Source organism: Tubulanus polymorphus, chromosome 1 (assembly GCF_964204645.1).
Source record: "Tubulanus polymorphus chromosome 1, tnTubPoly1.2, whole genome shotgun sequence".
In the NCBI taxonomy this organism is placed as follows: Eukaryota; Metazoa; Nemertea; class Palaeonemertea; order Tubulaniformes; family Tubulanidae; genus Tubulanus; species Tubulanus polymorphus.
The window spans coordinates 31,476,150-31,618,298 of record NC_134025.1 but is presented as its reverse complement, the minus strand read 5'-3'; the positions used below and the strand labels follow the sequence as shown (position 1 = coordinate 31,618,298).

At 39.6% G+C, this 142,149-nt stretch overlaps 10 protein-coding genes and 2 long non-coding RNA genes across 16 annotated transcripts in view; 7 read left to right on the top strand and 5 right to left on the bottom strand.

The window, feature by feature from the left end:
- Positions 1-66, bottom strand: part of LOC141915096 (tyrosine-protein phosphatase non-receptor type 23-like) — a 12,887-nt gene extending 12,821 nt beyond the window's left edge. The window contains exon 1 of the mRNA XM_074806501.1: positions 1-66. This exon is cut by the window's left edge and continues 21 nt beyond it. Coding sequence (XP_074662602.1) covers positions 1-66 — 66 coding nt within the window.
- A 273-nt stretch (positions 67-339) lies between these two features.
- Positions 340-6,731, top strand: LOC141915100 (uncharacterized). Its single transcript, XM_074806504.1, has 13 exons — positions 340-443; positions 651-888; positions 974-1,081; positions 1,168-1,263; positions 1,494-1,624; positions 1,974-2,106; positions 2,422-2,595; positions 3,084-3,280; positions 3,418-3,550; positions 3,674-3,901; positions 4,466-4,591; positions 4,750-4,907; positions 6,535-6,731. Exons 1-13 carry the CDS (start codon positions 346-348, stop codon positions 6,671-6,673), a joined length of 1,959 nt encoding a protein of 652 aa, XP_074662605.1. The 5' UTR covers positions 340-345; the 3' UTR covers positions 6,674-6,731.
- Positions 6,732-7,004: 273 nt separating this feature from the next.
- On the bottom strand, positions 7,005-9,669 carry LOC141915103 (uncharacterized). Its single transcript, XM_074806508.1, has 7 exons — positions 9,621-9,669; positions 9,301-9,425; positions 8,343-9,087; positions 8,060-8,112; positions 7,901-7,980; positions 7,592-7,810; positions 7,005-7,478 (listed from the first exon to the last, which is right to left on the bottom strand). Exons 2-7 carry the CDS (start codon positions 9,422-9,424, stop codon positions 7,347-7,349), a joined length of 1,353 nt encoding a protein of 450 aa, XP_074662609.1. The 5' UTR covers position 9,425; positions 9,621-9,669; the 3' UTR covers positions 7,005-7,346.
- Positions 9,670-11,769: 2,100 nt separating this feature from the next.
- On the top strand, positions 11,770-15,110 carry LOC141915104 (uncharacterized). Of its 2 annotated transcripts, none has more exons than XM_074806510.1 (6): positions 11,770-11,875; positions 11,964-12,250; positions 12,611-12,743; positions 13,313-13,433; positions 13,513-13,655; positions 14,487-15,110. In XM_074806510.1, exons 2-6 carry the CDS (start codon positions 11,986-11,988, stop codon positions 14,911-14,913), a joined length of 1,089 nt encoding a protein of 362 aa, XP_074662611.1. In that variant the 5' UTR covers positions 11,770-11,875; positions 11,964-11,985; the 3' UTR covers positions 14,914-15,110. The 2 variants fall into 2 exon arrangements, with proteins under 2 accessions (XP_074662611.1, XP_074662610.1); XM_074806509.1 differs by having other exon boundaries at positions 11,776-11,888.
- A 24-nt stretch (positions 15,111-15,134) lies between these two features.
- Positions 15,135-18,038, bottom strand: LOC141915106 (tubulin-folding cofactor B-like). The gene is made up of 7 exons (XM_074806512.1): positions 17,802-18,038; positions 17,581-17,724; positions 16,874-16,967; positions 16,646-16,790; positions 16,191-16,246; positions 15,543-15,615; positions 15,135-15,432 (listed from the first exon to the last, which is right to left on the bottom strand). Exons 1-7 carry the CDS (start codon positions 17,916-17,918, stop codon positions 15,309-15,311), a joined length of 753 nt encoding a protein of 250 aa, XP_074662613.1. The 5' UTR covers positions 17,919-18,038; the 3' UTR covers positions 15,135-15,308.
- A 523-nt stretch (positions 18,039-18,561) lies between these two features.
- LOC141898125 (dual E2 ubiquitin-conjugating enzyme/E3 ubiquitin-protein ligase BIRC6-like) lies at positions 18,562-52,866 on the top strand. The gene is given in 56 exon segments (XM_074783953.1): positions 18,562-18,772; positions 19,345-19,526; positions 19,936-20,070; positions 20,252-20,514; positions 20,995-21,247; positions 21,481-21,576; positions 21,742-21,878; positions 21,990-22,090; positions 22,370-23,680; positions 24,464-24,667; positions 24,823-25,039; positions 25,304-25,793; positions 26,274-26,512; positions 26,999-27,174; positions 27,495-27,609; positions 27,702-27,956; positions 28,095-28,468; positions 28,545-28,732; positions 29,139-29,192; positions 30,025-30,234; positions 30,338-30,679; positions 31,039-31,817; positions 33,165-33,322; positions 33,480-33,895; positions 34,302-34,541; positions 34,783-34,966; positions 35,051-35,465; positions 35,605-35,938; positions 36,139-36,537; positions 36,638-36,765; positions 36,910-37,125; positions 37,287-37,990; positions 38,066-38,260; positions 38,766-38,966; positions 39,264-39,558; positions 39,649-39,893; positions 40,325-40,670; positions 41,020-41,465; positions 41,651-41,992; positions 42,298-42,648; positions 43,488-43,661; positions 43,739-43,921; positions 44,060-44,301; positions 44,409-44,616; positions 44,708-44,922; positions 45,006-45,197; positions 45,826-45,997; positions 46,121-46,313; positions 46,559-46,701; positions 46,946-47,050; positions 47,413-47,627; positions 48,784-48,945; positions 49,033-49,110; positions 50,411-50,599; positions 51,230-51,364; positions 51,602-52,866. Coding segments are annotated over 56 exon segments (15,033 nt in total). The 3' UTR covers positions 52,082-52,866.
- Positions 52,867-79,584: 26,718 nt separating this feature from the next.
- Positions 79,585-82,750, top strand: LOC141915108 (uncharacterized). Of its 2 annotated transcripts, none has more exons than XR_012620911.1 (7): positions 79,585-80,771; positions 80,870-80,991; positions 81,079-81,197; positions 81,273-81,503; positions 81,582-81,702; positions 81,785-81,904; positions 81,979-82,750. It is a non-coding gene; the product is annotated as an uncharacterized LOC141915108 (long non-coding RNA). The 2 variants fall into 2 exon arrangements; XR_012620912.1 differs by having other exon boundaries at positions 81,772-81,904.
- Positions 82,751-86,780: 4,030 nt separating this feature from the next.
- Positions 86,781-99,131, top strand: LOC141915107 (uncharacterized). The gene is made up of 4 exons (XR_012620910.1): positions 86,781-86,828; positions 87,727-87,837; positions 98,321-98,440; positions 98,970-99,131. It is a non-coding gene; the product is annotated as an uncharacterized LOC141915107 (long non-coding RNA).
- A 1,392-nt stretch (positions 99,132-100,523) lies between these two features.
- Positions 100,524-119,122, top strand: LOC141915097 (adhesion G-protein coupled receptor G4-like). The gene is made up of 25 exons (XM_074806502.1): positions 100,524-101,445; positions 104,213-104,284; positions 104,372-104,443; positions 105,749-105,820; positions 106,047-106,201; positions 106,278-106,396; positions 107,464-107,668; positions 107,913-108,007; positions 108,647-108,708; positions 109,016-109,188; positions 109,344-109,473; positions 110,255-110,373; positions 110,666-110,897; positions 111,285-111,447; positions 112,785-112,910; positions 113,807-113,938; positions 114,556-114,705; positions 114,785-114,912; positions 115,045-115,171; positions 115,556-115,700; positions 115,784-115,862; positions 116,056-116,465; positions 118,249-118,329; positions 118,450-118,611; positions 118,933-119,122. Exons 1-25 carry the CDS (start codon positions 101,204-101,206, stop codon positions 118,995-118,997), a joined length of 3,516 nt encoding a protein of 1,171 aa, XP_074662603.1. The 5' UTR covers positions 100,524-101,203; the 3' UTR covers positions 118,998-119,122.
- Positions 119,123-120,547: 1,425 nt separating this feature from the next.
- LOC141915098 (uncharacterized) lies at positions 120,548-127,743 on the top strand. Its single transcript, XM_074806503.1, has 9 exons — positions 120,548-120,614; positions 121,427-121,552; positions 122,601-122,752; positions 123,481-124,796; positions 125,165-126,017; positions 126,095-126,238; positions 126,322-126,393; positions 126,501-126,580; positions 126,676-127,743. The coding sequence occupies exons 1-9, from the start codon at positions 120,595-120,597 to the stop codon at positions 126,838-126,840; spliced, it is 2,928 nt and encodes a 975-aa protein (XP_074662604.1). The 5' UTR covers positions 120,548-120,594; the 3' UTR covers positions 126,841-127,743.
- Positions 127,744-130,190: 2,447 nt separating this feature from the next.
- On the bottom strand, positions 130,191-132,060 carry LOC141915102 (uncharacterized). Its single transcript, XM_074806506.1, has 2 exons — positions 131,472-132,060; positions 130,191-131,356 (listed from the first exon to the last, which is right to left on the bottom strand). The coding sequence occupies exons 1-2, from the start codon at positions 131,899-131,901 to the stop codon at positions 130,233-130,235; spliced, it is 1,554 nt and encodes a 517-aa protein (XP_074662607.1). The 5' UTR covers positions 131,902-132,060; the 3' UTR covers positions 130,191-130,232.
- Positions 132,061-132,648: 588 nt separating this feature from the next.
- LOC141912733 (dipeptidyl peptidase 3-like) lies at positions 132,649-141,896 on the bottom strand. Of its 3 annotated transcripts, none has more exons than XM_074804100.1 (18): positions 141,858-141,896; positions 141,004-141,161; positions 140,509-140,592; positions 139,489-139,675; positions 139,013-139,219; positions 138,576-138,713; positions 138,380-138,454; positions 138,207-138,300; positions 137,301-137,586; positions 136,959-137,017; positions 136,693-136,887; positions 136,509-136,615; positions 136,275-136,430; positions 135,449-135,573; positions 135,235-135,355; positions 134,980-135,159; positions 133,832-133,994; positions 132,649-132,886 (listed from the first exon to the last, which is right to left on the bottom strand). In XM_074804100.1, exons 2-18 carry the CDS (start codon positions 141,135-141,137, stop codon positions 132,750-132,752), a joined length of 2,448 nt encoding a protein of 815 aa, XP_074660201.1. In that variant the 5' UTR covers positions 141,138-141,161; positions 141,858-141,896; the 3' UTR covers positions 132,649-132,749. The 3 variants fall into 3 exon arrangements, with proteins under 3 accessions (XP_074660201.1, XP_074660210.1, XP_074660218.1); XM_074804109.1 differs by lacking the exon at positions 141,858-141,896 and adding an exon at positions 141,826-141,842; XM_074804117.1 differs by lacking the exon at positions 140,509-140,592.
- Positions 141,897-142,149: the final 253 nt, after the last annotated feature.

Genomic DNA, 142,149 nt, shown 5'->3' with positions numbered 1-142,149 from the left:
TTCAACAGCATCAGGAGACAATTTTAGATCAAAACTGATCATCGGCATCCGCGGTACAGCCTCCATTATTTCATAGACTGTTTATAAGAGGAAAATGACGTTAGAATCACGAGCTAATTAACTCTCCGGATGAATCGTCGAGCGCATTAAAATAAGATTAATTTCATCAAAATTAGTTTATTTTCTTAACTGTCTACATTCGACCACGTAAATCATGGTTTATACGTATAAAACACGGTTTATAATCATATATACGATGTTTTATGTAATGATTTTAGAATGGTGTTGGCCGTGGTTTCAGCTGAGTGAGTTTGTATTGTAGTTTTTCCCAAGATGGCGGCGCCCATGAACTGTCAAAATTTTTTAAATAACATTAACAAATCATTGTTTATGTGGTTATTACTGTCACGAATTCAACAACTACTCGTCGCAGAACAAATAGAGTATGTTTACAGCCCGGCCGGAGCCAACCCTTAAACAGTCACTCATTTCACTTGATTTGGAGCTTTGATTTTGGACCTCGTCCAACTTTTTTTGTGATTGAATGAAGCCCCCTGTGACCCCCTTCTCACATTGTACCTTAAGTGACAGAAGTCCCTCATCCCGGGTTGCTCATCTTCATAACTCTGCATGGAATGTTTATTTTTTAGTTGCCCGTTATTGGATAAAGTTGAATTGAAAATGTATTGGACGTCAGAATTTGCGAACGCACCGTTTATCAACAAACCACTGATAACTGATATAAACAGAGATAATTCGCCGGATCTTATAGCGGCAACATTTACCGAGGTTATAAAAGCAATAGACGCAAAAACAGGGACGGAAATAACAAATACAAAATGGCCGCACTATGTGCACGATTCATCTATACACGCTGAACCTATTCATGTAAATATCATCTCTTTCTTCTAATCATGAAACTATTTTTTGGGATTTTTGTTTAATGATATATTTTTTGGATGTTGTTTTTCAGCATGACGTAAACAATGATGGTTCTTTAGATGTTTTGATATTAACATCGGATGCAGAAATGATTGCTTTAAATTCCGATGGGTCCCTCATCAAAAATAAATCATTTAAGGTATTAAAAAATCAAAATAAACCTACTATAATTAATTATGCATCAATGAATATTAATCAGGTGAATATTAAATGGTATGTTTTCAGTTGGATGCAGTTTATATAGAGAAATACTGGTACAGCAAACAGTTAAATGTTGTTCAGCATCAAATAAAGGAATACGTGAAACATGCAAATCAGGAGGTAAATTAATTACAATTCGGTAAATAATTCGTTACCTTGTGATCTATTAGTTACAGTGTAATATATCTACTTGTCATAAAGTAATCTGTAATCTGTGGGTCTATTTGTTAAAGTTATACCTGGTAATGTGTATTTGATATAGATGTATTTGATAAAGATGTAATACTGTGTATTTGATGAAGATGTAATACCGTGTATTTGATAAAGATGTATTACTGTGTATTTGATAGTTTATAGGTGACTATGTGAAAATAGACGCTCATATTTTAACAACCCCGGTGATCAGTGATTTAAATAATGACGATCAATTTGATGAGATCATTTTACCAGTAACGTATTATTTAGATAAAGAATATTACAGGTAAATAGATACATACAATAACAATTACAAATCAATAAAAGTAATCAACTGGATCCAGTTCCACAGTTCAGGCCCCAGTTCCACAGTTCAAGATCCAGTTCCATAGTTCAGGCCCCAGTTCCACAGTTCAAGATCCAGTTCCACAGTTCATGCCCCAGTTCCACAGTTCAAGATCCAGTTCCACAGTTCATGCCCCAGTTCCACAGTTCAGGCCCCAGTTCCACAGATCTGAACCCAGTTCAGCCGTTACTGGATTCAGTTCCACAGTTATTGGTTCATTTTGACTCTGATGTTGATAATACCCAGGATTGATGACTGGTTAAATCAATGTAATTGATTTTATTTCTAGTTTACAGGAATCAGAATTAAATAATTTAGGTCTGAAATACGAAGAAATCAATAATTATTTATTGGGAGCTTTAGTGATCTACAACATGACATCATCTTCAATCATTAGAACTATTTATCTAGATTTGACGAAGGTAAAAAAATGAAAACAATTCTCACAATTGATGAAATATTCTGTTTATTTTCTTATCGTTTTGGGATTTAACAAAATATTTCATCAATTGTGAGGAAACATCAGGGGCTGCAGTTGCTCAAAATTTGATCGCAGTTAACCAGTGGATTGTTGACATTTATTGACAATCAAAATTGTCTTGTAACGCCTGATATTTGTCCACTTGTTAATTCTAACCAATGTTTTAGCTACTGCAACCACCTGTGTCTGCCATCAATTCTGTGAAATGAATAAATCAATAATGGCTGATGTGAATGTTATGATGTTTATATTTAAGGTAACATCAAACTATCCAGGTTATATATTATACCCACCGGTAATTGCTGATATAACTGATTCACGATCTATTGATATTATACTCGGCACATCTGCTGGTAGTTTACACGTGTTAAACAGCGATGGAATTACGCGTAAAAACTTCCCCAAATCATTCGATTCAATTCATGGAGATGTGAGTAACATTTAACTGTAATCAATCAGTAGCTTTGTACACATTTTAGACTGCTTGGGACATCAGTTACTCAATAGAGGTCATTGTTAACCAGTGGATAGTTGACATAGTGACAATTAAGTAACGAGACGAGTAGTAGGTTAACTATTTATTTGACGCACGAGCTTTCGAATAATTCACTAATGAATAGAAGCTTCATCACTCATTCACCTGATGAAGTTTCTATTCATTAGTAGCGAAAGCTCATGCGTCAAATAAATAGTTAACCTACACAGTACTGCTCGTCTCGTTACTTATTCTAAACCTGGTTACTCTACGAATAGTGACAATTGAAGTTCATTGTTACAATGGTATTTATCCGTCGGTTATCTTTAACCAACCGCTGCCCCTGATGTCTGGAATGTGGCGAGGCTACACGTTGATAAACTGTGTATTTTGAATGTTTTTAAAATTTAATGATATTTTGATATTCTGTGAATGATTTCCAGGTTTCTGTTATTGATTTAAATCACGATGGTAAAATAGAAATGATATTCGTCGATACGTCAGGAATAGTGGTTTGTTTAGGAGTCGATAGTAAAGTGATTTGGGAACAGGAAATCTCTGGTAGTTCTTCACCGGGGGTTGAAACAGCTGATTTAAATAATGATGGAATTCTAGATGTAATTATAACCACAAATGACGGGTAAGTTTCTAGCAATTACAGTAGGTTACATTAGAACTCAGATATCACTCTCAAATCAGACTAATTTCTACAGATTAGTGCGGAGTCTATTGTAGTTTGTAGCTGATAATGATTGTGAAGGATATTTTATATTGTAGTAAAGTTTGGGCGTTGAATGGTATTACCGGTGAGCCACTGTCAGGATGGCCGATACAACTAGCTGAAAAAATACTGACTAATGTTTTATTGATGACGCTGAATCATAAAAATACACAACCTCAACTTTATGTGGTGAGTTTCACTAGGTCAACAATTGATATATCAAATATTACTGATATTATTACATATAACTGATATTATCAAATGTTAATGATATTATCAGATATTACTGATATTTATTACTTGATATTTCAGGCTGTAATATCACATGATGGTAAAATACATTTGATATCTCACGATACAAAATGTCGTCATTCTTTCTCAACCGATGAAATATCACTTTCTCCGCTGTTACTGTCTCATTTTACTGAATCTACGTCTGCACAGTTCATAATCGGAACTAAAGATGGCGCTTTAATGTGTATTGGTTTAACAAACGCGACTTTATTCAGAGGAATTTCAATTCAACCGTATCAATCAAAGGTAGCTTCTGTTTCCAGCACTAAGTTCTCAATCCAGTTCTACAGTTCTGGATCCAGTTCCACAGTTCTGGAGCCAGTTCCACAGTTCTGGATCCAGTTCCACAGTTATGGATCCAGTTCCACAGTTCTGGACCCAGTTCCACAGTTCTGGACCCAGTTCCACAGTTCTGGACCCAGTTCCACAGTTCTGGTTCCAGTTCCACAGTTCTGAACTCAGTTCCACAGTTCCGGATCCAGTTCAACAGTTCTGAACCCAGTTCCACAGTTCTGAACCCAGTTCCACAGTTCTGGATCCAGTTTAACAGTTCTGAACTCAGTTCCACAGTTCTGAACTCAGTTCCACAGTTCTGAACCCAGTTCCACAGTTCTGGATTCAGTTTTACTGGAGTCCACAGTTTTCTGTTACTATTTGACTCAAGATTAGTCAAAACATTGGAAATGGACCTTATTTTTTAACACAGGAATTAAATCAGTTTAGCAGAGAATTATCCCGAACTATTGGAACTGAGTCGTGGCTGAACTTGTAGTCAGTGTTTTCAGTGTTTTTGGTCTCTTCTATCTACAGTTATCAACTCAGATTTTACAAGATGAAAATTCACCCAAAGAAATAATTGGAAGTTGGTTCTCCTTAAAATTCCGTATAGTTGAGAATCATTGGAAGCAGAATGATAAAACATTGTATACCGCGAGGGTAAGTTTACTCACATGCCAGGGGTTAGTCTCAGCTCCTGTCACACCGACATGAGCTCCAGGGGGAGGCAAGTAAGCCCTGGTTAGTGAGGGGATGGGGTGAAATTCATCAAGATTATCATAAATAGAATGATCGATTGTTATAATATATGTTTATAGGTTTATATCGGATCTAGACTATTGAAGAAAGATGAATTCAGAGAATCGGGTGAATATAGTCTGGATATCGACGTCAGTGGTTTCTCGTTGCAAGGTCACGTGGTATTGATTATTACTAATCAATACGGATTCAAAGCAGTCGATACTAAACAGATCCGGTAAATATCAACCTTCACCTTGACCCAGTTCCACTGATCTCTCTTCACCTTGAACCAGTTCCACAGACTTCCCTTCACCTTGACCCAGTTCCACAGATCTCATGTAGAGAATTTGGTTTTTTAAAAGAATGAACAATGGAAATGAATTAATTTGACTAAAACTGTGGAATTGGAACCTTTGGCTAAACAAAAATGATACCTTGTTTCTCCGCAGCGGCCGGGTCATTTTTGTAAAATATGATAAAATTTATAAACAGTTCATTTCTATAGCGGCCGGGTCTGTTATGGTGAAATTGATCACGATTTTAAAAATAGTAATGTATAGGGTAGATAGGCGGCCGGCCGGGTCAACATTTAAGCTCAGCAGAGCGGAGAAACAAGGTATCAATTTCTTTTAGCCTTATAGCTGCATATTTTAAAGAAATGTCCCAGCTTTATTGTCCAGGTCCTGTTATGTACGTGAGGGTCACTCATCTGGCCGGACCAGGGGTCAAACTGTGATATATCTATGTACGTGAGGGTCACTCCTCGTCTGGCCGGACCAGGCGTCAAACTGTGATATATCTATGTACGTGAGGGTCACTCCTCGTCTGGCCGGACCAGGCGTCAAACTGTGATATATCTATGTACGTGAGGGTCACTCCTCGTCTGGCCGGACCAGGCGTCAAACTGTGATATATCTATGTACGTGAGGGTCACTCCTCGTCTGGCCGGACCAGGCGTCAAACTGTGATATATCTATGTACGTGAGGGTCACTCCTCGTCTGGCCGGACCAGGCGTCAAACTGTGATATATCTATGTACGTGAGGGTCACTCCTCGTCTGGCTTGACCAGGCGTCAAACTGTGATATATCTATGTACGTGAGGGTCACTCCTCGTCTGGCCGGACCAGGCGTCAAACTGTGATATATCTATGTACGTGAGGGTCACTCCTCGTCTGGCCGGACCAGGCGTCAAACTGTGATATATCTATGTACGTGAGGGTCACTCCTCGTCTGGCCGGACCAGGCGTCAAACTGTGATATATCTATGTACGTGACGGTCACTCCTCGTCTGGCCGGACCAGGCGTCAAACTGTGATATATCTATGTACGTGAGGGTCACTCCTCGTCTGGCCGGACCAGGCGTCAAACTGTGATATATCTATGTACGTGACGGTCACTCCTCGTCTGGCCGGACCAGGCGTCAAACTGTGATATATCTATGTACGTGAGGGTCACTCCTCGTCTGGCCGGACCAGGCGTCAAACTGTGATATATCTATGTACGTGACGGTCACTCCTCGTCTGGCCGGACCAGGCGTCAAACTGTGATATATCTATGTACGTGAGGGTCACTCCTCGTCTGGCCGGACCAGGCGTCAAACTGTGATATATCTATGTACGTGAGGGTCACTCCTCGTCTGGCCAGACCAGGCGTCAAACTGTGATATATCTATGTACGTGAGGGTCACTCCTCGTCTGGCCGGACCAGGCGTCAAACTGTGATATATCTATGTACGTGAGGGTCACTCCTCGTCTGGCCGGACCAGGCGTCAAACTGTGATATATCTATGTATGTGAGGGTCACTCCTCGTCTGGCCAGACCCCAGAATCAAACTGTGATATATTTATTTGTATATTTTCAGGATTAATATGAGTATATTGAATGATTTGAAATGGTTATTATTTATTCCATTTATGGCACATATGGTTGTTTTATTGTTCCTACATGGATTTCCTGCTAAAGATCACCTTCCGACTACAGTTCAACAGAAAACTAAATAACACTCAATAAACCCTCCATTCTCACTGTGTTCATCATCGCTTACTGCAGAAATGTTGTCAGAATATATTTCTATTTTTGTAAATTAAAGTATGCACTTAAAAGTATAGCAGATATTTTTCAAATATTTTGTGGGCAGTTTTTGAGTCATTCCTCTCACTAGGGGGCGCTTGTTACTACCAACGGACCTCAGCGCAGACGACATTCGCCTGAAGGGAACGTCATGGATTGATGCTCTGCCCTGTGAGGTGTAGGATCTCGTTGTGTTGATTTACAATCAGTGAATTCCTCTTTGAAAGAACCGATGAAAAACACGTGTTTCTTTTTTCTACAGTAAAATTCACAGTTTATTTTCATACAGAATTAGATACAATTAAAGGTTTATAATAGACACAGGTTATTTATAAAAGCAGAACCAGCTGCAGAGAGCGAGGTCCGGCCTCAAACTACCACCAGTACAGTACTACAGAGAGCGAGGTCCGGCCTCAAACTACCACCAGTACAGTACTACAGAGAGCAAGGTCCGGCCTCAAACTACCACCAGTACAGTACTACAGAGAGCGAGGTCCGGCCTCAAACTACCACCAGTACAGTACTACTGAGAGCGAGGTCCGGCCTCAAACTACCACCAGTACAATACTATATCATCACTATTTACAACAATCGGGCCGTCTATCAGTCGCTGTGGTAACCGGAACCGGGCATTTTACCGGCGGCTAAATCGGATCTGATCTGCCATCGCAAAGATTTACGTTTCTTCTCGGTAGGAATCACGTAGTCGTTAGCAACGTAAACTCTTTGAGTTTTCTACAAAATAAATCATTATAAATCTGAGTTTAAGCGAAAGAAAGTGAAATCGTGAAGACGTGCGCATTGGACCAATAAATATTCTCTGAGGCCGCAGGGATCGATCGACTTACTTTCACGACAGTGTCGTGATAGAGCATGTTTTCTCTGATGTTCCATCTTAGTGATTTATGTTGTTTTTCTCCGGGAGCTCGTTGCGAGTCCCAAGCCTCGCGATACTGGTTACCCCTATTTACCGGATCGCATCGTTTTAGATTACGCGTGTGAGGATGGTCGATCATCGGGTAGATTACTGACGGTAAATTAGATTTATTGTCAACTCGAGGAATTCCCTAAAAAACAGAGAAAAATAAATCATTCGCTTTAAAATATGATAAAAATACAGGAGACGATAATTTCGATTGTTTATAATAGATATTTACGAGTGCCGTTAACGGTCGACGCGGAGCTGACGATTCATCTCGGTTCACATGGAAACTATCTCTCAATAATGATACTTCATCTGTTGTAAATAAATAGAAATCATCGTCATGGTTACGTTATTACAGACGGAGTGAATCAATGAATCGGTAGATTCTCACCTGAATCAGTTTCTTGAATCGATTCATCAATTATTGATTCTCCATTTATTTTTCTATAAATGAAATTCATCAAAAGTTGAAATTATCAAATATTTAGAAACAAGAGTTTGAAACAAGTTCCTCTAAACCCAGTTCCACATGTAACACGACCTCACGTAGAATTGAGGCCAGATTTAACCTAAAACCTAAACAAACCCAGAGTATTCCCCAGGCACTGAATGAATTGAGCATTTAAGTTAAAACTGGTTAATATTACAAACTTCTGATCTACAAAATAAATTACCTTAAAACTTTTCTCTTGATGAATTTTTTTTCTGGGTCGGTGTCGGTGCTCACTACTGATTTAGTCGGACTCGATGGGGCTGACCTTGAACCTTTAGGACTCGTTAAATAACCAGGCTGTGCAGTATTGTATTTAATATTAACAGACATCGGTTGATAGTAATCAGTCGAGGGCCTGTAATCATTAAATCTGTAATCCTGCCCTCTGATTGGTTCAGTTCTGTAATCCTCTCCTCTGATTGGTTGTGTTCTGTAATCAGGGGCTCTGATTGGTTCAGTCCTGTATTCCTCTCCTCTGATTGGTTGTGTTCTGTAATCGGGGGCTCTGATTGGTTCAGTCCTGTATTCCTGTCCTCTGATTGGTTGCGTTCTGTAATCGGGGGCTCTGATTGGTTCAGTTGTGTAATCCTGTCCTCTGATTGGTTGTGTACTGTATTCGGGGGCTCTGATTGGTTCAGTCTTGTAATCCTGTCCTCTGATTGGTTGCGTTCTGTAATCGGGGGCTCTGATTGGTTCAGTTGTGTAATCGGGGGCTCTGATTGGTTGCGAACCGGCTGCTCTGTTATAAGTATCATAAGTGTTTCTATTTCTCCTCATGCTCGGGTCGACGCCCATTACTTGAATATCTGCACCGTAACTATCATCAGTGGTGGCGCCACCGGTATTCAACACTGGTGAAGAGGCGCCCCCTGCCTCGGAGACAGTCTCCGACCCTCCGGACATATTCTGCACTAAACTATCTAAATCTGCAAATATAAAAAATTAAATATTTCAGAGTTGCGTAGACTGTAGGCAGTTATAGAGACACTTTCCTTAAACCAGATGGACAGTATTAAAGCTCCAATGATTAATCTGAGGTCACTTTACTAATGTGGCCCCCCTGAAAATTAGAATTTTAGCCTCTCTGTCTCTGCTGGCTCTCTTCAGAATCTTCTACTAACAGGCATTGTCTACTCTACCTTTCTTGAATTCATGAAGTCTTTCGTCTGAAACGTTACAGTATCCTAATTTCTCCAGTTCCTGACGAATTTCATCTTTACTAAAATTATAGATATCTTGTTGCGGCGCGTTTGAACTCGTCATTCTGAAATATAAACCAGCGAGACAATGAATAAAATATAATTTAATTGATTACCTCTCGATCCGATCCCGTTTTTAAGATTCCTTTCACAATCTCAGTTTGTTGAAATTGATATCTTTCTTAAACATCTGAATTCACTATCACATTCAGCTTTGATAATTATACACAGTAAATTGAACAAACTGATGTTTTACGAACCTCCGAAATATTGATTGAATCAACCTCTGAAATTTGAAAACGTCTAATGGCAGCGGGAAAGGCATGAAGGGTTGGGGTATCTCATCAAACAGTATGGTAGGCGTAGATCACTCCAGCTTACAATTAAACTCATAAATTATAACATAAAGATGAAATAGAACTAAGAATCACACAAAGGAGGAACTGTTATTTTATGGATTTTTTCGAATGGACTAAAACATAACCATCGTTTCAGGAATATTCCTACCCGAAACCTGTACCGCCTAGAGCATCATTTACTCGAGATAGGCTAAACTAATTAGCGAACGAGTCAGTCAGGATTTTTCATTGAATTGATTTGGGTGTCCCTAAATAACGGTCAGGAATTTAGTTCACTAATTACCGGTCGCGGACATTATATGCGGCCCGTCCCCGACCCCATAAAAATACGCTAGGGTCTATGGACTGTATGAAGCCTTTTTATTGTATCTTTATGGTTTGATTTGAATTAGTTGTACTGGGCCCAGTTTCACTAAGGCCTAAATTGATTTAAGAAACTGAAATTGACCATCCCCTCCGGCGGTGTGGCGACCGGGGGCGGGGGCAAAACTAAGTTCCGGCCTGCAGCGAAGAACACGGCCACCGTGATCCTATCGGTCACTCCGTCGGTCTCCCTGATCTGGACCCGAGACCCCGGCACGTGAGTCGAGTTCTTGGACTAGACCCCCGGGCGCAGTCTGGCCCCTGACGACTGTGACCAGGTGCCTGTGGTTTGTTGGGAAATGCAGTCAACAGTGGGAAAAATTATCCTTGACAACGGGTTCCAGGGTTTGGATGAGAAATAGCTTCTTTCCTCAAAACGGGCGCTCGCCGGCTCTACTAGTGAGTGTGGAGGATGACCTGGCTTGATGGCTTGTAGTGAGATGAAGGAAAACAATTGATTTAAAGTAACTTTGCTTCTGTGTGTAAATGACTGATTTCTAGGCTAATCAAGCCGATTAATTTGTATTTTTGGAAAAAAATTCATTGTATCATTCACAAACGAATATTACAGGCCGCTAGCCATCACGTGCCCCTGCTGATCTTGTTGTTTATTCTTTGTGAAGGTTTCGCTCGAAAACTATAACAATTTTACAGAATAAAAGATATCACTTAGAATTATACAGAATGAGAATTAGTTGTTAAATGATGACTTTTATTAGAGATTTTATCGATCGCTTCAGGTTCCAAAACGGAATCTATCGCGCTTGGTGCTAACACTCTACGTCCAATAATTAAGCCAATATCTCAAGGAACCAACTTAGTATACAATCCGTACGAAAGGAAATATCTTAAATGAAAAAAAGGGATAAAAATATAATCAACCAGCCCTACCAGCAGCAAAACCGGTCGGTATTTAGCCCTTGGATACCAGTGCTGTTCAGTAACCCTAACCCTAGCTTCACCATAACCCTAACCCTAGTTCCAGAATAACCCTAACCCTAACTCGGCTGAGACTCGAACTCGGGTCTCTCACGTGCCAAACCAGAGTGTCTACCACTAGACCATAGAGTTCTGGTGAATATTGTGGCTTCTAAGTTAAGGTTTATGCGTTTATTAAGCAGGCCAACACTAGGGTTTCTGCGTTTATTCACCAGGCCAACACTAGGGTTTCTGCGTTTATTCGCCAGGCCAACACTAGGGTTTCTGCGTTTATTAAACAGGCCAACACTAAGATTTCTGCGTTTTTCACCAGGCCAACACTTGGGTTTCTTCGTTTATTAAACAGGCCAACACTAGGGTTTCTGCGCTTACTAAACAGGCCAAAACTAGGGTTTCTGCGTTTATTCACCAGGCCAACACTAGGGATTCTGCGTTTATTAAACAGGCCAACACTAGGATAACTGCGTTTATAAAGCAGGCCGACACTAGGGTAACTACGTTTATTCACCAGGCCAACAAAATCTCGTAGAATTCACAAAAAGTTAATCTCAAAATACGCGATATTGTTTATTTCATTGCTGCTGCTTTTTTCGGATATTTTTGACAAATTTAGAAAGACATCCGTTGATATGATAAAGTAAAACTTTCCGTAGGGGTCGTGTCCAAAGTCCCGGGTTACTGATCCTAACGACTACGACCGTGATTTAGGAATAAACGGGAATCCTCAATGACGTCATTACGCCTTGTTCAGGAAACCCCTCCGTAGTGAGTTAAAAAACATTTTTACGGCCGCTGTGGCTTGTCACAATCACAGGGGTTCGTCACGATAGCTAGGGGTCCAAAATCAAAACCCAGTCAGTATCCTAGGTACAACCTACAAATAAACCGCAGCAGTTAACTTAAAGGCTCCTTTTTCTTAGAATTTCCATTCCTTTTTTCCAGGTAATCAATTGACTTTGTGAATATGAAGGTGTATATATTGTTCTGTTATTCATGGTGGCTTCTTGGAGTAGTTGGAGTAAACCAACCCGACCTTTCCTCCAGCTCTGATAGAAATATAACATCAACAACAGAAGAAACTACTCGAACAAACAGTACACAATGGGTAGTACCAACAGTGTGGAGCGCGGAGACATTCCCGAACCCTCGTATTGATATAACTCACTGCGGACGTAGACAACATGTATCTTATATCTGTGATCCTAGTGAAGCTTTAGCCTATCAGGATGGTACGTCAACCACACAGCGATTATACAATTTATCTTAGATTATTTAGTAAGAAAAACTAAGAAATGACTCCTGAAATGTTACCTCGAATTAGTTACAACGTTTTGACTGTTCTAATAGTAATTAACAGTGAATACTCGACTTACAACAGAAATTATGAATTTTCATTACTCTCCACCATAAAGCGCCTCGGTGGTATCTCGGTGAGATAAGGAATGAATAATAGGGTTATAGTCTTGGGAAACCAAGATCCAAAACGAACAATAAAGTGATGCAAACTAGGAGTCCATAAAACATTAAAAAGTTGTTCAGTGAAAACTTGAGTCAGACATTTTGATGGTTGATGTTTGATTATTTTACAGCTGATGTTCTCGATGGGATGATTGATTCAATACGTAAAAATTCGACATGTCCATGTGACAGCGATTGTCCCGCTGATAAACATGGATACATGTTCTCTATAGCTATCGTTCCTAAACTTCATTGGAAACAGGAGTAAGTCAACTAATACTCTCACTTGCCTTGGATTATTTTGCGCCCTGCTTGACAAAATACAGGACCCGGTTCGACAGTTGTGAGTGAGAGTTAACTCTGAGCTAGAATCAGTTTATTTTCAATGAGTTAAATGACAGAAATGAAATTTAATATTCAGTATCTCACATCCCTGTACCCAGTTCCACAGTTGTGAGTTAAGAGTTAACTCTGAGTTAAAGTTAGTTCATTTTCAATGTTTTAACCCAGGGTCAAATCTTAACTCAGAACTGTGGAAGTGGACCTTGTAGAACTGGAGCCAGTTTCACAGTTGTGAGTTAGAGTTAACTCTGAGTTAGAATCAGTTCATTTTTAAATGCTGAACTCACAACTGTAGAACTGGATTCATTAGAACTCACTCAGTTCAGATTACCTGCGACTGCAAATCAGAATTATGTTCTCATTTGAATAGAAATAACTTCCTGAAATTTTTGTATGAAATAAATGAAAATCTGAATAAAACCGATCCGAAAACTGTGTTCAAAATTAGTGACGACGTCCTCCGATTGATGTTATGATGATTTTGATTTCAGATCCGATGAATCCGAGGAATTAATGCAGAAATTCGCCGATGATTTAAGAAAGTTATGGAATTTCGGTCATTGCGAAAATGATGTATTAATTCTCATAATAACCGAATACAAGAGAAAAAATGTAGGTTTTTGCCGATTCTTAGTTACATAAAAACTGTTTGAATCCGTGGGATATTAATCATGATTGTTTTTATTTTCAGGTTTATTCAAGCGTTGGTTCGAAGGCTAAAGAAATTATAACTGAAGAATGTTCTAACAGATTTTACGCTCGAGCTCGGAAATATTTCACGGCTGCTGCTAGTATGTGGGCGTTAGGACTTGAATCTATGCTGAAAGATTACGCGTATGTGTTACCATTAATAATCAAACAATCGGATGATATTTCAAACTTTATGTAAAAGCGATTGATTAGTTCCTGGGGCCGGTTGCATAGTCATGACTTAGTCTTAAGACCAGTCTAAGACCAACTTAGTTCTATAGCCAGTCTAACAACTTCAGATCAGTCTTAAGATTTAAGACCACTTTTTGACTTAAGTCACGACTGTGCAACAGGCTCCTGTTCCTTACATTTATTAGTAATATTAAGTTTTTTTGAAAATAACATCACTGTTTGAAGATTCGTTTTAGATAAACCTCTAAAACTTTCACAAAAATAAACTTTATCTTCAATTTGTTTACAGATCAGAGACCAGTTGCATAAAGTCCAAAAGTGGTCTTAAATCTTAAGACTAGTCTTAAGTTGTTAGATTGGCTATAGAACTAAGTTGGTCTGAGACTGGTCTTAAGTTGTTAGATTGGTTATAGAACTAAGCTGGTCTTAGACTGGTCTAAAGTCTAAGTAATGACTATGCAACCAGCCCCTGAATAGATCAATTGGGTCTACAGATCAGAATAGATCAATTGAGTCTACAGATCAGAATAGATCAATTGAGTCTACAGATCAGAATAGATCAACTGAGTCTACAGATCAGAATAGATCAATTGAGTCTACAGATCAGAATAGATCAATTGAGTCTACAGATCAGAATAGATCAATTGAGTCTACAGATCAGAATAGATCAATTGAGTCTACAGATCAGAATAGATCAATTGAGTCTACAGATCAGAATAGATTAATTGTGTCTCGAGAATAATGGAGTTTACGATGTCTAATTTTGTGGATGTTTATTTTCAGGATGAATACATTAAAAGGTGAATGTAGCGATACGTGGGAACACGGGACGACGGCTGGTATCGTTTTAGGATCGTTATTCGCCGTTATTGTTTTAGTTTCCGTGGTGTTTATGATAATTGAATGTATTCGAAGACGATATCACGAGATCCGGCGTAAACGTAAATTCCACTACGCTCCGTCGTATTCAACGGCTGCCGTCGCTCAGAGACGATTCCCGACATCTCATTCCTGGTCGGCTTTACGTTCAAATCAATACATTAACAACGCAACAAACACGTCTGCTAAGAGCTTAGTAACGACGGGATTTGCGGGACTCTCCGGACGTATGAAAATAAATAATCCACAAACCACCGACGATAAAGAAGAATTAACTTTAAACGACGATAACGCCGGAGTAGAGGCTACTAATACCGGAGTAACGGCTTAAACTATGAATCTCTGTCTCAGGTTTTATTATTGTCAGATTCATAAACAATCTTCAATTTTGCCAAATTTTCAGCATTTTGTAAATATCGCGCCGGGACATTTGTAAATATCATTCCATTCCATTGCATTGTGCTGTGTAAAGTTTCAACTAGTATTAATCAAATAAACCACTAAACAACTATTTATAAATTTTCAAATGAAAAGTAAGCAATTTTTATTAAAAAATAAAAATAATTTATTCACCGATATCTGATCACATGTTTGTCATTGTTTTAGTAATTTAATAGAAAAGTGATGTATTATAATATTGAGTTTATGAAGCTGAGGAGAGAGGCGGGGGGTGAGAGAGGCAAGGGGAGGTGCGAGAGAGGTGAGAGAGAGGCAGGGGGAGGAGCTTCACATTTCATCATCATCGGATAAACATAAATCGTCCTCGGGGAAATCACCCACAGTCACTTGATTCGGTTTCACAAATCCACCATATTTCGGTTGACACGTGAAATAGTGTTTACCTTGAACACTGAAATATATACGAAAACCTGAATCAATTTACGAATGGAGGAGGAGGTGAAGAGGTAAAGAGGAAAGTGAGGAGGAGAGATGATGATTCGACTGTTTTCATATATTTACCTTCCATCATTTTTGCCCAACGGTTCGTCATATTGAACACCGACCCAATAACCGGGTTTAAAATCTGTTAAACCTACAATACAATATAAAATTCAAGTTAGAGGAGAGACTAGAGAGGAAGGAGAGGAGAGAGGAGAGGAGAGAGGGGGAGAGAGTAGAGGAGAGGGGGAGAGGTAGGAGAGGAGAGGAGAGAGGAAGGAGAGGAGAGAGGAAGGGAAGAGGTAGGAGAGGAGAGGAGAGAGGAAGGAGAGGAGAGAGGTAGGAGAGGAGAGAGGAAGGGAAGGGGAGAGAGGAGAGAGGAGAGAGGAAGGGAAGAGGTAGGAGAGGAGAGGAGAGAGGAAGGAGAGGAGAGGAGAGAGGAGAGAGGTAGGAGAGGAGAGGAGAGAGGAAGGAGAGGAGAGAGGTAGGAGAGGAGAGGAGAGAGGAAGGAGAGGAGAGAGGTAGGAGAGGAGAGGAGAGAGGAAGGAGAGGAGAGAGGTAGGAGAGGAGAGGAGAGAGGAAGGAGAGGAGAGAGGTAGGAGAGGAGAGGGGAGAGGAGAGAGGAAGGAGAGGAGAGAGGTAGGAGAGGAGAGGAGAGAGGAAGGAGAGGAGAGAGGAAGGAGAGGAGAGGAGAGAGGAGGGAGAGAAGAATCTTGTTCTGACACTGACCGACATATTTAACTGTTCCACGTTTAGTAGGTTGACCTTGAACTTTAACTTCACATCTACAAATTAAAAATTGACAAATTTATTTACAGTACAACAAATCATACAGTTAAAATAGTTGTCACATGACTGGACAGGGCCGTTGGAACAGGGGCGGCAGCAGCGGCCAAAGCCGCCCCACTTTTTTGCTTAACAAAAATGTTTTCAAAAGCACAGCGCTGTACCGCGTAGCAGCTCGTCGTTCTCTGTACTAGGTGGTTGGCTCACGACTTCTCATGCTTCTGTGAATGAGACCGTGAAATGGCCCCAAAACGCATCTCCGGCGATTTAATTTTCAAAATTTTTCTAAGGAAGGGTCCCAGACCCCCCTCAGAAATAAGCGTCGCCACTGAAAAGTTCCTTCCGACGGCTCTGCTGGAGGAGTCATTTCTAGCAAGGAGCGAGAATAAATTTCTAACCTATCGTTTATCTTGATTTTATTGGCAGCTTCTTCCTCTTCTGCTAATTTACTCTTCTTCTCCTCTTCTTTCCTCTTAATTTCTTCTGGATCGATTTCTTTAAATTGCCCCATTTTCATCTTTTGTTTGAAAGCGCGAACAGAATCTAAAATTAGAAAAAACAATTTCCATTTAGTTTCAACCGGAATTAAATTTAAACTCGACAATGAATTCAGTTAATATTCAAACCTTGTTTCTGCGCGTACTGTTCATCCGTTAATTCAAACTTCTCAACTTGTGAAACATCTTCAAATTCTCCTTTAGCCATCGTATTATCTATAACCTGTTCATAATAATAATAATCACTTATAAATCAATTTAATATTTAAACTGTGAAACAGGTGCTGAAAAGGTCATGATTAACGACTTATGTATACAATGACTTATACACTTACTGTTAGTAAAAATTGAATTAGAAATAAAAATTGGGACTCAAAAATAGAAATGACCTCAGTAATGGGACGACTTATTCAAATGACGACTTAAACACTTAACACACGACTTAATTTATTAATAAGACAATACAAAATTGTGAATCAAAAATAGAGTAATCATCTAACCATTCATGATGATAATAATCAATACAAAACAGTTTCACTTATAAATCAATTTGATATTTAAACTGTGAAACTAATGTGTATGAGATGGTTATTCAACTGACAACTTATCAAAATGATGACTTAAAAAATTGAATTACAAACAATGACTTAAACACTTAGTAAATTGAATTACAAATACAAATTGGGACTCAAAAATAAGAGATGACTTCAGTAATTGATGACTTAAACACTTAGTAGTTAATTTATTAAGACAATACAAAATTTAGACTAAAAAAGAGAGTAATGTAACGAAGTATCGGAAGAAGTTTTGACTGCAGTAAGGAGAGTGATACATACATGTAACCTCATACGATCCTCTACTGGATAAAACCCTAACAACTGTTCATCATCGCTTAAACGACCAACTAGTTGATTATTTCTATCATACAGTTCTAATTGCATAGATCCTGCTGATCCTCCCGTTAAAATCTCTAACTTATTCTGAAATATCAATATCAATCATTTAAACAACAATTTGACGTAATAAAATTAAATTGATGATGAGAAGAGTGTAATACCTTTAAAGCGGCGATCGTTAAACTCTTTTCAAATCTTCTTTCTGTTCCAAACGAGTTTATAGAACTCGTAACAGTCAGTTCAACTAAACTCTGAGTTACAACTGTTACCCCTGCCATCTTTTAAAGGCTCCAATTGAGATATTTATTGAAATATTTAAGGGAATAAATTCAATTCAATACACAATCATTTCCGGGTTAACGGCGCCACCTATTTTTAGATTCGTTTTTATCAGTGACAAATTCTTAATCATGAAAACCATCTAAAAGACAGAATTAGCGATTTTATTCAGAACCTGAAAATATACATGATTTCAATGAGATTTAAGGAATACGAAATCAATTGGTATTCTGCAGTATATGAGATTATACCGTGAGAGATTATGGACCGTAATTATGGCATAATCAAACTGCTCATCGGCGATCCTTTAAAAATAGAAACTCTTTAATGATGTCTTTTATGAAGTGTCGATACAACAAACCTTAAAATCTACTCTAAAGTTATGATCTTGAATTCATTATCAAAGAATACAGTTATTTATTGAATCAATTCGGAAATCTGCTTTGAAGTCCTATCAAATTAGGAGTTTTAATAGCTTCCATCTTTCAAACGCGCCTAACCTCGTTTCAGTACACGGGTTTGTTTGTATGACCCGTTGTGGTCTGAGAGACGCCTGACATTAACCCTAACCCTAGCTAAGGCGTCTAAACCCGTCGTGTACAATCACCGAATAGTGTAGTGTTATAGTAATGAATGTAAAAGATGGCTGGATGTTCATCAGTTCCTCCTCCTGATCCTCCCGGAGCCGACCAGTGGCTCGTTAACGAGGATGGATTTATATCTATAGGAGAATCAATACTCAGTGTTATTTATCATTCATCATTAAACATTATATTAGTTATAACTGAACAATCAGGAGTGATTGTATTAGACGTCACTTCGGGATGTATACTTCAAAAATCACAACTCACAGGTACTGTACGTCGTCGTGGGCCTTCCCCCCTCCCCCTCCCCCTCACCATCCCTCTCTCATCCTCCTCTCAGTCTCACTAACTAACTGGAATCAGTTGCTGTAAAGTCGGTTAAAGGAAACCAGCGGATAAATACCATAGTAACAAAGAATGTCCCATTTAATTGTCACTAGGCTACTACTGCGTCAAGTAAAACTATCCACTAGCTAGGCTAAGGCTCTAAACCGGCCCTTTCCCTTGTATCAAGAGACAATTCATCAGTCGCAGCAGGTTGTCTAATGCCGGGCCTAGACTACTACCACTTGTCCTATTAGTTAATTGTGTCTCTAAGACCTAGAGTTCAAGTTCCAATGAATAAGAAACCCTGGCTGGCCTCACCGGCTCCGGTCTCACCGGCTCCGGTGTCGCCTGCTCCAGCCTGGCTCACTCAGGTCTCTCCTGCCCGGCCTCACCGGCTCCGGCCTCACCTGCCCGGTCTCACCGGCTCCGGTCTCACCTGCTCCGGCCTGGCTCACTCAGGTCTCTTACAAATCTGTTTTAAACAAAACATTGTCATGTATTTATTTTTTTGTAGCTTGTCAAAATGAAGCAGTGAAATGTTTATACCTGAGTGGAAGAGATAAACTATTAGTTAGTGATGGGAAATCAATTGGAGTTCGTAAAGATTTAAATGGTATCATACTGTTAGATACTGCCTTACAAACACCTGTCAGAAAATCAGATGACATTGTTAAATTGGAATTACCGCTTCAAGATGTAAGTTACTTAAACTTAAAACCCTAGAACCCAGTTCCACTGTTCATAACTCATAATTCACGACCCATTTCCACAATTACTGGACAAGTTCCACAGTTCAGAACACTGGTCCACATTTCTGGACTCAGTTCCACAGTTATTGGAACTGGACTCAATTCCACTTGACTGGTCAGATTTCCCTAGAACTATGAAACTAAATCCATTAATGCTAAAAAATACCACTAGGTGATGTAAAACGCAGTGACTGGTGCTGATATCACTGAAGGATGTCTGAATGTTGTATTTCTAGGCTAGTCGCCTGTTTAAAGGTCTGAATGTTGTATTTCTAGGCTAGTCACCAGTTTAATGGTCTGAATGTTGTATTTCTAGGCTAGTCACCAGTTTAATGGTCTGAATGTTGTATTTCTAGGCTAGTCACCTGTTTAAAGGTCTGATGAGTAATGATCTTCCTGGAGTTGATCACGTTGAGGATGTCATTAGAGAATTAGAAAAACAAATCGAAAATGTACAACAAGCAACAAAAGGCAGCCATAAACTGGCGAAGGTAAAATATAACAATAGAGGGTCTAATTTCAGGGTCCAGTTTCACAGTTGTGAGTTTAGATTTAACTCATCGAAATTGAACTAACTTTAACTCAAAGTTAACACTAACTCACAACTGTGGAACTGGATCCCGATGCCTCGTGAGGATCATTAATTAACCAGTAATTTATTGCTACTTCCAGTGGGCGACCGTCACCCTTCAGATGCCTCACTCTACGATGAAGAATGTTTTTAACATATTAATGATGGAATTAAACAATATGCCCGTTCATACTCCCGATTTACCGGTTGCCGCGGCGATCTATGATAGATTAACGTATTTGTTACCGGGTACGAGACCTGATTTAACGGACGGAGGAGTAACGACTCCTGTCGATAGAACTCTCATGTATTCAGAGGCTGCTCGAGCTGATACATTCTCTAAATGGCCTCACATGTCTTACAAGTAAGTCGTATCCTGCTGAATTCTGTCTCTCCTCCAAACATCGTAAAAATAAACTACATTAAACTAAATGTGAAAGTTTTAAGATAAAGATGTCATTTTAAGATCTTCAATCGCTGGTTTTTCTGATGATGTATTTTTGAGAGATTATCGATGATTATCTCTAATTCTTTGTTGTTAAAGTTGAATTCTAGTTTTGTCAACGTAATCAATGAATGATGAAATAGAATGCGTGAAAATGATAAAAGTATTGAGACCAAACTGAGGGGGAACTGAGTAATAGTAAAAAATCATATTTGTTTCCAATTCATAAGATTTTTGAAAATTCCTTTGTGTGGGGGGGGGGGCAGAGAGAAAATTCCATTGGTCTAATTTTGGGGGTCAGAGGGGAGTCTCCTTCCATTAGCACGGTGCTGTCTCTGCTGTACAGACAGTGACTGTGCACTGATCAATCAAATTAAAACTGTGATTGTATGATTACAGATGGGCTTTACCTGAACCGATGGGACAAGCCGGATTCTATCACCAGCCGAACGGAACCGGTGACGATCGAGCTATGTGTTTTACGTGTAGCGTATGTTTAGTATGTTGGGAGCCGACCGATGAACCTTGGTCCGAACACGAGAGACATTCTCCAATCTGTCCGTTCGTTAAGGGTGAATACACTCAGAACGTTCCTCTATCGGTTACCTACGCTACCGAACCAGCAATGTTACACGGCAAAAAAACTGATAAAGTAAGTCTATAAACAGTTTCCAGGGCCCAGTTGCGCAGTCGTGACTTAAGTCCAAAAGTGGTCTTAAATCTTAAGACTGATCTTAAGTTGTTAGATCGAGTATAGAACTTAGTTGGTCTTAGACCAGTCTTAAATCTAAGCCGTGACTATGCAATTGGCCCCTGGATTCCATTTGTTGAGATATTGAAAATGAGATAATTAAGATGACTCCTGATACAAATTTATTCTGACAGATTGAGTGTATAAGCACGAGTTCCTGTGATGATTTCATCGCTACTTCAACTTTATACGGAAATGTCGTTGTTTGGGACGTCAGCAAACAGTTGAAAGTAAGTTATTCATAAAACAATAACTCGAGGGTTTGCCCAATCATGATGAGATGGAGGTCAGAAATGAACCACTGCCAAAAATGAACATTCCAAGCTACCCTTAATGAAAAGCTTTCTAATCTAAAGAGATGTTACGATGAATTTTTTTGATGGTTTGTTTTTCAGAAACATGCAGTGTTTAATATCGATCCGTATGATTCACCGATAGCGGTTAAAACTGGTTCGTCACCAGGGGGCACTGTTTACGACGATACTTACATGAAAAAACCGCTGAAATCGGCGTGGACCTCTCAGGAACAACGGTTAGTATCTCTCTGAGATTAATCCGCAGTTCTTAGTTTAACGTGAAACTGAACCCGGAGGAACCCGACAAATGAATAATTGATTTTATTTATTTCTGAATTGTTTTTTAGTAAAACAACAAGCAGCGATTTGACGGTCGATGAAGATATTGTTTCTGAATCTATTGAAGTTTTAGAAATTCCGCTTCATTCTTCTGAAGATCCTACAAAAAGTAAGTTCATCGCGCTGGGGTAAATCCTCAATTTGGGTGACAACCACCATAGTTACAATGAAAAACCGTGGTTATAACTGATAAATTTTCAAAATGTTCCCAGGGACTATTTTTCTTCCACATTTATGAAACCCAGCCCTGCAGTTTATCAAACATTAGTTAAAGTAAAACAGGTCGATTGAAATTATATTTTTACCGTGGTATTTGTCCATTATTAAATAGCTGATAGACTCGGCAAAATACTGTATAAATTATGAGATAAAATTTGTGATATTTCAGAACACAAACGTTGTAGACCTTCTCGTGATATTCAAGTGACGTCACTCTGTATCGCCGGTACTCCTTCGTCTCAGAGTCTTATAGCTAGTAATAGTACGTGTAACCCCGCTCTAATCAGCGGAGTCAACATCAAACGTTCGGTAAATTCTGACGAGAGTAAAGACGTTCAATTGATGAATAAAGTGAACGAAGCTTTGAGCACCGAATTAGAAATCATTTCGTCGAATAAAGTCCAAGTAACGGATTACGAGACGTCGCAGCAGACGGCTTCGTTTCTACCCTATCTATTAGTACATAATATAACGGCTTTAAAACGTACGAAGGAAACCGATATTCAAAAAACATCCACAACTTCGACTAAAATCGAGCAGAGTAAGAATCTAATCTCGGATATAATTCATATGGTTGAGTTAGATTACGATTCGGATTGTGATATAAACGGAGTCGATGTGTTCCCAGAGGAGAAAACATCTACAACACCTCCGCAAAAACACATCAAACAGCACCAGCAGATCAATCCTAGTAGTACCAGCACTAACAGCTGCAGTTCATCAGCTACTCAACTCAATACAACCGTTCAATGTATGGAGATGCCTGAAATATGTCGACAAGATGATTTAATTATTAATTCAATCTCTTTGAGTTTAGATAAGAAACATATAATAGTAGTTTTATCACCTCGTGTTATCAGTGAATATGAGAATATCGCTTCAACATCGACAGCTACTGATATATCAGCTGCAGCTACCGATATATCAGCTACTGCTTCAACGTCAGCAGGTGTAGATACGTCAGCTGCAACAACTGGTCCAGATACAGCAGTTGGGTCATCAGATACTGAAACTGCATCTGCATCGGGGGCGGATTCAGCTGCAGCTGCGCGTAATCGTGAAGATGCTCATAATGGTGGTGGTTATAAACGAGTGCGTCTGTCTGATGATAGTGATATAGGTGGCGCTGCTGCTGCCGCCGGTGATAGCGGTGGATTTCTATTGGTTTATCGATTGTCGTTTGATTCGGATGTCGTGTCCGTCTGCCCGCAACCAGTTCGTACGTTTACTATCGACTGTTACCACGACGCTATTAAATCATTGTTGTTGTTGCCGTTGGATGCGTTAACGACCCCGGAGGAAGAGGAGAGTCAGTTAAACTCATTGTCTAATCCGAACAGTGATGAGATATTAGGAATCATTGTTACTATAACAAACTCCGGCAAACTGAACATTCATAGATTGGATTCGTTTAAATTAATCGTTGAAATCGATCGCACGGAACAGAATGAACGTTTCAAATCTGCAACGTTCTGTACCGGTAAGTAGTGTTAACCTACCTCCACACGACCTTCAACTCATTCAACATTCATGTATGATTCCTCGATGAAGTCCTAGAAATTTGTTTCCAATCAATGACTCACTGTCTGTTTGAATATTTATTGATTCTGACCCCTTATCAGCTACTGAAGTCATAAACTGTTACGTATCTAAACTGCTGCTGCTGGACCAGCTTGAGTTTTAATAGCATAAAAAGATCATCAAACTCTTGAAGAATCCTGGACCAAGTTTTGCAGTTCTGAGAAAAGAATTAACTCTGAACTCAGGATCCAGTTGTGCAGTTGTGAGTTAGAGTTAACTGTGAACTCAGGATCCAGTTCCACAGTTGTGAGTTAGAGTTAACTCTTACCTCAGTATCCAGTTCCACAGTTGTGAGTTAGAGTTAACTCTTACCTCAGTATCCAGTTCTACAGTTGTGAGTTAGAGTTAACTCTTACCTCAGTATCCAGTTCCACAGTTGTGAGTTTAGAGTTAACTCTTTCCTCAGTATCCAGTCCCACAGTTGTGAGTTAGAGTTAATTCTTATCTCAGTATCCAGTTACACAGTTGTGAGTTAGAGTTAACTCTTACCTCAGTATCCAGTTCCACAGTTGTGAGTTAGAGTTAACTCTTACCTCAGTATCCAGTTCCACAGTAACTGTGATTAATGAGTTAGTTGAAATCAATTTATTTCTTGATGAATGAACTCGGTTCACAACTGTTGAACTGTGGTCATGCGAGGTCTATTGAGATATTGCACTCCATGTACATGTTTGTATTGTAGGTATGGATAGGTTATGTACATGTACAGAAACTGGGAGTCTATATTTCTATCAGTTAACGGTAAAAGGAGATGAAAGTTGCGTAACGTGTGAACACAACGTGAGTGGTTCACCGGTTAAACTAAACAGCATCACCGGAACAATACCATCAGTTATATCAACTGATACTGTACATGATTCATTACAAGAGGATATCAGTATATCCAGTAAGTATCAATCTCACTAAATATCATTCTTAAGATATCACCCTTAAATTGTCACTGTTAAACTATCACTTCCAAAATATCCCCCTTTCAAACTATCACTGTTCAGATAATATCTCGGACAACGTTTGATAATGATATGATGTTGTATTTGATAGATTCATTGTTGGTAAAACAGCCGATCACTATAGAAACGCTATCACAGCTTCACGAGCTGACTCTATACGAGAATCTACTGCCTCGGTTCTCGGCGACTCTTCCGCAGTGCTGGAGCGAGATACAACAAGAACAACAACAACGTAGACATCCACAACATTTACAACAACAAGGAGAAGCAACACAACATACGAGAACGTGGAGATTACAAACTGATAGGTACATTCTCAATATTCATTGGGATCATTCATTTATAACGTAGCAATTAGGGGGAGGGGGGAGGCGGTCAGTGCAATTGCGTACTGTAATGCTTAATGTATATGAAAAAATGGCCCATTCTGCGTACAGAGGGGGAGGGGGTTGGAATAGTTAAATTTTATGCGTACGTAATAAATGAATGATCCCTTTACTGATTTAATGAAGAAACTGAATTTAATTTTGCTTCATCAAATCCTAATTTGATGTTCATTGATATATTTACAGTACAAGTTGGGACGAACATCTGATTGAATTAGTTTTACCTCGTCCTACGTGCGTAGGTCACATCGATATCAGATTCACGCTTCATCCGATGGTTCTCAACGCATCCAAAATACAAGTCACTCTTCTTAAACAAAACATCACGAACATCGGTCGTCAATCGGACCAGAATCCTCGATTCAACAATTCATCCGATATCGCCGCGGAAACCGGCGCGACGGACGAGCAGCGCAAACTCAACGGTAACCATACCAACGGAAAGAAGAAAGTGCAGCGTCACAATCCGGTGTGGGACACGGAATTCTTACAGAAACACAACGCGGAGATTCTGTGCGGACCGGTCGAGATGGGTAACTATATCGACCTATCGGCTAGCGGAGGGTTAATCACTTTAACCAGTTCAGCTTTAATGAAAGTTAAAACGAAATCTTTCCTGATTCACATCAAGGCTTTACTTACGGACGAAGAGATGAAAGCTAAAAACAGCGCGCAGGTAAAAATTCTATATACTCGGTATCTAATATCATTCATTTTCATTAACAAATGGGGGACTCACATGTGCCCACCTGACGTGTATTCTATATATTTTAGATTTAAGAAATAAATTCTTGTTTTTAAATTTTCTATATATCTGATATCATTCATTATCATTAACAAATGGGGAACTCTCATCATAATTAATTCCGATGTAGATAATGTGAATAGAAATGATAGATTACAAACATATGTAATGTAATAATGTGCTACATCATGATTTTACTGTCAAACTTTTTTATGTCGTAATTTGAGAAGTTATCATCAAATCAGTCGTCACAACTGAAGTCTGTAGTCATGTATTTTTGAGTCTCAAATTTGTATTTTGTAATTCTATTTTTTTTAGTAAGTAACTCATCATTTGGATTAGAATTCAGCACCAGTTCGACTCTAGTCAATCTGATAGAACATTTGTTTCAGAAATAAGTTTCTATTTTAGTCGGAACCAGTCGTCAAAGAGAAAGTGAAAATTTCACACGGTTCATCGACCGATAAACCGAAGAAGAAAATCAGTTTATTCGACCAGTTTCACTTGACCGGTGGTCAATCGTCGACCAGTCAGCCGATGGCGTCTACGATGCCGAAAGTTTGTCCCGATTCTCTGAAAGGTTGCGATTGTATCACGGAAATATCGATAACCGTTAGAAAATCACGGAAAACATCGATCCCTAAAGATAGGTACGAATTAATTACATGATGATTTGATTTGTTCGAAGATGGAATGAAATTTATAAGTTTTTACTGAGGGATTTGTTGTTATAATCAACTGATGATCAACTTTATAGAGGTGCAGTGGCCGAGTGGTTTAAACCGCCGGTCACTGGTCTCCTCAATCCAGGGTTAATGGGTTCAAACCGTGGCAGCGACTGAGTTTCTTGGTTGAATGGTTCTTTGGGAAAAAGAAACATCGAACCCGCTTATAATGCCTTGCGTGGCGCTTAGCGGGTTGAGGTGTTTAAAAAAACTGGTCATTCAACCGGATCCTGTTAACATTCAATTCTCTAAAGTTGAAATTAATTTTTTATCTTCAATGAGTTTGAAATAGTCAAATAATTGTTCCTTAGCTTTATTTAGTTCAATCAGAACTACTTTTAACCAAGAAAGGAATTCAGCGACAAACGTGAGAGGAATTAGTATCTCATGAATTATTGATAATATTTACAGGTTACAGCGAGCGATGATGGTGGCACAAACTTCATTCCATGAACAACTCGTGACGACAATATTCTCAACAGACTCCGAGAAAACTTTCATCGAACAGAAACAAAGTTTAGCGTTAGATATTCTGTGCTGGGTGACGTCGGTTCAAATTAATGAACCTAAACTCAGGTAACATTCACGTGCACAGGATCCACAGAAAATGGGTCATTCGAACCCAGTTCCACAGTTCTGGTAAAAATTTGATTCTAGAGTTTCAGAACATTGGAAATAAACTAATTCTTAATCCATAATCAAACTTAAGCATCAACTGTGGAACTGGATCCAGATCTGTTGAACTGGTTACAGAACTGTGGAACTGGATCCAGAACTGTTGAACTGGATCCAGAACTGTTGAACTGGTTCCAGAACTGTGGAACTGGTTCATGATCTCGAAATATGTGAAGAGTAAAAATCTGTTGAATGAAACATCGATGAATTATTTATTTCAGCGCGAATGAAGGTTGTTTGGTTTTAAGCGTTTTGTCACATTTGAAGGAATTGGTTAAAAGTTGTTTCTTACAAAGTAATCGAACTATAGCTCATAAATGTGCTCGATTGTTCGCTATCTGCATGGAGTAAGTATCTCAGTAATTCCACACAATTCTCCCGTAGAATTTCATCTTCATAATTATGAGTGAATCTGATTTGATGATTGATTTATTTTCAGATATTGTAAGAACGTCAGCGACGTAGATTTAGCTCCGAACTTCAATCTGAACTTGTTAGAAGCGTTATTAGACTGTTTACCGCTGATAGTAACGGCTCAATCAGCCGGGGCGCTTCACTGGTATTTCACTCTGTTAGATCGCGTTAAGTGTATGGATATCAACAATGTAGGAATCAAATGCGTGGAACTACTTTCACAGTTATCTCAACAATACAGCAGTAAAATATCACCGTTATATAGCCTACTTAAATCCAGGTACGGTTACAATCAGATATTAGTTTATTTCGACTTTATCTTAATAGTCATCATCAGCAATACTGAATTATCACCACAATACTGACTCTGAGTATTTCATTAAGATATTTCTGTAATGTTGATATATATATTTAACAGATATGGATTATACGGAACTCCGTTTGATCCGGAGTTGTTCGATACGGAACCGCCTCAATCGATGATCGTTCAATCATCGAACTCTCCTCACACGTACTCATCCATCGTCGCTTCTAACAACAATAACATACCCGGCAACGGTAACAATAATAACGGTAACCATGGTAACTCGAATGGATCTACGTTACCCAACGACGATACAGATTTTAACGATCTGCTCGCGCTGATTAACACTGATAAACAGAAAGCAGCCAATCAGAATACAGAACAGCAGTTTATAACGGAACAGATGTTTGGTTTACTGGAGGTAGAACCGTTACATTTTACGTGTCACGCTACGAGTGATGGAACTAGAATGGAACGTATGGATACCGGTACGTGTTACTATAGCAACAAACAATCCGTCACATGATTCGATCTATTTATATTCGATGTTTGTTGTTTTTTTAGGAATCAATATTTTCTCCAACGTAACTCACCCCAGTTTACAGAGTTCCGTAAATTTCGGTGAAGGTCTCGCGGCAACCGTTCCCTCGGCGACCGGTGTAGCGTTAGCGTCGTTGTCATCGGCGATGGCGTCTGCCGAACAACAATTACAACTGTTACAAAATAAACAACAACAATTACTGAAATTACAGGTAACTAAGAATAAACAATCGGTGATTATGAGTGTAACTGTTATCTGTGTACGAGGCATCGTTTGTGATTTTGTTTTAGGGGGAGGGAGGAAGAGGGGGGTTTAGGGAGAAGGGATGGAGGAAGAGGGGGGTTTAGCGAGAAGGGATAGGGGGTTTAGCGAGAAGGGATGGGGTGTGGGGGTTTAGTTTGTATCATATCATTTTCTGTGTACCATGTTTTAGTTGGCGTCACTCATTTCTAGCTCATACAGTCTCTGTTCTACCAGCCGCCCCCCCTCTATCTCTCTGACTCACTCACACCCCCCTCTAACAACACCCCCCTCCCCCTCCCCCCTCTGTGTGTGAATTCTCTTAATGTTATATTTGAATCCCCGATTAGAACAAATTATACTGCGTTTCTCTTCAGAAAAAACTCGGGCCCGGCGACAAGTCTTTGAAGAGCAAACTTTTGTTTACTTTGGTAGGTTTTAAATTCTAATACTATATGATTATATCCTATATATAATGATTATTATGATAATTATTATGAAATCATTTCTACTGTCCAATTTGAATAATTCTTGGTAATCTATGAATTGAGTTGATCTGTACTACTATGGGTGATTGCACTCCTATAGACACAATAGAGTTTACCAGGTGTGACACCACCTCACTGGCGAGACTGACTGAATGCCTGGTGTATGTCCAGCATTGGGCAACCAATTGGTGTCCCCAGTCAGGAGTTCCTCTGATCCTAACCCTAACCCTAACCCTAGCTGGTTGGTGAACATCCAGCATTGGGCAACCAGTGGTGTCCCCAGTAAGGAGTTCCTCTAACCCTAACCCTAGCTGATTGGTGTGTGACCAAGTGTGACTTCCTAGCCAAGAATTGCATTGTCAGGACACAAAGGGGTTTGAAATGTGATGATAAACTTGTGAATCAGTTAAACTACGGACCTTTAGATCGATGAATTCCTATAATGGAGTTTATATATTACATACAAACAGCTATTGATACTCAGTATCTGTTTTCTGGATACCAAATACCAGCTTGATACCTTTCACAACAATTAACAACTGACACTTTAGAATAGATATCTACAGATAGAATCCCCTCCCTCTGAACTGATCCCCCTCCCCCCAAACTGATCCTCCCCTCCCCCCTAGTCTCCCTCATTGTACATTAACATTTAATTTTCATATTACATTTCATGTAGTCAAAATAATTTTACATAATTTACTTTCTCGTTGAAATTAATTATACGTAGAATATTCAAATGATTCAAACTGATTTCATTGTTGAATGTTTCCAGGCGCAGAAAGCAAAATTAGAACAGAAACTAGCGGAGAGTTCTCAAACACCAGCGCCACCTGTATTACAATACAGCTACGGTAGTTCATCGGAACTATTCCCTCCGACTCCAAAAACGACTCCGCTATTTATGACTCCTCCGATGACTCCGCCTAACGAAGGTTACAATCCTGACCTCGACCCGCTCGGGGCTAAAGTTAAAATGATCAAGGTTAGTTCCACACCACGAGGGGAACTTAGATCAATCTGTGTTTGATTGACAGGTCATTGTTGATTGATGGGTCATTAATTGATATTATTGATTGATATTTCAGACTGGCAGTAATAAGATCGAGAAATCGACGCCTGTTAGCGTACCGGTGGTGCCATCTATATCTCAATCGCAGACTATTCTACAACCCCCGCCCCCTCACGTACTGGTCGTAGAGAGAATGCATTCTGGAGCGCGACGTTTTGTAGTTTTAGATTTCGGTAAATCTATTCTACTCACTGATATTCTCATTCCTACGTGCAATGATTTAGCTTCGTTATCTATTGATGTTTGGGAGAGAGGAGAAGAGATCGATGGCAGACGACTGATCGTAGCTTCAGATATCGGACTGCGCCCTCTAGTCATGAATGATTTAACACCGGCTCCGATCTGCAGATATTTAAAGGTTTGTTTCTTTAATTGTCACTCGGTTTCAGTAGATTTCGCTCAGCCTGATGGAGGGTGGGGGGCACTGGAAAACTGGGTATCAGAAAGATTTACAAGGAATTCAGGGAAACTCAAGGAATTAGTGAATGGGGAAATTGGTTTCCCTGCCTGGTAAACTCAGGAGGTATTGGGTTGAGCTCAGAGAAAATAGGAATTTTTCTACCCCTCTAACTGATGGCATAAACCATCAGACTCGAATATCATTCTCGATTCTGACAAATTTTATCTAGAAAGATCAGACTCAAGCGGAGTGTACTGTAAAATTAAACTCATCGTTGATTTTGTAAATAAGTTTCCAATTAAACCATTCTTTTGTAGATGACAACAATTGGTCGCTATGGCGCCAGTACAACTCGATCCCGCATCCCGATTGGTTCATTCTACGGTCACACGTTCATATTGCCGTGGGAACACGACAATGGAATGTTAGGAATGCAAGGACTGGACGGGGAAACGGTACCGGTGGCTCCCTCTACAGTGACGAGACCGGCGATAATGTCGCATATGAGCGTGTTGCTATCACTGCAGGAGGATATTCTGTGTAGATATAGTCTCGCCAGACACAGATTGGAATCACTATTAAAAGGATTGGATCAGTCTGTAAATCAGTCCGTTCAAACTAAATGGAACAGTAATATAAAACGTCCCGGTGATCAGAAAGTAGTGCAGACGTATAACGACTGTTCGCAGCTGCAGCTGCAGCTGAATCTCGCTCAGAAAGCTGTAAATAGATTACAGAGATCGCTGGGTATCGACGGAACTAACGCATCGGATGACTCGGAAATAGCTCTAAAACAAGCGTCGTTAGACAAACTGAGAGTTTTATCCGAGTATCTGTTGAAGTCATTATTGAGTATGACAGCTGCATCTACCGCGATACCTAATCTACCGGCATCGCTTTATTCACTGTTCGATCCTAACGTCTGTCAAACTCTCTTCCAAAATCTCTGTATCCACGGAACTAAACACATGCAGCTTACCGGCGGTATGTTACTGGTTAGAATGTGTGGGCGGCAGCCGTGGTGGGGAGATTTCCTCGGTAATGCTATCAATGATTTATTCGGCTCGCATCAAGTACGAATTATTCCTCAAGAAAGGTACGTTACATCTATCTATGTCGAGAACTTGTTCTAAAAATTCCAGGTCCAGTTTCAACGTCATGATTTCAGTCCAAAAGTGATCTTAAATCTTTAGACTGGTGTTAAATTGTTAGATGATCTATGGAACTAAGATCTTGTTAGACTCTAAACCTAAGAGTTAAGATTTGACTTAGAGCTAACTCATTGAAAATGAACTAACTATAACTCAGAGTTAACTCACAACTGTGGAACTGGGTCCTGATTATTGTGATTGCTGCATCCTGTGAAACTTTAACTGGAAACTTTAGAACTGGGTCCTGAAGTTTAGATTGGATCCTGAAGTTTAGATTGGATCCTGAAGTTAAGATTGGGTCCTGAAGTTTAGATTGGATCCTGAAGTTAAGATTGGATCCTGAAGTTTAGACTGGATCCTGAAGTTTAGATTGGATCCTGAAGTTTAGATTGGATCCTGAAGTTTAGATTGGATCCTGAAGTTTAGATTGGGTCCTGAAGTTTAGATTGGATCCTGAAGTTAAGATTGGATCCTGAAGTTTAGACTGGATCCTGAAGTTAAGACTGGATCCTGAAGTTTAGACTGGATCCTGAAGTTAAGATTGGGTCCTGAAGTTTAGATTGGATCCTGAAGTTAAGATTGGATCCTGAAGTTTAGACTGGATCCTGAAGTTAAGACTGGATCCTGAAGTTAAGACTGGATCCTGAAGTTAAGACTGGATCCTGAAGTTTAGATTGGATCCTGAATTTAGATTGGATCCTGAAGTTTAGATTGGATCCTGAAGTTAAGATTGGATCCTGAAGTTAAGACTGGATCCTGAAGTTTTGATTGGATCCTGAAGTTTAGATTGGATCCTGAAGTTAAGACTGGATCCTGAAGTTTAGACTGGATCCTGAAGTTAAGATTGGATCCTGAAGTTAAGACTGGATCCTGAAGTTTTGATTGGATCCTGAAGTTTAGATTGGATCCTGAAGTTAAGACTGGATCCTGAAGTTTAGACTGGATCCTGAAGTTAAGATTGGATCCTGAAGTTAAGACTGGATCCTGAAGTTTTGATTGGATCCTGAAGTTTAGATTGGATCCTGAAGATAAGATTGGATCCTGAAGTTTAGACTGGATCCTGAAGTTTAGACTGGATCCTGAAGTTTAGACTGGATCCTGAAGATAAGATTGGATCCTGAAGTTAAGACTGGATCCTGAAGTTAAGACTGGATCCTGAAGTTAAGATTGGATCCTGAAGTTAAGACTGGATCCTGAAGTTAAGACTGGATCCTGAAGTTTAGATTGGATCCTGAAGTTTAGACTGGATCCTGAAGTAAAGATTGTTTATTTGAATGTGTATTATTTTATAGAGTGTTTGTGTTATTGACGACTCTTGGACAGAAATCACTGATGTGCAGCAACGCTAGTCGAATACTACAGAGTTTATTATCACTGTTAGCGAGATTACTCGTACCGCTGTCCACTACTGGTCACACTGGACACCGGTCAAACGGTCAACAATCAATGTGTAAGTATGATACATCGCTATGACAACTCATCAATTATCAACCCACAGCTGTGGAGCTGGGGCATTTTGTTTAAATATTATTGAAACAACTGTTGAGATTATTAGGAATTTGATTTAGTTTCTATGGTAATCACTACGGGAGTATTTTAAATTTCAGCAGCTATAGATTTACCGTTAATCAGTCGTCTGCTGGTGTTCCTCACCAAAACACTCGACCTTACCCTCAACAACAATAACACCGACTCGGACGGCGACGGTAAAAAAACCGGTAATAATCACCGTAGCAACGACGCGCAACCGGGCAACAATCACTGGGATTTCCTGCTCGGTGATTCCGCGATTCATAACAGTAAATCAAACGCGAAGTCATCGACTAAAATGTATCGACGTAAACTTCACAAACGACTAATGCATCATAAACAACAACTTCTCGATTTACAACAAGCAAAGAAAATATTCTTCAACACACAGAAAGAGAAACTCGTCGGGTCTTCTCTGAGTAAAGAGACCGAGGTGATCATGAAACAACAGGAACATCTGTTTAAAAAACAACTCAAACAATATACATCAAAGGTAAGAATCTCGTAATTCTGTTTCTGATTGAGAATAGTAGTGGAACCAGGTCCAGGGTTTCAGCTTTAAATCGTTGTCCTCATTGTAAACATGAATGAGACCAACAGCAATTACACCAAAAACTTGCGACTTCAACTTTTTCATGAAACCAGACCCTGATTTTATGTGGAATTTCATTGGTTATTTCAGTATTTCATTCCAAAGTTATCGCAGATCCGGGGCCAGTTGCTCAAAAGTTGGTTAAAGATGAGCATAGTAAAAATGAACTTTTAATTGTCACTATGTCAACTATCCACTGGTTAACTCTAGCCAACCTTTTTGACTAATTGGCCCCAGTATTGTATTTTATAAAATGTTAGTTTTAATACTGATCCCAGATTTTCAAATTTCTATTGATTATTTGCAGCATTTTAAAGATATAATGCACATCAGACGAACAGACGCGGAGATTCTACGTAAAATACCGAAAGACATGAATTCAGGGAATCTCACAAACGGAGATAAGGATTCATTATGTGATATTGATACAGATACAGTGATTGTGTTACCACGTGACAGATGTATCCCGGTCGTTAGAGGTTTAGTCTCTTTACTTCTATCCATGGATTTCACTTGTAGTACAGACTTATTCCTGATTACATGTAAAGTAAGTGTCAATCATTATTTCAATAACTCCGCCTCCTAGTTTGATACAATATCTATTTCATTTTCATCTGAACCCTCCAACGAATACCAGTAACCCCTCTCCCTCAATGGACCCCTCCAAGTAATATTATTACTCATCAAATCTTGTAATGTTTAAATGATTTAACCCTACCTCATAAAAACCCAATGTTGTTAGTGTTATGGCTGCTGATACACACGTGTATAATGATGATATATTGTAGGTTCTGGCACGTATAGTCAGTACAACGCGTCCTGCTATTTCACTCTCTGAAGCGATGACTCAAGATCAGTTGGAACAGTTTATAATGTTGTGTTCTAGTATTGAACACAGTAATACTGGTAACGCTTGGGGCGGACCGTGGGCCGTACACTCAGTTACCTGTCTACTACTAGATATACTAGAGAGTAAGTTTATTTATTGACGCCGGTTTAATTCTAATCCACGATTAAAATCAACTATATGAATTAATGATTAACGATTGATTGTAGGTGAGCGTCTGTATCCGATGGTAACCGTTAGTGACGTGATAACAGACGATGATATCACGGCGTCGCTATCGGAGACAGACGACAGTATCGGAGGAGGTCAAGGTAACAACAGCGAGGAGAATAGTTCAGCGGAAAATAATCACTCCGGAGACAACTCGCAGTTGGAGGAGATGGCAGGGGTGGCTCCGGTGTTGGAGGAGATGACTGGGGTTGCTCCGGTGTTGGAGCAGATGACTGGGGTGACTCCGGTGTCGGAGGAGCCATCTGCTTCCTCCGGTTATCAGTTAATGGATATACTGTTAACGGATGAAAATACAGCAGCGTCTGTCGTCAATAACAACTACCCAATAATGAACGTCGTTCAATCAACGTCGGGCGTCTCTAAAATCATCAACGAGAACGCACTTAATATACAGTGAGTAAAAATAATTCCACTTCCACAATCCAGGAGACTTCGGTTCCACAATCCACGAGATCCCAGTTCCACTATCTATGACCCTGCGTCTCTGCTTGAAATATCGGCTTACCAGTTATAATTTCAATTCTATTTTCAGAGCTGAAAAATGTGAGACGCAACAAACTAAAATCGATCGTTTAAATCGACTGAAGAAAAGTATCGCCGATCATTTACTGATAAACCGTATTTCTGGAGCGAACAGTTCAGGTACTTCTATCGCTATGGATTCAAGGTTGGAGTTCGGTATTGAATTAACCACCGAACTCCGGCTGAAAATGATGATATCGATGGAGGTCGAAATATTCAACAATGCGTTATTGTCTCCGTTACCTGGGTTACCGAGTGCGGTAGAATCGATGTATTATCAGTCGTCAACAGTTACAGATGATGAACAGATAAATGATGCTGGATTGTTCAATGCAACTCATGAGGTTCGTATTAGAATCAAAGAGACCCTCAGGAATCCTGAGACCACTGAGGAATCCTGAGACCACTAGTGGTTACTTTGAGTCTATGAAACCGGGTTAAGGAATATGCCGATTATGTCCCCTTCAATTATTGAGGACACATGAAAAATGTATATTTCTATGTACAGTATTAAGTATAATGTATTGTGTTTATTTAATTTCAGAGTCAGATATCGTCGTATGAAATGTTAAGTACTTGTTTTAATCACTTGGTTCTACAGTTACCGACGTATAGAGTAGATTTAGATACTCTCCTCTCGCTGTGGTTAACTATGAATGATGACAGTAACTGTGAGGAAATAACGTTCGATTCAAGTCGAATTCCGTTAATTCCTTTAACTCCAGTCGCCGTTAATTCATTATTTCACACGCTGACGATCGTCCCGAATATCTCGGTAAGAACGTGGACTCTAGCGTTTCAGGCTCTGACATGGTTAACGAACACCAGGTGTCAGGACCCGTCTGATAGACCTATGGCGTCTGTTATCATGGCCGACAGTTATCTGGTTCCGGTACTCATTAAATTCTTATCGGGATCAACTCCTACAAATCAAACTTCACAGGTAATGTATAAAATATCTACATTCTCGATTATTGAGTAATTAGTAGTTTATTGACTCTAGAGTCATCGGGAGTGACTGTAATATTGATAATGTATTAAAGGTTGGACCGACTACGACTCAAGTGTTCCAGAGTTTCCTGTTAAGATTAAACGCACGATGTTCCACAGAGAATGAAACTCATCTCAGGGAACTTTTACTCAGACTTGTTTATACATTGACTGCTGAAAGGTAAGGGATAATATCAGTTGAGATTTGAAATTAACCAGTTCTTTCTATAGAGTCAAACAAGGACTCAAAAGTCATAGAGTTTAATTCATGATATCAGTTTCTATGAACTCAAATTTAACCCTGAGATTTACTGATTGATTTCAGAGGACCGTTTCAATGTGGTTTGGGTCCATTAGACGCCCAGTATCGACTGCTAGAACACATTTTAGAACAGGATTTTGAAGGAGTCGACATCAATAATGCTATTAGTGTGATCACTTCAATCTGTACGTTAACTAAACAGCACATTCTGAGTCAGGAGAGAGTGACCTGTAATAGTTCATTAGAGAACAGTGTCAACCCGAAATCATGCTTCGGAGGGTCAGTATATCTTATTTATTTCAATATCTTCATTTCTTTAAAGTGATCACTGTTTATTTCTAAAATAAGCAAATCAATAATTATAGATAATTTCAATAATTTCCGCTTCATTTCAATAATTTCAGTATATTTTCACTGTGTATTATTTGTTACATTCGTAGATTATTTGCGTCGATGTTATGTCCAGGAGATGCTCGAGTGATGCAGGGTGAAGCCACGCGAGATGTTCTCGTCTGTAATTTACTGAAACTCGTCAATTCTCTGATCCAAGTCGCGTTACCGCATCGCAGCAGTCGAGCCAATGCGATCGCTTCATTAGTATCCGCGGCTACGGCTGGGGGCGGAGCTAACGGCGTCGAGTTATCGGCGATGACCGACTCGAGTAAAATCAACCAATCACAGCTCGGACCGGCGGAAACGGACGAACAAAAATGCGAGATATCGTCACGACGATCGTGTTCACATTATAGCGATATCGATCGCCCGGAGACGGAAACAAAAGAACCGACGATCTCCGATATAATTCTGACTCACGGTCAAATTATGAATGATTTAATTCATTCGTTAAACAGATGTAACAGTAACACGATAGCGTTACTAATGGGAACCGGGTCGCTAGGGTGTAACGCTCAACAGGCGTGCTCAGAATTAGATCCTATCTCCGTCGGTGATTGTATATTTCAAATATTGAGCACTTTAAATCGTAAATCGACTGATTTAAAATTAATCATTCGTTCAATATTCGATTATTTCACGAGTCAAAACTCGCGGCTACAAACCGGATGTCATTTATCGGAACCGTTTCTATGGATACTAGTCGGAGTGTTGGATTGTAAACCTGCGTTTGAGACATTCATCGAGCTCGGTAAGTTGACTGGTCACCTGTTTGCTCGCGGACTGGTTACCGGGTTATCTGACTGATTGATTGATTATTTTACAGGAGGAATTGAAGTAATCTGTAATAATATGGTGTGGAGTAGTAAACAGTTGATTAGTACTACTCCTAGTTTTATCTCCGGTATAATGCCGTATCTGTGCGCTACTAAACCAACAACTACTTCCAAACAACAGCAGCAACAACAGAATTCAGCTACCGATGATACAGGAGAGGGTCTCACTAACTTCGCTCCTCAAAGTAAGTAGTACAACCCACTTTACAAACTGATTCATGTTGAATCTCAGATATTTCAGTTCCACAGTAGCGAATAAGGGTTAAAATTAGTTCACTTTCAATTCACAAGTCAAATGTTTACCACCATCTGTGGAACTGATGCCCTGGACTCACTAGTAACTGGACTCAGATCTAAGTTCTGGACTCAGTTCCACAGTTCTGGACTCAGTTCCACAGTTCTGGACTCAGTTCCACAGTTCTGGACTCAGTTCCACAGTTCTGGACTCAGATCTAAGTTCTGGACTCAGTTCCACAGTTCTGGACTCAGTTCCACAATTCTGGAGCCAGTTCCACAGTTCTGGACTCAGTTCCACAGTTCTGGACTCAGTTCCACAGTTCTGGACTCAGTTCCACAGGTCTCAGTTTAATTTGACGTAACAGTTAAAGTTAGTTCATTACTAAGGTTTAAACTCTCATCTTACACAACTGTAGATCTGGATGGTGATTGTATCGTGTATTGTATTTATAGGTACGATATCGTCTAGCAACCCGAGCGCCGGACCAGCAGACGTATTAATCCAATCATTCTTACCGCACAGACGAGCTCGTAGCGCCGCCTGGTCGTATCATTTCTACCCGGACGAGGCCTGGGTCGATTTACACATTCAACTGTCGTGTGCTGTACTGCTTAAGGAGGTTCATATTAGACCTCATTTAACCTCATTAGCGAGTAAGTATCTCATACCTCACGCATTCAAATTCATTCTTATGTTGTTGAATTATACCATATGATTATGAGTGAGGTAGAAAATGAATAATCCTGCATCTGATGATATTTCAAAGTTATCATCAGATAGTTTCATCTTCCATCTTCAGATAACTGTCTGTCTGATGATCAGATTTAGATAAATCTCAAAATTGATATGTTAAACTTTGAAATATCATCTACTGCAGGATAATTCATTGACAATTCTGCACTGATAATACAGTCACTGTTCACTGAGTGTGTGATGTGTTTTATTTGTAGCTTGTCCGTCGAGTGTAAGTCTAGAGATCAGTCGAGATGGAATCAGTTTTATACCGATCTGTCCTCCGCAAGTCACCAGCGGTCTCATGCTAATCAAACTACAGTTACACCGGCCCGAGGTCGCTAGTATCGTTACGCTGAGATTACATAAACCTAGAGATTCTAATACTCTCGGATTATCTCAGATTATGTTGCTAGGCAGCACGGCTTTCGGCGATTTAAGTTCGTCGTCAATGGCGATGAGACACAACAATGGGAACAGTTCGAACTCGTCGGACGAACTCGCTAAAACTAGGTACATATCGTTTGAAGTTGTAGAAATTTTTAAAAAAACGAATTTGAATTTGCTAGTGATTTAACTGATGTGATTGTTGTGTATTTTCAGTATGTGTTGGTTACGATTGTTACATCATTGTTTAATGCAGCCTGTTGAGATGAGTAACCGGGTTGCGGAACGTGCCGCTCCTAGCGCGAGTCTGTTACACACGTGTAGCGCGATGCTCGTATCTACAGTAGCCAATACATTCTCTACACATCTAGAAACCGTTTTACTAAAACTAGGATTACATTCTACACAAACAGGACTTACATTGATCGATAATCTACTGAGGAATCCATCATCTGAATCAGGTATGAGTTAGATCTACGTTTACCTGCAGCCGGTTCCACTGTTCCACTGTTCCACTGTTCCACTGTTCACTCTGAGTTAATACATTGAAAATGAACTAAATTCCACTCAACAGTTAAATCTAAACCGAGTTGTGGAACTGGATCTAGAGGAATGAATATTTATTACAATCCAGTTCAACGGTTGTCCATTGGATTTGACTCAAGAGTTAAAACTTTGGAAATGAACTGATTTTAACAGTAACTCACAACTGTGGGACTGGGTTCAGTTTCACAGTTGTCAATTGGATTTGACACAAGAAAAGTAAAAACATCAGCGATGAACTGATTTAGAGTCGAATCTAAATGAGAACTGAGTTTCAACTACATCTCAGAAAAGATCCTTCTGTGTTAATACGATGATAAATTTCCTAACTGTATTATTTCTATTTCAGTTGCGTCAGATTCAATGCTTCCACTTTACGGTAAAATGAATGGAATTTCTAACGAGGCTACTGTAGATATACTGTATCAGTTAGGAATGACACAGGACGAGGGAACAGCGACTAGAGTTCAGTGTTTAATGGAATGGCTCGGCGACAACGCGCGTAAAGCCTTACAGCGGAATACATCGTTCTCGAGAGATTCCACTCCACTTCCACCTTACTCCACTCTGTTAGACGAGGGTTTACCTAATCCATCGTCCAGTCACGTTCACTGCGTCGCCGCCATCTTGTGGCAAAGTCAAGAACTACCGGTTACCTACGACCTACAGGGCGTGATTACTAGAGATTTATTCAGGTGAGATCTCAGACTTTCTCCTTAGAAAAAGGAACAAATCTTTAAATTAAGATTGAATAAAGGCAAGTTAAATATAGATTAGACTCAACTCAGTTTAGTGTGACTTGAGAGTGTTAATTGAGTGAGTTGAATGATCAGATTTATCGAATCTGGTTTGAGCAGGGGTTTAAGAGGTCCGCTGTAAACCTTTTCCTCCGGGCCCAGTTTCACAAATAAGTTAACTCAAATTTTTTGTGTAATCACCATTGGTTACTTCATGTTTTCAATGAGGACAACAATTCAAACTTAACTGATTTAAGCTACATGAAACCGAACCCTGGTGATATTTATTGTACATGATTATTTACAGTTCAATGTACGAATGGTCGACAGTTTTACAAAACGCTACATTAAAACAAGCGGTAGACAGCGTTATATCATCGATGTGTCACATACAACCTTACTATCTATCATTACTGATGGAATGGATGGGAATCAGTCTAACACACGGTCCAGCACCGTTATCTAACGACATCAACGCCCAACTACAATCAATGACCGACGATTCTAAAGAAGCTTGTCAAAATTCATCGTCAAACTCTGAGATGTTCGATATCGGGAATATCGTCCTGAACGACTGTCATTTGATGACGTTAGCCGTAGCGTGTCAATCAGAGGCCGCCATTCATCAGTTATTAGATTCGGGATTCCCGGAGATATTGTGTCAGAGTTTACTGGAGTTCTGTACGCGACAGCTCGGTTATATGAGCGAATCAATCGCTGAAACTGATTCAGCAAAAACTGAATCGTTAAAACGTAAAACAAGATCGGTTTCAGTCACTTCAGTTTCATCAGGTAAAAATACATCTGAACATCTATATTTCAATGTTATTTTGTATGAAATGAATTAATTAATTCTTTAATTCTCTATAGATAAAGGAGTTAGTATTTCGATGTTATTTCGAATGAAATGAATTAATTGATTCTTTAATTCTCTATAGATAAAGGAGTTAGTATAACGGTAGATTTAGTAGCGGCCATATTGAATTTCCTATCTGATGTTTCCCGTGAACCGGTGATGAAGGATTGGTTAGTCAGCGATTACGCTAATATTTTCTGGCCGGTTTTGATGACGATGTTGTGTACGAATCCTCTACAATCTACTACATGTACGCCACCTATATTCCACTCTCATAAACTACTCAGCGGCCAACAGAGGGCAGCGGTAGAGACGGCTACGGTCGCGTTCTTCACTAACGTTACCGCCGGACATTCAATAGCTCAGCATCTGTTCGCGCAGGTGCTGTGTAATGTCGTTAAAGAACAGGGTATAACCCAACCTGGTACGTATAACGCCCCCTGGTGCTACTATTACATATTACTCAGAATTATAAATCATATTTTTGTTAAACAGGGATTTCTACAGTTTTGAGTTAGATTATAGTTAATAGAGTTTAAATACTGTGTTTGCCGTGGAGATAGTTGCCTTCTTGTGATAACAGCCATCAAACTGCCCGGGAATTAACTAGCTGCCTCGAGCAGGTTGAGTCTACAGTAGTCGATTGAGACTTGACCCTTGAGTCTGTTTCTAATTCACAGTTGTAACTGTATGAATAATTGAGATGTTTTATATATTTGACAGGTTCAGCGATAGTATTCAATAGTCTGCCGTTATCAGGATTCACCAGACGTCTTTTCCTACAAGTTCTTCTCGAAGATGAAAAAATACAATTAGCTTTCAAATCGAGCGTCCCGCTTCATAAAGGGCCGTCCGGAATCAGTCAAATTCATCACCCGAAATTCGGAGCCGGCCACAAACATCAAGTGATAACAGTCGGTTTACAGACAACATGTGCTGATATTATTCAGATGATCGCTGATACATCGGCATCCATTAACTCTACGAGATTATCCGATAATAACGATGATGATAAAGATGAAAAGAAGGATGCGAGTGAACTAGGAATAGAAGTCGTAGATCAGATATCTAGCGCTTCCGGTAAGTGACAGTTCCACTGAGGGGGGAACATGGGATCAACAGTTCCACTGAGGGGGAGGAGAGATACCACAGGATAAACAGTTCCACTGAGGGGGAGGGGAGATACCACAGGATAAACAGTTCCACTGAGGGGGAGGGGAGATACCACAGGATAAACAGTTCCACTGAGGGGGAGGGGAGATACCACAGGATAAACAGTTCCACTGAGGGGGAGGGGAGATACCACAGGATAAACAGTTCCACTGAGGGGGAGGGGAGATACCACAGGATAAACAGTTCCACTGAGGGGGAGGGGAGATACCACAGGATAAACAGTTTCACTGAGGGGGAGGGGAGAGGGAGATACCACAGGATAAACAGTTCCACTGAGGGGGAGGGGAGATACCACAGGATAAACAGTTCCACTGAGCGGGAGGGGAGATACCACAGGATAAACAGTTCCACTGAGGGGGAGGGGAGATACCACAGGATAAACAGTTCCACTGAGGGGGAGGGGAGATACCACAGGATAAACAGTTCCACTGAGGGGGAGGGGAGATACCACAGGATAAACAGTTCCACTGAGCGGGAGGGAAGTGGGTGGAGATACCACAGGATCCAAGGGGAGGGGAGAGGGTGGAGATACCACAGGATCCATAGTTCCACTGAGGGGGAGGAGAGATTCCACAGGATCCACAGTTCCACTGTTGTGTCAGTAAGAGTTAATCTGTAGTGAGACTGGTAGTTAAATCTGTCAGTTGTCAATGAGATTTCACATCTGTGTTATTAGATACTGACAGAGTCTCAGTGATAGTCAATGACTCAGTCTCAGTGATATATGTGTGTTTGATGTTTAACAGGTATAATACAGTCTAGTGGAATGTCTGCCAAAGAGAAACGTGATCTGTATAAACACGGAGGTAGCATGCCTACAATGCAGAGACCTCCGACACGTAGAGGGCGCCCTGCTACTAGAGATGATCTATTCTCGACCAATAATACTTCATTATCGATATATCATGCGTTGATACCAGGTACCTATCGATACTTTTATCCCTATAGTTCAATCCGACCTATCAATAGTTCACTGTATGATTTTCATTATTTCCAGGTCAAGCTCTACCGACTGATATGACATTAACTCAAGTGTTAGTTTTATTACATGAACGTGGTTTACCTCAAGGTCAATCATCCATTGAGTTTGTTATCAAACCAACACCTAAAACATCATCTAGTAATGGAGCTTCATCATCTACTGCTGCTGCTGCTGCTGCTGCTGCTGCTGATCTTACAGGTATAAAAATCATTAAGTTTAGATAAATTCTTTTTCTTTTTATTCTTTCAAAAATATTCGGTTTAAGAATTTTATTTGAAGTTTTCAAAAATCTCATCATGAAAAGGTTTAAGAATAAAATTGCTGATTGATTTGTAGATGAATGTTTGGAGGATACAAATATTCCTGAATCAATTCTACTCGAAACTCGCAGTTTTCCGTCAGCTCTTCACGTGTTCGCCAGTATCGGAGGTCTCGCTTTACTCGCCGAACATCTACCTCTGTTATACCCGGAAATAACTCGACAAGTCGGACCACCAGAGGGCGCTAGAGATATGAATCTACTCGGTATGAAAGATGACTGGGTCACAGTCGAATATGAAGCTGATATTTTTGAACTGGTAAGAAATTATTTCTATTACACTCTGAGTACCTGCTGCTTGATTGATTGATTGATTGATTGATGATTGATTGATTGATTGATTGATTGATTGATTTGATTTTCTAGGATATAGAGTCGACGACTGCTGGGACTTCAACTCAACCTTCTAACCGTCAATCAAACACCACATTACCCAGCATTCCTCCGCATTCACTGGTCGCGTTCGGTTTATTCCTACGGTTGCCGGGATACGCCGAGGTATTGTTGACGGAACGTAAGAAAGCTCAGTGTTTGTTACGATTAGTTCTCGGTGTGACAGACGACGGAGACGGAGGTATTCATCTTTATTATACTCCGTTCCATTTTATGATATTGATATATCGAATTAAACCAGATGATAACTGATATATGATATATATTTATAGGTCATATCCTAACGTCACCGGTCGCTAGCTCGCTACCCACGTTACCGTTCTCTGTATTAAAGAGTTTATTCGATCAGTCGCCGTTGACGACCGATGATGGTGTATTGTTGCGTAGAATGATGTTAGATATCGGAGCTATTCAGCTGATATTAGCGTGTTTATCGGTACTGAGTCATCACGCTCCGAGAGTATCTATACCTGGATTCCATCACGAGGTTAGATTTATCTCCTCCGCAAAACTGGAAGTGAAAATATACGTTTCTAAATCAATACTGAATGTTGTTTATATTGTTTGTAGATAATAATGGCCGCGATGCAGGTGTCGCAAACACCTACCGTTACCACGGAGAAACCAACAAACGATAAATCACAACATTACTGGGCGAAAGGAACAGGATTCGGGACTGGGTCGTTCACTTCTAGTTGGGACGCGGAACAGGCTTTACTTAGACAAAAAAGTGAAGAGGAACATGTGACGTGTTTACTGCAGGTTAGAGTCAACCCATCAAATCCCTCCCCTCTCCTCCTCCCTCTCTCCCCTTCCCCTCCCTCTCCCCTTCCCCTCCCTCTCCCTTAACCTCTCCCTCGCCTTCCCCTCTCCCTCCCCTCTCTCCCCTTCCCCTACTGCTCCCTCTCCCCTCCCTCTCCTTCCCCCTCATCTCCTCCCTCCCTCTCCCCTCCCTCCCCTCTCTCCCTCTCCCTCCCCTCTACGGTATTTCAATACTGATTAACTGTTTTATTTTCTATTGAACTGCAGGTTAGAGTCAACCCATCAAATCCCTCTCTCCCACTCCCTCTCCCCTTCCCCCTCCTCCCGCTCCCTCTCCTGCTCCCCTCCCCTCTCCCACACCCTTTCCCTCTCCCACACCCTTCCCCTCTCCCACTCCCTCTCCCCTTCCCCCTCCTCCCGCTCCCTCTCCTGCTCCCCTCCCCTCTCCCACACCCTTTCCCTCTCCCACACCCTTCCCCTCTCCCACTCCCTCTCCTCCCTCCCATCTCCTCCCCTCTCCCCTCCCTCCCCTCTTACGCCTACCTCCCCTCTCTCCTCTCCTCCCTCCCCCTCCCCCTCTACGGTATTTCAATACTGATTGACTGTTTTATTTTCTATTGAACTGTAGGTTTTAGCTAGTTACATAAACCCTGGTGGAAATGTACCAGAATTATTTGAAACCGAAACAAGCGCTTGTGACGGTCACACGGAGAAACATTGTTTACCGTTAATCCTACCCGAGTTACTCTGTCAATCGTGTTTAGTTCCAGCAATTTCATCTTATCTCAGAAATGATTCAGGTTCGTTTCATCGCAAATCAAATAATTCGATTTCATCCTGTAGCGAATCTGGATGAACTCACACAACTATGTAACTGGATCCACTGTTAAACTGATTGACTAAGTGTATTTTCTATATTGTAGTATTAGATATGGCTCGTCATGTACCGCTGTATAAAGCACTGTTAGAACTGCTACGAGGAATCGCTATCTGTCCAGTACTAGTTCCATTATTGATGCCGATTGATAAAGAGGATGGAACTGTAGAATCTGCTTGTCTCAGTTCATTATTATCCAAGATGAAATCATGTGTCGATACATACGCCAGTAGATTGAAGTGAGTTCAAGAATCAAACAAACACAACTGTTCCTGATTATCATCTGTTTGATGTGTACAGAAATGTGGAAGATCTTACTGAGTGTCTAAACCATTGATTACTGATTAATTTCAATGAAATTTTCCCACAACTTGTTACTGATAGCACTTTTCAGAAGTTGGCAGGCCTGGGTCTGGGTGGTTAATACCGCTGATAAACTATAGGTGGGGTATTTATTGAATGTGAGTTTGAAATGTATTTTTAGGACGAACAGTAAAAGCAGTAAAACACCTCAAACAAAAGAGGAAGATGATGAATGTGAAGGATTAGCTTTATTGATACCGGACATACAGAAATCAGCGAGTTTAGTAGAAACAGCAACGCTTAAACTACGTCAGGATTCACTTAGTATGTATAACACCCCCTCCCTTAAACTCCCTTCTCCCCCTCCCCTAAACTCCCTACTCCCCCTCTCAGTATGATACAGAAATCAGCGAGTTTAGTAGAAACAGCAACGCTTAAACTACGTCAGGATTCACTCAGTATGTCTATAACACCCCCCTCCCCTGAACTCTGTACTCCCCTCCCTTAAACTCCCTACTCCCCTGAATGTGTATTGTCATGTTTCTATGAAATGTATTTTGTTTTGTAGATTCAAATGTTGATAGTAAACCTCACTCACACAAATCCACAGCTTCACACGCAGATAAATCTCTCGATGATCTCTACATGTCGACTATGAAAGAATTACAGTTCGGTCAGTGTTTCCTCTCCGCCTCTTCAGCTAAATACTGAACTTAATAGTGAACTAATTACTGAGTTAAATACTGAACTAATTACTGAGTTAAATACTGAACTAATTACTGAGTTAAATACTGAGCTAAGTACTGAGTTATTTACTAAGCTAAGTACTGACTCAGTTTCAATGACTTGATATATATTCAAATTAATCCTGATTTTCCTAATGAAACTGTATTGTAACATTTCATAGGATTCTTTCTTTTACCTCTTTAACAATTTAAAATTGTAAATTCGAACATTATTGATAACTGATTCTTGTGGTATTTAACATTTTTAGAACCTGTAAAAATGTGTAATATTTCTGGGTATATTTTGTAGATACGTTTGAGATGATTGAAGAAGAAGACAGTTTGTTTAGATTTAAATGTCCACATCATTATGAGTCTAATATAATAGCGGCCGGAGAGGTGAATAATGCACCTAGAGCGAGGCGTCTGGCGCAGGAAGCGGTCACTCTATCTACATCACTACCTCTATCGGCTAGCAGTAGTGTGTTTGTCAGATGTGATGAGGAGAGACTCGACGTAATGAAGGTAAAATACAAATCTATCATTATTCAAGCTTAAAATCTAAAGATGTATGAAAAAGAGGTTTTCATGGGCGTTGTAATATCATATGATCACTGCCCTTCCTTCCAAAATCGGTCCTAACCCCAACTCTAGCTCCTACCAAACCCTAACCCTAGCTCGTCCGGTTATAACCCTAACCCTAGCTCCTAACCCTAACCCTAGCCCCCAGTGGGATTTGAACCTGGGTCTCTCATTTGCCAGCCCTCAGTCCTAACCACTAGACCATTGAGCTCAACTGATTTATATGGTTTGTATGTTTGTCTGGTCAGTGTGGTGGTTACTATTCAGGTATGGTGACCAGTCAGCTGTGAGGTGATTGTTAATCAAATGCTCTATTCAAATCTCTACTAGACAATACTAGCCATATTGTAAACTGCACTGATTAAACTGAAAGAAGCGACTCCTGCCAGATAGTTATTCATTTTGTCTTTATGACTTCATTTGTATTGACAAACAATGTCGAAGTCAATTTAATTACAAAACATTTATTATTGATTGTGTTTGAAGGGTTATGTTTTGTATTTCATATTTCCAGGTATTGATAACGGGACCGTCTGATACACCGTACGCTAACGGATATTTTATATTTCATATTTCTAGGTATTGATAACGGGACCGTCTGATACACCGTACGCTAACGGATGTTTTATATTTCATATTTCTAGGTATTGATAACGGGACCGTCTGATACACCATACGCTAACGGATGTTTTGTATTTCATATTTCTAGGTATTGATAACGGGACCGTCTGATACACCATACGCTAACGGATGTTTTGTATTTCATATTTCTAGGTATTGATAACGGGACCGTCTGATACACCATACGCTAACGGATGTTTTATATTTCATATTTCCAGGTATTGATAACGGGACCGTCTGATACACCGTACGCTAACGGATGTTTTATATTTCATATTTCCGGGTATTGATAACGGGACCGTCTGATACACCGTACGCTAACGGATGTTTTATATTTCATATTTCTAGGTATTGATAACGGGACCGTCTGATACACCGTACGCTAACGGATGTTTTATATTTCATATTTCCAGGTATTGATAACGGGACCGTCTGATACACCATACGCTAACGGATGTTTTATATTTCATATTTCTAGGTATTGATAACGGGACCGTCTGATACACCGTACGCTAACGGATGTTTTATATTAGACGTCTATTTTCCTCATGATTACCCAAATTCTCCACCACTTGTGAATCTAGAAACTACCGGTAATCATACAGTTAGATTCAATCCTAATTTATACAATGATGGCAAGGTAAGAGAGACCGGTTTCTATTCAGACATTGTTTTCTTATAGTTCGTTCTGAGAAATGTTTTATACGGGTATGAATTATTGTTGTAGGTTTGTTTGAGTATACTGAACACATGGCACGGCCGTCCGGAAGAGAAATGGAATTCACAAACATCAAGCTTCCTTCAGGTATTTAAAACACATCTCAATATTCTGAGCTGAATTCTCAAATAGACTTGGTATTTGAGTCTACTGTATTTCACAAACTCTCAGTATTTGACACAAACCCGGGGTAGAATTTTACCGGTCTCAAATTTGCTCCAGTAAGAGACAGAGTCTACTTATTTCACAAACTCTTACTCAGTAGTTGACACCAACTCTGGGTAGAATTTTACCAGTCTCAACTTTACCGCAGTAAGAGACAGAGTCTACTGTATTTCACAAACTCTTACTCAGTATTTGACACCAACTCGGGGTAGAATTTTACCGGTCTCAACTTTACCGCAGTAAGAGACAGAGTCTACTGTATTTCACAAACTCTTACTCAGTATTTGACACCAACTCGGGGTAGAATTTTACCGGTCTCAACTTTACCGCAGTAAGAGACAGAGTCTACTGTATTTCACAAACTCTTACTCAGTATTTGACACCAACTCGGGGTAGAATTTTACCGGTCTCAACTTTACCGCAGTAAGAGACAGAGTCTACTGTATTTCACAAACTCTTACTCAGTATTTGACACCAACTCGGGGTAGAATTTTACCGGTCTCAATTTTACCGCAGTAAGAGACAGAGTCTACTGTATTTCACAAACTCTTACTCAGTATTTGACACCAACTCCGGGTAGAATTTTACCGGTCTCAACTTAACCGCAGTAAGAGACATGACAGAGACTACTGTATTTCACAAACTCTTACTCAGTATTTGATACCAACTCGGGGTAGAATTTTACCGGTCTCAACTTTACCGCAGTAAGAGACAGAGTCTACTGTATTTCACAAACTCTTACTCAGTATTTGACACCAACTCGGGGTAGAATTTTACCGGTCTCAACTTTACCGCAGTAAGAGACAGAGTCTACTGTATTTCACAAACTCTTACTCAGTATTTGACACCAACTCGGGGTAGAATTTTACCGGTCTCAACTTTACCGCAGTAAGAGACAAGAGTCTACAGTATTTCACAAACTCTTACTCAGTATTTGACACCAACTCGGGGTAGAATTTTACCGGTTTCGACTTTACCGCAGTAAGAGACAGAGTCTTCTGTATTTCACAAACTCTCAGTATTTGACACCGACTCTGGGTAGAATTTTACCGGTCTCAACTTTACTCCAGTAAGAGACAGAGTCTACTGTATTTCACAAACTCTTACTCAGTATTTGACACCAACTCGGGGTAGAATTTTACCGGTTTCAACTTTACCGCAGTAAGAGACAGAGTCTACTGTATTTTACAAATTCATACTCAGTATTGTTATTATTTTGTAGGTGTTAGTATCTGTTCAGTCACTGATTTTAGTTTCTGAACCGTATTTTAATGAACCCGGTTATGAGCGTTCTAGAGGTACGTTATCTGGCACGGCGAGTTCACGAGAATACGACGCTAATATTAAACAAGCAACTGTGAAATGGGCAATGTTAGAAATGTTGAGAAATCCAGATCCATGTTTTAAACAGGTTTGTATTTGCATCTATCTCTCCCCCTCTCTCTCTCTCCTGTACTCTCCACTCTCTCTCCTCTCCCCTTCCTCTCTCCTCTCCTCCATCTCTCCCCTCTCCCTCTCTACACTCTCTCCTCCCTCTCTGCCCCTCTCTTCTCCATCTCTCCCCCTCTCTTCTCCATCTCTCCCCTCTCCCTCTCTACACTCTCTCCTCCCTCTCTGCCCCTCTCTTCTCCATCTCTCCCCCTCTCTTCTCCATCTCTCCCCCTCTCTTCTCCATCTCCCCCCATTTCTCTCCTCTCCTCCTCCATTTCTCTCCCTCTCTCCTATACTCTCTGCTCTCTGCTCCCCTCTCTCTCCACTCTCTCCTCTCCCCACTTCTCTCCCTCTCCTCTCTCTCTCCCTCTCCTCTCTCCCTCTCTCTCCCTCTCCTCTCTCCCTCTCTCTCCCTCTCTCTCCCTCTCCTCTCTCTCTCCCTCTCCCTCTCCTCTCTCCCTCTCCTCTCTCCCTCTCTCTCTCCCTCTCCTCTCTCCCTCTCTCTCCCTCTCCTCTCTCCCTCTCTCTCCCTCTCGTCTCTTAATCTGTATTCCAGATCATTCTTAATGAATTCATGATTTAAATGAATTGTTGTATCTTGTTTCTGTAGGTGATTCATAAACATTTCTGGTTAAAACGACACGAGATAATTCATCAAATAGATGATTGGATCTCTGATTTAGAACAGCATACCGGTGATAAACGATTCGGTAGAACTATTAACCACAGCTGTTTAGCTCTGAAAGTAAGTTACCTAAACTCACTGCACAACCGAGCTGTACAGCCTTACTGCTGAACTCTTTACAGTTGATGACTTACGATAAGTAAATTGAATTAGAAATACAAATTGGACTAAAAAATAGAGATGATTCAGTTTTATGAAGGACTTATCAGATAACGACTTTACTTCACAAGTTTGACTGTATTTCTCTAATTAACCAATTAATTAACTAATATTAAACGGATTAATGTTAATTTTCAGCGACATTATAATCAACTGAAGGAGGAATTCGCCAAGATGAAAACTCCATCAGATTTAGAGGATTGTGATATAGATCTAGATGAGCCAGCAGGTGGCAGCACTAGTAACGCTACGATTCACGAGGCCAACCCGCCGAAACCGTCACTCGTAGTTCATCCATCGTACGGCGTGGTGGCGCCACAGGAGAATCATCTCGATCAATACGAGGACGAGGATTGGGATGAGATGAGTAATTGGAACGAGTTACCTCCCGTTCCTCCTCCCGGACCACCTCCCCCGCCTCCACCCGGACCGGCTATCGGACAGTCTTTAGACACGAGTAACGACGATAGTCCGACTAGTTCTGATTTTAGTGATTCATCGACAGCGACTCCTAAAGTCTCGACGACCGCTGAGAGTTATTTAATGAACTCTACGCTACCCCCCGATGTTTTACCCGTATCTAATGATATCGGTTACGATGAGGTGGATTTTTGCTGACAGACAGCTGAGTTAGGTATCTGTTAATTATTCTCTATTGTAGCCATAGTTACGGTTTTCAATTGTTGAGATATTGTCGTCAGATTTTTGCCGTCATTCGAGTTTTCATTGTGAAATCTATTACCGGTACTTTAATATTGATTGTGTATTTTGAAAGATGTTTAGATTTACAATAAACCCTGGATCTGATGCAGGAGTCTGATCCATATTAAACCCGGTCTGATGCAGGAGTTTGATCCATATTAAACCCGGTCTGATGCAGGGGTTTGATCCATATTAAACAGGGGTCTGATTTATATTCCCTCTTTCATTTGATATATAAGATTCTTTCAGTTTCGATTGAAATTAAAAGAATGTTTGATTTTCAAGAATCAGTAAAATTTTCTTGACTGATTTTTATTTGAGAAAAAATAAGAAATGAATGAAATGAAAAAAATGAATTGGATTTTGTTTTTCAGTTGAAACATTGTAAGCTTGTTTTTCAGTTGAAACATTGTAAGCTTGTTTCAGTTGAAACATTGTAAGCTTGTTTCAGTTGAAACATTGTAAGCTTGTTTCAGTTGAAACATTGTAAGCCTGTTTCAGTTGAAACATTGTAAGTTTGTTTCAGTTGAAACATTGTAAGCTTGTTTCAGATGAAACATAGTAAGATGAAACATTGTAAGATGATGTTATATTATTTTATTAGAATGATTTCTTGTGTTGTATATTTTTAATCTGTGAAAGATATTGAAATATTGTTCAGCCAGAAATATTTTGTGGTAAATCATATAAAATTGGAGTTGAAGGGGTTTAGGGAGGAGGGTTTAGGGAGGAGGGTTGAGAGGGTTAGGGAGGAGGGATCAGGGGGTTTAGGGAGGAGGGGTCAGGGGCTTGGGGGGTTCAGTGGGTGATTCATTATTCTTGTAAATAATGTTTGTAAATGTATTGTATTTATATATAATTGATTTAGTGTGAACCATCTTTAACGCCCTCTAGTGTGTGATTATATAACTTAAGAATTTATTTTGTCGGAAAAATAATAAGATACTGAAATATTCAGTTTTAAAAATCACTAACCACATAGCGTAGAGTGAGTCTAGCTGTGGCAGGTGACTCTGATTGATTATTATCGCTTGTCTGTATGTTCTATGTTTCACAACCTTCGCATAAAAACTTGTGAATTATTTCTATTATTTCTTGTAGGTTAAATAATTAATATGCAAAGGCAGATCTTAATGAATAAAACTATTATGTACATAAAATACACAATATACAGTTTTTTCTTTTTATTTAATATTTTCGGCGGTCTGCTAGGATTCGAGGGACAAAAAACATGCAAATTGCATTAAAACTCACCTAGGTTGCTGGGTAATCATTACACTGGTCGATTTAATTATGTTAGTTAAACATTTTGACAGATTGTACGTTGCAGTTTGTCATCAACCCCCGCTGTCCCACTGTCCCAGACTCCGCAGTTCTTGGTTCAATGTGACTTTTAACCTTATATCATTATTGTTCACTTTTATCATGAGTCGATTAGACTTTAAAGAGGAAACTTAAAAGGGTGGTTAGTCGGATCCAGGATGTGACTTAGGTTGGGAGGGGGACACGAATGAAGTCGGACCGATTATCTCCTGACACTAAAGGGCGTACTGAGGCTAGTCTGATCTGATAATTAAGATAAGATTCTGCCATTGGCCGTTTACATGAACCCCGAAAGCTACAGATCTTTGAAGATTCAGAAAATGTCACTAATTCTGAGCCGTTGCGCTGGCCCCGGCCCGCCACCAGTGGTGTAAAATAATGACCGTTAGGTGCTGCCTCTATACATAACATTGACGGAGAATATCAGAACTAAACCCGAGAGGGAACTTGTTAACTGTGGCATGCGAGTACTAGGTTAGATCACAGATTTGGGTTGTAAGCCGGTGTAAAGCAACCCAGATTCAAGATGGTGTCTCTACAGGAGGTCGTCACAATACGATAGCTTCACAAACGTACGACATCAGGAGTGCTCCGTCCAGATTTCGGAGACCGCCGGTAACTCCAAGGTATCGTGGGTATCCTTGGTATCGTGGTTAGGTAGCCAGAGGCTTACAAGCCGTGAGACAGGACGTATCCTCGGTATCTTCAGTATCGCAGGTAACCTGGAGGCTCACAACAGGCCGTGAGACTGACAGGTATCCTCGGTATCTCTCGGTATCAGTGTTGGTATCGAGGGCTCCGCGCGTAACCGGCTCACAGGCCGCGAAACAGGTATCCTCGGTAACGTAGGTATCGCAGGGGGTAACCTGGAGGCTCGCAGGTCGTGAGCAGGTGACGTATTAAGACCGAATTCGGCGAGGGCAATTTCAATAGATTAAGCGAGATATCTAAAAAAAGTGATCCCAGACGAAAGATAGACATTCTAAATCATTATCATCACCGAGCTTAGTAAAACGTAGAACATATATTACTCAATAGGTTAACTAGTTAACAACAGTATTTAACTAATACGAAGAGGACACTAACTAGAGAAAACTGCAGCAGTGATAGCAGGTATCTGCAGCCGAAAAATCAAGGAAATTATGTGGATCAATGACCTAGGCATCATCGAGAAAGAGTGAAAAAACTGTTGGTTAAAAGTCACGCTTTTGAATAGTGTTGTCATTTAGTTTTGATCAAACTTTTTAAAGTTTTTAAAAGTTTTAACCTTAAGAGTACCAACTCGGCATATACCTACAATAAGTACGAATACTTATTGGTTGGCTGCCTATTAAGCCGAAGATACGAAGAAAGATTAGAAAGAAAGAAAGGACGTCACTCTGCCCTTTTGGAATGCACCATGGATACAGTCCCGTAGAATGTCTAATCCGTATTTTCTAGCCATCCTGAAGCCACCCCCGCATTACAATCTGAAACATAAAAAAGAATAAAATACTTGGCCAAAACAGAATGATTGTTTCCAGCCGGGTTCGAGACCGCGACCGTCAGTTCTTCAGACGAGCTCACTAACCACTGGACCATAGACCCGTGGTACTCGCAGAGGATTTTAAGTTTAGTGTTGGCTATGCAACTTTGTATGGGTCTGCGATTTTCAGAATAAATCGCCAACAGTTTTTCAAACGGATGAGCAAACAACAGCTCTAGTCGGGTTTACTGAGGACACATCATAATGATTATAAATTTTATTTAATTCGTCGATTTGATCGAAATACTTTTGGTAGCGTTAATCGGGTTCGAATCCCATTAGAAAATTTTGACTTTCTACACTGGGCGCGAATATCAGCACTTTTCATTGGTCAGGATAATGACGTCACACTGTCAGTATAAAAACCCAGGTCAGCTGATCCCTCCTTCCAGTTCGGCCATTTTTCAGGTAAGCGAACGTCATCCATTTTATTTTATTTCTTTCGATGGAATTTATTTATTAATCTTACTTGTAAATTGCATACATACCCCTTAGGTTTCGCATACGGTTTTACGTAAGACAATTTCCAAAGTTCCGAAAGTTCGGATTATATTATATAGGTGTTTAATTATGACATTTCCATTTTGACGTTCTTTTTGCTCAAAATTGCCCAAATGGCGTTTCAAATATTTAGAAGTAAATAATGAAGACGTTATTGTGATTTTATTGAGGAAATGGAAATTGATAAAATTTATTTATGAAATTTTCGGAAGCAGTTTTTCTGCTGTTCAGATCTACGCGCTAAAGCGGCTAGTTGACATGCCTAGGTGTAATACACAGACAGCTCAGTCTATTCAACCATGACTCGAATCCATAGAAACCTTTCATTCGAAGCGTCGTTCAACTTAATTCTGGTGGCTTCTATATTTAATATTTAGAAAATTATGACACCCAATAATTTAACGTTAATTATTATTATTACTTAATAGAAACTCGATTTAGCTATTTCTTAGAGTCAATAATTTTCGATTTTCTTGATTTTAATAAGATTGTTTTTACATTGCAGTAGCAGCAGCAGCATCAACAGCAGCAGTTAAAAAAGCAACAGTTATAAAAGCAACAGCAGCAGTACAACGACAACTACAACAATTACAACTTCAACAATTAAAACTTGAACTTCAACTTTGAATATGTCTACAAAATATGACCTTTTTTCGGGACTGTTGAAGCTGGTTCGCGCCGAGGTGCTGACTCTAGACCCTGAAACCCTCGGCGCGTTTTTTGATTTGAGTAAGTACAAAGTCTACTTCATCAATCTCAATTAGTTCATCTTGGGTATCTCAAATTCTCGATTATTTTTGATGAACATCTCAAATTATTTGATTTCCAACATCTGAAATTATTTGATCTCAAATCTCCGCATTATTTGATTTCCTAAATCTCAAATTGTCTAAATCTCAATTATTTCGAATATCATCAATTAAAAAATCTAATATCATCTAATGTCAATTTCTTTGATTCTCTTTTTAATTTTGGAAAACTCTTAAACTTAATTGAATTTGCTATCGAATCTATGGTGAATTAAGTTTGAATTGAATTGAATTGAATAGTGAGTAGAGGCTCTGGTGGATGAGAATTAACTCGAGGAAGTAACTTCATTTCCTGGTTTCGGTTCCAAATATTGTCCAAATTGTGAAATGTTCATCATGTTATTCATATTCCAGTCAATAGAGATAAGTTACAACATAAATAATTTAAACTGTGTAGGCCTCCAGACCAATGCATTTCATAGAAAATCCTGATTTATGTTTAATAAATCAAGTAATTGGACTGCGCGGTTCAGTCCATTTAGTCAGGAAGCAGACTGCAGTTTAGTCCTTATTTTTATCAGTAACTGGACTGCGGTGTAGTCCATATTTTAGTCAATAACTGGACTACCGTTTAGTCCATATTTTAGTCACTAACTGGACTGCGGTGTAGTCCATATTTTAGTGGACTACGGTTTAGTCCATATTTTAGTCAATAACTGGACCGGGTTTAGTTGATAGTTTAGACAGGAACCGGATAGCTGTTAAGTCCCAGATACCCGTCACATTATGGGACCAACATTTTAGATACCGCTGAAAAGTAGAACTAGTATTTACGTTACTTTTGTTTTTCTCTGCGACTCCAGGATCCGAAAACATGTGATTTTCTTTTTTTATTAATCGTTCATCAATCGTCAGGAAATTCAGGATCACTATTTTTGATTTATTGGTTAAACTTTGTTCCTCGTATCTCAAGGTAGTTGCTCAAAACAGTTTGAGATCCGGAGATTATGGCAGGAAGGAGGTATACCTCGCAACTGCTATCATTCAGCTAACTATTCTAAAGCCACACCCACTCAATGTTTATACTAGATCTAAACTAAGGATATGATGTTTGATACGAATGTCATACACTAGCTCGGCTCATAGTCCGAATCTTCATCGTCTAATTGTTGGCGAATCCTAGATATTGCGGCCGTGCGGCAAATACAGTTTACACACGATTTATTTCTAACGGATTCATTATTACGGTCAATGGTTGGTGCCTCGTTAGGTACTGAGTCTTATACAGTGAGTTTACTCAGTATCCGGACCACAGTTTACTCAGTATCCCGACCACAGTTTACTCAGTATCCGGACCACAGTTAACTCAGTATCCGGACCACAGTTTACTCAGCATCCGGACTACAGTTTACTCAGTGTCGGGACCACAGTTTACTCAGTGCCGGGACCACAGTTTACTCAGTATCCGGACCACAGTTTACTCAGCATCCGGACCACAGTTTACTCAGTGTCGGGACCACAGTTTACTCAGTATCCGGACCACAGTTTACTCAGCATCCGGACCACAGTTTACTCAGTATCCGGACCACAGTTTACTCAGCATCCCGACCACAGTTTACTCAGTATCCGGACCACAGTTTACTCAGCATCCGGACCACAGTTTACTCAGTATCCGGACCACAGTGTACTCAGCATCCGGACCACAGTTTACTCAGTATCCGGACCACAGTTTACTCAGCATCCGGACCACAGTTTACTCAGTATCCGGATGACAGTTTACTCAGCATCCGGACCACAGTTTACTCAGTATCCGGATGACAGTTTACTCAGTAACGGAACTGTGTGATTCATTTTGTTCTGAGACCAGATTTTATTAAATTTCCTAGCTTTTCTTCAGATCATCTTCACCCGTCAAGGGATTCGAACCTACTAAGCTAAAGCTGTTCCCCGAACCCCTTGACCTCACGAGTCGTTGGAGTCGTTACTAGCCGACCAGAATCCGGTCGTACCAATCACAGCGCTTGTAACAAACGACAGTAGACTTCTGTTGGTTTTCCATTTAAATGGACCAATCAGCGAACGTTTTTCCGAACAAGGAAGTATTTTGCAAATCGATATATGACGTCATGCGCAACGGCGCCAGTAATGAAATCACGCGTCGTGAGGCCAGGGAGCGCTGGTGGAAGCGAGTTCGGGAGTGATACCGGACCCCTGGCAAGCGAGGATGTCTTCAGATAGGCCTACCCTTTGACTTAATGTTTTATTTTTCAGAATTCTTTTATTTTCTTAAAGTAAAAAGTATTTCCTCTACCGTTATCCAGGCCTGACATTTATCTAGGTCTATCCTGTTTTACACCTTACAAGTTCGACGGCAACATTTCATATTGTTTTTTCTGTAAACGGCTGCAGCTGTATTTATAGTGAATTATTCCACTGAATAATTCTATACTTGAAGGGTAAGTAGTGACTTATTTGAAATACTTAATGAATTCATGTGAAATAGGCCTAATTCTAAATATCGTTTATTGTTCGCTGTTTAATGATGTTTGATTTTTATAGATAGAAATCTTACTGTAATTTGTAGTGAATGGATTTGATTGTATGAAGTTGCAGTAGTGAACAGTGTCGTCTGAAATGGTTTTTACCCCTGATGGTTGTTTCTGAAGGTACAGTAGTGAACAGTGTCGTCTGAAATGGTTTTTACCCCTGATGGTTGTTTCTGAAGGTACAGTAGTGGACAGTGTCACGTGAAATGGTTTTTACCCCTGGTGGTTGTTTCTGAAGGTACAGGTGCGGGTAGTGTCGAGTGAAATGGATCTTACCCCTGGCGGTTGTTTCTGAAGGTACAGGTGCGGGTAGTGTCGAGTGAAATGGATCTTACCCCGGCGGTTGTTTCTGAAGGTACAGGTGCGGGTAGTGTCGAGTGAAATGGATCTTACCCCTGGCGGTTGTTTCTGAAGGTACAGGTGCGGGTAGTGTCGAGTGAAATGGATCTTACCCCTGGCGGTTGTTTCTGAAAGTAAAAGTTTAAGTTTTTTTGATTGATGATGAAAATACAGAAAATACAGAAGAAATTTGAATGAAATTTTTCGTGTCCATTTTCTGTTTGTGATGAAATGAAAATGAATTAGACTTACTTAGCAAAAACCATATAGGGAAATGTACAGTACTCGAAGGAAATATCACAATTTTTCGAACTAAAATTCGGTTAAAATTCATTTTACAAAAACATATTTTCAAATGTATCGCATTTTATTGGATTTTTTGCCCTTAATGATACTGTAGACTTCGCTTAAACTGGTAGATGGTCTATATCTGGTATAATCTGTTCAATTCGATGAAATAAAGATGAAATGTTGTTTTTATGTTTTGCCTTTTATGGTATTGCTCTGTTCGATGATAATAAAAATAATAATATTATGTGTCTAATAAAGCCCTAAATCCAGATGCTGCTCAGAGCGCTTTACATTTTCGGTTTTATTGCCGCAGCCATTTAATAGTCTCCGGGGTGAAGTAACATCCGAGCAGCCGCTAGGCGCTCAGGGGTCCTCTATCGGGCCAGGTACCAATTTACTTCTGGGTGGAGAGAGGAAATGAGGATAAGTGTCTTGCCGGGGACACAATGGTAATGTACAGGTTCGAATCCATGACGACCTGATTTCCCAGAACGCTTCCCATATCCCATAAATGTTCACTTCATTTCCGTTTGTTCTCTGCCTGAACCGGTAAACTGTAACGGCTGTTCGCCTATATTATAGAATACGTGTATGTACTATCAACCTTCTATCTCTGTTAGGAAAAATACATAAAAACATAAGAACATCTTTATGTATTTTAACTGTTCGTGATTAGGCCTTATGTTCTATTAATGCACACGCATGACTGGTCATAATTTCCATTATGCAAGGACATCACAAGTGAACTGAATCGGAGGAAAATGTTGCGGGATAAAGAAACATGAAGTTTGTAGGGTTTGACCCTTGGAAAATTTTGGTGGTAATTTTTCTTACTGAAAGTGACGTCCTATGGAAATGAGCTAATTTGCATAAATTATAATCGGTGACCTATTTATTTGATAACCCCCTAAATTTCTTGTATCAAAATGAACAAATCGGGTATATACCCCTCAGCTAAAAGCTGACAATGGAATATTCTATGTCTACGGTCAGAAATATGAATTATATGGGTAATTATAATTAGAAAATGAGCTAATAATTAAAAATCTAAAATCTAATCAGATTGTATAAAATACAAAGAACTTGATAATTTTGACCGCTATTAGGCTCAATAAATCTTTTCATCAATTGATTTTTGCAATTCTTAAAAACCGGTGCCTAATAAGGTAAAAAATAGAAGGTGCCAAACTGTAGCGGATTAGGCGGAGGCTACTGTATGATGAATATCAGCTGAAATGGTTGTGCATGGAATTTTGTTGATCTGAATAAATGAATGGCTGCTGTACGATGAATTATACATTCTAGGTGAGTTATATAATGAATATGTGGAGTACCGATAGGCCTATTGCTGACAATGAATATTCTATTGGGAATAATGAATTACAGCCATTTATGGTTATAGTTAAATATTGTTCTTCAAAATGAATGTTTTTTATTTGTAGTGAGTGTTGTTTCTGAAGGTGCAGTAGCGGGCAGTATTGTGTGAAATGGTTTTTACTGGTTTTAGATTCAGCGAAGTGAAATTATTTGTGTCGTTTTTCTGTTTTAATTCATGCTGTAAATAGTTTAAACAATAAAATATTAAAAAATCAGTCATATTTTTATCTTCATTTTTGAGAAAATTCAGAAGAAAATATAATATGTACACACTTGCCTCATGTTCAGAGGAAATGAAATGCAAGTTCTCCCACTTACCGTGGATGGAGTGTGGCCCTGTATGCAATAAAAAAGTGTTCTGCAAAATAATTGAATACATTTCTGAAGTTTGGACACATTTTTCACTCGTCCATTCGAAAAGTAATTACTGAATAAAAGGAATTATCGATTAATTTTTTGTTGATACAGCGCGACATCTGTTGTTTTAAATTAGATCTTTTATCGTTGCAAAGTTTCCATTTCAATTGGTTGATAGATGAAAAGTTATCATGCGTGTTATTCCAAAGAGGTTCCCAGATTTTGAAACCAGGGTCATGGGTAACAATTCCATTCATTATAATGTATAGTTTTTGTCACCTGGAACCTGGTACGTCATCACCCCAGAAAAAAAAATCAAGTGTATTTTTGATTCATGATTTGCTACCAAAATTGATTGTCAAGGTAATGGTAGGATGTAATTTATTACAATCAGTAGTTCCATTAATGAATTAACAAAAGTGTACCCGTCCACGTACAGGGTTGGTTCTGAAATATGTAAGTATATAAGACATAAAAATACCTTTATAAAATGTGTATTGAAAGATTCAGAGATACTGTCGACTTATCGTTATTATGTAATGGATGATGCAAATCATGAAAGCGGTTAAAAGTGTAGTTACAACGGAGTTAGTTGTACAACCGTATCGTACAACCAGTGACATGATCACTTCTCGCAAAATAAGCTTACGATCGCTTCCAAACGTTCAAATGACCCTTCTTACCCAACTCTCTTCGTTTTTTCCATCACATCACATTCAACTATTGGATAACTGCATTATTTTATAGGTTACTATTTACAAATATGATAATTATATGCGAACATGTCATTTATGTGTAATATGCATGATCCTTAATGTTTTTTTTTTTCATTCCAGATTTGGATATAATTGAAAATATGATGAAAGACCAGTCTGAAGCAGCCCGCAGAGCACTTCCGGGATTGAAAAACGTTTACAAAAGGTGCGTTGCAAATATCTGCGGGCCTAAGGAGCCAACTCCTCCTAAAATAATTCCACCATTTGAGTTGGTTCCTTTGCAGGAGGTGGACCCTGCTTCTCCCGTAAATGTGGAGCAGGAGGTCGCCCCTGCAGTGGTGACCCCGACAGAGGCGCCACAGCTTCAGACGCCTTCACTGCGTCGGTCGCCCCGTCAAAAGACAAGAGATATAGATTACACAATAGGTTCGGGGCGTCCGAAATCAAAAAAAAAAGGCAAACGTGCAGCTCGTCCTCCCCCACTTCCGCAACCAAATTTTGAGGAGGCGAGCAGTGATGAGGAGGAATTCGCCACTCCTGGAGCGACACCACCAGGGCCCGCAACACCACCACCTCGCGATGATATAAGACCACCACGACGACCACGACAACCACCTGCAACTACTACTAATTCTACTACTACTACCACTACTACCACTACTAAGAAAAGACGACCACGACCACCTACTTCAACTGCGACTAGTACTACTACAACTTCGACAACTAGATCAAATAATACAAGAAATAGAAAAAGAAGACTTGAAGATGAAGAAAGTGATGATGATTACGAAAATGATAATACGCCCGCCCAGGCATCGACATCGGGCGCTCCAGCGGGGCCACCACCTTCCCCCGCTGTCGAGCTCATCGCGCGCGGCCCTGGTTGGTCAAGAAACATCGAGTATAAAGATCCAATAAGAATGCTCCGCGATGTTGAAGGGGCCTTTAAAGGAAAATATCAATTTGTAAAACGTCGGCGAACACAATAATATAATATCAGCCCCTTCACTCGCCATCACCCGGGCAACAACATCAGCCCAGCACGTCTGCAGATCGGCACTTCTTGAAACTCAGTTTTCCCTTCCTCCTTCGTCGATCTGCAGGTTGCGCAGTGTTAAATATCTGTCAACACTCCTTGAACCAGTGGGCGTGCAGTCCTTCCTTATTTTTATTTGAAAAAAAATATGAAAAAAAATAAAAACCAGCCTTGTAAATATGGATTTTATGGAGTTTTACGGTTTATCTCCAAAAAAATTCAAAAAGATAAAAATTAAAAAAAAATTCATTATCATTTCATCAATTTATTTATTTTTTGGATGAAAGGAATTTTTATCCATCATCTCATTCATATACATTTTATATCATTTATTTATTTCTTTTTTTTGACTGTACATCCCACTGTGTTCCACACCATTTTTGTTCCACCCCATATTCATTAAGATTCATTTTGCTTCTCACGATGCTGAAGCAGTTACCATCCTTGCTACTACTTCCATTACAATACCTTAATCATTAAGGTTGATTTTGCTTCTCACGATGCTGAAGCAGTTACCATCCTTGCTACTACTTCCATTACAATACCTTAATCATTAAGGTTGATTTTGCTTCTCACGATGCTGAAGCAGTTACCATCCTTGCTACTACTTCCATTACAATACCTTAATCATTAAGGTTGATTTTGCTTCTCACGATGCTGAAGCAGTTACCATCCTTGCTACTACTTCCATTACAATACCTTAATCATTAAGGTTGATTTTGCTTCTCACGATGCTGAAGCATTTACCATCCTTGCTACTACTTCCATTACAATACCTTAATCATTAAGGTTCATTTTGCTTCTCACGATGCTGAAGCATTTACCATCCTTGCCACTACTTTGCAGCAATAACCATCCATACCACCTGATTGTGGCAGTAGCCTTCTTAGGAGACATCTATTCTAATGCTATGGTCGGCCGTTGTAAATCTCTTTTGGGATATTCAGGGAATCAATTCCTACAATAACTCCTATGGAGTTTGAAAAAGGTGGATTTTTCAAATCAAAAGGAACAGCTATGATTCACATGTGATTCCTTATCGAACTTTACCGGAACATGGAGAAGGAATAGCTATGTTTCACACATAATGCATTTCCTTATGAAGCTGAAAATAACATGGAGAAGGAACAGCTATGTTTCACATAATGCGATTCCTTAGGAAACTACATTGAAACAGATTGTTCAATGTTCCATGTTGCCCCCTCCCCACAAATACTATGACGTTTATACGTCAAGTGTAAAACCATTATATCATTATTAACAAATTTGTTTTTCTAATTACAGAATTAAAGATTAATTTAATATGACGCGAAAACTTGAATGATTGAAATGTTAATATCTAATGCTCAACAACGGAGGGAAATCCTTCACATGTGATCGGAGGGATTTAAAATGTTTACTCATAAGGAAAAGGAATATATATTTATATACGTGAGATTGTCTGGATTAAAAATTGCACAAGAAAGGAAACCACAGCAAAGACTACGGTAATCAATTTCATTACATTTCTTGGGTGTGAAAGTTCACTGGATCAGTGATCAATCCATGAATTTACGAGTTCTTAATTGAACATGCTAAAATCTGCAAAAATGCAATGATAAATCCAAATCTTTGATAAAAAAAGAATAAAATAAAGATCTTGGACTAGAGAATTAGTCGTAATCACTTCAATGATCAGGTTTTATTGATTGATATTGATCTCTACTTATCCTAACGACCACCAGGATGAAGATTTGATTTTAAGACTCTTGTTAGATTAATCTGCATCTCTTGTTGAAATCAATAAGGCATATGAGAGAGGAGGTTCAGGGAGGTATGAGAGTTTATGGAGATATGATAGAGGAGTTTATGGAGATATGATAGAGGAGTTTATGGAGATATGAGAGAGGAGTTTAGGTAGATATGATAGAGGAGTTTAGAGAGATATGAGAGAGAGGAGTTTAGAGAGATATGATAGAGGAGATGGTCTAAAAGGAAAGTTGTTAAGTACATAACAATCGAGCAACTCAGTAATAGACACCGCTCTGATAAAGTAACTCCTGGTCCTCGATTGGGGTCTAAATTGCAGGAATTGCGTTTAGCAATTGAAATATGGTTGATAGAGCGTGGAATTGTTTCCATGTAGGCGAGCAATGCATAAAACACACGTCAGATTAAGGCTGTTGAGAGTGAATTATCAATAGATTTAAGAAATCGAGGATGAAGTTGTTTTCAAGAGGTCTATCATTCATATTGCAGTTAATCAGATCAGGTTCTCAGGTGCTTCCTTGGTCCCCAAAAACGGCATAAGTTGTATCAAAGTATGTGACATACCAGTAACCTACTAATTTATTACATGCTAAGAGGCTACTTGTAGTTTCTCAGCCACTTTGCAATTATTGTTGTTAAGAGGTCACAAAATCCTACCAGCATCATTAATAGATTTCTAAGACAGTTAATATTGTAATTTTTGTGGTTCCAGTTTTAGATTTTAAATTCCTAAATTTTGAGTCCTTCAGTTTGAACTTTTCCTATTCCATTTCTTGTCAAAGATTTCATTCCCGTTCTCAAAATTATTTGCGGTTTTTGGAATACATGTCTCATCAATTATATGATCAATTATTTTCCTGGTTTCGTTTTTACTATTGCCCAAAATCATATCTCATATGAATTATTATTACTATTATTTGATTCTTTCACTGATTGATTACAGGTCTTGTGGGGTTTGGTTCGATATTGTGATTGATCGAGGTGATCCATCTAAAACTATTCTTGTATTAATTTTTGAAATATTCATATCTGAAAACAATTTCATTGATACTTCTAAACTAGTAATTCTAAAATAATTCTAAAAACAATTTTACACGTATCTTAAGACTATTCTAGAAACGATTTTAAATTATTTCAATTTTAATTTAACTTTTTTATCTGAATTTTAATCTATTAAAGTTACTATTTTATATCTGAATTTTAAAATACCTATGATATCTAAAAACTATTTTATTTGAATTTTAATCCATTAAAGTGACTATTTTATATCTGAATTTTAAAATACCTATGATATCTAAAAACAATTTTATGTGAATATTATTCTATTTGTATATATTTTATCTCAAAGTATCTTTTTAAACTGTTTTAAACTGTTATATTTTATCTAAAAGTATCTTTTTATTTGTTTAAATTTTAAACACTATTTCATTTCTATATATTTTAAAAACTATTCAATTTGTATATATTTTAAAACTATGTAATGTGTATATATTCTTTTAGAACAATGTTTTATTTGTATTTTGATACAAACTAAAAGATCAATTTGATGAAATATTCTATATTCGACTATCACTGTGTATATTCGAACCCCAGTGATTTCATGAGAATGGAATAACTGAAGGTCCAGGTTTTATCACTGAATACTCTTTGACACAATTACGTGGTCCACAACACAGATATAAATAGTGGTTATATAAAAGGCCCATGCTGTATATAGTGCACGCATAAAGAGCTTTTACTCGTAGTTGATATAGGCTTAGTAAATATGAAATGTGATTGAGAACTTTTTCTCATACTTTCTTTACCTTTTTTCTTATAGTTTTATTTTCAGTTTTCTACTAACAACAGAAAATGCACTCATTTTCAGTCGGTGTTTCACAATAATGGAATGCAACAAATAAAAAAAAAAGTGCAAGTGTATTTTTCATATGATATTTTCAGCATCTCGACGTATGATATTGACGTAGATTATTGAAGCGTAGATTCAGAAAATCACTACTAGGTGGCGTTTCAGATTATTAGTTCAATGACATCAGATAGATATAATAATACAACCACTTGTAGTACAAACAGTAACAACAAACTTTATTTTCCTGCACAATATACAAATAGTAGTTACGTCCATACTATCTTTGAATCAGAACTTCCTCTAGCCTTAATGCTAGCAGTCATGTTATTATTTTTATTGGTCTTTGAACGTAATGATAATCTATAGTATTTTTGGAAATGAAATAAATCAAAGCTAATTTGTTGTCATCATAACAAAATATGTCGCTGAAAACATCATATAAAAAATACACTCAATATTTTTTTATTTTATTTATTTCGTTCCATACAAAACCGTACTCAGTTCCACAGTTGGATTTGGATACAAGAATTTAAATACATACAATTGCACAACTGTTGAACTGGGATTTGTTAAATTGTGAGCATGATGTTTAATATTTAATCACTAGTGTGTTTCAAGTTAGCCTTAGTTTAGATTAGTTAGTTTTTGTTAAGTCATTTTAATAATTTTCGCTGTTTTAAATTTAATTCGTTCCAGTTGATTTAAGTCAAGTTTAGTTTAAGTTTAAGTTCGTTTAGGTCAAGTTGATCAAGTAGTAACTATTGTTGTTAACTTAAAGTACGTATAAACCTCTGATAAACTGAGGGTCAATTTATCTTATGATAAGTTACACTCAGGTTATTAATTAATAATCCCGTTTAAGATCTCATTATTTTATGCAGTTCAGAGATTTTCACTGAATAAAATAGTAACATCTTAGAATGTGATGAACTGAGGGTAAATTCATCATTGTTGAAATTACTCTCAGGATCATCATTAAAACAACGAATGAACTGAGGGTAAATTCATCATTGTTGAAATCACTCTCAGGATCATCATTAAACAATGAATGAACTGAGGGTAAATTCATCATTGTTGAAATCACTCTCAGGATCATCATTAAACAATGAATGAACTGAGGGTAAATTCATCATTGTTGAAATCACTCTCAGGATCATCATTAAACAATGAATGAACTGAGGGTGAATTCATCATTGTTGAAATCACTCTCAGGATCATCATTAAACAATGAATGAACTGAGGGTAAATTCATCATTGTTGAAATCACTCTCAGGATCATCATTAAACAATGAATGAACTGAGGGTAAATTCATCATTGTTGAAATCACTCTCAGGATCATCATTAAACAATGAATGAACTGAGGGTAAATTCATCATTGTTGAAATCACTCTCAGGATCATCATTAAACAATGAATGAACTGAGGGTAAATTCATCATTGTTGAAATCACTCTCAGGATCATCATTAAACAATGAATGAACTGAGGGTAAATTCATCATTGTTGAAATCACTCCCTGGATCATCATAACAACAATGAATGAAATGAGGGTAAATTAATCATTGTTGAAATTACTCTCAGGATCATCATTAAAACAATGAATGAACTGAGGGTGAATTCATCATTGTTGAAATCACTCCCTGGATCATCATTACAACAATGAATGAAATGAGGGTAAATTAATCATTGTTGAAATTACTCTCAGGATCATCATTAAAACAATGAATGAACTGAAGGTAAATTCATCATTGTTGAAATCACTCTCAGGATCATCATTAAAACAATGAATGAACTGAGGGTAAATTCGTCATTTGTTTAAAATATTTTAGCGTTAACACCAGTTTTAATTACCCCCTGTTTTCTTGTTATTGATAATTACATCACGGGTTATAGAATAGATGATTTAAATTCTAGATGAACTTGCACTTAATTAGATTAATTAGTAATGAATTTACTCTCAAGTTATTGAAACATAATGTTAATTTTAATTTTAAGGATCCAGGGCATGGTCTTCCTGCACCCCTTGTTTTTATCTTTTTTCACTGCTATCAAGGTTCTCGTACACATTTCATGCAGCTTTTTCATTCAATGTCAATATCATCCTCACTTGCCAGGTTTTAATTGTCGTCTGCCGAAGCTCATGCCAACATAAATCCCGGCTGCCAATTCTTCAGTGGTCTACTTCATTGCTCAAGATTCCTTGGTTAGACAGGTTACCACTGAGCGGTCACCAGTCTATGTGTTAAGTCAATGAGATGCATTGTTTTTCGCAGATTCGCTACACATCTGATTGACTAGATGTAAAGACTGGTGGCCGCTTAGCAGCAACCTGTCGACACGAGATATCTTGGACAATGTAAGAGACCAATGAAGGGTTTGTGACCAGAGTTTGTGTAAGCGTGAGTGCCGGTGGGCGGCAATAAAACCCTGGTGATTGAGGATGTATCGATGTACATATCAACACTCAAAAAGCCAAACATAATAGGCGGCATTATTATTTTGTGTAGTACCAGTAATTGATGATCATCGAGTGAGTGATTGGCCTGGCCCAGTTATTCCATTCTGAAATCACTTGGGTTCCGATTATGATTGACAAATATAGAATATTTCATCAAATTGATCGACAAATTTTATCCGTACTTGTACATGTTGTAAATTTTTAAATAGCTTTTTATTTGTATATATCATATATATTATCTTTCTTTTTAGATTCTTTTATTGATTTTGATTTCTACTTGTAAATTATCTTTGAGATATCTCTTTAACTTTGGATTTTAATGATTATTTATACATTTCAAATATAATCTTAAATGTTTTTGATTTTCTAAACTTCATAAAATCTATACATCAAATCGAACTATTTTAGTGCAGATTTTCATATAGATTTAATTGATAATCAATATTTTTATTTCTATTGAATAATTTCAATATTCAAAACAACAGAATGAATGCATTTAATCTAAGTTTGATCCTGATATCACTTGTTGCATCTTTTGTTTTAACAAGATTTTAACCTATAAGTTTGGAGCATTGATATTATTTCATTGCATTAGTCCCGCCTCCTCATTTATGGCTGATGGTTGATTTCAGATTTTCAGCTTCTGATAACATTAATATTAATTCAATGCTACGTTATGTTTTGTTGTTTTATTTCATACGAACGTTTTCAAAGATGACTTTTTGTCGAATTGATATTTGGTATTGAAGAGGTTGAAATAATTATACAATTTTATAGAATTGTCTAAAATACTGTACCTAGTAACATATAAGTAGTATAGCTAGTGTTCCTCTATTTACAAGTTGTCCTGTGGTACGACGTGAAACTGCCTCTTTGAAACAATACGTTTTATCGATACATTTTATCAGTGATTTTTATCTATTTGTCCTGTGGTATGACGTTAAACTGCCTCTTTTTAACCGTTTTTACCCATATGTTTTATTGTTTTTATCATATGTTTTATCATTTTTATCACCCCTTCTTTTTCTACCTTTCTCTATCCTTTCCCTCTCTGTCTCTATTCTATCCCTCTCTGTCTCTATCCTTTCCCTCTCCTCTCTCTATCCTTTCCCTCTCTCTATCCTTTCCCTCTCTCTCTCTAACCCACTAACTCTCTTCCTCTTTCTCAAACCCACTAACTCTCTCCCTCTTTCTCTAACCCACTAACTCTCTCTTCCTCTTTCTCTAACCCACTAACTCTCTCCCCTCTCTCCTTTCTTCCTCTCACCCCTCTCCTTCATCCTTCCTCCTCTCCCTCCTCTCTCTCTCCTCACTCTCCTCTCTCTCTCTCTTTCTCTCTCTTTCTCTCTATCTTGTAAATATTGTAAATTTGTAAATAGTAGTTTTTATTTCTCTTGTAAATATTGTAAATTTGTAAATAGTAGTTTTTATTTCTCTTTTTAATTTTCTGTAAATATTGTAAATTTGTAGATAGTTTGTTTTTTTCTTTTTTTCATAATTTTCATCGGATCTCACTTTATTCAATACAACAGAATGAATGCATTCAATCTTAGTTTCAAACTATTACTTTTCACTTTTCACATACATTCGTAGCATTGATACCATTACATTAGATAAGTCCCTCCTCATTTTGAATTGATATTTGAAAGAAGATTCTAGTTAAGCATATAGTAATAAGCATATAACATCGAAGACATTTTGTCACAGGCTGAAGAGCATTTTATATCATATGTCAAGAAATAAGGATTGGATTGACGTTGCTTCCTGAGATCTCTGATCTGTTAGCTTGCAAGTGTATTTAACTATCACTTGTTTGTAAATGATTGAGTAAACTTTACCATTACTGGTTTGCAATATGCTTGACCATCATTGGTTGCAGTTATGAACAAACATCTCATTGATTGTGCATACTTCCCCCTCACTGGTTGCAGTTCACTCCATTGGTTGCAGCCAAAAACAATCATCCCATTGATTGTGCACTGGTTTGAGATATAATTTCCCCTCATTGGTCGCTGTTCACTTGATTGGTTGCAGCTACGAACAATCATCTCATCGATTGTGCATACTTTCCCCTCACTGGTTGCAATTCACTCCATTGGTTGCAGCTATGAACAATCATCTCATTGATTGTACATACTTTCCCATCACTGGTTGTCACTTGATTGGTTGCAGCTACGAACAATCATCTCAATGATTGTGCATACTTTCCCCTCACTTGTTGCAGTTCACTCCATTGGTTGCAGCTATGAACAATCATCTCATTGATTGTACATACTTTCCCATCACTGGTTGTCACTTGATTGGTTGTGCAGCTATGAACAATCATCTCATTGGTTGAGCTAATTTCCCCTCACTGGTTTGAAAAATAATTTCCTCTCACTGGTTGCAGTTCACTTGATTGGTTGCAGCTATGAACAATCATCTCATTGATTGTGCATACTTCCCCTCACTGGTTGCAGTTCTCTCCATTGGTTGCAGCTATGAACAATCATCTCATTGGTTGAGCTAATTTCCCCTCACTGGTTTGAAAATTAATTTCCTCTCACTGGTTGCAGTTCACTTGATTGGTTGCAGCTATGAACAATCATCTCATTGATTGTGCATACTTTCCCCTCACTGGTTGCAGTTCTCTCCATTGGTTGCAGCTATGAACAATCATCTCATTGGTTGAGCTCATTTCCCCTCACTGGTTTGAAAATTAATTTCCCCTCACTGGTCACAGTTCACTCCATTGGTTGCAGCTATGAACAATCATCTCAATGATTGTGCATACTTCCCCTCACTGGTTTGCAGTTTTCAGCTCTGGTTTGATGATGATAAATGCTGGTTTTATCATTGGCTCTACGCGAACAGTTATCAAAATGTTTGAAGCCTTTGCCAGACGTCGTGTGGGTTCGATCTCTCTGAGAAAAAGCTAAAAACTAAAAGGGTTTCAATTTGGAATACAGTTTGTCTCCTCCAGCAACAAACGTCCATAGTCTCGAACAAACTGATTTGCATTTGTAAAAAAGCTTTGATAGGTGTATGGCTACATTTCCTACAAGACTCCTCTCTCTCCTCTCTCATCACGAAATAAGTAAGACACAAATCTGAAGGTTACGAGTTTCAAAACACTGTGGATGAATTACTGCTAAATCAATTGGTGGTAATGAAAGTTAAGTCTTACAAAACACTGAAAGTTGGTGTCTTGAAACAATGATACATGTAATGAAACATTGATAGATGTACTGATCTTGCGGTTGTTCTACCTCCTTCCTCTGCTACGAGGTGATATATCGTGCCATTTTTATATACAATATCAAAATCATAGACAATTAAAATCTTCTGGTTGCATGGCTTCTCCTTTTGTTCTCTATAACTCCCGGTAATGGCCTTGCTATGACATCAAACGAGTATCAAATACAGAAGATACTCCTTTCTTCTCCTTTAAAAACGGCAAATACTGTTGTTTGCTACTACGGCAAATACTGTTGTTTGCTACTGCATGTTGCTCATTCCACTCTGTTCTAGGGGTGATATTGAGTTTTGGAGTCTCTTCTCCTTCCCTTGCCTTCTTGAATTGTCAAATAGATGTGACTTACAATACTGATTACTTCCTTATTTGAAAACTTGATGTTGCTGATGCTTGCTATCATTCAACTCTGTTTTGGTTGTGATATTGAGTTTTAAACGTTGTGTTAGGTGTACATGCCTCCTCTCTCTCCTCTCTCATCAACAATTAAATAAGACACTCATTGTTTGTATACATTTAGTTTTTTGCTGTGGTTTCCTCAATAGAAAAAAAATTGAAATTGCTCATTGAATGCAGCGAATTACAAACTATGATAAAAGTGAAGTGAAAGTGGATCAATTACTGCTAAATCAATTGGTGGCGATGAAAGTTAAGTGTTACAAAACACTGTTGGTCAGTTACTGCTAAAAATCACTGATGACCTCCTTTAATACTGCTGCTTGCTGCTGGGTGTTAATTAATACACTCTGTTATGGGGTGTTATTTAGTTCAGGAGTTTCCTCCTTCCTTCTTCAATTGTCATGTAGAAACGTGAAAAACAAACTGAATTGTCAGTGTGTTACAACACTGATGGGCTCCATTAATACTGCTGCTTGCTGCTGCGTGTTAATTAATACACTCTGTTTTGGGGTGATATTGAGTTCAGGAGTCTCCTCCTTCCTTCTTCAACTGTCATGTAGAAACGTGACAAATGAACTGAATTGTCAGTGTGTTACAACACTGATGACCTCCTTTAATACTGCTGCTTGCTGCTGCATGTTAATTAATACACTCTGTTTTGGGGTGGTATTGAGTGCAGGAGTCTCCTCCTTCCTTCTTCAACTGTCATGTAGAAACGTGACAAATGAACTGAATTGTCAGTGTGTTACAACACTGATAACCTCCTTTAATACTGCTGCTTGCTGCTGCATGTTAATTAATACACTCTGTTTTGGGGTGGTATTGAGTGCAGGAGTCTCCTCCTTCCTTCTTCAACTGTCATGTAGAAACGTGACAAACGAACAAAATTGTCAGTGTGTTACAACACTGATGGCCTCCTTTAATACTGCTGCTTGCTGCTGGGTGTTAATTAATACACTCTGTTTTGGGGTGGTATTGAGTTCAGGAGTCTCCTCCTTCCTTCTTCAACTGTCATGTAGAAACGTGACAAATGAACTGAATTGTCAGTGTGTTACAACACTGATGACCTCCTTTAATACTGCTGCTTGCTGCTGCATGTTAATTAATACACTCTGTTTTGGGGTGGTATTGAGTTCAGGAGTCTCCTCCTTCCTTCTTCAACTGTCATGTAGAAACGTGACAAATGAACTGAATTGTCAGTGTGTTACAACACTGATAACCTCCTTTAATACTGCTGCTTGCTGCTGCATGTTAATTAATACACTCTGTTTTGGGGTGGTATTGAGTGCAGGAGTCTCCTCCTTCCTTCTTCAACTGTCATGTAGAAACGTAACAAATGAACTGAATTATCAGTGCGTTACAACACTGATGTCCTCCTTTAATACTGCTGCTTGCTGCTGGGTGTTAATTCTTACCACCTTCCATGAACTTCTTGAATTATTACATTAAACATTATTATAATAAAAATTATTACATTAAACATTATAACATCAAGAATCATTCTCCTTAAATACTGCTGCTTGCTGCTGGCTCTGTTTTGGGGTGATATTGAGTGCAGGAGTCTCCTCCTTCTTTCTTCAACTGTCATGTAGAAACGTGACAAACAAACTGAATTGTCAGTGTGTTACAAGACTGATGACCTCCTTTAATACTGCTGCTTGCTGCTGCGTGTTAATTAATACACTCTGTTTTGGAGTGATATTGAGTGCAGGAGTCTCCTCCTTCTTTTTTCAACTGTCATGTAGAAACATGACAAACAAACTGAATTGTCAGTGTGTTACAACACTGATGGCCTCCTTTAATACTGCTGCTTGCTGCTGCGTGTTAATTGATACACTCTGTTTTGGGGTGATATTGAGTTCAGGAGTCTCCTCCTTCCTTCTTCAACTGTCGTGTAGAAACGTGACAAACAAACAGAATTGTCAGTGTGTTACAACACTGATGACCCCCTTTAATACTGCTGCTTGCTGCTGGGTGTTAATTAATACACTCTGTTATGGGGTGATATTGAGTGCAGGAGTCTCCTCCTTCCTTCTTCAACTGTCATGTAGAAACGTGACAAACAAACTGAATTTTCAGTGTGTTACAACACTGATGGCCTCCTTTAACACTGCTGCTTGCTGCTGGGTGTTAATTGATACACTCTGTTTTGGAGTGATATTGAGTGCAGGAGTCTCCTCCTTCTTTCTTCAACTGTCATGTAGAAAAGTGACAAACAAACTGAATTGTCAGTGTGTTACAACACTGATGGCCTCCTTTAATACTGCTGCTTGCTGCTGGGTGTTAATTGATACACTCTGTATTGGGGTGATATTGAGTTTTGGCGAGTTTTGCTTCCTGATCGTCCTTATTGCGACTTAACGTTTTAAATATATAAATATTCAAAACAGCTATCCATCGATAGCTTTGTGGTGGTTGTATCATTGAAATGTCGCTGGTGTTGGTACTTTGTATATATAGTAATATATGTCGGTGAAATGGGATTGATTATGTTTCCTGATAGTCCTCATTGCGACTTTACGTTTTGAATGTATAAATATTCAAAACAGCTATCCATCGATAGCTTTGTGGTGGTTGTATCATTGAAATAATGCTGGTGTTGGTTCTCTGTATATACTGTATCTGCAAATTATTATCACATTACGGATTTTAAAAGTGTTATACTCAAAGATGCTATTGTTTGATAGCTTCACTTTGGTTCCTTGCACCTGAAGGTTGTGAACTGTCATGTAGAAACGTGACAAACAAACTGAATTGTCAGTGTGTTACAACACTGATGGCCTCCTTTAATACTGCTGCTTGCTGCTGGGTGTTAATTAATACACTCTGTTTTGTAGTGATATTGAGTTTTGGCGAGTTTTGCTTCCTCATCGTCCTCATTACGACTTTACGTTTTAATTGTATAAATATTCAAAACAGCTATCCATCGATAGCTTAGTGGTGGTTAAATCATTGAAATGTCGCTGGTGTTGGTACTTTGTATATATTGTAATATATGTCGGTGAATTGGGATTGATTATGTTTCCTGATCGTCCTTATTGCGACTTTACGTTTTAAATGTATAAATATTCAAAACAGCTATCCATCGATAGCTTTGTGGTGGTTGAATCTTTGAAATGTCGTTGGTGTTGGTTCTTTGTATATATTGTAATATATATCGGTGAATTGGGAATGATCATGTTTCCTGATCGTCCTTATTGCGACTTTACGTTTTAAATATAAAAATATTCAAAACAGCTATCCATCGATAGCTTTGTGGTGGTTGAATCTTTGAAATGTTGCTGGTGTTGGTACTTTGTATATATTGTAATGGTGAATTGGGATTGATCATGTTTCCTGATCGTCCTTATTGCGACTTTACGTTTTAAATGTATAAATATTCAAAACAGCTATCCATCGATAGCTTTGTGGTGGTTGAATCATTGAAATAATGCTGGTGTTGGTTCTCTGTATATATTGTATCAGCAAATTATTATCACATTACGGATTTTAAAAGTGTTATACTCAAAGATGCTATTGTTTGATAGCTTCACTTTGGTTCCTTGCGCCTGAAGGTTGTGAACTGTCATGTAGAAACGTGACAAACAAACTGAATTGTCAGTGTGTTACAAGACTGATGACCTCCTTTAATACTGCTGCTTGCTGCTGGGTGTTAATTGATACACTCTGTTTTGGGGTGATATCGAGTGCAGGAGTCTCCTCCTTCCTTCTTCAACTGTCATGTAGAAACGTGACTAACAAACTGAATTGTCAGTGTGTTACAAGACTGATGACCTCCTTTAATACTGCTGCTTGCTGCTGGGTGTTAATTGATACACTCTGTTTTGGGGTGATATTGAGTGCGGGAGTCTCCTCCTTCCTTCTTCAACGGTCATGTAGAACCGTGACAAACAAACTGAATTGTCAGTGCGTTACAACACTGATGACCTCCTTTAATACTGCTGCTTGCTGCTGCGTGTTAATTCTTACCACCTTCCATGAACTTCTTGAATTATTACATTAAACATTATTATAATAAAAATTATCACATTAAACATTATAACATCAAGAATCATTCTCCTTAAATACTGCTGCTTGCTGCTGGCTCTGTTTTTGGGTGATATTGAGTTCAGGAGTCTTCTCCTTCCTTCTTCAACTGTCATGTAGAAACGTGACAAACAAACTGAATTGTCAGTGTGTTACATCACTGATGGCCTCCTTTAATACTGCTGCTTGCTGCTGGGTGTTAATTAATACACTCTGTATTGGGGTGATATTGAGTGCAGGAGTCTCCTCCTTCCTTCTTCAACGGTCATGTAGAAACGTGACAAACAAACTGAATTGTCAGTGCGTTACAACACTGATGACCTCCTTTAATACTGCTGCTTGCTGCTGGCTCTGTTTTGGGGTGATATTGAGTGCGGGAGTCTCCTCCTTCCTTCTTCAACAGTCATGTAGAACCGTGACAAACAAACTGAATTGTCAGTGCGTTACAACACTGATGACCTCCTTTAATACTGCTGCTTGCTGCTGCGTGTTAATTCTTACCACCTTCCATGAACTTCTTGAATTATTACATTAAACATTATTATAATAAAAATTATCACATTAAACATTATAACATCAAGAATCATTCTCCTTAAATACTGCTGCTTGCTGCTGGCTCTGTTTTGGGGTGATATTGAGTTCAGGAGTCTCCTCCTTCCTTCTTCAACTGTCATGTAGAAACGTGACAAACGAACTGAATTGTCAGTGTGTTACAACACTGATGGCCTCCTTTAATACTGCTGCTTGCTGCTGCGTGTTAATTAATACACTCTGTTTTGGGGTGATATTGAGTGCAGGAGTCTCCTCCTTCCTTCTTCAACTGTCATGTAGAAACGTGACAAACAAACTGAATTGTCAGTGTGTTACAACACTGATGGCCTCCTTTAATACTGCTGCTTGCTGCTGCGTGTTAATTAATACACTCTGTTTTGGGGTGATATTGAGTGCAGGAGTCTCCTCCTTCCTTCTTCAACTGTCATGTAGAAACGTGACAAACAAACTGAATTGTCAGTGTGTTACAACACTGATGGCCTCCTTTAATACTGCTGCTTGCTGCTGCGTGTTAATTAATACACTCTGTTATGGGGTGATATTGAGTTTTGGCGAGTTTTGCTTCCTGATCGTCCTCATTACGACTTTACGTTTTAATTGTATAAATATTTAAAACAGCTATCCATCGATAGCTTTGTGGTGGTTAAATCATTGAAATGTCGCTGGTGTTGGTACTTTGTATATATTGTAATATATGTCGGTCATTGGGATTGATCATGTTTCCTGATCGTCCTCATTACAACTTTACGTTTTAAATGTATAAATATTCAAAACGGCTATCCATCGATAGCTTAGTGGTGGTTGAATCATTGAAATGTCGCTGATGTTGGTACTTTGTATATATTGTAATATATGTCGGTCATTGGGATTGATCATGTTTCCTGATCGTCCTTATTGCGACTTTACGTTTTAAATATAAAAATATTCAAAGCAGCTATCCATCGATAGCTTAGTGGTGGTTGAATCATTGAAATGTCGCTGATGTTGGTACTTTGTATATATTGTAATATATGTCGGTCATTGGGATTGATCATGTTTCCTGATCGTCCTCATTGCGACTTTACGTTTTAAATGTATAAATATTTAAAACAGCTATCCATCGATAGCTTTGTGGTGGTTGAATCTTCGAAATGTCGCTGGTGTTGGTTCTTTGTATATATTGTAATATTGGTGAATTGGGATTGATCATGTTTCCTGATCGTCCTTATTGCGACTTTACGTTTTAAATATAAAAATATTCAAAGCAGCTATCCATCGATAGCTTTGTGGTGGTTGAATCATTGAAATGTCGCTGGTGTTGGTACTTTGTATATATTGTAATGGTGAAATGGGATTGATTATGTTTCCTGATCGTCCTTATTGCGACTTTACGTTTTAAATGTATAAATATCTAAAACAGCTATCCATCGATAGCTTTGTGGTGGTTGAATCATTGAAATGTCGCTGGTGTTGGTACTTTGTATATATTGTAATATATGTCGGTGAAATGGGATTGATCATGTTTCCTGATCGTCCTTATTGCGACTTTACGTTTTAAATATAAAAATATTCAAAACAGCTATCCATTGATAGCTTTGTGGTGGTTGAATCTTTGAAATGTCGCTGGTGTTGGTACTTTGTATATATTGTAATGGTGAAATGGGATTGATCATGTTTCCTGATCGTCCTTATTGCGACTTTACGTTTTAAATATAAAAATATTCAAAACAGCTATCCATTGATAGCTTTGTGGTGGTTGAATCTTTGAAATGTCGCTGGTGTTGGTACTTTGTATATATTGTAATGGTGAATTGGGATTGATCATGTTTCCTGATCGTCCTTATTGCGACTTTACGTTTTAAATGTATAAATATTCAAAACAGCTATCCATCGATAGCTTTGTGGTGGTTGAATCATTGAAATAATGCTGGTGTTGGTTCTCTGTATATATTGTATCAGCAAATTATTATCACATTACGGATTTTAAAAGTGTTATACTCAAAGATGCTATTGTTTGATAGCTTCACTTTGGTTCCTTGCACCTGAAGGTTGTGAACTGTCATGTAGAAACGTGACAAACAAACTGAATTGTCAGTGTGTTACAAGACTGATGACCTCCTTTAATACTGCTGCATGTTGCTGGGTGTTAATTGATACACTCTGTTTTGGGGTGATATTTAGTTCAGGAGTCTCCTCCTTCCTGCTTCAACTGTCATGTAGAAACGTGACAAACAAACCGAATTGACAGTGTGTTACAACACTGATGACCTCCTTTAATACTGCTGCTTGCTCCTGGTTGTTAATTAATACACTCTGTTTTGGAGTGATATTTAGTTCAAGAGTCTCCTCCTTCCTTCTTCAACTGTCATGTAGAACCGTGACAAACAAACTGAATTGTCAGTGTGTTACAACACTGATGACCTCCTTTAATACTGCTGCTTGCTGTGCCATGTTGATTAATACACTCTGTTTTGGAGTGATATTTAGTTTAGGAGTCTCCTCCTTCCTTCTTCAACTGTCATGTAGAAACGTGACTAATAAACAGAATTGTCAGTGTGTTACAACACTGATGACCTTCAAAATGTGTTGATGAAATTTATATTTTACAAAACACTGTTGGTAAATTACTGCTAAAACAATTGGTTGTGATGAAAGTTTAGTGTTAAAATATAGATTTAGTGATCCCTCCCTTCCCCTCTTGAATTGTCAAGTTAATTGTGACATAAACTGAATTGTAAGTGACCTAAGGCTGGGGTGATATTGAGGTTTAATGCCTTCCCCCTTTCCCTTCTTGAATTGACAATTAAATAGTGACATAAACTGAATTGTTAGTGACTTGATTATATTACTCCACTTAAGCAGTGATAAAATTGTCAGCATCTAAACTCTGATGATGAGGTAAACCAGTTTCTAAGTTGTGAGCTGACAGTGTAAAAAAACTGTTAGAATTCAAATTGCTTTAAACATCTTCAGAAAGATGGTTGATCATCGTAAACACTGGTGAAAACAGTTGACATCTCAATTTGCACTTGACGTCCCACTTCGCACTTGACGTCTCACACTGCACTTGACGTCCCACTTTGCACTTGACGTCCAAATTTGCACTTGACGTCCCACTTCGCACTTGACGTCTCACTCTGCACTTGTTGTCTCACTATGCACTTGCACCAACGCATCAATTGCACTAAACAGCACTGGCACACCCGCGTGTCCATGCGCATGGTAAACAAATTGATCAGCATGCAGCATGCCATCTTTGTGTGTGGAAAGAATTTACAAACAGCTGTAAGTTTAAAATTAAGGAACGTTAAGGAATGTATTATTCCTTGTACAATCTCAAATAACTATGATGTAAAACAATATCAATTTTATGATGGTAAAAAAATCAAAATGTCAAATAGTTAAATATCAATTTGTAAAACAAGAGGAAAAAGAAAGATGAAAGTACCAGAAAGAGAAGTGTTGGATTGGTGTCTGTTGTCAGCAGAAATCTGAGGTACTCTACTGAGGAATCTCCACGCCACCCCCCAAACAGAAAGTTCAAGGTGATACTAAAAGTTCCTGAGGTTCTGAGAAATTTCACTTAGTAAAGACTATAAATCAGGTATAGTATAAATTGCTATGAATTTCGTTATAGCTAAGAATGTTCTCAACTAGGACGGTAAGTTAGTATTACGTGTATTTCATATTTCCCTGTTGTAGCGTGTATTGATTTGGTTGGCTAGTACAAAATACCAAACGATCGACAGGAAACATTCAGGATTGTTCCAGTTGTCGTTTAGAAATATTTAAGGTGTCATGAGTCTGAATTGACTATAAATCAGGTAAAATTATACTTGATATGAACTTCTTTGCAGGAACAGTCGACTTAAAGAAGATGGTTATGTTTATTTTATGTATTTTTGTCGTAGCCAGTGGACTGTTGTTGTGAGAGACGCTCAAAACAGAGGAAAGGAAACATCAGAGTTCAGGAAGTGTTGAGCAAATTCCTCAAGGTCCGAGTCATGAATCTGAATTGACTATAAAGCAGGTATAATTTAAATTTATTTTGAAGAAGAGTCTCAAAAATGATATCATTATTCATATTTGTGTTTTATCATTGTAGTATCGAGCTTGTGGTTGGCCGTAAAATATCAGACGACAGGAAAAGATCAGATCAGAGATGCCGACAAATTTCTCCGTCAATCCGGGACTTCTTTCAGTGTCTGTACGCAGAAATCGAAGTACTCTGGGGAATCTCCACATCAAACAGAAAGTTCAAGAAGATACGAAAAGTTACTGAAGTTCTGAGCAATTTTCTCTTCTAACTCATGTGTCTAAATTGACTATGAATCAGGTAAATTGAACTCATGAATTTCTTTGCAGGAACAGTCGACTCAATGAAACTGGTTACTTTTATGTATTTTTGTTGTAGCTAGTGGACTGTTGTTGTAAGAGACGCTCAAAACCAGAGGAAAGGAAAACATCAGAGTTCAGGGAGAATTGAGCTAATTCCTCAAGGTCCGAGTCATGAATCTGAATTGACTATAAAGCAGGTAAAATTGAAATTAGATGAATTTTGTTTTTATGAAGAGTCTTATGATTGAAAAAAGTTTATTTAGTAGATTGTTGTTGTAGTTAGTATTGAGTTAATCGTCACACAATACCAGATATCAAGATGGAAACGATACTGATGATGCAGATAAATTTCCTCATGAAAAACCTAAGAGTCACGTGTCAGAATCTACTAATAAGCAGGTATAATTGAAATTTATTTTGAAGAAGTCTCAAAAATGATATCATTATTCATATTTTGTGTTTTCACATTGTAGTACATGTATTGAGCTTGGCTGTAGAATATCAGACAACAGGAAAAAATCAAATCAGAGATGCCGACCAATTTCTCCGTCAAATCGGGACTCAGTGTTTGTTACCGCGAGTTATCGTAGTTCCAGAGATGCCGACCAATTTCTCCTTCAAATCGGGACTTTCAGTGTTTGTTACCGCGAGTTATCGTAGTTCCAGAGATGCCGACCAATTTCTCCATCAAATCGGGACTTTCAGTGTTTGTTACCGCGAGTTATCGCAGTTCCAGAGATGCCGACCAATTTCTCCGTCAAATCGGGACTTTCAGTGTTTGTTACCGCGAGTTATCGTAGTTCCAGAGATGCCGACCAATTTCTCCATCAAATCGGGACTTTCAGTGATTGTTACCGCGAGTTATCGTAGTTCCAGAGATGCCGACCAATTTCTCCGTCAATTCGGGACTTTCAGTGTTTGTTACCGCGAGTTATCATAGTTCCAGAGATGCCGACCAATTTCTCCATCAAATCAGGACTTTCAGTGTTTGTTACCGCGAGTTATCGTAGTTCCAGAGATGCCGACCAATTTCTCCGTCAATTCGGGACTTTCAGTGTTTGTTACCGCGAGTTATCATAGTTCCAGAGATGCCGACCAATTTCTCCATCAAATCAGGACTTTCAGTGTTTGTTACCGCGAGTTAGCCTAGTTCCAGAGATGCCGAGCAATTTCTCTGAGGCTGATAGCTTCAGTATAAGTTGAATGTAGATACACATTGTACATTTATTGAAAAATAAATATGAATTGATGGTTTGATTGGCTGGTTTGTTGTTGAATCTGATTGTGGGTTATTAATTACTGATTTGCTGCGACTTTGCGTTTTGAGTGTAAATGTTTCAAGGGGCTTCTCTTGCTTGTTTTTGTGCTTGTTAAATGATTTCTGAAATATAGTTGTATGTGCTGTATATGTGGAGATTTTGTACTTGTGACTGCGTTTGTAAATACTCATTTCTTTAAAATGATAGTTGTTGTGTTCTGAGGATGTTGGTTTGTTGGTTTGATCAATACATTGATTTTATGGTGTTTGAATATTGGTTGAACTATTGTTTATCAATACATATTGAACTACTAACCACTAGTTGTTTTAACATCAGCATCACTAGTGGTCAGTTGTTCGCTACATATTATATGTGTTGCTTTTTCTTCATATAATGTACAGTGACTCTCTGTTAACTGGAATCATTTCAAGTCTAATTAAGACTATCTAATCCTTAAGACACGGATTAGAGTGTTTCATTCGACTAATTTCAAGTCTAGTTACTTACATCTTGGAGTAGTCATTCTCCAAACACCAACCCAGACATAAACACATTGAACTATTGCATTGAAGTTCTATTGTCTACAGGTGACTAGAACTATCACCTTGTCTTAATTGATTCCAGTTAGAAGTCTATTGTACTTGGATTATTTTTGCTCCGGAAGTGAATTAAATGAAATTAGAGTACAGTTGAACCTCATTAATACGATTCTGTTAGTAGCTTGTCCCAGCTAAAATATCTATATCAATCCAGATTTGGATAATCTGAAACCTGGTTATTACATGTATGGCAATTTCACTTTTGCCCCTTAAGATTTGTGGTTAACAGGAAGGTTCCATTGTACAATGAGAGTTTCAAACCACTCTCAATGTGGTAGAGACTTTCAAGGTCTGTGGTACGGCATGCAGCAGATTAAAACCTGCATGAGCTACCTTTTACTGCAACTCGCCGACTTAGAGTAATGAGACTCTATTTACTTAATTATTAGGGTCCCATCAGTCTTAAAGAATTTCATTTAGCAGTATCAATCTGCAGTGGACACTGATTCCATCAATGGTGGAATACTGAAAATAGGTGTCGCAGGTACAATTCATCAGTAATTACTTCTGATGCTGAAATAGAGTATGTTGAGGGGTGTCCCAGGTTCAAACCCGGTTATTACTGATACTGATTCAGAGTCGAACTGAAGCTGAATAAACGATGTACAGGGGTGTCCCGGGTTCGAAACCAGTAATTACTGATAATGATTCAGAGTGGTCATGATGCAGAATAGAGGATGTGCAGGTGATCTATTTACTGATTCTGAGTGACCTAGATATTGAATATATGATAAACGGGGGATTCCTGGGCTCGAGTCCGGTCTATTGGTACTGATTCTGAGTGAACTGGATACTGTTAGATACTAAACGAGGGTATCCCGGGTTTGAACTCGGTCTATTGGTTCTGAGTGACGGGGCGTGCTGCATTCATCATCTGATAGGTGCATTGGATAGGCAGGATTGTCCCAGACTCGGTCCTGATTTGGATATTGGCTACTGATTCTGGGTGGTTTCGAAGGGGTCAATAAAAGAAAATTGGTTATCAATTGATATTATATTGAATCTGAAATAGAATGAAAAACTGAATAACGATTAATTGAATGAATTAAATCGAAGGATTATCATTTGTCTTCAGCTTCACTTTTTACGTACATTACTGATAGTCGGAGTCATCCATGTTGCTACGAGATACCAACGATACCAGGGCACTGCCTCTGCGCGAACCCAGGTTACCGTTGATACCGAGGATACCTGTCTCAGGGCGTGTCATCCTCCCAGTTACCTGCGTCGATACCGAGGATACCCGTCTCACGGCCTGTGAGACCAAAGGTTACCTGTGATACCAACGATACCGATGATACCCGTGTCACGGCCCGTGAGACTCCAGGTTACCTACGATACCTACGGTTACCTGCGATACCAACGATACCGAGGATACCTGTGTCACGGCCCGTGAGTCTCCGACAACCATGGTACCGAGGATACCCACGATACCTTGCAGTTACCGGCGATCCCGGAAACCTGGGCGGAGCATTCCTGCTATCGTACATTTGTGCTATCGAATTACACCGGTTGATAACCCAGATTCGTCGTCGATGAGGCAGCACGTGACGGTAAGGATCTGTCTCATATCGTTATTCCAACTGTGGCATGTGAGTAATAAGATTTAATACCCTTCTCCCGAGGTCCATTTTCTGATTAAAAATCTTAACATGACTTTAGATTTACTTAAAATTTACCTTAAACATTTTAACTTTCTGAAAACTGCTCGCTATGATACGACATGCAATGTTTAATGATTCAGATACGCGGGCCCCGAGAATTAGCCGGGTGGTTGTGGAAGGCAACCGGTAACTTCTCTCAGTACTCGTATTCATGGATTGGTTACCGTTCGAGACGTATAATACTTTATATTAGACAATATCTTACAATGAACGGATAACATCCGCGAATACGATGTTCAAATATGGCCGTTGAAGGACCACGCGTCGCGTTTGTGATCCGAACAGTTCAGAAAGGAGGCGAGTACCGATAAGAAAACGCGCCGCAGATTGGGAGGAGGAGAGATCATGGTGCGAAATCTGGTGGTCATATTTACATTTTTGAATATAGATAAACTCGATCAGTGTTTCTACATTGGCGCTGGTAAAACTCAGTATAATCGGGGTCAAATGTGAGTCATCTAATGAAGTGACGGAGATTTATTCGCAAACGATTAGTTTTCACTGCATAAATTGATAATTGGATTGTGGAAATTAGGCGTTTGTTTTAATGTAAGCTACGGTAACGTTTTATCTCTGCTATAAATACCACCACAGATTTACCACACCGGCGCGTACTGGTCGCTAAAAACGTTGTGCATTGAAGGTTTCTTGGTGTTGATTACAGCACGGTGCATTTAGTAATATACATGTAAATCAATAAAAGAGTTCTTTTATCTATATTACGTAAAATGGAATGCGGTGACGCATATTTAAGAGGATTAAAAACGGTTTATGGGGGGGGGGGGGTCACTCGTTCCAGGCTAAATATCCGGAATGATAGGAAATTCTGAGAATTTTCGTTCAGAACCGGGTTTCGACACGGGTTTTTGGTGGTTGCGTCGTCGCAGTGAGGTTTGTCTTGTAGTGAGGTTTGTCTTGTGGTGTGGGCTTAGGAGCGACTAGTCTTGTGAAACTGGAGGTAAGTATGATGATTATTTTGATCAAAATTGAATTAATTAATTTTTACATTGTCACCATGCCTACGAAATGAAGTTATTTTTCTTGTGGGGTCTCAACAACTAAATCAGGGTGGCGTAGGCATGGTAACAATGTTCAAATCCAAGAAATTTGACAAAATGGAGGATTTTCTCTCTCATTAAACTGGACTTAAGGAGTCTTTTTGCCAATGCATCTAATTGGTACAGAACTGGAAATATATCAGATATTCAGTTGTTGTCCGCGATTTTTGGCATTCTGTTAAGACATAAATGAGGTATGTACCCCAAAAAGTAAGCAAAATATCCCAGAAAAACAGGTCTCATCAATTAATAAATAGACAAGTATGATGATTATTTTGATCAAAATTGAATTAATGATAAGAAATTTACGCAGTTCAGTCAGTACTTTGTCAACGTGACGCCCGGCCGCGATTTTGCCGGACTCCCGAAGCACAGGGACCTTTTGACCCCAGTATCCTGTACTGTATAAAAAAAGAGTTTTTACCTATAGGCCTAGTGCCTAGGATACCCGGCGAGTTCAAACATTTACACGACGCAGGGCCCCGTGGCCCATGAATTTTACAGCTGCTGATTAAGAGTGAATAAGAATTTTAACCGTTTCACTTTTTGTATACGCGGACATCAGTATGGGTCACGCGGCTCCAAACAACTCTCACTGTGGTTCTAGTTTTGGGCCCTGGGGGGGTGGGAGCCGCACGTGGGCCGCGCTCCGGTAGTCGCTGTGGCAGGCGACCAGCCCGCTAGACGGCGCTGTTTCTCACTTCCGGTTCTCACTTCCGGTAAAGATGGTGGCGATCGAGGAGGTAAGCATTACTGATAAAAACTCTTAAAAATCGCGTTTAGCGGCTAGCGGGGGTCGGGTTAAATGAGTAATATGTTTGGCATACAGTCAGTAACAGACGCGCATCTGTCACTTGTCTGACTTGTTGCTAGTGGTGATATAATAAGTTTGTTAGGCCTACTAGAATTAAAAATTCGTGGGTGGTCGGCCATCTTGAATACTTGAATTACTTGATCTTCAAATTTTTTGGACCCGTCTGAGGAGACGCCCTTTGAACTTCACTTTGCTTTGACGCGCATTCTTTCTCATCTGGTTCCTATCTAGATTTTAATGAACACGTTTTATTGTAATTGTTTAAGAACATTGGTGCAGGGTTGTCAATAAAGTTTGTAGAAATCAAGAATCGTTTTTACCGAAAAATTAGGAAGAAAACGTAGAAAAACAAATGTTGAATGAAACCGAAGTCTCCTTATCTCTAATTATCTGTAAACTTGAATAATTTCAGAGTTCATTCTAATTGTTCAGGTTATATATCGTGATATTTTTGCTAGAGGAAAGATTTAAACATCTTTGAAAAAACTTGCTCTTTGAGAAATTCAGATATATATAGCCTCTATTATAGACTATTGTTTACTGTACTTCTGTTCTATTGTACTCAATAAATCTGCCAAAACTACAGCACTGTGACCCTAACATTAGCACCATGTTAACCCAAACCCCTCGTCAACCCTAACCCTAGCCCCACCGGGATTTGAACCTGGGTCTCTCACTTGCCAGTCGCCTGTCCTAACCACTAGACCACCCAGGCCAATTTGTAAACATGACTGCTCAGTGTGGTGTCAGTTGTGAGGTCACCCCATTCACCGAGCATTTCACTCATGATAGAAGAATTGATATAAATCTCTTTCTTTGAATTTCAGAAATCTCCAGTGAGAAAAAAAAAACCCAGGAGAAAGAGAAAACAGGAAGAGATGAACTTGGAAAGAGAGAGAGACTGAACTCTACAAACAACAGTCAACATTTTGTATAAAGTAGGATTAATTTAATTTTTTTTCAATTTTGAACTAACTGTTGGGTTATAGATATAAGCTTTGTTAGCAAAGCATTCTTATAATAATTCTCCATAAAAACATGATAATAGGACAAATGGAATATGGCCGCTCGGTGAATGGCTGAATCACGTGACATTTGAAGGATTTCTTTATCCATTATTGAGCATTAGATTATTGACGTTTCAATAAATTTCAAGTTCCTTTGATATTTATTTGATATTTTATTCTTCCGGTCATGTGATTCCCCGAGTTCCTCGTGGTAGCATAAACGACGAGGGGGAAAGTTCGCTGATGTCGAGCGGACTCTGAGAGGGAATCCGAAAAGGGGTGGATCGTGTGTCGGACGGAGCCGGGACCGTTCATATCAGCGACGTTGGATGGCTCCTTCGAAAACGCCGGAACAGTAGATTCAACCACTACGGAGGCAGTGGTTTCCGCGGTGACCGCGTCCTCGGGGACGGGCGTTGATGTACGCGTTAACAACGACGAGTTTATATGTTCCGTCAGGGAGATTATCATCCTCATGAGTGGCTAAATCGTCGATCGAATCCTCGTGGCGCCTCTCCTCACGCGGAAAAAGTTGAAATCTAGGGAGTGGTCAGGATGCCTTAGAAAGTGGACGAAAACCCAAAGAACGAAATTGAGAGATGTATATATATGTTCATAGGTCCACGATAGTGGATTTAATTATAACAAAAAGGATGGATTTACAAGCTATATACGATGTCTTTAAGAAATAATGTTTCACAAAAGAAAAAGGACGGCAGGTGACACACAATCAAGTTAGACACACAGTCCCACAGCCTCTAAGTATGACTGATCTTGCAAGATCTCAAATAAAACATGGAAATGAAGGATAATAAATCTTATATCAATACTATACACAGAGTCACGTCATCTGATGAAAAAGGAAGCCATCGACCGAGACGACTCCTTGAAAGTTCGACTGATTCTACTAGTATCTACAATTACTGACCGACGCAGTGAAGGCGTCTGAAACTGTGGCGCCTCTGCCGGGGTCACCACTGCAGGGATGACCTCCTGCTCCACATTTACGAGAGAAGCAGGGTCCTGTTCCCTCAGTCATCTCTCCTTGCAGACTGATTGTACTGTACCCTCAGTCATCTCCCCTTACAGACTGATTGTACTGTTCCCTCAGTCATCTCTCCTTGCAGACTGATTGTACTGTACCCTCAGTCATCTCCCCTTATAGACTGATTGTACTGTACCCTCAGTCATCTCCCCTTACAGACTGATTGTACTGTACCCTCAGTCATCTCTCCTTACAGACTGATTGTACTGTACCCTCAGTCATCTCCCCTTACAGACTGATTGTACTGTACCCTCAGTCATCTCCCCCTACAGACTGATTGTACTGTACCCTCAGTCATCTCCCCTTACAGACTGATTGTACTGTACCCTCAGTCATCTCCCCTTACAGACTGATTGTACTGTACCCTCAGTCATCTCCCCTTACAGACTGATTGTACTGTACCCTCAGTCATCTCCCCTTACAGACTGATTGTACTGTTCCCTCAGTCATCTCCCCTTACAGACTGATTGTACTGTACCCTCAGTCATCTCCCCTTACAGACTGATTGTACTGTACCCTCAGTCATCTCCCCTTACAGACTGATTGTACTGTACCCTCAGTCATCTCCCCTTACAGACTGATTGTACTGTACCCTCAGTCATCTCCCCTTACAGACTGATTGTACTGTACCCTCAGTCATCTCCCCTTACAGACTGATTGTACTGTACCCTCAGTCATCTCCCCTTACAGACTGATTGTACTGTACCCTCAGTCATCTCTCCTTGCAGACTGATTGTACTGTACCCTCAAACATATCCCCTTACAGACTGATTGTACTGGTGACATTGTCTCCACTGCCCGAGTCCGGGGGCTGAACTGTATTAAATGGAAAATCTGAAAATAAATAGAATAATAGAATAAAGAACTATCATCACATTTTTTATGGATAAATAAACAAGCCAGAAATGGCTGACGAAGTAAATACTGCCAGCACGGATGATGAGCTAAAGAAGGTTATCAAGGAGTAACCCTAAACAAGCGCCAACCAACAACTTTCACTGCATGAAAAGTATTAAAATCATAAGATAAATAAACAAGCCAGAAATAGGGTAAAACTGGCTAAGGAAGCTAATACTGTCAGTACGGATGATGAGCTAAAGAAGGTTATCAAGGAGTAACCCTAAACAACCGCCAACCAACAACTTTCACTGCGTGTAAAGTATTAAAATCATAAGATAAATAACAAGCCAGAAATAGGGTAACTCTGGCTAAGGAAGCTAATACTGTCAGTACGGATGATGAGCTAAAGAAGGTTATCAAGGAGTAACCCTAAACAACCGCCAACCAACAACTTTCACTGCATGAAAAGTATGAAAATCAAAAATTGGTTGTCTTAGCGGGAGGAGGATTAGAATATTTTGTTTCCTGACGTCCTGAACCTATTGCGTAAGGAACAGACTCACCGTTATTTCTAGACCACCCAGGGCCACGTGCGATGGAGAATGGTGCGGGGAGGGTGTCGCCCCCACTGGAGCGCCCGGTGTTGATGTCTGAGCTGGCTTCATTTTCCATTCTTTAAGCCCTTGTAGATCCTCGCGTGTCTGATGTTGGCGCTGTCAATGATATTGGTGATGCAGGTCTTGGTTGTTGCGCTCCAGGATTGACGAATTCATCCTCATCACTGCTCTCCTCAAAATTTGGTTGTCTCTGTGGGGGAGGACGAGCTGCACGTTTGCCTTTTTTTTTGGATTTCGGACGCCCCGTACCTATTGTGTAATTTATCTCTTTTGTCTTACGACGGGGCGACCGACGCAGTGAAGGCGTCTGAAGCTGTGGCGCCTCTGTCGGGGTCACCACTGCAGGGGCGACCTCCTGCTCCACATTTACGGGAGAAGCAGGGTCCACCTCCTGCATAGGAACCAACTCGAAAGGTGGAATGATTTTGATGTATGTTTTCCAATACTGGAAGGGCTTTGCAGGCGAATGGCCTTAGACCGATCTTTTTTTGATGACTCCTTAAATATATTTCTTAATCTGGAAAAAAGACAAACATTAAGTATCATACATATTACATTAACAGTAACCAATCAATACACAGAACAGATGTCACCATTAACAACAACCGAACGACTAATGAATAACAATACAATATTAAAGCAGATTTACACAATCGAGATTACATTTTTTATATCAATATGCAAAGATCTTCAGTGTTAAAATTTATAATTTCGTCCAGAATTCTTTAATGACTGAATCGTTTTCAATCATTTCTTCAATTTCTCGCAAATAGTTGACAACTTCACTAAATGTTAAACTTAGTAATCGGAATTTTTCATATTTTATCAATCTTCCTACTCTTCTCAGTTTTCTTTCATAACATGGTGATTTCTATGTTCTTTTTAACCCAAGCCCCCCAAGAAATCCCCTCAGTTTCTTTATCGAACATTTCAAACCCTATATTCAAAACTCTCAAAAATGATGTGATCCCATAAGTGATTTGCTTTTCTTTTGAATATTGTATTATAACTTATTTTTAATATATTAGTAATTTTATCAAATGAAATAACTTCTTCACTTCGTATTTCTGGAAAGTTTAAATGTTCTGTTTCAATAATTAATTTAGATTAATTTTTTTAAAGAAATATTAGATTTTGAAAAAAATATAATAGAATTAACTAGCTAGTTGAAGTTATTGTTTTTTAAATACTTTTTATTTAAATTAGGATTTAATATCTCACTACTATTGTCTATCTATTAGGAGCAGTAATTATAACTGTCCAGATAAGTCATTTCGGATCCTCGATAATAAATCCTCAAACTGAATATCAATTCAAAGAAACGCCTGGTGGAATTACTATTTCATAAACACATATATTTTATTCTACAGTCAGTATCGATTTCCACATTCCTCACCAGGCCTCTGAGGCCCGGTGAGGAATGCGAGGAATGCAGGAATCAATAAAGTATATAATACAACAACTGCCACATTAACAAAAGCTGAACATAGAAAAATGCAATTAGGGTAAATATAATACATTAAAAAATCTATATAGTATGAAAAACAACTGCTGTTACAAATCATCATTGGGATTTTCTAATTTCAACCAGAATTCTTTGATTTCGGGGTAATTTTCAAGCATTTTTTCAAATGATTAATTTCTGTCAAATGATTAATAACGGAAGCATTTGGCAACCCCAATAATTGAAATTTTTTAAACGAATATAATTCTAAGTTTTCTTTCATACTCAACACTAATAGATATATTTTCTTTAACCCAATTAGCCCGTGAAATATTTATAGTTTGGGTCGAATGAAAAAGAACAAACCCTTTATTCAAAGAATTCCCAAAAATTATAAAATCCCAAAGATGATTTGTTTGTTTAGTTAACAACTTTTCATACTCGCTTATCAGTAATCCACTAATTTCTGAAAATAAATGCACGTCTATTTCACTAAAGTTCGATAAATCTCTATGATCCGTTAATTTTGATTTCAAATATTCGTGTCGTTCATAACCACTCAATTTGATTCTATTTTCTTTAAGTCCTAATAATGTTTTCAAACTTGGTGTTGGTATTTTTGGTAATTCATTAATCGTTAATTCTTTAGTAGATATTATTTCGTAAATAATTGCTACTAGTTCTCGATGGTATTCCAAATGTTTTGTAAGTTTTTCGATAGTTTTGTCATCGATCTTTTGAGGTGAAATATGTTGTGAAATATCCATGATTTCAGACGCCTCTTGTGATCGACTTCTTGGTGACAGTGGACTTCTTGATCGAATCGTGATCTGATGTGTGTGATATTTTCGTTATCTAAAAGAGATATAGCGTTAAATATGATTAACTTATGAAGTTGTAACTGGTAAATATAAATTGCCGCACTTATGCATATATCTAAGAAAGAATGAAGTTGCTTAGGAATATATATACATATATTAATGAGTTCGCCGACGTTTAACTAATTGATATTTTCCTTGAAAGGCCCCTTCAACATCGCGGAGCATTTTTATAGGATCTGAATAGCTGATGTTTTTAGACCACCCAGGGCCGCGCGCCACCAGCTCGACAGCGGGGGAAGGTGGTGCCCCCGCTGGAGCGCTTGATGTCGATGCATTTTCATATTTCTTCTATTTTTTCCAGTAGATGGCTGCGGTCCTGTAGATGGTGGTGGTGGCAGGGGAGTTGTGGGCCCTGGTGATGTCGCTCCAGGAGTGACGAATTCATCCTCATCACTGCTCTCCTCCTCAAAATTTGGTTGTCTCTGTGGGGGAGGACGAGCTGCACGTTTGCCTTTTTTTTTTATTTTCGGACGCCCCGTACCTACTGTATAATCTATCTCTTTTGTCTTTCGACGGGGCGACCGACGCAGTGAAGGTGTCTGAAGCTGTGGCGCCTCTGTCGGGGTCACCACTGCAGGGGCGACCTCCTGCTCCACATTTACGGGAGAAGCAGGGTCCACCTCCTGCAAAGGAACCAACTCAAATGGTGGAATTACTTTAGGAGGAGTTGGCTCCTTAGGTGCGCAGATAGATGCTAACCTTTTATAACCTTTTTATGGGGCTGCTTCAGACTGATCTTTCTTTATATTTTCAATTATATCCAAATCTGGAATGAATGGATCTTTTTTGATGTTTTCAATGATGTCTAAATCTGGAATGAAAAAAAAAACATTAAGGATCATGCATATTACACATAAATGACATGTTCGAATATAATTATCATATTTGTAAATAGCAACCTATAAAATAATGCGGTTAACTGATAGATGGTGGTGACATGATGGAACAAAGAATGAAGTTGTGTAGCAATATATATATATATATATATACGTATATTAATGAGTTCGCCTACGTTTTACTAATTCATATTTTCCTTGAAAGGCCCCTTCAACATCCCGGAGCATTCTAATAGGATCTTTATATTCGATGTTTCGTGACCAACCAGGGCCGCGCGCCACCAGCTCGACAGCGGGGGAAGGTGGTGCCCCCGCTGGAGCACTTGATGTCGATGCATTTTCATTATACTTTCTCTTATTTCTTCTTCTATTTTTTCCAGTAGATGGCTGCGGTCCGGTAGATGGTGGTGGTGGCGGGGAAGTTGCGGGCCCTGGAGATGTCGCTCCAGGAGTGACGAATTCATCCTCATCACTGCTCTCCTCCTCAAAATTTGGTTGTCTCTATGGGGGAGGATGAGCTGCACGTTTGCCCTGTTTTTTTTATTTCGGACGCCCCGAACCTACTGTGTAATCTATATCTTTTGTCTTTCGACGGGGCGACCGACGCAGTGAAGGCGTCTGAAGCTGTGGCGCCTCTGTCAGGGTCACCACTGCAGGGGCGACCTCCTGCTCCACATTTACGGGAGAAGCAGGGTCCACCTCCTGCACAGGAACCAACTCGAAAGGTGGAATGATTTTGATGTACGTTTTCCAATACTGGAAGGGCTCTGCAGGCGAATGGCCTTAGACCGATCTTTTTTTGATGCCTTCTTAATATATTTCTCAATCTGGAAAAAAGACAACCATTAAGTATCATACATATAACATATTAATGACAAGTAGTTCACATTACAAATACTAGTTGTTCTCCAGGTTTTCTACTGATCAGGTATTACTTTGTTCAGGCTGTTTCTTTCTCTCTCGAGATTCTGAAGCAACATTGTCACTACGAGTGTTTACAATTTGAAGCAGGAATTTACCGATCAATCCCATAATCAGCATTATAAAAGCTATTCTCTATTAGTTTTTGGGGACTCTGTTGTATTTCCCTCGCGAAACTGTCAGAAGCGTTTGAGACAAAGCATCGTCACAATGAGTGTTTATAGTTTGAAGCAGGAATTTACCGATCAATCCCAGATTGGAATAATCACAATTTCTTTTCTATTTTTATGAGGCGTCTGCGCAGTGCAGGAATCTGCGGTGCCTCTGAAGGTTCCCTCGTATTGTTATACGACCTGAAGAAGGGACCGAAATATCGTGGGAGAGCATATCCTTCCTCAGCTCCGCACAACGACACAAATTGAAATTGACCCGAGACAAAAAAAAAATAAACGACTAAGATGTATATACTTCGGTTTCTAAATACTCACAACTATTTATTATATCAGTTTCGTCTTTCCTATGTATCGACACCTTTTACAATTTCGGTTTCTAGTTTCTTACGGTGGTCCTTCCCCTCTTGGTTTCCCAGGTGCTCTCCCGGAGCTACCCCCATTGCTCTCTCGGGTACTCTCCCGGAGCTACCCCCATTGCTCTCTCGGAGCTACCCCCATTGCTCTCCCAGGTGCTCTCCCGGAGCTACCCCATTGCTCTCCCAGGTGCTCTCCCGGAGCTACCCCCATTGCTCTCTCGGAGCTACCCCCATTGCTCTCCCGGGTACTCTCCCGGAGCTACCCCCATTGCTCTCCCGGAGCTTTCTCCGTTCCTCTCCGACTAGTTCAGCTATGTCTCTTATTTTTATACTTTCCAAATTTGGTTTCCAAGGAACTATTCTCGTGACCAACGCCACCACATTTGGGGAGGGCCGACGACCAACCTCGGGACCTGATTCGCCCACCAGGCCCCCGAGAATTAATGTTCTTAGCAACCTGGTTAAGAAACAAGCCCAGAGTTGTCTCGGTTTCCTAACACGTAGACGTTGACACTTGACTAATCCCTTAGGATTTTTTCTATTGTCTTGAAAACTAAATCCAAAATATTTCTTATTAATCCGAGACATAAACTGAACCAGTAACAAAAGCAAATAAACATTAAATAATCGTTAAGCCAAAACTTGCCCCTATGTAAATTTCTAGTGAACAAAAGCAAATAGACATCAAAAAACCATTAGTGAAAACATGCCGTTTAGGAATTCCCAGTGAATAGAGTTGTATGTATTATGAACATACAACTGCTATCGATCTACGCATGTTTTATAGATATCAAAAATTGCCTATCATAACAGCATTACTCCTTGTGAAACTGTTGAAGCCTCTGAAGCAGCATCATCACGATGAGTGTTTATAGTTTGAAGCAGGAATTTACCGATCAATCCCATAATCGGCAAGTTTCTATTTTTACGGGTCGACCTGCGCGATGCTGGAGTCTGAACCTATGGTTCCTCTGTCCTGGATACCACGGTAGAAGTCACCTCCTGTTTCATGGTAGCAGATTACTGGAACCTCCTGAATAATTAACTTCTTTTCTATTTTTACGGGGCGACCTGCGCGATGCTGGAGTCTGAACCTATGGTTCCTCTGTCCTGGATACCACGGTAGAAGTCACCTCCTGTTTCATGGTAGCAGATTACTGGAACCTCCTGAATAATTAACTTCTTTTCTATTTTTACGGGTCGACCTGCGCGATGCCGGAGTCTGAACCTGTGGTTCCTCTGTCCTGGATACCACGGTAGAAGTCACCTCCTGTTTCATGGTCGCAGATAACTGGAACCTCCTGAATAATTAACTTCTTTTCTATTTTTACGGGTCGACCTGCGCGATGCTGGAGTCTGAACCTGTGGTTCCTCTGTCCTGGATACCACGGTAGAAGTCACCTCCTGTTTCATGGTCGCAGATTACTGGAACCTCCTGAATAATTAACTTCTTTTCTATTTTTACGGGTCGACCTGCGCGATGCTGGAGTCTGAACCTGTGGTTCCTCTGTCCTGGATACCACGGTAGAAGTCACCTCCTGTTTCATGGTCGCAGATTACTGGAACCTCCTGAATAATTAACTTCTTTTCTATTTTTACGAGGCGACATGCGCGGTGCTGGAGTCTGAACCTGTGGTTCCTCTGTCCTGGATACCACGGTAGAAGTCACCTCCTGTTTCATGGTCGCAGATTACTGGAACCTCCTGAATAATTAACTTCTTTTCTATTTTTACGGGTCGACCTGCGCGATGCTGGAGTCTGAACCTGTGGTTCCTCTGTCCTGGATACCACGGTAGAAGTCACCTCCTGTTTCATGGTCGCAGATTACTGGAACCTCCTGAATAATTAACTTCTTTTCTATTTTTACGGGGCGACATGCGCGGTGCTGGAGTCTGAACCTGTGGTTCCTCTGTCCTGGATACCACGGTAGAAGTCACCTCCTGTTTCATGGTCGCAGATTACTGGAACCTCCTGAATAATTAACTTCATTTCTATTTTTACGGGGCGACCTGCGCGGTGCTGGAGTCTGAACCTGTGGTTCCTCTGTCCTGGATACCACGGTAGAAGTCACCTATTGTTGTATGGTCGCACATAACTGGAACCTCCTGTATAATTAACTTCTTTTCTATTTTTACGGGGCGACATGCGCGGTGCTGGAGTCTGAACCTGTGGTTCCTCTGTCCTGGATACCACGGTAGAAGTCACCTATTGTTTCATGGTCGCAGATAACTGGAACCTCCTGAATAATTAACGTCTTTTATATTTCTACGGGTCGACCTGCGCGATGCTGGAGTCTGAACCTGTGGTTCCTCTGTCCTGGATACCACGGTAGAAGTCACCTATTGTTGTATGGTCGCACATAACTGGAACCTCCTGTATAATTAACTTCTTTTCTATTTTTACGGGTCGACCTGCGCGATGCTGGAGTCTGAACCTATGGTTCCTCTGTCCTGGATACCACGGTAGAAGTCACCTATTGTTTCATGGTCGCAGATAACTGGAACCTCCTGAATAATTAACGTCTTTTATATTTCTACGGGTCGACCTGCGCGATGCTGGAGTCTGAACCTGTGGTTCCTCTGTCCTGGATACCACGGTAGAAGTCACCTATTGTTTCATGGTCGCACATAACTGGAACCTCCTGAATAATTAACTTCTTTCCTATTTTTACGGGGCGACCTGCGCAGTGCTAGAGTCTGAACCTGTGGTTCCTCTGTCCTGGATACCACGGTAGAAGTCACCTCCTGTTTCATGGCAGCAGTATCTTTTAAGTAATAGAAAAAAACACAATTATCAAAATCTTCATGATTAGATGATTTTATTTACATGCTTCAATTGATTTCAACTCTCATCTCTTCTTTCAAGAAATGAAGATATAAACTATATGTATTATACACTAATTACACAGAATATCATGTATGTGTGAAGTGGGCTCGATTAAAAGATACAAATAAGTAGGGTCTACCATCAGTGGATGAGCCAACTGGAGCCTTCTATATATTTAATCTCTTTTCTATTTCTGCCCGGTGCAGCAGTCCGATTGTGCAGGCTATGACAGCAGGGTCCACTGCCTGCAGAGGAGGAGTCAACTTGTTCTTTGTCTTCGACTTCTTCAATTAATCCATGTTTGTGAACCACATTGTCTCCCTGTGGATCCTGAGCAGCATTTATGTTAATGGTTGTTAAAAACTGTAAACCAAACATCTAACAATACTCAATTACTGGTACCTCCTCATTAGAATGAATTAATCCTACTGCCAGACAAACTCTGGTAATTTGTTTTTGTTTTCCTATATTTCAGGTGATGATGATGGATTGAACTAAAGTCGATATGTTGATGAAGGATGAATCAATGATGACTGGGAAATAGATTCATTGATTGGAACGATCTTAAACTCGAGTGAACTTTGACTCTCATGCTGTAAGTTTTTATATTTTCTAGTGATCTGCAGTTCTGCCACCCAAAATTTAGTTTCCGGATAGTGAAAGTAAAAGCTGCTCTGCCACCCAGAATTTTTCGTCATGAAAATTCTGCTAACCCTTTGATGGCCGCCACCATAGACCTCGCACGAGATCAAATCTGAACTGGTAATTCGGGGTGAAACAAATCCGATGGTCGACGAAAGGTTGACCAGCGTTGAGAATGAAAACCTGTCAGCCAGGGTTGCATTCAGAGGTGCATCAGTGAACTACGATCCCGAAACCTATAATTCTAACATCGCCGAGTTCTATCACAATCGAACTGTACATCAGGGATCATTCATTTATTAAGTACACATAAAATTTGAATTTTTCAATCCTCCGTCCCCCCTCTGTACGCAAAATCCAGTACGCAATTACACTGACCCCTTCCCCCTCCCTCCTAATGCGCACGTAATAAATGAATGACCCCTAACTACAAATTCTTTTGCCCAATTGTCGCATGATAATATTTTATCTCTTGCATGCAGGGAACTATATCCACCTGGTGTAACCTTACAGTCTGTTCCGACCCGGTCGTTTTACAGTAAGAGAGAATTCCTGATGAGTGAGTGATTTGATATCCACAACTGCATCACGGGGAACAATAGTTTTATTGAGTGAATTCATTGTTATCTCTGTGAAAATAAAACATAAAATTTGATATTAATTTCATGTGTTTGTTTTTAGTGTGCGGTTTTTAAGATTGGCAGTGAATTATTCAAGTGAAGAGGGATAAATTTAACTGGATTTTACTTTGGTTCATTAACTGGATTATTGTGCAGTAAACCTGATCATACTAAAATCATTTTTCTGACTCCCGCAACATATTTTCATATATTCATTTTACCTTGGATCAATTTTGTCAAAGTTTAGGGTTTACTGTATGTATGAAGGTTCTGTTTTGTCGGAGGAATTGATACCCATACCAGAGGAGTTCAAACCCATACCAGAGGAGTTCAAACCCATACCAGAGGAATTAAACCCATACCAGAGGAGTTCAAACCCATACCAGAGGAGTTCAAACTCATACCAGAGGAGTTCAAACCCATACCAAAGGAGTTCAAACCCATACCAGAGGAATTAAACCCATACCAGAGGAGTTCAAACCCATACCAGAGGAGTTCAAACCCATACCAGAGGAGTTCAAACCGTACCAGAGGAATTAAACCCATACAAGAGGAATTTATCTTTCTCATTGTTCAGGATTTTAAATGATTGTGTAAAAACAATGATAACCGTTTTGATTTATTCACTTTAGGGAAACTTGTTTCATTTATCTAATTAGTTATAAGATATATTAATTGATTACTTTCGATATGACATTTCTGAAGAAAAGAAAAAAATAGTGGAAGAACAATGATAACCGTCTTGTTGTCTTTACTTTAAGGAATAATTTAATCAATAATTAGACTTGTTTATAAATTGATTACTTCTATATTCTGTAAAAATAGTCGTCTCTAAGCGAACATGCCATCTATCGATTTTCGACTGAACTACGAATAAACGAGTTGTACACCAGGCACAGGTGCGCGTTAGCTACAGTCGTCTCTATAAACACACACTCGCCATCTATCGGTTGGTGAATTCAAATGCAAAATTATATGAAAATTAAGGAACTTCGTGAATAAAAGAATTATAATAACTAGAAACTGTTTTGTGTCTTGAAAACTCAATTCTTTTATATTGACGAATTTAAAATGTTCAGTGTTATTTGGAGTTCTGAATATGCGTGACTAGATGTCTATTGAGAGCGTCGAGTTTGACCTGCCCCATATTGGACAAGATAAGCTAAATTAACTATAAATTGACGATCATATTGTTTTCAAATAATTTCTATATCAATTAGGAAATGTTAGCTTTGATCCGGGTAATTGAATTAGTAACTGTAATTTGAACCGGATCGCGAGCTGGGTCAGATCTACAACTAAGAGTTAACTCTGAACCTTTCAGTCTTATCTGTAGGAGTCACCGAATAACCAGATAAAATACCCGATCACTTACACACTATATGTATGAATATATACAGCGAGTCATTGCGAAGACACAAGTATAAGATATTGTAAGACGCCGTTCTGACTGGAGTTGACTGGGAGCTGAATCAGTGCTTGAACCACTGATCCTGCTTGGACAAACTCAACGTGATTCAGAGCTGAACTAGTGCTGAACTAGTGCTGAACGTAGAGCTGATCTAGTGCTGAACTAGTGCTGAACGTAGAGCTGATCTAGTGCTGAACTAGTGCTGAACATAGAGCTGATCTAGTGCTGAACTAGTGCTGAACTAGTGCTGAACGTAGAGCTGATCTATTGCTGAACTATTGCTGAACTGAACAGCTCCAAAAGTCTTTCCGCGACTCAGCGACTCAATGATTAATTAACAAAGTTTGTTTATATTGATGTTAAGCGGAAATTCCAGGCAGCCGACGCGAAACCAGACGAACGATAAATTCTTTGATCGACCCGACTTCATACAGCTTCTCACTCGGTTACAGCCGCTGATACTGGATACACATCTCCTCCATCTCTCTCTCTCTCTCTTTACCTCTAGGATTATTACAACGCTAAGTATGAAGAAGGATTATTGATGATATGATTATGATACGTACAACCAGGATACAATAAGTTTTAAAAAGTTCAGCAGAAACTCCTAGCGTGTTTTCATTACCTATCTATAACAACAAAGTGAAGGTTAAACGCAGAAAAAAACGAGACCTCGTTGTGTAAGATGGCAGAAACTACAAAAACAATAGCGATATTAACTGTCTTCGTAATAATAGCGATAAAATGTCGTTTAATAGTTAGCGAATCGATGTCGATTCCGTCTCCCTGTTACGACAACTGTTTAAATCCAACTCGTGGAGTTTGTTGCTGTGATGATCCTCGTGGTGTGGTACGATGTATACTGAGACCTGGACAAAATCCACTACGAAATGTTCCAGTATATCTCCCAGCTCATACAACACGCCTGTAAGTATTCAGTCAACCATACCCTCCTCCGGCATCGCATCCCAAAATCGGTACCAAAATTTGATATCTTAGACATGTGCCCTACGTGTGGAAAAAGGCCCAATGCCCAGCTTCTAGCAATGAGAATCTCTGTGGTGCGATATAGTCATGTTTTAAAGATCTATCTCTCTTTCATTGTTTACCTACTTAAAGAGTGTGACTACAAAAATTATAGAGGTTCGATCAGCTACTCTCGAGTCTGTAGAGGAATGTCGGCCACAAAGCGCTAGCTATCAAACAGTAACACAACAGGGCTACATCTTTTTGTCGGTTTATGACCCAATTGACACACACACAAGTATTTGATGATTCATAAGTGAGTTTTAAGAGTGGTTCTAATTAAAACCGTACTAAATCCATTTTAATTTCACGCAACATTCTACTACAGCTGTTGAGAGGGATGTTATGGGGGGGGGGGGGGTGGCAGGAGCGAACTTCAACTTTTACATAAAAATCGAACCCTCCTGTCCCCCTTCCCTTATAGTCTACGGGCCTGATTTATAATCTTTTCACCTGAAAACATCAGATCCACTCAGAATCCTGACTCGTCGTCGCAGTATATATAGTAGTGTTGTATATATAAGTGATGACTCTAGTCACGTTTCTGTTTGATGATTTGTACTTATCGAACTTATCACTTGACCTCATAAACCTCTACATAGTTCAACATCAACCACTAATGACCAAATAAGTGGAGGCGATATTAACCTTCAGCAGAGAGAGAGAGGGGGAGGGGGAGCTGATAAGAGACTGTGGATACCAAGTGCTGCTGTTGCTGCTGCTGCTGCTGCTGCTGCTGCTGCTGCTGCTGCTGCTGCTGCTGCTGCTGCTGCTGCTGCTGCTGCTGCTGCTGCTGCTGCTGCTGCTGCTGCTGCTGCTGCTGCTGCTGCTGCTGCTGCTGCTGCTGCTGCTGCTGCTGCTGCTGCTGCTGCTGCTGCTGCTGCTGCTGCTGCTGCTGCTGCTGCTGCTGCTGCTGCTGCTGCTGCTGCTGCTGCTGCTGCTGCTGCTGCTGCTGCTGCTGCTGCTGCTGCTGCTGCTGCTGCTGCTGCTGCTGCTGCTGCTGCTGCTGCTGCTGCTGCTGCTGCTGCTGCTGCTGCTGCTGCTGCTGCTGCTGCTGCTGCTGCTGCTGCTGCTGCTGCTGCTGCTGCTGCTGCTGCTGAAACTGGTGCTTATAGAATATGGAATTTCTTGTAGATGTTGTGTTTATCCTACACTCCACAATCAACTACTATTTCCCTCGTTGTGCCTATATATCGATTTCAACAATATTTGATGTGATTTTGAAAACAAATTTGATCGGTTAGAAATTCTGAATAATGTAACACGTAATGTACACGTAATGTACAATACGGTAATCAGTAATGTACTGAGTGAACCGACCCGGATGATGTGTCTTACACCACAGTTCAATCGGTTTTTTTATATTTCAAAACCTACACAGTACACAGATCATAAAGATTACGATGACATTTCTCTGGTTTATGACGGTTCTGTATCTTTTTCAGTGTTGATTATGATTATTTACAACAAAATACATAACACGTAATTGAAAGCGGCAGATAAGAAAAATAGTCTACGGTCGACCGAAACCCTTAACCCAGTTCCGGTGACCGACGTATCCTAACCCGAGCTCCACCATAACCCTAACCCTAGGTCCGCCATAACCCTAACCCTAGCTCGGCTAAGATTCGAACTCGGGTCTCTCACGTGCAAACCAAGAGTGTCTACCACTAGACCATAGAGTTCTGACTGTTGACAGTCTGCTGAGTGGTGGCCTTACCTGAGGTGTCGTATTCACAACTGTGCCAATTGTGCGGGAAATTCGAAGGTCATTGCAGTTTTCATTTCTAAATAATGATGGCTGACAGATAACAATATATATTAGATAGTTTTCTGCGCTTTGTTGATGGTTCTGGTCGATATGACAAAATCTTGGCCATCTTACAAACTGGGCCTGGTTTTTTAGACTGGTATTATCTAGGGGTTAAATCAATAATTTTCAATTATGTAAAACCCTGAAATCGGTTTTATAGACTAGTATTAACCTTAACCCGGAGTAGTTAGCCCAGGTTGGGCCCAGGGTTAAAGATAACTGGGCCGAGGTGTTTAATCGGCAATATCTGACCACAAGACTGAAGACTGATGCTTCGAACCTATATTTTCTAAAAACAAAAGCAAAATGTTCATCTTCTATTACCGACAAAGTAATCATCTTTACAACTGGCAGAAACTAAGTTAAACACTTGTGATGATAAACATCAGACGGGAATAAAAAAAGAGACTCGTGAAGACAATGATAGATTGAGCTGTCTGACATTACAATCTAAACCAGTCTAACTACTGAACTACACCTACCAAACTACAACCTCATAAAACATATAACAACTACCTGCTTATCCTAATAGCAACCTGCTTATCCCAATAAATCTTATCCGAGCTTAGCTCGAGATCCAGTGAGTTGTAAATGGTTCTATGTTTCTAGCTCTCACGAGGATTCTGTATAGATTTCATCTAGAGATTGAACCGTAACTGTTTTAACTGCTTGCATACTTTTGAGATCCAGTTCCACCGTTCAGGATCAGGTTCCATAGTTCAGTACTCAGTTCCACAGTCCTGGATCCAGTTCCACCGTTCAGGACCTCAGGTTCTACTGCTCAAGATCAAGTTCCACAGCCAGGTCCAGGGGTCTACGACATGTTATATTCAAATAAAGCTTTCTTTCTTTCAGAGTCATCAACGGCCACCAAATTTCCAGACTATTCGAAAATGTATTTAACGGTTTGACAAATCTGGAATTTCTGTAAGTAAAATTCTCGCAGTGTTTTTCTCGGCAGTATGAGAGTAAGAGAGATGGAGAAATAAACGACGGTTATTATTAATTTCACAGGGACCTGAGGAATAACAGTATTCGTACAGTCGATCCAAAAGCCTTCAACACGTTGAATAAATTACGAAATCTGTAAGTTAACAACATCCAGAGGCTCCAGGGGCTTCAGAGGCTCGATAGGTTCGTTAAAGCTACGAGTTAACCAGTGGATTACTGCTGACATAGTGACAGTTAAAACTACATTGTTATTATAGTATTTATCCGATGGTTAAATTTAACAAACTTTTGAGCAACTGCAGCCCCGACTCGTCTGAGTTAAAGTTGATACCAGTCTATAAAACTGGGCCACATATAATGCTTGGTTACTTTAAGCGCTACTCATTTGAATTTCTTCCAGTAAAATAAGTGATAATCTGATCTCGACATTTCATTGGTTGAGTTTCGCTCCATTGACCATATTAAAAGTATTGTAAGTTCTTTTTAGAAAGATTTAATCTACATCGATTTTGTGAAGTACATAGAATCATAAGCTTATAGCTCAGCTCACTTGGTGGTCGATACAAACCCCGTTTATTTTTGTATTAGAAAATGTATTTATCCATATGGGAAATAATCGAAATTGCTTGAGTAGTAAGGAATCGAACCTGATGGCATCGCGAAACAGCCACTGTGGCAGAATATCATTCCCAATTTGAGAATAGAAGAAATACGAAAATCGTTTGAGGGGGAGCTTTTGATCTTTTTGAAAAATGCCCATTTACGGTGTATCGTGGATAATGTTAAAGATTGTGTCTCTCTTCTATGAATAAAATCGATCAATTGCCGAGCTATGTAAAAACGCTGGGCGGCAGAAAACACGTTACCACTGGGCGGCAAAAAACCCGTTACTGCTGGGCGGCAGAAAACCCGTTACCTCTGGGCGGCAGAAAACCCGTTACCGCTGGGCGGCAGAAAACCCGTTACTACTGAGCTGCAGAAAACCCGTTACCGCTGGGCTACAGAAAACCCATTATTACTGCTCCGCGGCTATATTTTATTTTCAATAATTGACATTGTATTTCATTGATCGATGTAGATTGAGTGTCTCGTAGTTTGATGTCTCAGTATTTTTTCGAAAAAGAACATAATTTTTTGAATCATGTTGTTTTTTAAATTGATTTCTAAATGGTTGTAATAAGTAGTTAGTGTGTTGACCACGTGATGACAAAATGGCGGAAACATAAATCATTCAACACAATATCAATCATTTATTGCACGCGTGTTTGTTTTTCCTTAAAGTTCAAATTATGCACAAATCTCCCTTTAATCTGACATGTAATCAAAATTATAATCATATTTTGTAACGTACATATTTTGTTGTATTTTTCCCATATTTAAATTACGTTTTCAAGTCGCGTTTTGTGTTCGATGTTGTATTCTTATGTTGTGTTTTATTAGGAGCATTTCAGACAATGAATTTGAGAAATTCGAAGCTGATTGGTTTCGGTACAATGCCGAGCTAATGGAATTGTAAGTGTTGTGTATTCGATACTTCAATATGGGATTCGAACCTGATTCCATCGAGTTCCGTGAGCCATCAGGTTCGAATCCCCGAAATGCGCATTCGTGTGTACATTTCTATCTTACATGGGGGTGTACTAAAATGATTCTGAGTGTAACTTATTCCTGTTATGTCGAACTATATATAAGTTTAATCTTTTGCTCCAAACGTGACAAATCTGAATTCATATTTCAGGTATTTACGTGGGAACCCGGTAGTTTGCGATTGCGACGTCCAGGCTTTCATGAATTGGGCGAAATCGAGACCGAGACCTTTGATAATAGATGGCGCTGATTGCACGAATATACAGCGTCAGAATATCCTCGATTTAGACCTACGTGGCTGTACACGTGAGTGTGAATCCCATGAATGTCGGGTCCGGTGAACAGAGGGTTAAAATACTAATCGATAATTTATTTACTGTAGCAACACAGTTTCCAACGATGACGACGAAAAACATTCAACAATCGTGTTATTCGTGTTCGGATGTACGAAATGATACTTATTGTAGAATCGGTCGATCATTTTACTGTAACACTGATCAGGTATGTCTCATTTTCCATATCAAAAAATGCTAAAATCCAAAACCACGATACGTAATATAGATTTCAAGATATTTCAATTTAGGTATTTTTGATATCAATGTCAAAGATTTCAAAGAGTTTTTTTCACATCTACTACGAATGGGGGGGGGGGGTACCATAGCAACGAACGCGTACTCTCCATAGCAACGTGTGAAGTCAATTGAGTTTCTATTTCAAACTAATATTTGTATGATAGATCGATTAACGGCTTGATGACTGTTTGAATTACTCTGATTTCTATCGTCAATCCGTTTAACCAATGTTTATTCTGGTTTCGACGTTTCGTCTGACGAGTTTCCCACTGATTGAAAAAACAATATTTTCCACGAAACGACAACTAAACAAATAATGAGAAATGGCGGCCGCTGATGGTTAAATTGCCTGACGTGGACCGCGAATAATAGGAAACCATTTGTTAAAACAACAGATTTAACAGCATTCCGTTAAACAGATACACGAGCTCAGTAAAGTCAATAGACATTTTATAGAATTAATACTTTATTTTCTAGAAATCAGTTACAAAATTGATTACAACAACAAAACATCGTTTGAAAAAGAGTTTGTAGAGTATTTATCCGTTGAAGCGACTAAATGCGCTCCGGTAGCTCGTAAAATTCTTTAGTTAATCAGTTTACCTTCAAAGTGATTGATTACGTACCTGTTAATTCATTTACCTGATCAAGCTACTCTATGCATTAGTAACGAATGTTCGTAAATTTGAATAAAGTTATAAGCTTCACACAGCACTATCTTACACGTTTATTCTTTTAGAGAAAATATGATAGGTACTTGTATGACCGTATTTGTGGTCCTGTGATGCAGGATCTCTAGGGGAGAGAGGGGGAGAGGGAGAGGGGGAGGGGGAGAGAGTGAGAGTGAGAGTGAGAGGGAAAGAGATAGAGAGGGAGAGAGAAGGGGAGAGAGGGGAGGGGTATGGAGAGGGGTAGTAGATAGAAAGGGGATGAATTCTCTCTTATCAATGCGACTTTCTCTTGAAATCTCGTCTTTTCTTTTCGAATATTTTGTAGCTGGGATGTCGTAATGTATTGACCGTTAAAGCGGATGGTGATTGGTCGATATCTTCAGGCTGTTATAACTATGACAGTTGTCAAATTGAAAGTGCTGATGACGCGTCGTCATGCAGGAATATTAACTTCACCGCAATAACGAATTCAACCACTTGTAATTATTGTTGTAATACCCAACGGTGCAACAAAAACTCGCTCATGAAAGGTAGATTTATTCATCATGCTTTATTTAAAAAAAAATCCAAAAACTTCTTCTTCTTCGAAAAATAAATACAGGTCTCGAACTTCGACCGGCGTGAGGGTTAGATTAGGGACTAACCCATTCAGCCACTGAGACTAATATGGAAGAACGGTGGATAATGATATATTCGAAGAGTTCATAATTTCTACTAAAATCTATGTTCATCATCCGAGACCAATTTTACAGCGAATTATACTTGTGTTTGTAGCTATTGCCAGTGAACATCAGATAACTGCTAGATTTCACCGCACGACCTTGAGGTGTCCCGATATTAAACAACGCATCGGTAATATTCTGGAACAGGTAAATATGTATATAAGATAGACGTGGGACCTGGGAAACACGAGGTCAGATCTGCTATAAGATCTCCAGTAGACCAATCACACAGATATCTGCGGTAACTGTGTAAAATTCTATTTATTCGAATGATATTATCAATCTATACAGAATTACCAGTCTCACATTCCTTACGTCTATTCTTTCCTCTTTATAAAACCTGCCGAAATGCGATTAGTGTTTACACTGGAAATACCGAACATTTTGACTCTAGAGAGAGAGTGGAGAGAATGAGAGAGAAGAGTGAGTGAGAGAGAGAAGAGAGTGAGAGTGAGAAAGGCTGAGAAAGAGAGGAGAGAGTGAGAGAGAGAGAGTAAGAAAGGCTGAGAAAGAGAGGATAGAGTGGGAGGGAGAGACAGAAAGGCCTCTGTGAAGATGAAAATGTCAATGGAAGCTAGCTTATATTTTAGACGCTTTAAAAACCGTTACAATAATGTTTATACACACTAATATCTAGTTTGTGTTCTGTGTGAGTCGATGTGCTGACTACGTCATCAATATTGGAGTTTCAAAACAACATGAATTTTGGCGTTCATCTATTAAGATATTCATACAATGATTCTAAGAACGTTTCTAATGTTTACAAAATGTATTTTTTACGATTAGATGAATAAAGAAATTGGAAAAGAGCCAGGAGTGAATTCAGTTTTACACGCAGGTTGGATCTGGTGAGTTACGAGTAATTCGATTAATGCGAAATGAAATAATGTCAATTTGTTCATGACGTTGACGTAATTAAAAGTAATTCAACCTTTGACAAAAAAACACAACTTCGCGAAAAAATTTTTGAAAAGAAACTGCAGGGATTCGAACTCGGGTGTCTGGCGTAAAGTTCGAGTATTCTTCCATTGACCTACAGCCGTATTTCATTATGTACCGTTCAAAATCGGTATAAGTAATGAAATAGATTTATCGAGCGGGGTAGAAATAACCTTGCTTCACCAATTCACGCAGAAATCTGTGAATATTTTGTAGTTTGTCGTATGTACCGACGTATTTTAAATTCTACTTGACGCGATTGAAATTTATAAGTAACAGCGAGTTACGTGAGAATCATAAACAGTTCCTCATGAGGAAAGTAATTGATGGAACTTTTAGTTCGTTCACCACACCGGATATGGCGCCATTTATTACAGTAGAAAATACGGGTAAGTACTCATTCACCATCCTCAGAGATTCATGACGATGCATTTGCCGGTGTTTATTTTGAAAAACATGACTTTGTAATTTCTATTATGCCCTTCAACTTCATCAAATCTGAAAGATTTCATAAGTTGTAACTGCTGTATAAATCGTGCTTTAGGTACTTGTTTAGAAATTGAAGTATTGACGGCTAAAGGCAAATTAGTATTCGGTAATACAACATCAGGAGAACAGGCTGCGGTACCGTGTCCTCGACCGAGGTTTTATAACGCTGTTGCCACTAGAAACTGGTCAGTTCAATCTCAATTTATTCATCTATTTGATATATCAATAATTATAGTTGTATAATTCTATAATGAGTGACGTCACTGCCACGTAAACTGTAATTTAGTCTTTTATCAGTAACGCTGTAACATATCGATGATATCTCATAGAATAGAGTGAGATCTTGAGATGGTAAATATGATATCTCAGGGAATATTGCGAGAGCGTGAGATTATGAATGTAATATCTCAGAGATTCTCAGAACGAATCAATGATTCACGATATTTCTATTGTCGTTATGAAAGTCTCATATGATTTGATATTGTACCAGTGAGATCTCAAATATCATCAGTCAATGTTTATATGGGTGATTTATTGATTTCGACACGCATGATAGATTCCATTCGGTTTACTTGTAATCCTACTTTTCTTCACGAAACGATCACGTGGTGGCATCTTCTTAGATAAATCTTGGAGTAATCAGGCTGAAATTAAATCGAGAGTATCTACTCTTATTAGGTTTCGTGATTATTTAGCAAATGATACCTTAATATAAACACTAATGCTGCCTGTTTAAACAGGTGCGAAATACAGTGACCTATAGCTGTAACGGTGCTGTTTCTATAGAAACAACCCCATTGACACACTAAATGTAGAAAGTTTATCTGAAGTTGATTTAAAGTGTTCCGATTAAATTCATTTCAGCTTCAATTATATCAATAGTTCACGAATTACTTCTCACCGTTAAAACTATGATAAAACAATTAATCCCTGTTTATATTTAACGGTTATTACTGTTAACTATAGCACTTCCGCTGATGACGGAGGAGTACAGTGGGTTACAGAAATAAACGACGAAAATTGTAGATACATTAGCGACAAAACTGATCAATTGGAAAAGCTTTCACAAACCGACATCAGCGACGGTAAGTTATAAACAAAATATCGTAGAAATATCTGGAAAAAGACAATCATTTAGAAAACATTTAGAACAACCTAAAGAATTATGAATAAATTTTTGTGGCGATTGTTTAACTATATGTACTAATAAGGGCATGCAATGTTTAGAAGTAACGCGCCTGATACCAATGCGCGTCATATTGCACGTAAAGCGTAAAGTAGTTAACTGAAGTCAAAATCTCACAATATACACGACTGAACAATATACGTGTGACGTCATCCTTGCATAATAATTTGTATATATTGAATTTGTTTTAGGGAACTTTAAGGATTTCCTTACGAAGTTAGACTCGATCACAGTCGACACGGCCAGTTTTAGTTCAGATGACGTCACATTCACCTCTGATTCTATCGATAACGTATTAACAGTAGGGACTGCGTTTAGTGACGACAATCAAAATGAAACCACTCAGAAAATCATCAACATCGTCAGTCAAATGTTAGATACATCTGTGACTACTTTACGGGATAGCGAATCTGCATCCAAACGGTTAGTGACGTCACTAGGATGACGTTGTTATATGAAAATCAAATCAAATGTGGGCTGTAGTTTTTTACTGATGATTTCATTTGATTTTGTGGGAATTTTTAAAATTTTTCATCCAGTTTTCATAGAAAAAACTTCCAGGAACGAGATGAAAATTTCAGGAAAAGTCATTTAATGAGATAAACATTAATTGAATGATTAAAAAGTTATTTCTATCAATTTGAAATAATTTTGAATTTAATTCTAGTTATTTTCTTTTCCTTTAATACTTCTTAGAAAAAAATAAATCTAGAACATCATTTTCACACATCCATTTTCTGTACTTGAATTCACAATTTTTTCTCCCTCTCCCTCTATATATATATATATATATATATATATATACTATAGAATGATCGGTCAAATAGAAAAACTGTCTGAAAAATTAGATTTAACTCGAACTAAAACCGTGAAAGCTGTGAAAGATAATTTGGCATTTTTAACGGCGAATACTTCATCGATTCGAGGGAAATCAGTGACGTTTGGATCTGCTCTTGACGACTCCGGAAACGAGGTAAAAAACATCTTTAATTCTTCCGATGCGTTTCATTCAGTAAAGCGTAAATTTCAATACGAAATTTCGTAATCTAATTAAAGTCTAAAAAATGAAACCTTGTTTCTCCCGATCTGTCGGGTCATTTTGTAAACGGCAATAAAATTTGTAATCAGTTCATGTCTATAGCTGCCGGGTCTGTTATTGTTAGCTTTATCATGATTTTGAAATTTTGATAATGATTTTAGAAAATGTTATGTACGGGGTGTAGATAGGCGGCTGGCTGGGTCAAACTTTTAAACTCAGCAGAAATGAAAAATTTCCGCAATATTTAAATGTATCTCAGTTTGATTGAGATATAAACTGTACTATATCTGAGATATATCTGTGTAATATATAAATGTATCTCAGTTTGATTGAGATATAAACTGTACTATATCTGAGATATATCTGTGTAATATATAAATGTATCTCAGTTTGATTGAGATATAAACTGTACTATATCTGAGATATATCTGTGTAATATATAAATGTATCTCAGTTTGATTGAGATATATACTGTACTATATCTGAGATATATCTGTGTAATATATAAATGTATCTCAGTTTGATTGAGATGATCTTTATTTGTATTTATTCAACTCTGTCTCGTTGAAGACTTTTTTCTAGATATTTCTTATAAAAGTTTTGAGCGAGTGTTGGGATTTGACAGTATCGGAATAATGGGTTATATTTGTATTTTCTCAGAAATGACAGGCGCTGTGTATTGAGAATCGGATAATCTGTCAATACAAGACGCAAGTCGATGATACTTGTCTTAAACTGCAGTTAAGAGAGCTTCCTCACTTGCCAGAGACTCCGTTATATAAGATCAGTCTTTTTGATGTCAATGATGCTCATATCTTCCCGGATGCAGCATCAAACTACCCGGATATTCTCCAATAAACCGATGTTTCTATCGGCAGCTCTGTACTGATTTTGATACAGATGCTGCTTATCTCAAGTAGCCAAAAATCGATGTCTTATCTCTCGATTGAATCGATACATATAAGATCGCGATTTTTATCTTAACAAAACTGTTTTTTTTTTTTTTAATATCTTTTTTTTATGCAATTGTAGTAATCATATTTATACCTAGAATCCATGATAATCTATTGGCAAGATTTACTTCAGGAATGAAATATATGTGTAATTATAATTCCAGATTTATTTCAGAGATGAAATAAATGTGTGATTTTGATGTGTGTTTAACGTGCAGTAATTTCCTCCTGGTTATTGATATTTCGTGACTCTCTCTGATCAGCAGAGCTTCTCGCAGTTTTCTCGAGTATTTTCTGATGTAGTTTTCTGTGATTTAGGTGACGCTAATGAATGGTGATAAACATCAGTTTCTGTACAGTATTAAAATACCGCAGGATTTACTGTCTCGATTTAACTATCCGTCAGCAACATTCGTCATTTACAACAAAGATACATTCTTTCAGGTAAACTACTTCAATAATTCATCTACTTTATTTTGTGAATAATTCTGTGAATACGATAGACCATGATGCACATATCCTCATTCGTTACCGCTGATCTCAGTGACCGGCCCTTCGCCTAAGTGATGGAGTCTAAGGTTTAATATAACGATCAAATGAAGCTTCTATTTGAAATAACGGTATCATTTTGGTCATTTATATCAATAATCAACGTACAGACTCAAATATCCTAGGAAAAACTGCATTCTAGTCGCTGTTTCATTGTGAGATTCTCGTGTACAGGACGGGTATAAAGTGAAGCCGCTACCTTCGTCACGTAACAACAACGTGTCTTTTGTCGTACAGGCCACAAACTGGTTTGTACCAGAATAATCCAAATCCGACCTATTTGGTCAATCTATAGATTGCGCATGAGTGGTCTGTGTAAGGTTTGTTTGCCGTCTCATACTGACCATAATCTCACTGACTGTGGTCACATAACATGAGGATTTTACGATCAGATAGGTGACACGACCACAATTTTATAATCTCAGCTTAAATTGTACTAGAGAAACGATATGTAATTATAACTTCACGTCATTAATCAAAATCCTTGAATATTTTCGATGAATAGTCAATTTTTTCGAGAAAAGATTGTTTTGATTGAAACCATTTTCTGAGAGATCTTTTACTTCCCAATCAGTTTGAAAAATAGAGAATTTATATAAATATCGGAATGACATCTCCTGGAAGGTTTTGTGAAGTGAAGCTTGTGCACGGAACTCTGGGTCGGTCCCGTTCCTATAGAGATAATCCATTAGTAGATTGAATACTGTTGACTTTAAACTCTGTTCAAATATAAAACTCCTCACACTGATTCATCTTCATTAATTTACCATCTGAACTTTTTTTGCCAACAGGCGATGCGTGATAGTAGCGACTTCCGGTTTAATTACACCGTCAACAGTCGCCCCCTATCGATCAATCTAGAAGGCGTTTCTATGAGGGATTCATCGATTCCTATTGAAATAACATTTAAGCATCTGAATAAGGTTTGTATATGATTCATCTAACAGAAAAATAAAGAGAATTGAAAAATATTTGATTGAAAAAGGGGAAGATGGAGATCGGAACAGGGTGACGGGAAAGATTCGAACCCGGGTCCTCCTTACTGAAAATTGAATTAAGAGCGAAATAAAGAAAGTCATTTTAAGTGTGAAGGTTTTTCTTGGTGGGTGATAAAAATTCCTGTCTGGATATGAGGGGTGAGAAAGGTTATTGAGTGCGGAGGTTTACTGGAGCTGTAACAAGCTGTGTAACTGGGATGTTACTGAGATGTTACTGAGATGTTACTGGAGAAGTTTGATTATTTGTCTAAGTGTAATTCACATTTCACCTCAAACCTCAGAATGTTTGAGTTGTTTAAAATGTGGTGAAACATTGTCAGTTTATAACGCTGTAAATTACTTTAGGAATCTGTGTCAGTCTATCAGTTATACTCTAAATAACAGTTCTCAAGTAACGAACAGGATCCTCTGATTCAATCAGCTGTCAATAAACCAGTTCTCACTGCAATGTCTGATTATATTGAGTATTCCTTAGAGAGAACTTTGGGAAGTTGATCCTGATTTAAATGTATTAATCATAATTTCACCAATCTGAATTACAGACCGATAAACCGATGAAATGTGTGTTTTGGGATTTTGATTTAAACGGTAATCGTGGTGGTTGGTCTGTTGAAGGTTTAACTCTAATTAAATCCGAACTCGATCGCACGATTTGTCGATCGAATCACATGACAAACTTTGCTTTATTGATGGTAAGCGATCTACCGAATTCAACTGATAATTCTAAAAATATTTCTCTGTTTAAATAAATCAATGAATTGATATTTTCAGGATGTTTACGGTTCAACTTCTAAACTTTCTGATATTCATCAAAAAGCTCTTGGTATTATATCAATGATTGGTTGTATAATATCAATAGCAACACTGACTGTAACACTTCTTACCTACATTCTCTTCCAGTAAGTGAACATAACCGCGTGTTTTATAACACGTGATTTAAACATGTATTCGCTTGAACATTAAACATATTAACGCTTTACTTTGTATTGTAGGAAACCAAGCAAATACAAATTTTCTTTTCTAAATTTCAGAAAATTACGAAAATCAAATCCGTCAAAAGTTCTGATAAATCTTTGCGCTTCTTTGTTATTTTTAAACCTATGTTTTGTAATCGGTTCATTGGCAACGTCTAACAGCGATAACCTGCCTGGGTGTAAGGTAAGTTTACTGAATGATGAGTGACTCTTTAGGAGCCAAGATTGGGGAGGGGAAGGGGAGGGGAAGGGGAGGGGAAGGGGAGGGGAAGGGGAGGGGAAGGGGAGGGGAAGGGGAGGGGAAGGGGAGGGGAAGGGAGGGGAAGGGGAGGGGAAGGGGGGAAGGGGTGGTGAAGGGGAAGGGAAGGGGAGGGGGAGGGGAGGGGGAGGGATAATGATGAACGAAAAATGGAAATTATTGAATTATCATTTGTCAACCTTTATCAAAATCGATATATTGATATCGATATTGAAAAAACGTAAATATTCGGTTAGTCGTGAAATGAATGTAGTATTGGAATTCCGGCGTATTTCAGTTTATCGGTTTTACTCCCTCCCTCTATTCCAGACTGCTGCTGTTTTCATTCATTATTTTCTACTAAGTAGTTTCGCTTGGATGTTGATCGAATCGTTTTATATGTACATGGCTCTGATAAAGGTGTTAAATACATACATCAGTAGATTCATGTTAAAAGCTATGCTGTTCGGTTGGGGTGAGTCATAGTTCAGCGGTTCCTAATGTTTTCCAGTAAATCCGCTGTAATAATTATATGCGATGGATGTTTGATTATTTCAGGGTTTCCTCTACCGATACTCATTATTACTTTAGCTGTTTATGGTAGTGATAACTACGGACCACAAGGACCAGGAAAATTGTAAGATTATTTAACGACCAGGACCCAGTTCCTCAGTTCTGGGTCCAGTTCCTCAGTTCTGAGTTTTAAAATTTGACTCTAGGACAAAACATTTGGGAATCAACAAATTTGAACTCTCAACCACAAATTTTTGGATTTTGTATAATCTGTTTTCATTCTAGTTTAAAACAAATCTTGATTGTTTTATTTCCAGTTGTTGGATCGAAAGAAACGCTTTCTACGGAGCTGTAGTGGCTCCCATAGCGGCCATATTGATCGCGAATTCCATCGTGTTCGCGCTGGTCGCCCGTCGCTTACAACAAATGGGAAACAACCCGGTCGTCAAAAACCAAACTCAAAAAAACAAAACTAGTAAAAACCTACGAGGAGCTTTGGCTATATTCATATTACTAGGATTGGCGTGGTTGTTAGCGTTCCTGGCGATAGGGGACGCTGCAGTGGGTTTCAGTTACGCGTTTGCTATAGTAAACACGTTACAAGGATTTGCTATATTTTTGTTTTATGTCGTATTAAAGAAGGATGCCAGTCAGGCATGGCGATATAAACTACATGACTGTTTCCCGTGTATACCTGCTCCAAAATACTTCAAATCATCGACTAAAGGTAAATCTCAAATATATCACATATATCAACTCAAATATATCAGATATTTCCGGTCAGATCTCAGATATTTCTAATCATATATATCCAAAATGATTCGTATTGTTTTAGCTTTACGAAAAATCTGAGATATTCATATTTTACACTTTAAACGGCAGCCATTTTGAATAACTTTTAAAACCACGAGGTACCTCCCAGTGGGTCAGAGACCCTTCTCGTGTTTGATGTAATAATATTGAATAAAATCTGTTTACAGAAACTGAAATAGACGAAACTACTATCGGTACACAATTTATATTGTTTACTGGCATGTGTTTAAGGCGTGTCCACTAATGTTTAGGGGTTGGGGGAGGTAATCGGGATGGGTCAGATTTATTGCCAGATTCTCTGCTCGTTTTGCTAGTTTTCCAGAATTTCATTGAGCATATTCAAATATCGGCTTAAAGCGGTTTGCGCTTGAGAAACGGTCGTTTCTGTTCGTATTAACATCAAACGAGATTGCAGCGAGTTTGATACAAGTGCTTTGAATTCTGTTGAGTTAAAGCTTATTATTTCTTGTAGATTTAGTTTCTAATAAATCTTATCTTCTTTGCGTGATATTTTTTCGCACATATATGATTTCGATGATAATTCCAGCATGTTTCAATCTGGGTGCAGTTAAACAGTCGTGAATTAAGTCCGAAAGTGGTCTTGACTTAAGAACCGGTTTTGAATTTCAAGTTTATGGGTTGACTTTAGGCCCAAAATGAGCTAAAATGATCACAGATTGAAGCCACGACAGTGCGCAATCAATATGAGCTTAAACTGGCCTTAAGTTGTTAGATTGATTATAGAACCGAGATGAGATTAGACTGATCATAGATTTAAGCCATGACTGTGAAACTGGCCACAGAAGATTTAGTGTTTCTGCGACTGCTTCGATCTCAATTTGATTTTCTGATTAATATAACTTTATCTGTTTTATTTTGCATTTTGCAAGGAGATTTGTTTTCATAGGTGAGGCGTTCATTCAATGTTTATAATGTTAATGTTCAATGTATAACCATCGATGATGCGCACATGTTCCGACTGCACCGACCTGTCTCGCCGGGGTTCGAACCCATTCTATATTCGAATCCCTACGAGGAAGGATTCATATTCGTGTATAAATATCAGTTCTGTATAAATGGCCACTTTATAGTTCCACTGTTCCGAATGCGAAAATTGAAAATGAACTGATTCTTACTCCAACTGATAACTGTGGAACTGGCTCGCAGTTCTTCATTTCGGTGTAAAATTATATTTCTAAAATGAATTATAACAAATCAATTCTATCTCTAACTCACGACTGTGGCACTAGGTGGCGTTAGTCCGTGTTAGGTTGAAACTAGTCTTGCTGTTTTGCATGTGTTTGAATTCACAAATAAACGAACCTTGTGAGAAAAAGTGTTAGTAATAATTCGTGAACCGCATGGAAAATAATGTGTTTCAGAATATAGAAAAAACTCCGCGATGAAATATCTAATTTTTTGCTAACTAAAATTTGCCGTTCGATAAAGTGATAGATTCTATGATAAATGTAAGATGTGTTTGTTCACGCATAGTCGTCGTGTTTATATGTTTTATATATTTGAAATATTGAGGGTTTTATGAAGTAGAATATCGTGTCGTTTCTATTTGAAAAGATTTTTATCCAATAAAATTTCATACCTATTCCCGTTCAACAGTGATCTCAAAAACCAGCGCCTAGGCGCAGTTTCATAGTTATTGTGAGAACTAATATTGAATTGTATGTATATGTTTATAGGAACTACAATGACAAGTCAAATGTCATCCAAGAGTAACTCATCCTATAAGACACATTCTACAAGAACTGATCCTAAAAAAGGTAATCCGCTCATTCAAAAATGGCTGACAGCACACTTCCGGTACGCGGCAGAGTGTTCATGTTTTGCGTTAATCAGTTTTGTTTTTAGGTTTCCCGTATTTTTTCTTTTTGTTTCTATAGCGACGAACGGTTCCGTAAAAAAAAACCCTCATTCAGCGGTAGAAACCCTTGAATCGGTGGTGTCCCCTACCGTCGAATTACCGTGTATCGTTGACCCTACTGTGGGCGACCAACCGATCGGCACGCCCTCTACGTATTTTCTAAATCGCTGGCGAGATTGTGGTATGTGGCTTCCGGTGGCGGATCCTCAGTACAACCAACCAAAACATCCTTCAGGGTTCGTCCTCCAACCGGACCATCCCTTATCAATCTAAATACGGAAAATGATTCAATGGTTGATCTCATCATGGACTCGTTTGATTCTTGTTCAATTCGAATCTAAATTCTCCTACAATTTGTGATTATTTCAGAATGGAATCCCTTCTCCCTCCCCCTCTTTCACAGTCAGTCAATCCCCCTCAATCCCCCCCTCAATCTCCTCTCCACCCCTCATCTCTCATACACTCTCTTATATAAATGTTTATAGTGTATATTTATTTCTAGAATTAAAACGGAACCCGGATATTGACGCAGGACAAACCAATCAGACTGTTCTAACTGATCAGTGATACTCGACTATGGCGGTGATTCCTCACTTTCCAGGGCTGGTTTCTCCCTGCCGTGTGTAATCTACTGCAGATGTTTCATCACATTTTATCAATGAATATAAATATCATTATTAAACAATATTAAAATATTTTTGAGATAAAATTTGTTTTATTTGTTAAATTATTGCCTCTGGTGAAACGGTACGTGAACCTCAAATATGAAGTTGAATAGTGAATTGGCGTCAGTAATTATAAGGTTCGAACCTGGAACGACCCCGATTTATTATGGCAGAGTTCCACATTTCCGATAGATGGCGCATGAGAAATCTGCTTCAACTTGCAAGCTTTGCTATTGTCGATATGGAAATTTGATAGTTCAACAAAATTCCAATAGATGGCAAACATGTCGTAATAAACTGCTGGCCTCATTTGAACCGTGTTACGTGAGTTGTTAGTACGGGACAGGGTATCAACATAAGACCATATGTAATATTGAAATCTTAGGCTGTTTTACAGGCACACCGAAAATGGTCAAACATTTCGCAACCACCGCCCAGCTCGACTCCCGACTAAGCAGAAGCCCATAGCCTAGAGGTCTTAATCCCAACAACTAACGAGTCAATATGATCCATGTAATCTAAAACCTGGAAAATATCATTCAACTTACGCGCTTGCGATGGAACTAACTGTGATCAGCAGTGATAAGCCCCGCTGCTGCTCTTGGCCGTTTTATGATGCTAGTCGGTATTGGCGTTAACTGGATATCACCATGTAAATATTCAGTTTCTAGTTTGACGGGAATTTGAATCCACTATCAGTAATGGAGATGAAACACTGAGCATTTGAATAGTTTAAACAGTGTTGAAGATAACATTTTGAATCGGGTGTCTGTTAACCTGGACTCAATAATACAATGTAGGTACTCGGTATATTTTCAGTTTTTTTTTTTAGATTTGCAGATGCTCGTTATTTGAATCCACTTTCAGAAATACAACAAACATCAATACAAAAATTGAAGATAGAATTTCAGTAATTTTCTGCGCCATAAGTTAGGCTCAATCCTGTGCCTGAGACCCACTTATAAATAGAAAAACGAAATCAGATCATTCATTATGCTGAAATCAGATCATTATGCTGAAATATTTTCAATATAATTTATTGGTGTCTCCATTTAATCTATAATTTCGTATTGAGAATGATATTTTATCATATGAATTGTTTTCGGCGTGTTCAGAATCTTTGTAATTATATTGTCTCTTTCTTCTACTAGGAATTATAACCAATGTCGCGTTACAAAGTTACCCGATTCATCGGGAGCTTTAAACGCATTTACTCAAGAAGAAACGGTACTCTGGCAGTTGAGCCAGCTTCGCGCGTACTCGAGAACCAGTTCAATCCAATTCAAATATGAATTTAATACGATAATTAACAATCAAAATTTCAAGGTTTTTCCAGCAACAATATTTTTGATGTTTTTAATTATTATTCGGCTGGTTTTTAGACGATGAGCTAATGATCGGTTTCAGGGATGAGTTTTCATTTTAGTATCAGGACTGGTTGTCAAAACAACATGGCGGCGTCGAGAGGTAATCAATGACGTCAATACGTAGAGACCAACATGAATTCCACACCTTATTCGTATCCTTTACAAACATTTATCATCTGAGTTTTAAATCTGTAAATTCTCTATCAATCAGTGAGGAGTAGTGTGACTGTGTGAGTCTTAACTAACGAAAACTCGACAGACTTGGAATTTAATTTAAAGAACAGCCTCTTTTCTTTTTTTAGTCATAGTCTTTTTTGTCGATTTTCTGAATTCTGATATAACTTTTTGCCTTTGCTTTGCATTGGTTGTTCGTTGTTGTTTGGTGGGTTTTTGGGCTTTCCTTTCACTCTCAGTCAGAGGGACCCTGGGGGTAGGCTACAGTCACAGACGTTGTCTTGACTCTTGACTGAGAGTAGTGAGGAGTCAGACCATCTGAAACTGGCTGGATCCATTGAAGTAGATTCTCAGATTGGAGGAGTCTGTATCAGATCGGAGGAGTCTGTATCAGATCGGAGGAGTCTGTATCAGATCGGAGGAGTCTGTATCAGATCGGAGGAGTCTGTATCAGATCGGAGGAGTCTGTATCAGATCGGAGGAGTCTGTATCAGATCGGAGGAGTCTGTATCAGATCGGAGGAGTCTGTATCAGATCGGAGGAGTCTGTATCAGATCGGAGGAGTCTGTATCAGATCGGAGGAGTCTGTATCAGATCGGAGGAGTCTGTATCAGATCGGAGGAGTCTGTATCAGATCGGAGGAGTCTGTATCAGATCGGAGGAGTCTGTATCGGATCGGAGGAGTCTGTATCAGATCGGAGGAGTCTGTATCAGATCGGAGGAGTCTGTATCGGATCGGAGGAGTCTGTATCAGTGTTTGTTTGAATCTTTAACCGTTTAATAAATTCAGAAATCGCTATAAAGCGATGAAAAATGAAGAGGTCACGTATACTTTGCCTGAAGGTCGTGTGGAGGAATTGACCGATAAAATTGCTAGAAATCGAGAACTTTCAGCAGCGACAAATAAAAGAAGAAGGTAAGATATCGGTATCCTTGACAACCACCCCAGACCCTCCATCTCCCGTCGCTGACCCCCTGGTCTAACTCCCCAGACCCTCCATCTCCCGTCGCTGACCCCCTGGTCTAACGCCCCAGACCCTCCATCTCCCGTCGCTGACCCCTTGGTCTAACGCCCCAGACCCTCCATCTCCCGTCGCTGACCCCCTGGTCTAACACCCCAGACCCTCCATCTCCCGTCGCTGACCCCTTGGTCTAACGCCCCAGACCCTCCATCTCCCGTCGCTGACCCCCTGGTCTAACGTCCCAGACCCTCCATCTCCCGTCGCTGACCCCCTGGTCTAACTCCCCAGACCCTCCATCTCCCGTCGCTGACCCCCTGGTCTAACTCCCCAGACCCTCCATCTCCCGTCGCTGACCCCCTGGTCTAACTCCCCAGACCCTCCATCTCCCGTCGCTGACCCCCTGGTCTAACACCCCAGACCCTCCATCTCCCGTCGCTGACCCCCTGGTCTAACGCCCCAGACCCTCCATCTCCCGTCGCTGACCCCCTGGTCTAACACCCCAGACCCTCCATCTCCCGTCGCTGACCCCCTGGTCTAACGCCCCAGACCCTCCATCTCCCGTCGCTGACCCCCTGGTCTAACACCCCAGACCCTCCATCTTCCGTCGCTGAACCCCTCGTCTAACACCCCAGACCCTCAATCTCCCGTCGCTGACCCCCTGGTCTAACGCCCCAGACCCTCCATCTCCCGTCGCTGACCCCCTGGTCTAACGCCCCAGACCCTCCATCTCCTGTTGCTGACCCCCTGGTCTAACGCCCCAGACCCTCCATCTCCCGTCGCTGACCCCCTGGTCTAACGCCCCAGACCCTCCATCTCCTGTTGCTGACCCCCTGGTCTAACGTCCCAGACCCTCCATCTCCCGTCGCTGACCCCCTCGTCTAATGTCCCCTGTCTCCTACTCTAACACAGGTCATGATTCAATGTTCTATAAGTCAATTGCTAACTCATAATTCTTCTGAGGAATTAGCTGTAAATAATGTTGATTGTTTTGTAATTCTTCAGAGCGCTCGCGATAAAGAAAAAAATAGAACAACAACGAGAAGAAAAAAGACGTCAGGAGATTTTATCGAAACGTCGCGAACGACAGAAAGAAGCAACGGAGAAATTCCAACGACAAAATAAACAATATAAACAGAAAATACAACAGGATAACAGTAAGTATATCTCCCTGGGGGAGGGGGAGGGGCTGATAGCACCAATACATCCCTGGGGATGGGAGGGGGTGGTGGAACCCACTTCTATGTTTAAGATAACCTTAATCAGCTCAATTTCAGTGTAAGTTTTTTGTAAAGATGGCACCCAGATAACAGTACATATATAGCTCCCTGGGGGAAGGGGCACCCAGATAACAGTACATATATAGCTCCCTAGGGGAAGGGGCACCCAGATAACAGTACATATATAGCTCCCTGGGGAGGGGGTGGCACCCAGATGACATTACATATATAGCTCCCTAGGGGAAGGGGCACCCAGATAACAGTACATATATAGCTCCCTGGGGAGGGGGTGGCACCCAGATAACAGTACATATATAGCTCCCTAGGGGAAGGGGCACCCAGATAACAGTACATATATAGCTCCCTGGGGAGGGGGTGGCACCCAGATAACAGTACATATATAGCTCCCTGGGGAGGGGGTGGCACCCAGATAACAGTACATATATAGCTCCCTGGGGGAGGGGGTGGCACCCAGATGACAGTACGTATACCTCCCTGCTGGGGAGTGGAGTGGAGGGGGATGCTGCCCACTTCTCCAGGCTATGTTTAAAATTGCCTTAATGAGAGGTGGAAAATCAGCTAATTTCTATGTAAAGATAAGTTTTTTTTTGTAAAGATCTATTTAAATTTAATAGTAACTTGGTATTGATGTTGTTATTTTGTAGTTACCGTTGAAGATGCGTTAAGGGCAATCAGAGGGAGTCCTCAACCAACAATCAGACAACCGTCCCCTCAGCCTCATCATCCGTCGCCATCACAACACAGACAACAATCACCGTCGCACAACAACAGATACGATTCTAACTATAACGGATCGTGTTATAATAATTTTGGATTTAGTTCTCGTTCAGAAGCACAAACTATTCCAGCATCGACTAATAATAAATACGCGTATCTGATAAACAGATTAAACCAGACTGACTACCAGCAGCAGCAGCAGGGACACAATTTACTGGATTTATTCAATCGAAGTCACAATAATCTATCAAACAGTCGTCAGTTGTTTGAACATCAGCTGCATCAGCAGCAGCTGCAGCATCAGCAGCTGTTGATCGAACATCAGAAACAAACTCTACAACAATTCAATGACGCTTTAGCAACTGAAATACTCAACGACAATAAGATACAAGGTGTTGATGATGATGAAGAGAATAATGAAGAGGTGATAGATGATAATGATAGTTTATCGAGTAAAGATAGTTTAAACGATGACCGTCCAAAAATAACGCGTCACCCGGAGCAGGATAGCGACATCGCCACCGGCAACAGTCACAACAATCCGCAGCATGATTACGACTTCGGCAACAATCGTAATACTGTTATCAATGATCGAGTTCCTATAGCAACACCGACTAATACCGGTACTCGGACTGCGGCTAGGACTGATTCCAGTATTCGGACTCCAGCTGGGACTAACACGAATAGCCGGACTACGGCTGGGACTAACACGAATAGCCGGACTGCGGCTGGTACAAATATTAATACTCGGACTGCTGGTAATAACACTGATAGCCGGACTGCAGCTGGTAATAACACTGATAGCCGGACTGCGGCTGGGACTAACACTGTTAGCCGGACCGCGGCTGGGACTAACACTGATAGCCGGACTGCGGCTGGGACTAACACTGATAGCCGGACCGCGGCTGGGACTAACACTGATAGCCGGACTGCGGCTGCGAGGGTTTTGCAGATTTTAAATGATGATAGCTTAGTAAAATTACGCAATGAATACACCACTAATAATAACAATAGTGGGTCCTCGGGCTGCGGTGGGCCCTCGGGCGGCTCCGGAACAGATAAACAACAAACACTGAAAGGAATATTAAAACGTAGTGATATAGCAGCTGAGAACGGAGTAGATCACAATGTTCCGTCTATTAAAGGAATCAGTTTAAATCACGCGATAAAAAAAGATAAAGTTCGTGACAGCATCGACGTAAACAAGAAAAACTTACAACTGAAACAAGCTTCAAGAAAAAAGGTAACAATCATTCTTCATTTATAGGGGTTAACTCACTAAAAACACAGGATTCTAGTTCCATTCTGGATCACAGTTCCATTCTGGATCCCAGTTTCATTCTGGATCCCAGTTTCTTTCTGAATCCCAGTTCCACATTTTGTTGGGAATCCAGGGACTGGTTGCATAGACACGGCTTATATTTAAGACCAATCTCTAAGACAAACTTAGTTCATAGCCAAACTTCTACAACTTAAGACCAGTCTTAAGATTTAAGACCACTATTGGACTTAAGCCATGACTGTGCAACTTGTCCCAGGATCCCAGGATCCCAGTTTCACAGTTAAAACTTTGGAAATGATCGTTTATTTGGTGTAATTGTATATTTATAGAAAGTTCGTCAGAAGAAGAAATCAGTTCGTTTTGTTGATCTTGTTTATGAAGACAGTGATGATGATGATGATGACGATGATGAAAGTTATGAAGATATCGAGGAGGAGATTATTACTGAAGAACCCGTTGAAACGTCAATCAAACCGGTAGAGACTCCGCCCACTCAGACTAGGAATACAATATCGTTAAAATCTAATTATTCTAAACCGGTTGTCAATCACGTACCGGCGCCGCCCGGTTACGCTCGTCCGGTGTCCGCTCGTGTGATCAGCTCCGCGTTAAATAAACCACCGCAATCTAAACCAAGAATATCCAGCGCTCCCGTTACCAGGCGCGGCGGCGGTAACCAGGATACCGTTACCAGGCGCGGCGGTTACCCGGATACCAAACCTCCGATCGCCGTTAGAAACGCATTCGTCGATATCAACGTAGACGGTAACCACGGTAATCGTAAAACTAATCGTCCGCCTCCGCACGACCTTCACAAAGGTCAAATGGATCATTATTCGCAGACGTATCGCGATCAGATAGAAAACGGTAGCGGAGATACAGTAACAGAGGTAGATCACCACGGTAACGCTGGTGGTGCGATGATTCGTTTAGATAAAACACCGACTGACGCCGAGATCAACTGGTTGTGGAATAAAGTACGAACTTGTTTAAACAGAGATTCACCGATTAATACAACCAGATCAGAATTACAACGCCCGTCGTCGCAGCAACAACAGTTACGATTGTTGAATAGTGATCGTAGCGGAGGAGGAGGAGGTGGAGGGGTCGTCGTACACGGCAGGAGTTTATCTAATAACAGACGCAATATTAAACAATCCGAAATTACTCCAAAAAACGGCTGTAAGTATCAACCATTATCTCTCACTCCTTTCTCCTCTTAGCGTCCGGTAACGCCATCTATTGTGTGTTTATTACAGTGAGTGAAAGTATGGCTGCATTTTTAACGGCTGAAACTTTGAGTAACGAAAGTATGAACGAGGTTGATATAAATAAAGTGATGGATCAAGCTCAACGCAAGCAGCAGGTTTATAATAGAATTAAACAACAACATCCGCATAGAGGTATATGCGCAACATAACACGCCACCTAGTGGTCAGTAAACATAACACGCCACCTGGTGTTAATTTAGTGTGTATATTTTTAGATCCTACGACGTTGTCAATAGAAGAACAACAGTTAATGATGTCATTAGATCGACTGAATGAGAGACTAAGATGTAAGTATCTGAGATCGCCCACTGATCTCTCCCCTCCGTCTATCAGACCCCCTCCACCGCCTCTAGTAGGTGAACATATTGAAAACATGCATATTATTATATTACAGTGAATGGAACTGCAGGAGGTTCACAGACTGCACCAGTTACACATCACAATGCAGCAGCAGCAGCAGCGTGGAGACCACAGGTAACTATCCCCCCTCAACCCCTCACCCCTCACAGCCCCCTACCCCCATCTCATCTTACACTGCATGCATTAATTCATGTATTGTCTATTTATAGTCTGGTTTCCGGGGACATGTACCACTGAGTGCAGCTGCTGGTGCTGGTGCTGTTAGAGAGGAATCAGCTACAGCTGCTGCAGGACAACACTACACTAACAATACACATCACAGATCTGGTATCAATAGACCCACCTATAATAAACCACATCTTAAAGGATGGTAGTAGTTCTACATCTACTCGCTAGGAGTCGCTGGTGGGCGTAGTTCTACATCTACTAACTAGGAGTCGCTGGTAGTAGTAGTTCTACATCTACTCGCTAGGAGTCGCTGGTGGGCGTAGTTCTACATCTACTAACTAGGAGTCGCTGGTAGTAGTAGTTCTACATCTACTCGCTAGGAGTCGCTGGTGGGCGTAGTTCTACATCTACTCACTAGGAGTCGCTGGTGGGCGTAGTTCTACATCTACTAACTAGGAGTCGCTGGTGGTAGTAGTTCTACATCTACTCGCTAGGAGTCGCTGGTGGGCGTAGTTCTACATCTACTCACTAGGAGTCGCTGGTGAGCGTAGTTCTACATCTACTCACTAGAGGTCGCTGGTGGTAGTAGTTCTACTTCTACTCACTAGGAGTCGCTGGTGAGCGTAGTTCTACATCTACTCACTAGGAGTCGCTGGTGAGCGTAGTTCTACATCTACTCACTAGGAGTCGCTGGTGAGCATAGTTCTACATCTACTCACTAGGAGTCGCTGGTGAGCATAGTTCTACATCTACTCACTAGGAGTCGCTGGTGGTAGTAGTTCTACATCTACTTACTAGGAGTCGCTGGTGAGCGTAGTTCTACATCTACTCGCTAGGAGTCACTGGTGGGCGTAGTTCTGCATCTACTCACTAGGAGTCACTGTTTCGTTATTGTCTTTTAAGAAATGTTATGAATTTTAACTGTTTACAAATTCTATGAAATATTTTAGTGTTAATTGAACACCGCAGGAGGAAGGTAGATAGGGGGCGCTAGTAGGGATCGTAATATTCCGTCCAACAGAGAATTTATTACCTCGTAAACTTGTGTTAACGTTAAAAACTATTTTTTTTATTTATTCACAATTTATCAATAATGAGAAATGATTATAATGAAGTGATTTAGAAATAAATATATAAAGAAAGATATTTATAAATCAAGTAGTTGTGGTCGTTTTCTGCATTTACCCCGCACCCTAGTCACGTGATAACCCTACACAGAGGACGAGGATGTCCAGAAAACCCTACACAGAGGATGATGTCCAGATAACCCTACACAGGATGAGGATGTCCAGATAACCCTACACAGAGGATGAGGACTTCCAGATAACCCTTCACAGAAGATGAGGACTTCCAGATAACCCTACACAGAGGATGAGGACGTCCAGATTTATAGCACCGGTGGTCTAGTAGGGAGATGCTGCGCTAGCTAGGGTTACAGCGCCGGTGGTCTAGTAGGGAGATGCTGCGCTAGCTAGGGTTACAGCACCGGTGGTCTAGTAGGGAGATGCTGCGCTAGCTAGGGTTACAGCACCGGTGGTCTAGTAGGGAGATGCTGCGCTAGCTAGGGTTACAGCACCGGTGGTCTAGTAGGGAGATGCTGCGCTAGCTAGGGTTACAGCGCCGGTGGTCTAGTAGGGAGATGCTGCGCTAGCTAGGGTTACAGCACCGGTGGTCTAGTAGGGAGATGCTGCGCTAGCTAGGGTTACAGCACCGGTGGTCTAGTAGGGAGATGCTGCGCTAGCTAGGGTTACAGCACCGGTGGTCTAGTAGGGAGATGCTGAGCTAGCTAGGGTTACAGCACCGGTGGTCTAGTAGGGAGATGCTGCGCTAGCTAGGGTTACAGCACCGGTGGTCTAGTAGGGAGATGCTGAGCTAGCTAGGGTTACAGCACCGGTGGTCATGTAGGGAGATGCTGAGCTAGCTAGGGTTACAGCACCGGTGGTCTAGTAGGGAGATGCTGAGCTAGCTAGGGTTACAGCACCGGTGGTCTAGTAGGGAGATGCTGCGCTAGCTAGGGTTACAGCACCGGTGGTCTAGTAGGGAGATGCTGAGCTAGCTAGGGTTACAGCACCGGTGGTCATGTAGGGAGATGCTGAGCTAGCTAGGGTTACAGCACCGGTGGTCTAGTAGGGAGATGCTGAGCTAGCTAGGGTTACAGCACCGGTGGTCTAGTAGGGAGATGCTGAGCTAGCTAGGGTTACAGCACCGGTGGTCTAGTAGGGAGATGCTGAGCTAGCTAGGGTTACAGCACCGGTGGTCTAGTAGGGAGATGCTGAGCTAGCTAGGGTTACAGCACCGGTGGTCATGTAGGGAGATGCTGCGCTAGCTAGGGTTACAGCACCGGTGGTCTAGTAGGGAGATGCTGCGCTAGCTAGGGTTACAGCACCGGTGGTCTAGTAGGGAGATGCTGAGCTAGCTAGGGTTACAGCACCGGTGGTCTAGTAGGGAGATGCTGAGCTAGCTAGGGTTACAGCACCGGTGGTCATGTAGGGAGATGCTGCGCTAGCTAGGGTTACAGCACCGGTGGTCTAGTAGGGAGATGCTGCGCTAGCTAGGGTTACAGCACCGGTGGTCTAGTAGGGAGATGCTGAGCTAGCTAGGGTTACAGCACCGGTGGTCTAGTAGGGAGATGCTGAGCTAGCTAGGGTTACAGCACCGGTGGTCTAGTAGGGAGATGCTGAGCTAGCTAGGGTTACAGCACCAGTGGTCATGTAGGGAGATGCTGCGCTAGCTAGGGTTACAGCACCGGTGGTCATGTAGGGAGATGTTGCGCTAGCTAGGGTTACAGCACCGGTGGTCTAGTAGGGAGATGCTGCGCTAGCTAGGGTTACAGCACCGGTGGTCTAGTAGGGAGATGCTGCGCTAGCTAGGGTTACAGCACCGGTGGTCTAGTAGGGAGATGCTGAGCTAGCTAGGGTTACAGCACCGGTGGTCTAGTAGGGAGATGCTGCGCTAGCTAGGGTTACAGCACCGGTGGTCTAGTAGGGAGATGCTGAGCTAGCTAAGGTTACAGCACCGGTGGTCTAGTAGGGAGATGCTGCGCTAGCTAGGGTTACAGCACCGGTGGTCTAGTAGGGAGATGCTGAGCTAGCTAGGGTTACAGCACCGGTGGTCTAGTAGGGAGATGCTGCGCTAGCTAGGGTTACAGCACCGGTGGTCTAGTAGGGAGATGCTGAGCTAGCTAGGGTTACAGCACCGGTGGTCTAGTAGGGAGATGCTGAGCTAGCTAGGGTTACAGCACCGGTGGTCTAGTAGGGAGATGCTGAGCTAGCTAGGGTTAGGGTTAGTTCAAGTCATACTTTGTCCACTCTAATTTTTTTTAAATCGTTCTTCCACTTGATCCTTGAATTCATACACCTTCACGTGCATGATGCGTTAGGGTCACACCTTACATGGCTGATGAAGACTTCCAGATAACCCTACATAGAGGATGAGGATTGAGGATAACCCTACACAGAGGATGAGGAGTCTCGAGTCATTGAATCCTAAAACGCATTGAACCAAAAAATTCACTGATTAACATGTATAAAAACTAAGCTTTTTATATTGTATAAAACTGGTTTCACATATAAAACTGGTTTCACATATAAAACTAGGTTTAAGTTATAGGTTCAGTTTTAATCATACTACAATCTAACAATGTATTATTATTATTCCTGGATCTAGTATTAAACCTATGACTGGGAATAAAACCAGGTTCAGTTTTCATTTTTAAATCGGTTTCAACTGTCTTCCGTTTCCGCGCCGGTCGTCGTGGCGATGACCCGGTTCTCGGTCGTTTCTCGTGAGTTTTCGAATGACGAGTTAATTTCGATTTATCGATGAAACGTTTCGAGCAGACGGAGCAGACGTGTTTATAATCTCGTTGATGAACTCGTATATGACGACGTAACGCAGCCGCCCACGAGTAACGTCGGTCGCACAGATGACACTGATGTATTCTCAGACCGCTGTGTTTACCGTTAAAGTGAGCTCTGAGTTGTGAACTCGTGTAGAACGCGTGATCGCACTGAGTACAGTTAAACTTACGTTCGCCCGTGTGAGTTCGTACGTGAGCGATCAAATTATCTTTCTGCGCAAACGCAAAATTACAAATCGGGCAGACGTGAGGTTTTAAACCGGAATGAACGCTCGAATGATGGCGTTTCAGTTTCTCACTAGATTTAAACGCCATCGCGCAGATTTCACAAACAAACGGACGACGGTCGCTATGGGAACTATAATGCCGACCTAGATTTCCCTTCGTAGCGAACCGTTTTTCACATTTATCACATTTAAATGGTTTAAGTCCGGAGTGTACGGCTGCTCGGTGCGTTTTGAGACTCTGTAACGTTATAAAAGCAGCGTCGCACCTGTCGCACGGGTGCGGTCGTTCCCCGCTGTGAATCCTACGATGAGTACACAGCGAACTCGACGTGTTGAAACGTTTCTTACAGATGGCGCACTCGTACGGAGTTTCGCCGCTATGAACCAGTAGATGGCGCTTTAATCCTTTTTTACGATGGAACTTTTTCTCGCAGATATCGCAATGAAATGGTTTGTTTTCCGAGTGGATTATCATGTGACCTCGTAAATTGCATTTTTTCTCAAACGTTTTTTCGCATTGGTCGCAATGAAACAATCCATCCGTTGGACAATTACTGGCCAGGTGGCGCTTCAGGTTACCCTCGCGTCGAAATACATCTCCGCACCTCGGACACAGAAACCCACGTTTACCACTATCTATACAAAGAGACAAGCAACAATTACACAATTTACAATAATTCAATTTCACAATTCGATAGGTGGCCATTTTGAAACGTAAATGACTGAAGTATGGCCTCTTCCTTTACCTTACCTTTGTCATCCTCTTCAGAATCCTGCTGTTCTCCCTCTTCAGAGTCCTGCTGCTCTTCTCCCGAGTCCTCCTTTTCTTCCTCTTCTCCTGAGTCCTGCTTTTCTTCCTCTTCTGAGTCCTGCTGTTCGTCCTCTTCTGCTGAGTCTGCCTGCTCTTCTCCTGAGTCCAGCTGTTCTTCTCCTGAGTCCTGCTGCTCTCCCTCTTCTTTCATATAATCAGGTAACATTTGAACTTCATTCAACAAATCTTCCTCATCCAAATCGTCATCATCATCATCATCTGTATTATCGTCACCTGTTGCAGCCTCATCATTCTCTACACTACTCATCTCCTCCTCTTTTTCCTCTTTTCCGTTCTGTGCGGGATCGTTATTCCTCTCAATAACCACATGTAGCAACTTGACGCTGCTTGCGTCTAAAACAGCCGCCATCTTTATTTATCCAAGGAGGATGATTCGAACCCGGGACTCACCACTATAAGAAATGTTTTCACCGCCACGTGAATCAGCTGAACATTAACGAGGTGTTGAAGTGCTGTTATAAATCAAACCTAAACATTTTCGATCTTTATATTTACGGGGAAATTTGTGCCATTAATTCTCAACCGTCAAGTGCTGCCCCTATACATATCGTTGACGGTAAAAATGGGAACTAACTTATAACTCGCGTGCCACAGTAGGAAGATTGTTTCGACAGTTTAGTTCCTACATTATCCGCTAATGATGTGAATAGGGGCAGCACTTGACGGTTAACATAAATGAACGCACTTGAACATCTGATGCGGGTTGCGGCCACGCCGGGTACTGAAAAATATCTCCATAAAGAGTGCTAAAGTTATTTTAAACATGACTTATACCTCATACTGTTACCACTTGACGTCAGTGCGCGAGAAAATATTTTTTGCATACGTTGCAGGGCAAAAATATGGTATCGTGGCAATAGAATAACTAGTTAAATCGAGAGGAGCTTATGGCTTCAACTATCGAAGGCTCCAGGTATTGAAGATTTTCCGTTAGGCGATTGAGTGGCACTTAGACTGATAAAGAAATACCTAGCATTTGTGTGGTGTTACTGGGTTTGACTTAGATGTTGAACATGTCCCACCTGAGTCTGTCTTTAAAGATCCAGAGATTCCTGTGAAAATTCCCATTGATGAATTGACTACAATTTAAACTGGTGTTGAGTTTATTGATTACTGATTACAATCATAATGTATATTGTTATAAACATTATACTCTTAGACAAAATTTATTGATTTTTTGCAGTTTTGAACTTTGTTTCAATAATTGAAATGATGTTTATCATTTTCAGCGAGTTTCAACAGTTCAGTTTCGATTTGCTCTGGATATCTGTCAATAAACGATTGAATTAAACCAGCAGGAGTGGATTCGTACGATTTCATCGATACTTTACCATCTGAAATGAAGACACAATATTTCAGTGATTAGGAGGTCAGAAATCTCATCACCAGATGGAGTGACTAACAGTAAGGTTGGAAGCTCACTTAACCACAGTACAGTTATCAACTCCTATCCTGTCTACTAGTACCACTGGTTGGGGCACAGGATTACCCGTACTACTGGTTGGGGCCCAGGACTACCAATACTACTGGCTGGGGCACAGAGCTACCCGTACTACTGGTTGGGGCCCAGGACTACCAATACTACTGGCTGGGGACAGAGCTACCCGTACTACTGGCTGAGACACAGAGCTACCCGTACTACTGGCTGGGGCACAGAGTTACCTCGTACCACTGGCTGGGGCACAGAGCTACCCGTACTACTGGCTGGGGCACAGAGCTACCTCGTACTACTGGCTGGGGCACAGAGCTACCCGTACCACTGGTTGGGGCACAGAGCTACCTCGTACTACTGGCTGGGGCACAGAGCTACCCTTACTACTGGCTGGGGCACAGAGCTACCCGTACCACTGGTTGGGGCACAGAGCTACCCGTACTACTGGCTGGGGCACAGAGCTACCCGTACCACTGGTTGGGGCACAGAGCTACCTCGTACTACTGGCTGGGGCACAGAGCTACCCTTACTACTGGCTGGGGCACAGAGTTACCTCGTACTACTGGCTGGGGCACAGAGCTACCCGTACCACTGGCTGGGGCACAGAGTTACCTCGTACTACTGGCTGGGGCACAGAGCTACCCGTACCACTGGCTGGGGCACAGAGTTACCTCGTACCACTGGCTGGGGCACAGAGCTACCCGTACTACTGGCTGGGGCACAGAGCTACCTGTACTACTGGCTGGGGCATTAGTGGCTGGGGCCCATGGCTACCTCGTATTCCTGGCTGGGGCACAGGGCTTGAGGAATATTCTAAGGTTAAGTTTAATGAGTTACTCTCTCGTACCTTCAACTGTTGTGTTACACTGGACGAACATTTTCCTCGGTTGTTTACGATTTAAAACGATCGTCCGCAATCGTAAGAAATGTGGATCTTCATCGTCATGAATCGTAGAATAATGATCATATAAACCTTTACCTGATTTATAATCACCGGTAGCTTTATACACCTACAATCAAACATCATTAAACACTTACAATCAAACATCATTAACAATTACATCGCTAATTTCAACCTTATATCTCATGCAGTAGACCAATAAGGGGTGGAGAGCTCGAGAGAAGAACTACAGAAAGAAACTCCGTCACTGTCAGGATTTAAACAATCAATTGTCAGGGGTGGAGAGCTCAGAGAAGAACTACAGAAAGAAACTCTGTCACTGTCAGGATTCAAACAATCAATTGTCAGGGGTGGAGAGCTCAGAGAAGAACTACAGAAAGAAACACTGTCACTGTCAGGATTCAAACAATCAATTGTCAGGGGTGGAGAGCTCAGAGAAGAACTACAGAAAGAAACTCTGTCACTGTCAGGATTCTAACAATCAATTGTCAGGGGTGGAGAGCTCAGAGAAGAACTACAGAAAGAAACTCTGTCACTGTCAGGATTCAAACAATCAATTGTCAGGGGTGGAGAGCTCAGAGAAGAACTACAGAAAGAAACTCTGTCACTGTCAGGATTCTAACTATCAATTGTCAGGGGTGGAGAGCTCAGAGAACTACAGAAAGAGACTCTGTCACTGTCAGGATTTAAACTATCAATTGTCAGGGGTGGAGAGCTCAGAGAAGAACTACAGAAAGAAACTCTGTCACTGTCAGGATTCAAACAATCAATTGTCAGGGGTGGAGAGCTCAGAGAAGAACTACAGAAAGAAACTCTGTCACTGTCAGGATTCAAACAATCAATTTTCAGGGGTGGAGAGCTCAGAGAAGAACTACAGAAAGAAACTCTGTCACTGTCAGGATTCTAACAATCAATTGTCAGGGGTGGAGAGCTCAGAAAACCACAGAAAGAAACTCATTTGTGAGTCTGTCATTGTCAGGATCCTGTAGAGCTCAGAGAAGAACTACAGAAAGAAACTCTGTCATTGTCAGGATCCTGTAGAGCCCAGAGGAGAAATATAGAAAGAAACTTCACCAGAATTCAGAATTATTTACCTGTAATTTCCTGAGGAATTTTCCGATCGCTGGTTTTCCTACAGATGATATTTTACTTCTATCTAGTTGAATCAGTAAATCAGGATCGCCATCTTCACCGACGGTTTTATTCAAAGTTACGAGTCCTTCACCGGCTTCTAACAGAACCCTCAAAATCACATGCCTCGCTTGCATATGAGCCTAAAATACAAAACAACTAATTGTAAAATCCAAAACCGCTAATAATCGTTGAGATTTTCTGGGTTTTGTTTTTACCTGACCCCAAGCTCTCGACTGTGGGTTGTAGAATTCTAAAGCCAGTAAACCTGCTCTAACCATACATAACCAATTCACATAGATTATATCATCGGCTTTATCTCCATCGTGACCAAATATTCTACAATAATAGAAACCGGTTTTTTTTTTATTTGAATGATTTTTGAATTTGAACGAAAGAAAGAAACTACAGAAATGAAGAGATTTACTGCACCTCAAAACTTCTGAATTCAGACACAAATAAAGACCGACACATTCCGCTCTGCATTCTTCGTATGAGCAGCTTATATTCAAAAATTTAGAATTCCAAGTTTCTCCAGGTTCATACCATGATTTAATCTACAAATACAAAACTGATCTCTGTAGCCAAATAATACTACCTCAGAACAAGCTGCCAAGATGTTTGCTCGATAGAGGCAGCAACAGATCAATTTGACTGGAAGATTCAGATATAATGTTATATAGTAATATTGATTGTGTGATGTGTTTTTTGTAGAGGGAGCGTGGACGCCATGATCAGCGTGTTTGAGATGGAAACATAAAGCTTAAGGGTTTAATAATAATAAGGGTTTAATCCACTCGATACTCGGTACCCGACGAAAAACAGAGAGGAGACCAACACACAACAATTAATCTCAGTATTTCAGAGTTAATGAGTAAAACCCACAGTTGGATGATATAATAATTTATTCCGACAATTTCGAAAGATTTGACTGAACTTCATCATCACAGAAATGTAAATAATTTGATAATGATTAACCGTAAATTTAAAATATAGATAATACTAAGGAAGGTTAGAAACGGGAACTAAGAGACAATGACTGAGATACAGATAGGACAAATAGATATATGAGCGAGGATTATGAATCAGGATCCAGTTCCACAGTTCTGAGTTAAGATTTAACTCTACAGTTAACTAATTGAAAATGAACTAACTTTAACTCAGAGTTAACTCTAACTCACAACTGTAGAACCGGGTCCAGATATATTCATACCAGATGATATATATATATATATATTTGAAGAAGAGTTTTGTTTACCTTGTCATCAGTTTCAGTGTGTTTAACGTGGTCGATATCGAAGTTGAATTTTCCATCCGCTTCACGTTGGAAAAGTTTTCCGCTGCCGTGACCCAACAATTCGTGAAGCCCGACCTGAACTTCAAACGATGCACCTTTATACTCCTGGAATAACTCCTGCAGAAACAATACACCAATTTATTAGTCTTAGAGTAAAAATAATACATAGGTATAAATGATGGGTTTAATTCTGACCTTGTCCGAGTCGGTAAGGAATGTGACTTTAGTGTCTTTATATCCGGCTGATAACACGTTGCCTAGCGACACATTCTTAAAGCCTTCGTCTTGACGGATTTCATCGTCTTCAAATAAAAATAATTCGCGAAATCAGAACGAAACACGATTTTAAATTTAATTAACGATGACAACAATGACTTACAGTTAGGAATATTGATTCCCGCTGGTATTCCGCTACCGCTGAAAACCATCACATCTAACGACGTAAAATCAGGGCGTAAGAATTTATCCATCTCGTAAGCAGACGGCCACGGTAACTGTGGTAACAGGTGTTCGGCGTGTTCGACTAATTCCGTGAATTTCGCGCTCATTTCTTTATTCACAACAGCAACAAATCCTGAAATATAAATAAATATTCATTTCAGATCGATCAATTTAATCAGCGTTTTAAAATATAATGAGTTTTACCTTCAAATTCTCCTCTTGTTTTTGCTGGATCTCGGTACGACTCTATAAAACCGATATAACTGTAAATTAAATAATAAACATTCATTTAATCATTCTATTATTTCCCAGTAATTCATAAAATAATGATGATTAGGCAATCGGTTGGTTTCCATCTAAAAGGGGCACCAGGTTGTGGGTGACTCCATGGGCTGAAGTGTGGCTCAAGGGACTGAGAGTGTGGGCCCAGAGACCAAGGGTTGGCTCCAGGAGCTGAAGTGTGATTTCAGAGACTCATAGGGTGGCACCAGGTTGATGGGGTGACTCCAGGCGTGGCTGAAGGTTGGCTCCAGCTGTATTACTTACTTCTCAACGATCGGTCCTCTATCTTTGATCCAGTATCTCGAGCCGTCTTTATGAGCTGGTATCGAACCGGTTGTAAAACTCTCGATATATCCTTCTAACATTCTTTTCTGATTCTCATTCGACGCGAATTGTTTCGCTTTATTCAAATTGTCGACGACCTGTTTGAGTAACGGTGAATAATCCCCTCGAACTACGTTTATAGTTACTGCTTCGTCTTTATGTTTCGGCGTGAATTGATAAGTTCCGATTTCTGGAACTGCTCTATATCCTCCGACCTGTTTACTATCTATAAAATCAATATAATTATTACGATTCATACAAACAGTAATACATTGTGTGTAACGATATTACAATGTAGTACTAATGGTAATACAGTTCATGCAAACAGTAATACATTGTGTGTAACGATATTACAATGTAGTACATTATAGTACTAAGGTAATAAATTATAGAATAGTGGTAATACAATGTAGAATAGTGGTAATACAATGTAGAATAGTGGTAATACAATGTAGAATAGTGGTAATACAATGTAGAATAGTGGTAATACAATGTAGAATAGTGGTAATACAATGTAGAATAGTGGTAATACAATGTAGAATAGTGGTAATACAATGTAGAATAGTGGAAATACAATGTAGAATAGTGGTAATACAATGTAGAATAGTGGTAATACAATGTAGAATAGTGGAAATACAATGTAGAATAGTGGTAATACAATGTAGAATAGTGGTAATACAATGTAGAATAGTGGAAATACAATGTAGAATAGTGGTAATACAATGTAGAATAGTGGTAATACAATGTAGAATAGTGGTAATACAATGTAGAATAGTGGTAATACAATGTAGAATAGTGGTAATACAATGTAGAATAGTGGTAATACAATGTAGTGTGTAGAAATACCTGTTGTATCAACTGAAGCTAATCTGATTTCATAAACAGGTTTCCCAGCGTTATCTACAGTTTTAAACAATCTTGTGTTATAGGCGCTTAAATTCTGAAATTCATACAAAACAACAATTTCACTGATTCAGTATTCAGAATCTAACTCTCAGCTTCCTCTTTCAAATCTTTACCTTTTCCTTGAAGAATTCCTGAATGAGATCAGCATCAGTTTGATCGCAATTTGATGAGAAATAAGTCGTAATTCCCTAAAAATAAGAATCATCATAGATATCTCTACACAATATCTCATATTCCAGCAAAATATCTCATATTTCTGATTCAGACAAAATCTGATAATTTAAGATATCTCGTATCTGAGATTTGTACCTTTTTTCCGAGACCTAACGATTTCTTTCTCTCTTCTAAATCATAAATATCATCTTTCACGGCGTCCCATAATTTATTGACATTTTTAGGATCGTTTTTAAAAGCTTCACTGTTTTTAATGATCAACTCCAGTTTATCCTACAATTAAACCATCAATAGATAAAGTCATAAGTCGCTGCTGAAGTCGTTGTAATTGGGAAAATGACTTCTCATCTAAATGATGACTTAGACTTAGTAATTTGAATTAGAAAATCCAAATCGGGACCCAAAAATAGAGATGACTTCAGTAATGTGACGACTTATCCAAGTGATGACTTACACTTAGTGCATTGAATTATAAATACAAATCGGGACGTAAAAATAGATGACTTCAGACTAATCAATGTGATGACTTATAAAAGTCATTGAAGTCATGACTCATGTAGTCAATAATCTACCTTGTTGATGTTTGGAATTATTTTACTGTCGCCAAAAGATTTATAATTGCCCATGTTAGAATAGATAGCAGACGCATAAATCTGAAATGCGACGAACTCCTCTTGGCAGACGCCAGATTCCTTAGCAACCGCTTCCAGCTTCTCAACGGATTCAGCGCGGAAAATCTTCTGTAACAGACTATAAACAACTGGCGCTTCGGGAGACGTCTGAAATATAGAATTAATCGAATCACTGTATAGTCAATAAACTTCCCATATTGGTGATCTAGGATATTAGTCGTAGGGGGTTAATTTTGACTAGTTCCAACACAAAATATAACAATAATCTTAATATGCTCTTAATGTTTCACATTTTAATGTTTCACATTTTAATGTTTCACATTAACTGGTGGTGATGTTTGTCCAACAGTGAACTTAAACCAAATTTCCATTAATTGGTTTCCTTGTTGCCTGGATAGAAAAGTTTCATAAATTACCTGTAATAGACAGATGAGACCTCCATACCAACTAGCCTGTCCTATATAGTGAGCGTATTGTTTCTCTGTATCAGTTAAACCATTATACGCTGTTTCATATTCTAACAAACAAATACCGGTTTCATTCGGTAAAATATACTGCGATAAATCAGTCATTCTTTTCTCTTCTTCAATTATCTCTGAATAACTGAAAATAATATAATTATCTCAATTACGACGACTATTGATAGGTATAATATAATTAATAGCATTAATTAATCATCAAGGTAATTATCTTAAATACTGGGACTATCTGCAGTTTAAGGTAACATTAAATAATTGCCAAATTCAAATTTGAAACGCAATGAAGTAAATGAAGCTATAGAATGCAGGCTGTTTTGGAAAAACCCGCAATTACAACACGATAAACTGAAAATAGATGTTTTATAGATAGCAATATTTATTTTCAAATCAATTTGAACTTGGTCTATTTGAACTAACACGGAATTAACATACTACATGTGTACTTTATCACAAAAAGTTATTCAAATAAAATGAACAACAAACTGAAGAAAGATTAGAAAAAAAAAACATGCTAGTCTCTGTAAAGCGAGGATTTCAGTTAAATGGTTGAAATGATTAATTTTTGAAGAGATAAGAAACTGAACCGCATTATTTATTAGTGTTGTTTTGAAGCGAGAGAAAGAGTTTGACATGAGACACAAAAAGCTAAAACAAGGACAAGTAAAGCAAACAAACATTAAAATGTCTTCCACTCATAACAGAGTTTAAAAATAGAAACGTCAAAATTTAGATTTCAGAATATATCAGAAATGGTGTTTTATTTCTTTACCTCTTTTCAGACATTAGATCACTGTAGATCAAAAATAAAAACCATGAACAAAAAACAACTTCTCTATTGATGCCATCGAACTCAGGAAGGAGAAACAAGGAAAAGCAAATTGAGTATATACAAAGCAACAGCGTAAAATGAAGCAGACATTTACACAAATAGACTATAGATGGCGCTATAAGTCTAACCTGCGTTGCCGTTCTGCTCGTAATTCTTTAGCTTTTTCAACGACTTGCGGAGACGCCATTATTCCCCGTCGGCCAGAAATACAACTAACCATCGAGAAACAAATCAAAAACTAATTAAACAAACGTTTCAACTAAATTACGTAAAAAGAACTCGGGCACAGAAAGCAGTGATGATAGGTTTTAGTGAACTGATTACAGTAAAACTCGCTCAGCGTCATTGTAGTTGTGACGATAATTTATCACAATGACAATGACTTAGGCCTACACTGAATTGAATTAGAAATACAAATTTTGAGACTCTAAAATAGAGATGACATCAGTATGGGACAATGACTGATCCAAACAAAGTCGTGAGTTTAACTGTATTCAGTATTTTTACTACTACAATTAAATAATTATTATAAAATGTGTAGTGATTGAAATCGATATAAATCTTAATGTGAGAGATGTTTAAAACTTGTGGAGGCCACTGTACTAGGTTTGTGATGCATTTACCTGCGGAAGTTGACTATGAATCCTGGTGTAGATCGCACTGCTGCTGCTGCTGGTTTTATGAATATTGATGAAGGTTTAATTAGTGATGATGTTGTCGTCAATGATCGGACTAAACGCCCAATTATTCGACTCATTAATAAACAATCAAAATATTAATTCTAAAATGAAGAAAAGAGCAATAGGTAAATAATGTGGCAATCTAAAATTGCAGGCACAGGGACTTGACACAAAAGGATTTTGACCCCAGTATCCTAGGTACTGAATATAAAAATACTTTTTATATATAGTACCTAGGATACTGGGGTCAAAAGCCTTATGTGTCAAGTCCCTGTGATTGCAGGTGTTCTTGGGTTAGACTACGGCTATTAGGAATGATGGGACATAGCAAGGGTCGTTTTATACTGGTGGAAATTAGGAGAGGCTTCATAGTAAACGTTTCATGTAAGAATTTACAACTTACTGATATTGAACTGAAGAGTGGAACCGACATGGAAATGACACGAACACTTTCGACCCCAGTATCCTAGGTGCTATCATAGGCTATATATTACCTAGGATACTGGGGTCAAAAACGTTTAGTGTCAGGCCCAACTGATGTTTGGTATGTAGGCATGGAAACACATTGTTAAACTTTCAAATCATGGAGTCATGGAGGGGGTGGGGGGAGAGAAGAGCGCAACAAACTAACACATCACGCCACATACATCAAAGCTGGTCTCTTCAATTATCCGGCCTATACCCCCTCCCCTAATCCCTAATCTAGGCTTCTGAGTTTTTTGCAGCCGCAGGTTTAAATCAGAACATATAAACATTGATTCTTACAGTAAAATATGTTTCAAAAAAGTGAAACTCACGGTTTTTATGGAGGGGTTTCCTGAACAAGGCGTATGACGACATCAATGGGGATTCCGTTCATTCCTAAATTGCGGCCACAGGCTCGGATTAACTCGGACGTACAGGACTTCGGACGCGAATCTGACCCAAATTCCGGGGCGACCACTAAAATCATCTTTCCTATAATTTTAACGGATCCATTACTCCAAGATTCGTTTTTATATTTGAAAACATTACTGAAATACCATAAACCCCCTTCCCCAATCGTTACTTCTACACCATATAGTTTCTTCATAGAGTAGGATTCACAAA

Coding starts and splice junctions, on each gene's coding strand:
- LOC141915098 (XM_074806503.1), top strand. CDS start 120,595: ATGAATTCCACACCTTATTC. Junction 126,018..126,094: donor AATTACTCCAAAAAACGGCT/GTAAGTATCAAC, acceptor TGTTTATTACAG/TGAGTGAAAGTATGGCTGCA. Junction 126,581..126,675: donor CAGCAGCGTGGAGACCACAG/GTAACTATCCCC, acceptor GTCTATTTATAG/TCTGGTTTCCGGGGACATGT.
- LOC141915103 (XM_074806508.1), bottom strand. CDS start 9,424: ATGACGAGTTCAAACGCGCCGCAACAAGATATCTATAATTTTAGTAAA. Junction 9,088..9,300: donor ACTTCATGAATTCAAGAAAG/GTAGAGTAGACA, acceptor TTATATTTGCAG/ATTTAGATAGTTTAGTGCAG. Junction 7,479..7,591: donor ATCACGACACTGTCGTGAAA/GTAAGTCGATCG, acceptor TTTATTTTGTAG/AAAACTCAAAGAGTTTACGT.
- LOC141915097 (XM_074806502.1), top strand. CDS start 101,204: ATGGCAGAAACTACAAAAACAATAGCGATATTAACTGTCTTCGTAATA. Junction 101,446..104,212: donor CCAGCTCATACAACACGCCT/GTAAGTATTCAG, acceptor TCTTTCTTTCAG/AGTCATCAACGGCCACCAAA. Junction 115,701..115,783: donor AGCTATGCTGTTCGGTTGGG/GTGAGTCATAGT, acceptor TGATTATTTCAG/GGTTTCCTCTACCGATACTC.
- LOC141915102 (XM_074806506.1), bottom strand. CDS start 131,901: ATGGCGGCTGTTTTAGACGCAAGCAGCGTCAAGTTGCTACATGTGGTT. Junction 131,357..131,471: donor TTCTGAAGAGGATGACAAAG/GTAAGGTAAAGG, acceptor CTCTTTGTATAG/ATAGTGGTAAACGTGGGTTT.
- LOC141915100 (XM_074806504.1), top strand. CDS start 346: ATGAACTGTCAAAATTTTTTAAATAACATTAACAAATCATTGTTTATG. Junction 3,551..3,673: donor CACAACCTCAACTTTATGTG/GTGAGTTTCACT, acceptor TTGATATTTCAG/GCTGTAATATCACATGATGG. Junction 4,908..6,534: donor GTCGATACTAAACAGATCCG/GTAAATATCAAC, acceptor GTATATTTTCAG/GATTAATATGAGTATATTGA.
- LOC141915104 (XM_074806510.1), top strand. CDS start 11,986: ATGAAGGTGTATATATTGTTCTGTTATTCATGGTGGCTTCTTGGAGTA. Junction 12,251..12,610: donor AGCTTTAGCCTATCAGGATG/GTACGTCAACCA, acceptor ATTATTTTACAG/CTGATGTTCTCGATGGGATG. Junction 12,744..13,312: donor AAACTTCATTGGAAACAGGA/GTAAGTCAACTA, acceptor TTTTGATTTCAG/ATCCGATGAATCCGAGGAAT.
- LOC141912733 (XM_074804100.1), bottom strand. CDS start 141,137: ATGAGTCGAATAATTGGGCGTTTAGTCCGATCATTGACGACAACATCA. Junction 135,356..135,448: donor CTGAATTCAGAAGTTTTGAG/GTGCAGTAAATC, acceptor CTATTATTGTAG/AATATTTGGTCACGATGGAG. Junction 132,887..133,831: donor GTGTAACACAACAGTTGAAG/GTACGAGAGAGT, acceptor TCTTCATTTCAG/ATGGTAAAGTATCGATGAAA.
- LOC141915106 (XM_074806512.1), bottom strand. CDS start 17,918: ATGGCAGGGGTAACAGTTGTAACTCAGAGTTTAGTTGAACTGACTGTT. Junction 16,968..17,580: donor AGGATCGTATGAGGTTACAT/GTATGTATCACT, acceptor TATTATGAACAG/GTTATAGATAATACGATGGC. Junction 16,247..16,645: donor AAAATCAAGATAAACGATAG/GTTAGAAATTTA, acceptor TTTAATTTGTAG/ATGTGAAGTTAAAGTTCAAG.